General features: G+C 46.0%; 2 protein-coding genes across 2 annotated transcripts in view; one reads left to right on the forward strand and one right to left on the reverse strand.

Moving 5' to 3' along the window:
* The window catches only part of LOC140070293 (vomeronasal type-2 receptor 26-like), a 21,132-nt gene extending 3,730 nt beyond the window's left edge, over positions 1 to 17,402 (reverse strand). Inside the window, exons 1-5 of the mRNA XM_072116646.1 lie at positions 17,353 to 17,402; positions 16,550 to 16,841; positions 11,336 to 12,151; positions 924 to 1,061; positions 590 to 713 (exon numbers count right to left, since the gene is read on the reverse strand). Of these exons, the coding sequence (XP_071972747.1) occupies positions 590 to 713; positions 924 to 1,061; positions 11,336 to 12,151; positions 16,550 to 16,841; positions 17,353 to 17,402 (1,420 nt within the window). The remainder of the gene's footprint in view (positions 1 to 589; positions 714 to 923; positions 1,062 to 11,335; positions 12,152 to 16,549; positions 16,842 to 17,352) is intronic.
* Positions 17,403 to 40,189: 22,787 nt separating this feature from the next.
* Positions 40,190 to 103,117, forward strand: LOC140070294 (vomeronasal type-2 receptor 26-like). The gene is made up of 5 exons (XM_072116647.1): positions 40,190 to 40,262; positions 40,629 to 40,869; positions 43,327 to 43,618; positions 77,869 to 78,488; positions 102,214 to 103,117. The coding sequence occupies exons 1-5, from the start codon at positions 40,190 to 40,192 to the stop codon at positions 103,115 to 103,117; spliced, it is 2,130 nt and encodes a 709-aa protein (XP_071972748.1).
* Positions 103,118 to 144,179: the final 41,062 nt, after the last annotated feature.

Raw genomic sequence — 144,179 nt, forward strand, 5'->3', positions numbered from 1 at the left:
TATAGGATCACAGATACACCCATGCCCCTCTCCGTGGTGGCACCCACGCTCACTTACCTCTCCATGCTCATGCTCCCATCACGCGCCAGCACGTGCATCCCTGCTCCCTAGGGCGCACGCACGGCACTCACGGATTTAAAGAGCCAGTGCGCCACTGATTGGCGCTGGCCACTTCTGGTGTTTTTTTTATAAGCTGGCTTCTCCCAGCAACCACTGCCGGATCGTAGTGCTTATTGCTTATGAGAAAGCTTCCTTCTGCATTCCTTGTTCCTGCTCCTATCTCCCGTTGTAACCCTGGACCAGACTCTGACCTAGCATCTCTGCTGCCTGTCTTGACTATCCGCCTGTTCCTGACTCTGAGACTGCCTTGTGTTCCTGTACCCCGACCTTGGCTGTCACCATGGGCAAGTCGCACCTGTGGAACGACCTGGTGGAACCACGCCCCAGCAAGACAATCCTGCCTTGCGGCAGGATCTGGAGAAGATCGATTGCCACTTAGATTACGGTCACAGGTGTCAGGTTGTATGATCATTATATATATAATTTTTTACACATGCCCTGTAGACAATAGATGGTCCATCAGATCTACCTGACGTATTAGATATTTCCCCTTCCGCACATGGGGCACATTGGTAACAGCACAGGTGTATGTCAGAACCTGTCACTTTCCTCTCTCCAGGTAAACATCTTGGTGAACATCGAGAGATGGGGATCTGCAGAAAGTAGACAAGATTCATATACAAGTTCTCCATCATGATTACGACTGCCCTCTTTCCACATTCCCCCCTGGCATGAAATATTCCAGTAATAAGGATAGAAATCCTCCCACAACTCACTTCTTCAGCATTATTTTTCCACATTATATTTTTTGTATGAACCCAATTTGTCAAGCCGTCCATTGAGCTTATTTTGTAGCCTCCAACCGTGTTCAGGATCAACCCATTCGTTACAATAACATTTTTAACGATGTAGGTGATTTCTGTTTGTCCTTCGTCAGAGTTCCCTTGAAGTTGTGTCCCGGATTCATTCAGCTGCATCATTGATTGTAGATAACGGTGGACCTTCCATAAAGAAAATTAGTTAGTAAAATTATTTTTAATATAGTAGAAGTCATAAAATTAATAACTTTTTGCCATTTTGCTGACATGGCCCATTTTAAAAATCTGACACATGGTTATAACAATGAAAAGCTTTAACTTCCAGATGATATTGAGATTTTACACGTTAAAGATTGGGCGATTTTATTAAGACTGGAATTAAAAACCACTGCTTCTCCCGTATTTATTATATGGCTCCGGCCTCTTACTAAATCGGGAGCAAACTCCCCCAGTTTGGAACTAAGACCAGGTCTGATGAGGTTGAGTTTCCTGCTATAGCCTAGGCTAGTTTTCTTGCAGAGTCTTAAGTTCAAGCCCATGGCCAACCAATGCCTGTCACACTCCCTGCCCACACCCTGCCCTGAGATGCCCAAACTGGGGTACGGGTCCAGTAAAGAGGTGGGGATTTATGTGCCATTTCATTTAAAGCATATTTGCCCCCCCCCCCAAAAATTAAAAACGTGTTGCAAACTGCGACTAAGCACTACCACTCCCTTTAGATGAAGTTTCAGACTTCTAAAGTTTCCGAGAAAATGCAACTGTGACGCAAACACATAATAAATGCATGTGCAAGCTTAATAAACCTCAATAGCTTTTTCCGCGCAAATACAGACAAAAAACTGTTGCAGACACAATAATATATCTTGGCCAATAAACCGTGGCAGCCTCTTCGCAACCACAGCAATGAGCTTGTTTGAGCCAGGCTGTGATTGGCTAGTTTAAACATGTGACCATTCTGTATAAGAGGCAAGGTCACATGTCCGGGCACCTTTACAGACAGTAGTCAGGGCTAGGGAGAGGCTGCTGATTTTGATTGTGGAAAAAAAACTATGTACTAGTACTGTAAAGCGAGCAATAAACAAGAAAGATAAAGCATTTAAGCTACTAAAGCAAGAAGGTAGCGATGAGGCATTACAGGATTATAGAGAGGAAAATAAATCCTGTAAAAAAACATATAAAGGCAACAAAAGTGAAAGTAATATTACCAAGAAAATAAAAAAAAATGATCCCAAAATAAACCCTAACTGGAGATTTTACGTTGAATTGCTAGGGATATACAACCTGTTCTACATAAAGACACGGGACTAAAAGAAATATTCTCAGTCCCCTCTCTTCTTTTTTTCCGGCAACCACCACACCTTTAACAACTTGTTGTCTGTAGTGCCCTGAGGCCACCATCAAAAAATAGCATCTCACCTGACCATGTACTTGTGCTACAATCACAGCAGGTACATAAGATCATGGGGACATTTTCCTGCAGGTCTTCTAATGTGATATACCTTATTTTGTGTGAGACAGAAATTGAAATCAGGAGATGTACAGGGATAACTATGTAATTGGTTATAAGTCCTGTACAGGTTATTGCACCAAAGAGATGCCCCACATAATTCTATATACAGCTATACACAACCTATAGTACCCCTCAAAATGAGGAGAGAAGAGTGAGGCAATCTGACAACATCAAAAATAAGTATAAAAAATTATTAACAATCTTTAATTATGCAGACATATATACACATAAACACAATTAAAAGTTGTTGAGAAGTACATGACAGGTATGTGGGGTAAATATAGAGCAGAGAAAAAGACAGTCATACCCGGACATATGTGGGTTGTATAAAGGTGTATAAAATATTTGGAAGGGCTGGTATGTATAGGGTAGTAACCCAGGAGTAGTATGATTGCATGCAATGATAATGGCGCAGCTAATGTTTGTGCCAATATAGTAAAGCTAACAAACAGATTTGGAGTCTTTAAACCAGTCCTTACCAGTATTAAGGGTAATTGTACACAATGTCCGAGCGATGACTGCCGCCCCGACGCGCGTTTCGGCTCATATTGAGCATTCGTCTGGGGGTGGCGTCATCCCGGTTAAAGGTCACCTATAAAGGAGAGTTGAGCCAATGAGAACGTATTCACTGCGTCATGTTCTCACGATAAGAAGCAAGTGTCGGGATCACGTGATCCCGGCATGCTCGCGCATGCGCAGTTGCTGTCCGGATACCTAGTGTTGTGAACATGGCGCACTAGATCTTTTCGTTCATGCGCAGTGCGAGGACATACAGAACAGTCTGTGCATTTGAGGAACCAATATGAAGACAAGGTAGGTTCTAAGCCGAAGGTACAGCGATATCAATACATTGTAATAATGCCTAGTACATTAAAGTGACGAGTGCAAGTCTTTAAAAAGAATATTATTATAAACGGTGCACAATATGATACACATACATAAGTAAATAAAGTGACTGTCACGTCTGCGCCTGCTGTCTCCTCTATCCGTGCTAGTAGGATTAGGAGACACTGAGTTTATCATCATTCTGCAGTGTGAACTAGGTCCTATGCTGTCTGAGCTGATGTCTGCCACTCCCCTCGCTGGGTCTGTCTTGCAGGAGTTAACACTGTGATCTGTGATTGTTGCTCCTTCCACCTGTGGCAGGGCTGAGTTCCCTATAAGTGTCCAGTGTTGCTTTGACTCCTTGCTGGTCAAACTGCTATCTTGCTGTGTTTCTAGCTCTGTTGTATTTCTGATTTCTGGTTTCTGAATTCTTGCCTGTTTATTGACTAGTCTATTGGATTGTGATTTGGTTATTGATATTCCTGCTGTTGCCAACTCGAATTGTTTACCTCGCCTTATTGTGTTTGTTTGTCTGTATTGTTACATGTTCACACCTTACCCAGGGAGGGAACGTCGCCCAGTTATTGGCCTCCGTTTAGGGGGGACCCAATAAGTAGGTAGGGAGAGATTGGGGGGCTCAGTGTTAGGGCTCACTGTCCTTGTTTGTGTCCTGCCTTTACATTTTGACCAGCCATAAAAATAAATATTATATCACTGGGCCAGTATTATGGAGGCTATTGGCAACCAGATACAGGGCTTAGTTCAGATGGTACAGAACCTTGCTGAGCGGGTTCAGTTGCAGGAACAGCGCCCCCCTGCTACCTCAGGTTTGTCAGTGTGTGAACCTAAAGTCAAGCTTCCTGATCTCTTTAGTGGTGATAGGAAGCTTTATTTCTCCTTCAGGGAGAGTTGTTATTTGTATTTTCGTCTTAGGCCCCAGTCTTCAGGAAATGAAGTTTAAAAAGTGGGCATTATCATTTCACTTCTGCGAGGTAGTCCCCAAGAGTGGGCATTTTAGTTAGCCTCTGATGCACCTGAATTGACCTCTGTGGATCTTTTCTTTTCAGCCTTAGGATCTCTATATGAGGAACCAGACAAATCCAGCTATGCTGAGGAACAGTTGACTGCTTTACGTCAGGGTAAACGTGCAGTTGAGGACTATTCTGAATTCAGAAGGTGGGCCATCCCAACGGGTTGGGGTGATCGTGCCCTTAGGTACCAATTCAGATTGGGCCTGTCTGATGCCCTTAAAGATCTGCTAGTAGGACATCCCAAACCTAACACTCTAGAACAGGCTATGTCTCTGGCAGTCAGAGTAGACAGGCGCTTTAGAGAACGTAAGCGTGAGCGTGTGTCTGCTTTCTGTGTTCCTACTTCTCTGCCTTTTTCCTCTGTCAATCCTTCTAAAGAATCACGGGGGAATACTGAAGAACCCATGCAAGTGGGCACCATTTCACCCTGTGACCGCAAGGAACACCGTAAAAAGAATTCGCTCTGTTTCTACTGTGGGAACTCCGGTCACCTGATAAGGAAGTGCCCTGTAAGACCAGCGCCGGAAAACTCCAGCGCCTAGGCGGCCTTCGGGAAGGTCGCTTAGGCGCACAGGTATTTCCCGAATCAGTCTCAAAAATTTTGTTACCCATAACCCTCTCAATCAATGAGAGATCTGTTTCTGGTAAAGCTTTTGTGGATTCAGGGGCTGCTGCAAATTTTGTTAATTTAAATTTTGTTATGGCCCTCGGTGTTGATTTGATAAAGCTGGATGCTCCATTCCAGGTTACTGGTGCTGATTCCTCTCCGTTAAAGGAGGGTAAGATTGACTCTAAAACTCCCCAAATTTCCTTGCCGGTTGGCTCCATTCACACTGAGTTGTTGCAATTTTTTGTGTTTAAAAATTTATCTGCTGATATCATCTTGGGTCTTCCATGGTTAGCTCTACACAACCCAGTCTTTGACTGGACCTCTGGTGAATTGACTAAGTGGGGTCAAATGTTCCTCTCATTGTTGTTCTCTGCTTGTTACTGAAATTCAGTCTGAAGATGTCATTCTGCCAGAGTACATTTCAGACTTTTCTGATGTTTTTGATAAAGGTTCTGCTGAGTCCTTGCCCCCGCATAGGCCTTATGACTGTGGAATTGATATCCTGCCCGGGGTCAAGTACCCCAAAGGGAGGATATTCAATTTATCTTCCCCAGAGCGTGAGGCCATGCGGGAGTACATCCGTGAAAGTTTACAAAGGGGACATATCCGCCCGTCCAACTCTCCTATGGGGGCAGGATTCTTTTTTGTCGGAAAGAAGGACGGTGGTCTCAGACCTTGCATTGACTATCGTGAACTTAATAACATTACTGTAAAGAATCAATACCTGCTCCCATTGATCCCTGACTTATTCAATCAGATAGTGGGTGCCCATTGGTTTTCCAAGATTGATTTGCGTGGAGCCTATAATCTGATTCGTATCAGGGAAGGAGATGAATGGAAGACGGCGTTTAATACCCCAGAGGGACATTTTGAATACCTTGTTATGCCTTTTGGGTTGTGTAATGCCCCTGCTATCTTTCAACAATTTGTAAATGACACCTTTCGTGATCTTCTGGGTCAATATGTTGTGGTTTATTTAGATGATATTTTAATCTTCTCTCCAGACTGGGCCACTCATGTACAACATGTCAGAAATGTACTGTCTAGACTTCGCCAGAATCAGTTGTTCGCTAAACTGTCTAAATGTTTGTTTGGAGTCCAAAAATATCCTTTCTGGGTTATATTATCACTCCTGAGTCTTTTCGTATGGATCCCGCCAAAGTCGCGGCTATTGAAAATTGGGAACAGCCCACAAGCTTGAAATCCTTACAGCGATTTTTGGGTTTTGCTAATTACTATCGAAAATTTATAAAAAATTTCTCTGTTTTGGCCAAGCCGTTGACAGATCTCACTAGGAAAGGTGCTGATGTAACCCATTGGACTCCAGATGCTGAGTTAACATTCATGCAATTAAAACAAAGTTTTATGAATGCTCCTGTTTTGATCCAGCCTGATTTGAATCAACCTTTTATTGTAGAGGTTGACGCATCTGAGTTTGGGGTTGGAGCCGTTTTGTCTCAGGGCCCTGAATCCCTTACTAACCTTCATCCTGTAGCATTTTTCTCAAGGAAGTTCTCCCCTACTGAGCGCAACTACGATGTTGGTAATCGTGAACTCCTGGCCATAAAGTGGGCGTTTGAGGAGTGCAGGCACTTCCTTGAGGGGGCTAGACATCAAATTACAGTTATAACAGACCACAAGAATTTGCTGTATTTAGATAGTGCTAAAAGGCTTAATCCTAGACAGGCTCGTTGGGCTTTGTTTTTCACTCGTTTTGACTTCATTATAACATATCGTCCGGGGTCTAAGAACACTAAGGCTGATGCTCTATCTCGTAGCTTCTCCAGTAATGCCCCTGAGACGATTCCAGAAAAGATCCTGTCGCCCGGTGTTGTAATTTCTGTCATTGACCAGGATTTAGCCGCTGCCATTGCTAATGCCCAGGATTCTGCTGCCGTCATGGTCCCGTGATGTCCAGGGTTTTGTGGCTGCTTGTGAGGTCTGTGCTAGATCTAAAGTACCTCATCATTGTCAGGAAGGACTTCTTCATCCTCTCCCTCTTCCTAGAAGACCCTGGACTCACATATCTATGGATTTTATAACTGATTTGCCTGACTCCCAGGGGAAAACTGTTGTCTGGGTGGTATGTGATAGGTTCTCTAAAATGTGTCACTTGATTCCTTTGAAGAAGCTTTCCAGTGCCAAGATATTAGCCTCCCTGTTTATCAATCATATACTTCGTCTTCATGGGATTCCAGAGAATATTGTGTCTGATCGGGGTGTTCAGTTTGTATCCAAATTTTGGAGAGAGTTCTGTGGTCGTCTGGGTGTCTCTTTGTCCTTCTCCTCCGCCTTTCATCCGGAGACCAATGGCCAAACTGAGAGATTAAATCAGACTCTGGAGCAATTTCTAAGGTGTTATGTCTCTGACTCTCAGGAGAAATGGAGACAATTCCTTCCCCTCGCAGAGTTTGCCCTAAACAATAGGGTAAATTCCTCCACCAAGGTTTCGCCGTTTTATTGTAATTATGGGTTTAATCCTAGGTACTCGTCGTGTAGAGAGATTGAATCTGTTAATCCGTCTGCTGAAAGTACCTTCCAAAGGCTAAGCTTAGTCTGGGCTCGGGCTCTTTCGAACCTGGTTAAAGCCCAAGATTCCCAACAACGTCAGGCTAACAAAAAACGGTCACCTGGTCCGGAGTATGTCGTGGGGGAACGTGTGTGGTTGTCAACCAAAAACCTACGTCTTAGAGTGCCATCATGGAAATTTGCTCCCCGCTATGTGGGTCCATATACTATTACGGAAGTGATAAATCCAGTGGCATTCAGACTTCAGTTACCCCGTACCCTCCGTATCCATAATGTCTTTCATAAGTCTCTACTGAAGAAGTACATTCTCCCTGTCCTGCCTAGGTCTGAGCCACCGGCTCCCATTGTCATTCAGGGAGAACTGGAGTTTGAAGTTGAGAAAATTGACTCTCGCAGAGTTCAGAACTCTGTCCAGTATCTTGTACATTGGAAGGGGTTCGGCCCTGAGGATCATACGTGGGTCGCTGGCAGAGATCTTCATGCCCCGCGCCTCCTCAGGCAATATCACCAGCGAAACCCCTCCAAACCTGGTGGTCAGTGGCGTAACTAGAGTCCACTGGGCCCCGGGACAAAATTCCTAATGGGGCCCCCCCCCCAATTATACCTAAAAAAAACCCTCAAAACCCTTTCTGCTAACTGACATTTCAGTGATTACATATTCTGCCCCCCACAATTAATTATTTAATATTCTCCCCCCCCACAATGAATTATTTCCTATTCTGTCCCCCCCACAATGAATAATTACATATTCTGCCCCCCCACAATGAATATTACATATTCTGTCCCCCCCCACAATTAATTATTTAATATTCTCTCCCCCCACAATGAATTATTACATATTCTACCCCCCCCCCACAATACATTTTTACATATCCCCCCCCCCCAATTAATTTTTACATCAAATTAATTATTATATACAATAAGCCCCTTTTACAACTGATTGATCAAAAAAAAAACCCTGTACACTCACCTCTGGCAGCAGGTCCCGCGTCTTCGTTCTTCAGCCCGCGGCCAGACAGGAAAGGGTGCGCGGCAGCGTGATGATGTCATCACGCGGCCGCGCATCCAAGTTCCTGGAGCGATGTGCGCCGGGGTGGTTTTCCGGCCACATCGCTCCAGTAATAGTGCTCGACCGGCCGGAAACGGCCACATCGAGCACTATACAGTGACGGGCAGGAGCTTCCTGTCCGGACGGACGGAGGCCCCTGCCCGACTGCCAGTGGCGTACCGACCGCTGTCGCCATTGATACGGTCGCCCGGGCCCCCCGTCCGATGGGCCCGGTCTCAATGGCGACCGCTGCGACCGCGGTCGGTACGCCACTGCTGGTGGTCCTAATGAGGGTCCAGTGGCCCCTCGTAAAAGGGGGGGGGGTACTGTCACGTCTGCGCCTGCTGTCTCCTCTATCCGTGCTAGTAGGATTAGGAGACACTGAGTTTATCATCATTCTGCAGTGTGAACTAGGTCCTATGCTGTCTGAGCTGATGTCTGCCACTCCCCTCGCTGGGTCTGTCTTGCAAGAGTTAACACTGTGATCTGTGATTGTTGCTCCTTCCACCTGTGGCAGGGCTGAGTTCCCTATAAGTGTCCAGTGTTGCTTTGACTCCTTGCTGGTCAAACTGCTATCTTGCTGTGTTTCTAGCTCTGTTGTATTTCTGATTTCTGAATTCTTGCCTGTTTATTGACTAGTCTATTGGATTGTGATTTGGTTATTGATATTCCTGCTGTTGCCAACTCGGATTGTTTACCTCGCCTTATTGTGTTTGTTTGTCTGTATTGTTACATGTTCACACCTTACCCAGGGTGGGAACGTCGCCCAGTTATTGGCCTCCGTTTAGGGGGGACCCAATAAGTAGGTAGGGACAGATTGGGGGGCTCAGTGTCAGGGCTCACTGTCCTTGTTTGTGTCCTGCCTTTACAGTGACAGTGCTAAGGATGCAATATTGTCATGATATTGGTGCGAAACATTTATGTATGATACATAGATTCAATTCATAAAATACTAAATGGATAAAAAAATCTGGATGGTGAAAAGGTACTGAAAACAGGGGAAGAAGATAAAAAATATTAATGATCACTTCACAGAGCCCACAAAACCCATAATTATCGGATCATATAGAATGTCAGATATAACAGGGTAAACATTCATTATACATTAAAAAGTATTAATAGTCGTAAAAGAACTCTACTATAGAGGGTTCTGATTGTTATTTATAACTTAACGAGTAGGAGTGAGTACCCCTTTGTAAATGTACTTCTCAACAACTTTTAATTGTGTTTATGTGTATATATGTCTGCATAAATGAAGATTGTTAATAATTTTTTATACTTATTTTTTTATGTTGTCAGATTGCCTCACTCTTTTCTCCTCATTTTAAAGGGGTACTATAGGTTGTGCTTATTTTGTGTAAGCAGTGTCCAACCACAGGCCGTTCCCCCAGTAGGAAAAATCGCCCAGTAGTCGCACATTTCTCCAGAGTGGACCACACTATAAAGGGTTTGTCAATTACTGCTTTAATGAATCATTGTAAGACACAGAGGGAAAAAAAATGGGAGTATAAATTTATGCAGAGAGTTAACTCCTTACAAAGTGGCCATAATATTCATGCCAGGTTCATGAGCCCATGACCTAGAGGCCACAAGCATATAAAAGCCAGAGCTCTCTTGTAACAGGTTTTTAGTCTGTTTATTACTATACTGTCATAAAAAAGATGTAGATGGAGACCGTTGAGGATCCTCTGGGCGTAGAGGATGTCCCCTGTCTATGGTGATGGTAGAACCTCCTCTTCTCTAGGTGTAGAGGATGTCCCCTCTCTATGGTGATGGTAGAACCTCCTCTTCTCTAGGTGTAGAGGATGCCCCTTGTCTATGGTGATGGTAGAAACCCCTCTCCTCTGGGTGTAGAGGATGTCCTCTGTCTATGGTGATGGTAGAACCTTCACTTCTCTAGGTGTAGAGGATGCCCCTTGTCAATGGTGTTGGTAGAACCCCCTCTCCTCTAGATGTAGAGGGTGCCCCCTGTCTATGGTTATGGTAGAACCTTCACTCCTCTAGGTGTAGAGGATGCCCCCTGTTTTTAGTGATGATAGAACCACCACTCCTCTAGGTGTAGAGGATGCCCCCTGTCTGTATTGATGATAGAACCAACACTACTCTAGGTATAGACGATGCCCAGTGTCTATTGTGATGGTAGAACCTCCTCTCCTCTAGGTGGATAGGATGCCCCCTGTCCATTGTGATGGTAGAACCACCTCTCCTCTAGGTGTAGAGGATGTCCCTTTTGATTTTGATGACAGGAACATTTCTCCTCTAGGCGTAAAGGATAGCCGCTGTCTGTGGTGATGATAGAAACCAATACTTGTAGGTGTACTGGATTCTATAATGATGATAAAACCTCCTCTTTCTGTGGTGTAGAGAATGCACCACATGTATAGTAAAAGTAAATCCTCCTATACCATTTCTTATCTCTGTATGGAACAGTTAAACTCTTAAAATCCATATTCACTGGATTTAAAATTCAAATCTGTCAAATATTGCAGAAGTTAAACCATAGTAAGAGGTCTTTCACTTCATTAACATTGACATGATTTTCTATACATTTTTTGTTATTTCTTTTTACCTTTAATTTTTAATGTTATCTAATTTTTTTTATATTTTCCCTTCCTTTTCCCTTCAACTCCCCTGTTAAATCCTTTTTAAATCCTCTATTCCTTACTACCCCCATTTTACAGATATTTTTGGGTGTAATAATTTGGATCCCAACCGGCTTCAATGGGGTTTGTGTTTGGCTTTACAGTCTGTTTTAGGTCTGTATCTCAAACAAAATTTTTTCCCGATGTTCGGACCAGCTTGATAAACCCAAATTTCGACAAACCAGCTCATCAGATTACCAATCATCTATCCAGGAGAGATAAGAGCATTGAGGTTACTGGTAGATTATTTCTATAGATTCACCTTGTGTGGAGGATGATGCATCTGATGGTCTTTTTGGTGGCCATGAGAGATGGACATATCATGTAAGGCAGTAGCCAGGGACTGGACAGCCTGATACATACTTAAAGTGCTGTCGTATGACATGAAGTTAAAAGTTGGCACCCACGGTTCTGTTCCTTCACATTTCTTAAGACGTGTTTGATGTGCATGTTCATACTTTTTATTTTTTAACTTTGATGCAGTTGAGCAATTAAACAATTCAATAGAAACATCTCGAAGTAGAAGGTCCTCAGGATTCTTCAAGACAGAGGAATTCAGTAAGTAACTTTCCAGGTCTAACAATTTTCCTGGGTCCAGGGCAAAAGATAAACTGAGATTAACTACCAGTGTATTATCAAACTTGTTAAAGAAAGAAAGTGGAGAGAAGTTTGGATTTAATATGAAGGTTCTGTCCTCTATCACATCTGTGAGTCTACTGAGAAAACTTAGTATATGATTAGAATGAGTTCCACATAATATAATGATCTTGGCAGAAGACTTCCTTATCTCCTTCCTGTATAATTCTTGCTTTTTCTTTTCTATATATTTGAATGGATGTCCACATTGTAAGACAAAGGCCACACAGATGCCACGACTGCCGAGAAGATTGGTCAGTAATCGTGTCTCTCTATCCCCAGCCTCATCCTCCGAGGTTATAATTCCAACCCAGTTCCATCCAAGGTAGTTAAAAAAATGAGATATGACGGAATAAGTTGTGAAGTCATCAGGAACGGTCCGGAAAAGAGCCGGGAACAGATTCCTATCACTCAGCAATGTGTCTGTAGCTCCATAACTGATCTGTATTGTTAAAAAAGGACATTTATTATCTGTGATATGAAATAAGAACATCATCAATGTATGAGGGAAGTTCAATAAGTACCCGTGTTAGAAATGAAGACAACATTTTTTTTCAATTTTTATTTTTTTTTATTTTTCAACATATTCCCCTCATAGTAAGATACACTTCTCCCAACGTTACTGCCATTTTTTTAACCTCTTTAAAAAATAGGATTTGTCGAACTCTCCAAAATACGCCTCTGTCTCGGTGATGACTTCCTTGTTTTCCCGTGATCCATTTCTTCAGGGAACAAGAAAGTTGCATGGAGCCAGATCGGGTGAATACTGGGGGTACGTTATCGTAGTGAAACAGCACCTTCATTTTTTCCAAATGCGGCCGCCAACTTATCATGTAAAATATTAATTGCCATTCTGGTCGACACCCCTACGGCCTCTGCTACTTCACGCACTTTCTTTCGTTGATCAGCGGGTATCATGTCATCGAATTTTTGAATGATTTCCACAGAAACCACATCTGCCGGGCGTCCTGGTCGCTCCCCATCAACAACAGATGTTTGCCTATGTTTAAATTCGTTGAACCAATATCTAACTTTGGTCATAGATGGCAAAGTGTCGCCATAAACAGCATCCAACTTTGCTTTTATCTCCTCACATTTTTCCCCATCCAAAAACAAAAAGTGAATTACCAGACGATACTGCTCTGTATCCATCTTACCAAAAATCACTAAACACGTCTTACGCAAATGGCTTCCAAATCCAAACCAACCAATCAATCAGTCTGCAATTTGTTTTGCCGTTGTTTGATAGATGGCAGCACACGACGATTACACCGACTTCCCTCAGGAATGCCCTATTTTGTCAAACACTTATTGAACCGCTCTATATAAGGGGTTATTATTCTTCTGCATTCTGACTTTATTCATTGTTGGAAAATTACCACTGTAAATGTTATAGGATGGGATCTGCCGCACTTCATCAGGTTTGGCTCATAATACACATATTAGCTAATTCTGTGTCTGCCCGTGTGCCAGAGAATAAAACTGATAATAGCAGGTGTAAATTTGCACTATAGAAAGCTAATATGATAAAATTTGGTGATCCAAAGGAAGCTCCTCCCATTAAACCCCTCTCACCTAAACGGCAAATTACATTAGAATTCTGTTATTTTCTGTTTTTGCCTGAACTATAAGGCTTTATGTATAATCTCTTTCTTGCATGGCTCATTTATCTGTAATCTGATAATTGGCATTGATTGCTTGGGAATCGTGTCGGCTAGAGAGAAAATTCCAAGTACTCTGGAATCAGTGGCACCTTATGTAGGAACCTGGCAGCAGAAATTGACCTAACAAACCAGTTCCTGTATTTGCCCAGTACCAAGTAGCTAAACACCTTTCTGATAATGTTTCTCTCAGGACCTAGTATGGTGGCAACACCTAGAAAACTGACTTAAGTGAGATGTTGTAGTTGTATAAAGTCATGTAGGCGGAGTATTTAGCCCTGTAATAAAGCTTCCTATCCGCCCAGCCACTACAAGCATCTGCTGTGATTGATATCACACACCAGACTGCAGGAGAGGAGGTAACTAGTGTCCCTGGGTGTAGGGATGTAAAATACAGTGAGTGGAATCTTTTTGAGCATTTCACGACAGTAAGAGCTGGACTTCAGTGCTAAATTCTTTTTATGTTCCACAACTATAGATGAGTGAGTTGGTGGAAATTCAGGTTCATCACCTCCTAGTGTTGCAACTGAGCTCTCAATGTGCAATGGAAACTCCCCAGTAGTATCCACATTATGGTGCACTTCGACTTTTTGGCAACTCTTCCTCCTCATGTTCCTAGTCTGCCACCATGACTTCCTTTGTCATAGCCTAAAGAGATTTTTAAGGAGATGAAATTTGGGTATGGTAGAGACGACAATGGCATCATCGTCTCTAACCATAAGTCATATGCCACCAATATGGAGGAATATTGGAAGCTGTGCAGCACCAAGTAAATGTTCCTCATACAGGTCCAGTTGATGGTAAAGTCATTCCTTCTACTCAACTGTGTGTTCTGGAGCTGGTATTCCACAATTGCCTGCTGCTGTCTTCAACTAGCTGGTACATCGCAAATAAAGTAGTGGGGGGCATGTCAAAGTTTCTCTGCAGTGCAGATAGATGAGCAGCAGCAGTGTATGAACACCAAAAATGCACACAAATTGCACGCATTTGAAGCTGCAGCTCTCACAGATTGGTCTGGAACCTTTGCACCGCCACGTTGATAACAACTTGTGTCAAAATGGCCAAACCCAAAGCTTCTACAAGGTTCTGGCGGCTCTTGCACACCACCAGGACCTGAGCTTGTGGGTTGGGCCAAACTTTTGCTTTAAAGATGCTGAGCTAATTGGATGATGTGGACAGGCTTTTTAATGGTAGTTCTGCCAGTGTTGGAGGTGTCACATTTGTCCTTAGTGTGGAGACAGGTAGCCTTAGAACTGGAAGACGATGGAAAAGGTTAGGCCAGTGATAGGTGTTTCCAGGTTTTTTCAATGTATCAGCCTATGCAGCTCATGTTTACTCTGCAGGTGCCTGGTCATACATGAGGTGCTCAGATTGCTAAGGCCTTGGCCATTCTCTATTGACTGGTGGCACAGCATTAAAATGACACTTGTACTGTCGTCTGAATTCTGTGAGAAAAAATGCCACACTGCAGCCAACCTGTGGAGTGGCCTTTGTTTCTTGGATCCCAGACATGGGCAGTAGAAGACGATGAGGTGGCTACTTGCTGAATCCTGCACCCTGCCCCTTTTGCTTGTTCTTCTCACTGATGTTTCTTCCTGGCCACCACAAGTACCAAACTATACTGTGATAGCATCTTTAGGATCAAGGTATTACTGTTATACACTGACAACAACAAATATATGAACCACGTATTGATGCACACTATTCACTGACAGAAGCATGTTTACAAATCAAAATATGTTTGATGGCAATTTGCGAATTTTCTGAAGCTCAAACCTGTACAGAGATAAGACATTCAGGATCTTGCTTGATGATGCAGTAAATATTGCAGTATTACTTTACTAAATATCTCTGCACTACAGCACTACAGCAGTACATTAGAAGCCTACTGCAGTACTTTAAAATGCCCTAAAAAGGGCAATTATTGAAGATTTCCTCCTGTCCCTAATAATACAAGTCTCCTTTATAAACGTAGGTGAAACATACTTTTACTGGTGAAATAGGTTGTCTTCTGCTTTAATGAAAAGATTTGGAGTTTATTGTTCTCTTTATATGACATCAAGTAACCTTAGATGACCAATCCGTTACATCTAATCATGGAATTTGGTGATGGAATTAAAACAATGGATTTGATATTATGAGTTCTGAGTTTTATCAGACATTTTGACCAAAGTTAAATTCAATGTGATTGACAAAATAATGTATCCACAAAAAATATATACACCAACAGAGTAAACAACATAAAGAATTTGACGAGATTTTAACCCCCCCCCCTTGATAAAAAACAAACAACAAGATTACCGTAAGAAAATCTAATATCAATAATTTACTTACTAAAGGAGATGCCATGGTAGATTCCTCATTGTTGCATTATCCCTAAGCTTGCAGAGGCTACACGGGGCCTGGAACATCATCTGTGAGCTCCAGACCAAAAGACTATTCTTTGGTCCAAGTAGCCCTGCAGACTCACCTCCCTGTGTGTTCATGGGCCACGTGAATGGGGCGGCATGGACCGTGAAGATGCAGTGGCTGCTGGTGTGTTAGGGAGTCTTTGTGAAGCTACAAGGGGAACATGAGCTTCTACCCATTCACAAGCAGCATGGGCATGCAGGACGGTAGTTCTCCAGGACTACTTGGGGTATGGCTCGTAACTCACAAAGGCTCCTCCACACCTCTGCTGGTAATTTACATATAAATAAAATAAGGTTTTTTGAGGAAAAAGACTCTTTACTAGGGTATATAAAACACAGTTTAGGGAAGATACAGCCATAATGAATCTACCACGGGGTCCACTGCAGTAAGTTGATTCACAATTATAGATTTCTTTTAAGATAAAATACATCCCAAGCAAGAAGTGAACAAAGGCTAAACAATCAATTAGGTCTTCATGAGACTGGGATCAACTAAGATTAAAGAGTAACTGAACTTTTATAAAGTACTTGACTATAATGTCCTATCTGAGACATAGATGATGCAGGAGATTATAGGGAGTTTCTATCTCACCCCAAGTGCTTTATACACATCAGTACCTGTCATTAATTGCCCTTAATGTTCTGTATGATTCTGCTAAGAGCTAAGAGGAGCTGATAGGAGGCTGTAACTTTGGATCAGTACCGGAGAAGTCATATAATATATTGTTGTACATATTAATTTACATCAAACATGACCATATGACTGACCTGTGTGTACGGATATATCCCCAGGAGCTGAGCTATCGGTAAAGTGGTGGATGAGAAATGATCTCCGATAAAACCCACAACCTTCTTCTTCCGGGTGCAGGAATAATTAGGGACAAGGTATCCGGGTCCGGATAATATTTGTATTATGCTCCTTATCGCCTTCTTGGGGTCTGAACACGAGTCATAGATGTGATATCCCAGGGTCAGGTTTGGGAGAATTAAATGATTTTTATTTATTTCATCAACAGCGTAAAAGAAAGCCACGAGATTCTTGTAGTAAGGAGCGTGGATACTGAAAAATAAAGAGAAGAATGTGAAAAGCCTAAAAGTAGGTAAAGAAGTGTCAGGAGGACACAATCTGCATGTAGGGAGGACATAAACATCTGTTGTAGGTTGATGCTCTCCATGCAGTCGCACTCCTCACCTATAGGGTAATTTTGTAATAAAAATGTGCAGTGTAATTTATAATATTATTTTGTGGTGGCGGCTGTAGAGTAAAGGTAAAACAGTTATGTAATGTATAATGTACCAACCCAGCCGGGGGGAGACTAATGCCCGTGCAGTACAATGACGGATGGGTATTTACCATGAGCCTCTACAGCAGTGACGAGGGTTTGGATCTCAGAGATTGCACCCACTGTTTAATCGTCTGGTCTTATTTTTAAGTAATTTTTGGAATATCAGGACCAAACCAATAGAAATCAACTGGGTGGAATGTCCATATATGTCAATAAAGAAAAATGAGTTAATACAGAAATCCAGTGTAAAGCAATAACACAAGGAAAGGGAATCATACATCTTACCAGATCTCTGGATAAGCATGGTCCTTCTCAGCTGTGTTGTATGGAGTCATAAGAGAATCGGGTAGTCAGTTACCGAAGGTGGAGGGATAGAAAGTGTGTACTATAACAAGTCCCCTAAATTGCTCCTGCCCCGACAAGTTCCTAAGACTGTCCCTGACATGTTTCTACTCAAAAGAACATCTTCAGGGGGAGCAAGAAAAAACATTGCTTTTAGGGGAAGGTGAACAATAACAATATTGTTGGGTAAACAGAGGGCAGTGTCCATGGAGCTGATAAGGAGAGCTGGAGGGCCTATCGCCCAGTGGTCTCTGTGTCCACTCTGGTAGCTTGGTGTCAGTTGTTGAAGTGTTCCTCCTGAGATACTGTAGAGGCTTCTTGTTATTTAAAAAAAAAAAATTAAAAAAAGCCAGAACACATTTAGAATAAAATCCAGATAATTTTATTAGGTATCCATTAAAAATATTGCACTGGACACGTGCATACAAGGTGCAGGTATACGACCTACGTGTTTCAGCTTAAAACAAAGCCTTAATCATGGTCTAAGGGAAACATGTTAAAAACAAAGCTTATAGCACCATTGCACACCTGATTCATTAATTACTCACATCGTCACATCCGGTCTAAGACATCAGCAAATGTTTCATTTGTTAGAATTTATAAATAGTTATTATTCAGTAAACCAACTTAATTATGTACGATAAGTCATTTTTAGAGTTCATTCCATTTGGATACCTAGAATTGAACGCTAGTATCCAGAAAGCCTCTCTTCTCAGAAGGACTTTTCTCCAATTACCCCCTCTGGCTGGACGATTAACTTGTTCGATGCCAACAAAACGCAAACAAGAAAGATCTTTGTTGTGCATCTCGATAAAATGTCTGGCAGCTCCTGAAGCGTTTGAGTCGCCATTTTTAACCCCTTAAGGACGGAGGGTTTTCCGGCTCATTTCTCGCTCTCCAACTTCAAAAATCCATAACTTTTTCATTTTTACGTGTACAGACCTGTGTGAGGGCTTATTTTGTGCGTAACAAATTTTACTTTCCCGTAATGTTATTTATTTTAACATGCCGTGTACTGCGAAGCTGAAAAAAAATTCCAAATGTGGAAAAATTGAAAAAAAAACGCACGTGCGTCACGTTCTTGTGGGCTCAGTTTTTACGACTTTCACTCTTCGCTCCAAATAACACGCCTACTTTATTCTTTGGTTCGGTGCGATCGCGGTGATACCAAATTTATATAGGTTTTATTGTGTTTTAATACATTTTAAAAAATTAAACGAATGTGTACAAAAAAGAAAAAAAAATTTTTGCTATCTTCTGACGCTAATAACTTTTTCATACTTTGGCGCACGGAAATGTGTGAGGGGTCATTTTTTGCGAAATGAGGCGACGTTTTCATTGCTACCATTTTGAGGTCTGTGCGACATTTTGATCATTTTTTATTTCATTTTTTATGTTATGTAAAAAGGTGTAAAAGTCGCATTTCGGACATTTGGGCGCCATTTCCCGCCTCGGAGGTCACCGCCGGCCGTAACCGTTTTTATATTTTGATAGATCGGGCATTTTGGGACGCGGCGATACCTAATATGTCTGTGATTTTTACTGTTTGTTATGTTTTATATCCGTTCTAGGGAAAGGGGGGTGATTTGAACTTTTAATATTTTATTAATTTTTTTTATTTTTTAAACTTTTTTTTTTCTTTTTTTTTTCACTATTTTTTAGACCATCTAGGGTACAATAACCCTAGATGATCAGATCGCTCCTACCATATACTGCAATACTACAGTATTGCAATATATGGCGTTTTTGCAGGTCTTACATTACAATGAGCCACTGGCTCATTGTAACGAACCTGCATAAACCATGTAGCCTCGTGTCAAGAGAAGACCCGAGGCTACCATGGTAACCGATCGCCGCCCCCCGATGACGTTCGGGGGCGTGGCGATCGAAAAAAAGATGGCGGCGCCCGCGCGCCGCCGTCTTTTAAACGCCGCCCGCGACTTTGCGGGCGGCGTTTAGAGGGTTAATAGCCGCGATCGGTGCAAGCACCGACCGCGGTTATTAGCGGTGGGGGTTTTGTGCAAAATGCAAAAACCCCCACCTCTGTATGAAGAGGACTCAGCCCGTGAGCCCTCTTCATACTTCCCTTATACCTCTGCGCCGTAGAGCTACGGCGCAGAGCGTTAAGGGGTTAATACTGGTAAGATGTTGGGCAATTCTTGTTTTTAATTTCTGTATTGTACAGCCTACATTTGTGACCTGACAACATGTACATAGAATATTGTAAACCACATATTTTGTGTCACAATTGATGAACGTCTTTATCGAGTTAATTTTCTCGTCATTAGTTTTAAACTGTAATGTTTTGTTAAGGGCTAGGCAGCTCACATTACACCGGTTTCCACCACATTTAAAGAACCCTTTTGTTGATAACCATGTGGTAGTCTGGGTTTCAGTATTAATTGTGCTGGGTGACCTAGTGTTTTGCCCCGTTTAGCGACACTTCTGTGCCCATTTTTCATAATTTCACATAATACGGTATCCTGATTTAATACTGGAATATATTTTTTGATAATATTTTTAATAGCATTGAACTGTAGGCTGTATGGAGTACATTGTCAGTGCTATTTTTTGGTGACGGTGTATTTTTTCTTTTGAGTAAATTTTTCCTATCCACTATTTTAGCTCTTTCCCTAGCACATTCTAACATAGATTTGGAATATCCTCTTTTGTGTAATTTGGTTGTGACCATATCTGACTGTCTAAGGAACTCCTCATCATTTGTGGATGGTAAACTTAATTTTAGTGACCAGAGCCAGGCAGCTGCTGCTAAAGCAAATAAAATTATGGGATGTATCAAGAGAGGAATAGATTCTTATGATAAAGACATAGTGTTGCCCTTATACAAATCCCTGGTCAGACCACACATGGAATATTGTGTACAGTTTTGGGCACCAGTGTATAAAAAGGACATAGTATAGCTGGAACGGGTGCAGAGGAGAGCAACCAGGATTATTAGGGGAATGGGGGAACTAGAATACAATGACAGATTACAAAATTTGGGATTATTCAGTTTAGAAAAAAGACGACTGAGGGGAGACCTCATTACAATGTACAAATACCTGAACGGACAGTACAAGGATCTCTCCAAAGATCTTTTTATACCTAGGCCTGTGACCAGGACAAGGGGGAATCCTCTGCGCCTAGAGGAGAGGCGGTTCTACCATCAACATAGACAAGGGTTCTTTACTGTGAGAGCAGTGAGACTATGGAACTCTCTGCCCCAGGAGGTTGTTATGGCGGACTCTATGTACATGTTCAAGAGAGGCCTGGATGCCTTTCTGGAGAGAAAAATTATCACGGGTTATGGGGATAAAACATTTATTTAATTCTTAAAGGTTGGACTTGATGGACTTGCGTCTTTTTCCAGCCTTATATACTATGATACTATGATACTATTTGAGCATATTCGTTTAGCTCGCAAAAATTCACCATATGGAATCGCATGGATGGTGTGTGAGGGATGACAGCTGGATGCCGACAGAATAGAATTACCTGCTAATGATTTGGAGAACATTGTTGTACTGACATTTTTGTGTTCCACCGAAGCTATCAATTCTATCTCTAAAAAGTGTACATTGGAAGATGGTTTCTCTGATGTGAACCTAAGATTGACATTATTGTTGTTGATATAGAGTAAAAATTTTGAAAAAGTGTCTGCATTCCCACAACATACCAGCAGGATATCCTCCACATATGTACCATAAAAAGCAATATTGTGTAAAAATGGATTATAAGTGGAAAATATATTGGCTTCTTCCCACCAAGCCATAAAAAGAATAGCTAATGATGGGGAGAATTTTGAGCCCATTGGGGCACCACAAATTTGCTTATAGTATTCATTATTAAACATGAAAAAAATTATTCTTCAAAAGGTATTCAATAGCTGATAACAAAAAATTTTTTAGTTCTGTATCAAAATTACTGTATTTGTTTAGCTGATTATTTATCAAAAAATATATTCCAGTATTAAATCAGGCTACCGTATTATGTGAAATTATGAAAAATGGGCACAGAAGTGTCACTAAACGGGGCAAAACACTAGGTAACATTCTATCACCCAGCACAATTAGTACTGAAACCCATACTACCACATGGTTATCAACAAAAGGGTTCTTTAAATGTGGTGGAAACCGGTGCAATGTGAGCTGCCTAGCCCTTAACAAAACATTACAGTTTAAAACTAATGATGAGAAAATTAACTTGATAAAGACGTTCATCAATGTGATACAAAATATGTGGTTTACAATATTCTATGTACATGTTGTCAGGTCACATATGTAGGCTGTACAATACAGAAATTAAAAACAAGAATTGCCCAACATCTTACCAGTATTAAAAATGGCGACTCGAACGCTTCAGGAGCTGCCAGACATTTTATCGAGATGCACAACAAAGATCTTTCTTGTTTCCGTGTTGTTGGCATCGAACGAGTTAATCGTCCAGCCAGAGGGGGTAATTGGAGAAAAGTCCTTCTGAGAAGAGAGGCTTTCTGGATACTAGCGTTCAATTCTAGGTATCCGAATGGAATGAACTCTAAAAATGACTTATCGTACATAATTAAGTTGGTTTACTGAATAATAACTATTTATAAATTCTAACAAATGAAACATTTGCTGATGTCTTAGACCGGATGTGACGATGTGAGTAATTAATGAATCAGGTGTGCAATGGTGCTATAAGCTTTGTTTTTAACATGTTTCCCTTAGACCATGATTAAGGCTTTGTTTTAAGCTGAAACGAGTAGGTCGTATACCTGCACCTTGTATGCACGTGTCCAGTGCAATATTTTTAATGGATACCTAATAAAATTATCTGGATTTTATTCTAAATGTGCTCCGACTTTTTTGAAAAAAATTTTTGGACTTCCTCGTTATGCCAGATGCCGTAGAAGCACTACCTTGAACGGATCCATCCCGTAGACAAGCCAAAGGGTATGTGAATCTTTTTCTCACTTCTTGTTATTTTAACCCCTGCTTATAAACTAACATGTAATACTCCGGGAAATCCCACTCAACAGCCAAGATCATTGAAAGAAGGGACTGATTTGCATCATTTACCCTTTAGATACAATGGTTTATAGTTCTCATAGCATATAATTTTTTAGGTGTGAAGAGAAGGCTCCGTCTCATTCACCTGATTGAATGTCTCAGAAATCCATGATGTGTAGCTAATTTGTTGTTACGTCTATGTTTAGACCCCCCTCAGAAGTTGTATTACTCTGACAAAGTTTGAGTTCAATACATGAGAAGTGAAATTGTATTTTATTTAACTATAATTCACATGTTGTGCATTTCAGGATAAATCTTACAAAATCCAAAAGTGTTTTTTAATTGTATGTAAAATAGGAATATTGAAAAATATACTGTAACCCTCAAGAGAAACAAATACTTACCATACAGGTAGGTGATAGTGAAGATTTATTAGGATTTGTGTAAAACAAAGAAATAAACTTCAAAAAATTCAAAAGAAATCTTATTTCTTTGCATGACACTAAAAAATGAAGACATGCAAAGGTAAAAAAACAGAAGTTTTTTGTGTTCTTTTTTATTTTTCTTTTATTTAGCTATGTCACAGTACATTATATGGGACACTGAATAATATCTTAGAGTAAATAGTGCTTTTCCCAAGCTCTTGTATGACTATATGGAAGAAAAAAAAATGCAAATATAAAAAAATGAAGGCAACATTTTGTACTTAATTTTGTACTTAATACTAAGCTCTGTAGAGGAATGATTACAGAACAGGATAGTATTATGTTATGAAGGGGTTTAGAGTACCAAGTGATTTTGGTGCATCATCAAAACCAAAAGCAAATGTATGTATTGTAGGGGATTAGCTTTGGTAGAGGCAGGAAAATTGGGTCTAACAGAAACATAAGGGCACATTTACATACCCATCCGGAGGAGTTCCCAAAACTACATTGTCTGACAACAATGCACTGTGCCGCGATTCACTAACATTGTGCGCCCAATGTCCTGCATGTGTTGCTTCCCCGCTCAGGTCCCCAGAGTTCACCTTCTTCTTCCTGGTGCACGTAAGTGCATTGTCCGTGTATAATTCACTGAGTGGGGAGTCACTAAGATCCTGCGCCTGATATCCTGCAGGTGTCACTTCCCAGCTCAGGTCCCAGGAGTTCACCTTCTTCTTCCTGGTGCATGTAAGTGCATTGTCCATGTATAATGCGCTGTGCTGGGAGTCACTAAGATCCTGCGCCTGATATCCTGCATGTGTCGCTTCCCCGCTCAGGTCCCAGGAGTTCACCTTCTTCTTCCTGTGCATGTAAGTGCATTGTCCATGTATAATGCCGGACGGACTGTGAACTTAACTTTAACAACCAGAGTCGGGAAGCTGCTAACAAGGAACATAAAGTCACAGGAATCCACTGAAAAGACATTGGGGCAGAATTACTAACCCTGTCCTGTCGCAATCCCGCAGTGCATTGTCCGACAAGGATTCGGGTCTGGAGCGATTCACATACCTCGTGGGCCCGAGTTCCTGCATCCTTTGCTTCTGCGGCGAGGTCTGCGGGAGTTCACCTTCTTCTTCCCGGTGCTTGTAAGTGCTTGATCTTGCGACACATTTCTAATTTTTAAATTGCGTGTGTTTTCCGAACCTGTTGGGTTGTCCAACCGCATGCCCCCTGATTGCTGTCGTGTTCAAACCGGCGCCGATGTGGCAAAATCCTATCGCATGCGACAAAATTCCGGGGCAATTTGTTCAGATCACATGTAAGATATTTTCTACAAATGTGGGCCCCTGTAAGTCAACAGTGTCATTAGAATTTGCGCAGTGAACCAATATCCTAACATAACATAGCAGGGTCCGGGTCCACACTTGTTCTTTTACCATTTATGGTCCATTATCATAAAGACTGTGGGGGTTCAGTCCTGGAGATTGGTGGTGGAACCCATAGTAACCTGGATCTTGGAATTTTGATATAGGAAATGTCTTCCCTGTGAACATATGAGTTTCCTCTGAAAAATAACATTTCTACAAAGAAAGTGGAATCTGCATGGACCTGTTATTTGTCTGTTATAATGGAAAACTGTAGAATCTGAAGCCGTTCCTGGTTCACACTCTGCAGTTCTAGTAAAGCAATAATATAATATATACCATCCCCGACCTGAAGATTCAGCCCTGGCACCTGATATCATGTCCTGACACTTACTTATCACAAAGTAATAAGCTCCTGTAGCCATTAAAAAGTAATGCAAAATCAAAAACATAAAGGTTGACAGAGACAACTCCTCCGATCATAACATCTCCATCCTGAACATATTCATAATCTTCCCACAATTCTTCAATGTTTAGTCTACAGGCTGGAGCTGGAGTCTGCCCGGTGAAGATACAAGGCGACAGACACAGGAAGAACACACACAGCAGAGTTTTCAGTGAAGATGATTCTGCTGAAGCTGAAGATGATAATATGAAGAAAAGAGTAAAACATCCAAGAATAACAAGGAGTAACCCCAGAGCAGCTGCATTGAGTAATGTGGTGACTGACAGTAACTTCTGTAGCATCTTAGTGTCAATGCAGCCGGAGCTGAATCTCCCCATCTTTTATAGGGAGTGCGGAGAACTGTACCACACTGCGCTCTAAATTTATTCTCAGATCTCATCTGTGATGTCTGGAAATGTTCTTCACTCATCAGAAATAGGTTACAATTAAAACAAGAATAAGAAAAACTAAATTGTCAAATGATTTCAAATGATTTCAAGTCAAATTCTCCAAGAACATTTCCTGATCTCTCGCATTAAGGGGTTTTCTGTCTTCTAGAAATTCTATAGAATTTGATGCTTGGGGTAAAATTCCAAATGGCTTTCAAAACTGTCACAGGTGTCCCCGCTACCCACATCTTGGGTCACTAGCACACCCATGCCTCGTTCCGTGCCTCGTTTGACCTCCTGCTTTGTTCCTGACGTTGATCCTGTGCTGCTTGTCCCTGACCATGATTCTGCCTCACAACTTTGTACCACGCCTGGGCCACCACCGCGGGCAAAGTCGCGTCTGTGAAAAAACCTGGTGATACTGTCATGTCTGCGCCTGCTGTCTCCTCTATCCGTGCTGGTAGGATTAGGAGACACTGAGTTTATCATCATTCTGCAGTGTGAACTAGGTCCTATGCTGTCTGAGCTGATGTCTGCCACTCCCCTCGCTGGGTCTGTCTTGCAGGAGTTAACACTGTGATCTGTGATTGTTGCTCCTTCCACCTGTGGCAGGGCTGAGTTCCCTATAAGTGTCCAGTGTTGCTTTGACTCCTTGCTGGTCAAACTGCTATCTAGCTGTGTTTCTAGCTCTGTTGTATTTCTGATTTCTGACTTCTGGTTTCTGAATTCTTGCCTGTTTATTGACTTGTCTATTGGATTGTGATTTGGTTATTGATATTCCTGCTGTTGCCAACTCGAATTGTTTACCTCGCCTTATTGTGTTTGTCTGTATTGTTACATGTTCACACCTTACCCAGGGAGGGAACGTCGCCCAGTTATTGGCCTCCGTTTAGGGGGGACCCAATAAGTAGGTAGGGACAGATTGGGGGTCTCAGTGTCAGGGCTCACTGTCCTTGTTTGTGTCCTGCCATTACAGATATCTTGCCGCTGCAAGTCCATCTCACTTTTGGTGAAAACCAGGTGCCACTTAGACTCCGCTCCCAGGTGTTGGCTTACACCATCACTCGCGGTAGTACAGAGGATCCATTACCTCAGAACCTGACAACAACCATTATGTGAGGTGGGACTCGACCCATAGAAGCTTGAGAAAGTGATGGTTGCTGGTTCCTTCACTGGTTTCGCACCATTAAAAAGTCAAAATTTGTCTGACAACTCAATTGTAATCAATTGTGTGGCTGATTTTCACAAAATGATTAGGAGTCTAAGTAGATTTTAATGAAAGAAGAATCCAATGAACATTGATTAATTCCACAATGATCATGTCATATTCTGTCCATCTCATATCTATCCATCTTTGAGAATGGGTGGTAGTAGAGATGAGCGAACGCTAAAATGCTCGGGTACTCGTTATTCGAGACGAACTTTTCCCGATGCTCGAGTGCTCGTCTCGAATAACGAACCCCATTGGGTCAATGGGAGACTCGAGCATTTTTCAAGGGGACCAAGGCTCTGCACAGGGAAGCTTGGCCAAACACCTGGGAACCTCAGAAAAGGATGGAAACACCAGGGAAATGGACAGGAAACAGCAGGGGCAGCATGCATGGATGCCTCTGAGGCTGCTTAAACGCACCATTATGCCAAAATTATGGGCAACAGCATGGCCATGAAAGAGTGACAGAATGAAGCTAGATAGCATCTAAAACATCCAATAATTGACCCTGAAACTATAGGGGACGGCATGCAGAGGCAGCAGCAGCAGCGGCAGGCTAGAGAGTGGCATGGCGACATACCCTAAATGGACTCAGGCTTCAAACCAATGGGTGGCAGAGAGGAACCAAAGGAGGTGAGCAAGAAGCGCTCAAATAATATCGGTACATGATAAAAGTTTGCCAGTATATTTTGTGGATTGCACAGCAGGGTGGCGACAAAGTTAACATGGAAGCCATGAAAACAACCCAAAATTCTGCCTGACACAGCTCTTTTGATAACGGGACCATGTATGGAGGCAGTGAACTAGTAGTAGATTAAAGGTGCTGCAGTTAAAACTATGTTAGTTGGATCTTGGCATGGAGCTGGCGCTCCGCTGCCAGGCGAGCTTTCGCCAATCCAAGCCCCTGTCTCTAGGCTACTCCCCAAACAGCACTTCTAAGAACCTTTTGTATAAGATCAAGTGTAGTAGCGTTCTTATAAGTTTAGGATATGCCGGGTGAGGGGAATGTAAACAGATGCGCAAGAAGCGCTGAAATAATATCGGTAAATGATAAAAGTTTGCAAGTATATTTTGTGGATTACACAGCAGGGTGGCGACAAAGTTAACAAGTTTGATGTGGAATGCCCTCTAATAGCTCTTGGGCGGTGTGCCTTTTATCGCCTAGGCTCAGCAGTTTGAGCACCGCCTGCTGTCGCTTAGCGACGGCACTGCTGCTGTGCCTAGAGCTACCGACTGATGGCGCCATGCCCACGGATGGTACTTCGGAGGAGGAGGAGGTGGAGGAGGGTTGGGAGGAGGTATAGTAGGCCTTTGAGACCTGGACCGAGGTAGGCCCCGCAATTCTCTGCGTCGGCAGTATATGACCAGCCCCAGGGTCAGACTCGGTCCCAGCCTGCACCAAGTTAAGTGTAGTAGCGTTCTTATAAGTTTGGGATATGGCGGGTGAGGGGAATGTAAACAGATGCGCAAGAAGCGCTGAAATAATATTGGTAAATGATAAAAGTTTGCCAGTATATTTTGTGGATAACACAGCAGGGTGGCGACAAAATTAACAACTTTGATGTGGAATCCATGAAAACAACCCAAATTTCTGCCTGACACACCTCGTTTGATAAAGGGACGATGTATGGAGGCAGCTATATGGACGACTTTTGGAGGTAGCAATGGAGACAACGTGTGGAGGCTGCTATGGAGACAATTTAATTTGGATAGTGCCTGTATGTGGCAGTCCAAAAAAATTTTCAAACCAGAGGAGCAGGTAGGTGGCCCTCCAGAAAAATTGAATAGATTGAGTGCCTGTATGTGGCACTCCCAAAAATTGTTTAAAACAGAGGACCGGGTAGGTGGCCCTCCAGAAAATTTAAATGCATAAAGTACTATAGCTAGAGCCAGTGGGCCCTGTCAAAAAATAGCCAGTTTCCTCTGCTTTACTATACAAAGAGGAGGAGAAGGAGGAAAATGAGGAGGAGGAGGAGGAGTGGATCAATTATTCAGGTTGAGCTTCCTTCACCTGGTGGAGATTGGAAATTATGAGAAATCCAGGCTTTATTCATCTTAATAAGCGTCAGCCTGTCAGCGCTGTCAGTCGACAGGCGTGTACGCTTATCGGTGATGATGCCACCAGCTGCACTGAAAACCCGCTCGGACAAGACGCTAGTGGCAGGGCAGGCAAGAACCTCCAAGGCGTACAGCGCCAGTTCGTGCCACATGTCCAGCTTTGAAACCCAGTAGTTGTAGGGAGCTGTGTGATCATTTAGGACGATGGTATGGTCAGCTACGTACTCCCTCACCATCTTTCTGTAAAGATCAGCCCTACTCTGCCGAGACTGGGGACAGGTGACAGTGTCTTGCTGGGGTGACATAAAGCTGGCAAAAGCCTTGTAAAGCGTACCCTTGCCAGTGCTGGACAAGCTGCCTGCTCGCCTACTCTCCCTCGCTACTTGTCCCGCAGAACTACGCACTCTGCCGCTAGCGCTGTCAGAAGGGAAATACTGTTTCAGCTTGTGCACCAGGGCCTGCTGGTATTCATGCATTCTCACACTCCTTTCCTCTGCAGGGATGAGAGTGTAAAGATTTTGCTTGTACCGTGGGTCCAGGAGAGTGAACACCCAGTAATCGGTGCTGGAATAAATTCTTTGAACGCGAGGGTCACGGGATAGGCAGCCTAGCATGAAATCTGCCATATGCGCCAGAGTACTAACGCGTAAGAATTCACTCCCCTCACTGGCCTGACTGTCCATTTCCTCCTCCTCCAACTCCTCCAACTCCTCTTCTTCTGCCCATACACGCTGAACAGTGAAGGACTCAACAATGGTCCCCTCTTGTGTCTCGCCAACATTCTCCTCCTCTTCCTCCTCATCCTCCTCCACCTCCACCTCCTCCTTTGGCTATCAACAAGGGAATCTTCTTCCCCCGTCTCTTGTGACGAGCGCAAAGCTTCCGACTTCATGCTGATCAGAGAGTTTTTCAACAGGCCAAGCAGCGGGATGGTGAGGCTGATGATGGCGGCATCGCCACTGACCATCTGTGTTGACTCCTCAAAGTTACTCAGCACCTGACAGATATCAGACATCCACGTCCACTCCTCATTGTAGACTTGAGGAAGCTGACTGACCTGACTACCAGTTCTGGTGGAAGTTGACATCTGGCAGTCTACAATCGCTCGGCGCTGCTGGTAAACTCTGGATAACATGGTCAGTGTTGAATTCCACCTCGTGGGCACGTCGCACAACAGTCGGTGAGCGGGCAGTTGGAGGCGGCGCTGCGCTGCCCTGAGAGTGGCAGCATCTGTGCTGGACTTCCTGAAATGCGCACAGATGCGGCGCACCTTCGTGAGCAAATCAGACAGATTGGGGTATGTCTTGAGGAAATGCTGAACTATCAGATTTAACACATGGGCCAGGCATGGCACATGTGTCAGTCTGCCGAGTTGCAGAGCCGCCACCAGGTTACGGCCGTTGTCACACACAACCATGCCTGGCTTCAGGTTCAGCGGTGCCAGCCACAGATCAGTCTGCGCCGTGATGCCCTGTAATAGCTCTTGGGCGGTGTGCCTTTTATCGCCTAGGCTCAGCAGTTTGAGCACCGCCTGCTGTCCCTTAGCGATGGCACTGCTGCTGTGCCTAGAGCTACCGACTGATGGCGCCATGCCCACGGATGGTAGTTCGGAGGAGGAGGTGGTGGAGGGGTGGGAGGAGGAGGAGGCATAGTAGGTCTGAAACACCTGGACCGAGGTAGGCCCCGCAATCCTCGGCGTCGGCAGTATATGACCAGCCGCAGGGTCAGACTCGCTCCCAGCCTCCACCAAGTTAACCCAATGTGCCGTCAGCGATATATAGTGGCCCTGCCCGGCAGCACTCGTCCACGTGTCCGTGGTCAGGTGGACCTTGTCAGAAACGGCGTTGGTCAGGGCACGGATGATGTTGTCTGACACGTGCTGGTGCAGGGCTGGGACGGCACATCGGGAAAAGTAGTGGCGGCTGGGGACCGAATACCGAGGGGCGGCCGCCGCCATGAGGTTGCGAAAGGCCTCGGTCTCTACTAGCCTATAGGGCAGCATCTCCAGGCTAAGCAATCTGGAGATGTGCACATTAAGGGCTTGGGCGTGCGGGTGGGTTGCACTATATTTGCGTTTCCGCTCCAGCGTCTGGGGTATGGAGAGCTGAACGCTGGTGGATGCTGTGGAGGATCGTGGAGGCGACGATGGGGTTTTTGTGGCAGGGTCCTGGGCAGGGGGCTGACTATCAGCTGACACAGGGGAAGGAGCAGTGGTGTGCACGGCCGGAGGTGAACGGGCTTGTTGCCACTGAGTGGGGTGTTTAGCATTCATATGCCTGCGCATACTGGTGGTAGTTAAGCTAGTAGTGGTGGAACCCCTGCTGAGCCTGGTTTGGCAAATGTTGCACACCACAGTCCGTCGGTCATCCGGTGTTTCCTTAAAGAACCTCCAGACTTCTGAAAATCTAGCCCTCGCCGCAAGAGCCCTCGCCACGGGAGCTTCACTAGTTGACACATTTGGCGCTGATGCACCAGCTCTGGCCCTGCCTCTCCGTCTGGCCCCACCACTGCCTCTTCCAACCTGTTCTGGTCGAGAACTCTTCTCCGTCTCAGAAGCACTGTGTTCACCCGGCCTCTCAACCCAGCTTGGGTCTGTCACCTCATCATCCTCCGATCCCTCAGTCTGCTCCCCCCTCGGACTTCCTGCCCTGACAACAACTTCCCCACTGTCTGACAACCGTGTCTCCTCATCGTCGGACACCTCTTTACACACTTCCACTACGTCAAGAAGGTCATCATCACCCACAGACTGTGACTGGTGGAAAACCTGGGCATCGGAAAATTGCTCAGCAGCAACCGGACAAGTGGTTTGTGACTGTGGGAAGGGTCCAGAAAACAGTTCCTCAGAGTATGCCGGTTCAAATGCCAAATTTTCCTGGGAGGGGGCAGACTGGGGGGGAGGAGGCTGAGGTGCAGGAGCTGGAGGAGTGGCGATTTCGGTGACATGGGTGGACTGCGTGGAAGACTGACTGGTGGACAAATTGCTCGAAGCATTGTCAGCAATCCACGACATCACCTGTTCGCACTGTTCTGGCCTCAACAGTGCTCTACCACGAGTCCCAGTAACTTCAGACATGAACCTAGGGAGTGTAGCTCTGCGGCGTTCCCCTGCTCCCTCATAAGCAGGTGGTGTCTCACCCCGGCCAGGACCACGGCCTCTGACCCCTGCAGTAGTTGGATGCCCACGTCCCCGCCCTCGTCCTCTACCCCTAGCCCTCGGGTTAAACATTTTTAAAATGAGAGTTATAGCTTTAATTTTTTTTTTACTTTTTTTGTGTTTTTTTTTTTTTTTTGTGTTTTTGAGTTTTTAAAACCAAACGATGCTATCCTATTGCTATGGCTATTTTCTAGCCAAGTATGAAAGCACACTACTATGCCAGATGAGATGACACTGAGTTATTAAACAAAATAAACGTAAAATAAAAAAGGACAAATGGCAGACTGTGCCTAATTGAAATCCAACCCCTACTAAATTTTCCCACTTCGGTCTTTGCAATGGATATGTGCGTCACTAAGCGCAAAACACAGCGGTCGCAAGTCTCACTACAAATTGCTCACAATTGGCTAGTAGATGCACTGCAGCAAGTACAGCCACCAGCAGATCAACCAGAAATCAAATATATAACGCTACTGTAGGCGTAAGTAAGCCGTTTGGATTCTCCTATGGCTATTTTCTAGCCAAGTATGAAAGCACACTACTATGCCAGATGAGATGACGCTGAGTTATTAAACAAAATAAACGTAAAATAAAAAAGGACAAATGGCAGACTGTGCCTAATTGAAATCCAACCCCTACTAAATTTTCCCACTTTGGTGTTTGAGGTGTGCCACTAAGAGCTAAACACAACGGTAGCAAGTCCCCCTGCTAATTCCTCACAAAATGGTACTAGATGCAAATAAAAAAAAAAAAAAAGTAGAACGTTATTGTAGCCCTAAGAAGGGCTGTTGGGTTCTTGGAGAATCACTCCTGCCTAACAGTAAGCTAATAGAACACCCTAACGCTTTCCCTGACCAGCAGCAGCTCTCTCCCTAGCGGCATCCAGACACAGAATGATCCGAGCAGCGCGGGCAGCGGCTAGTCTATCCCAGGGTCACCTGATCTGGCCAGCCAACCACTGCTATCGACGTGTAAGGGTACCACGTCATGCTGGGTGGAGTGCAGAGTCTCCTGGCTTGTGATTGGCTCTGTTTCTGGCCGCCAAAAAGCAAAACAGCGGGAGCTGCCATTTTCTCGAGCGGGCGAAGTATTCGTCCGAGCAACGAGCAGTTTCGAGTACCCTAATGCTCGACCGAGCATCAAGCTCGGACGAGCATGTTCGCTCATCTCTAGGTGGTAGTTATTTATTAGAGATGAGCGAGCACTAAAATGCTCGGGTGCTCGTTATTCGAGACGAACTTTTCCCGATGCTCGAGTGCTCGTCTCGAATAACGAACCCCATTGAAGTCAATGGGAGACTCGAGCATTTTTCAAAGGGACCATGGTTCGGGAATAAAATGTGTTATTTAATTGAAAAAGAATGTCTTCTGATAAGTGATCAGATGTATGCAAACATCTGCAATCTATTCTCCACTGTTCCGCGCGTATATTATCTCCCGACAAGTTAACAGATGTGAAGAACAGTGAAGAATAGAATAAAAACAGTGAACACAGGATCATTTAAGTGAAAAACACAGTGAAGAATAGATTACAGATGTTCGGCACATCTGCTTACTTGTCGGGAGAGGAGATACACTGTCCCGGGATCCGCTCCTCTTCTTCCACTGAAGTCTCCCCGATGTCTCCCTGCTGCCCGATGTCTCCCTGGTGCCCGATGTCTGCCTGCTGCCCGATGTCTCCCTGGTGCCCGATGTCTCCCTGCTGCCCGATGTCTCCCTGGTGCCCGATGTCTCCCTGCTGCGCCCGATGTGTCTCTGCTGCGCCCGATGTGTCTCTGCTGCGCCCGATGTGTCTCTGCTGCGCCAGATGTCTCCCTGCTGTGCGATGTCTCCCTGCTGCCGTTCCGCGTGTATCTTCCGACAAGTAAGCAGATGTGCCGAACATCTGTAATCTATTCTTCACTGTGTTCTTCACTTAAATGATCCTGTGTTCACTGTGTTCACTGTTTTTATTCTATTCTTCATTGTTCTTCACTGTGTTTGTTTAATTAAATGCTCGATCTCGAGCAGGGGAAATACTCGTCCGAGCAACGAGCCGTTTCGAGTACCTTAATACTCGAACGAGCATCAAGCTCGGACGAGTATACTCGCTCATCTCTATTATTTATTTTAAGGCTACATTCATAGGATTATTTCCCAGTCCTGAATTTTCTTTTGACTTAAAGATGATTATATTATTGGAATATCTGTGCCAGCATCGTCTTCTGTCCGTGGAATGCAGCTTAGAAGGCATTGATTCTTATCTGTGTTCTTGTGTGTGTGAACTGTTCCTAAAGTTGCTGCTGAGTTACACTTATTGCACCACATCCAGTTCCTTGCAGTTTGGCTCTGTCCAGGAACTAGCTTTGATGGATAGACCTCTGCTCTACTCAATTCTACTCAACTCACCACCTATTTAGTCTTCATGCACAGTTAGCCTGGCAGTGGCTATATATGTATTCTCTGCTGTAGATTCTACATTTAGTAGCTAGCTGCAGTTCTAGATTCAGCTCTACATTCTTCTGTTATCTCTGATTATCTTTCATATACTGACCATCCCTTTCGCATCTTCGATGCCCTCTCTATTGTGACTTGGAATGTGTTGGATTCTTTTGTGTTATTTGTTTGTGAGTCTTGTTTTGTTTTTGCCCTGTGCCTTAGGGAGGGACCGTCTTTGTGGTTGTCTTGTAGGCAGGTGACAGTTTTGGAGGGCTCAATTTAGGGCTTGTCAGGCTTAGAGGTTGTGGATCCTCTGAACCACTGCGGACGATAACACAAGCCACTACCTGGGAAAGGAGTGTAAGTGGCACCCGGTTTTCACCACACACACCGCAAAGCGGGTTGGACTTGCTGCGTCGTGGTACCACCAGGTCGTTCCACAGGTGTGACTTTTCCACAGGCAAGGCAATCTCGTAGTCGGGGACAGGCAGGAGGTTAGGATGGGTAGCTCAGGATCGGAGCCAGAGTCATAGCAACAGGTCAGGGCAGGCGGCAAAGGAGCGAAGTCAGAAACCGGAACAGGGTCACAATGGAAATTCTCAGAAACAGCGCACGGCATCAAAACAGCTTTCTCAAAAGCTCAAGGCACTAAGATCCAGCAGGGTGTGATTGGAGAGGCAGCTTTAAATAGCCCTATGGGAAAATGGCCAGCGCCAATTAATGGTGCGCTTGCCCCTTAAATCTTCTGAGGCTGAGGCCAGGACTCGGGAGCTGGGACAGGTATGTGGCACTGGTGCTGAGAGCGAGGGGCATGGGTGAGCTCGCGACCCACGATATGGGTCGCAGGACCAACCGTGACAGTACCCCCCCCCTTCAGCCTCCCCCTCTTCTTGGGCTGGAGGAATCTCTGCAGGAGATCATAGGCCAGGATATTGTCCACCGGCTCCCATGACCTCTCTTCCGGCCTGAACCCCTTCCAGTCGACCAAGAAGAACCGCTTCTCCTTACCGTCTTCATGTCAAGGATATCCTTTACCTCATAGGTGTCAGTGGAGTCAGCCACAGGGGTGGAAGCAGGTACTTGCCGGGAGAAGGGGTTTAGGATGACAGGCTTGAGAAGGTAGACATGGAAGGAGTTCTGGATGCGCATGGTGAAAAGAAGGTGCAACTTGTAGGATAATGGATTGATACGAGTCAGGACTAGAGATGAGTGAGCATACTCGACCGAGCTTGATGCTCGTTCGAGCATTAGCGTACTCAAAACTGCTCGTTGCTCAGACGAGTATTTTGCCCGCTCGAGAAAATGGCATCTCCCGCTGTTTTGCTTTTTGCCGGCCAGAAACAGAGCCAATCACAAGCCAGGAGATTCTGCACTCCACCCAGCATGACGTGGTACCCTTACACGTCGATAGCAGTGGTTGGCTGGCCTGATCAGGTGACCCTGGAATAGACTAGCCCCTTCCCGCGCTGCTCGGATCATTCTATGTCTGGATGCCATTAGGGAGAGAGTTGCTGCTGCTGCAGGGATAGCGTTAGGGTGTCATATTAGCTTACTGTTAGGCAGGAGTGAGTCTACAGGAACCAAACAGCCCTTGTCAGGGCTAGAATAGCGTTATATATATTTTTTTTTTGTTTGCTTGTGGCTGGGCTTGCTGGCACTAGTAGTGCAGCTAGTACCATATTGTGAGTAATTTGCAGGGAGACTTGCGACCGTTGTGTTTAGCTCTTAGTGACACACATATCCATCTCAAAAACCTAAGTGGGACAATTTATTAGGGGTTTGATTGAATTAGGCACAGTCTGACGATTTATTTATTTTTTTTTAAAACTTAAAGTGACTTAAAATCCAGTTTTGTGCTGTCAGTGTAGGATAGAAACTAGGCATACAAGAACCCAACCGGGTACAATAGCATTATATATATATTTTGTTGATTTGCTTGTGGCTGGCCCTGCTGGCACTAGTAGTGCAGCTAGTACCATATTGTGACGAATTTGAAGGGAGTCTTGCAAACGTTCTGTATAGCTCTTAGTGACACACATATCTGTCTCAATTTATTAGGATTTTGATTGAATTAGGCACAGTCTGCTTTTTCTTTTCTTTTTTTTTTTTCAAAACTAAGTCATCAGGCACAGCACAAAATCCTGTTGTGTGCTGTCAGTCTAGGTTAGAAACTAGCCATAGCAATAGGATAGCATCGTTTTCTTAAAAAAATAAAAACACAAAAAAACCACAACAAAAAACCACAAAAGAAATTTACAGTTTACACTTTAATTTAGAAAATGTTGAACCTGAGGGCTAGGGGTAGAGGTCAAGGGCGTGAGTGTCCAACTACTGCAGGGGTCAGAGGCCGTGGTCCTGGGCTGGGTGAGACCCCACCTGCTGATGAGGAAGCAGGGGAACCCCGCAGAGCTACACTCTTTAGCTTCATGTCTCAAGTTACTGGGACCCGTGGTAGAGCACTGTTGAGGCCAGAACAGTGCGAACAGGTGATGTTGTGGATTGCGGACAATGCTTCTAGCCGTTTGTCCACCAGTCAGTCTTCCATGCAGTCCACCCATGACACTGAAATCAGCACTCCTCCACCTCAGTCTCCTTCCCCCCAGTTTGCCCCCTCCAAGGAAAATTTGGCATTTGAACCGGCATACTCTGAGGAACCGTTTTCTGGACCCTTCCCAGAGTCACAAACCACTTGTCCGGTTGCTGCTGAGCTCTTTTCCGATGCCCAGGTTTTCCACCGGTCGCAGTCTGTGGGTGATGATGACATTGTTGACGTAGTGGAAGAATTGTGTAAAGAGGTGTCGGACGATGAGGAGACACGGTTGTCAGACAGTGGTGAAGTTGTTGTCAGGGCAGGAAGTCCGAGGGGGGAGCAGACTTAGGGATCGGAGGATGATGAGGTGACAGACCCAAGCTGGGTTGATAGGCCGGGTGAACACAGTGCTTCTGAGACGGAGGCGAGTCCTCGACGAGAACAGGTTGGAAGAGGCAGTGGTGGGGCCAGATGGAGAGGCAGGGCCAGAGCTGGTGCATCAGCGCCAAATGTTTCACGTAGTGAAGCTCCCGTGGCGAGGGCTAGATTTTCGGAAGTCTGGAGGTTCTTTAAAGAAACACCGGATGACCGACGAACTGTGGTGTGCAACCTGTGCCACACCAGGATCAGCAGGGGTTCCACCACTACCAGCTTAACCACCACCAGTATGCGCAGGCATATGAATACAAAACACCCCACTCAATGGAACCAAGGCCGTTCACCTCCGGCCGGAAACACCACTGCTCCTTCCCATGTGTCATCTGCTGCCTCTGCTAGTCAGCCATCTACCCAGGACCCCTGCCCAAACACCTCCCATGCGAAAACCACACCTTCACCTCCACGATCCTCCACAGCATCCACCAATGTCTCCATGCGCAGCGTTCAGCTCTCCATACCCCAGACACTGGAGCGCAAGAGGAAGTACAGTGCAACCCACCCACACGCCAAGCCCTCATCGTCCACATCTCCAAACTACTTAGCCTGGAGATGCTGCCCAATAGGCTGGTAGAGACCGAGGCCTTTCGCAACCTCATGGCGGTGGCCGCCCCCCGGTATTCGGTCCCCAGCCGCCACTACTTTTCCTGATGTGCCGTCCCAGCCCTGCACCAGCACATGTCAGACAAAATCATCCATGCCCTGACCAACGCTGTTTCTGACAAGGTCCACCTGACCACGTACACGTGGATGAGTGCTGCCGGGCAGGGCCACTATATATCGCTGATGGCACATTGGGTTAACTTGGTGGAGGCTGGGACCGAGTCTGACCCTGAGGCTGGTCATATACTGCCGACGCCGTGGATTTCAGGGCCTACTTCGGTCCAGGTCTCTCAGGCTTAATTTGCCTCCTCCTCCTCCCACCCCTCCTCCACCTCCTCCTCCGAATTACCATCCGTGGGCATGGTGCCATCAGTCGGTAGCTCTAGGCACAGCAGCAGTGCCGTTGCTAAGCGACAGCAGGCGGTGCTCAAACTGCTGAGTCTAGGCGATAAAAGGCACACCACCCAAGAGCTATTACGGGGCATCACGGCGCAGACTGATCTGTGGCTGGCACCGCTGAACCAGAAGCCAGGCATGGTTGTGTGTGACAACGGCCGTAACCTGGTGGCGGCTCTGCAACTCGGCAGACTGACACATGTGCCATGCCTGGCCCATGTGTTAAATCTCATAGTTCAGCGGTTCCTCAAGACATACCCCAATCTGTCTGATTTGCTCACGAAGGTGCGCCGCATCTGTGCACATTTCAGGAAGTCCAGCAGAGATGCTGCCCCTCTCAGGGCAGCGCAGCACCGCCTCCAACTGCCCTTTTTCTGGAAGGACACTTAGCCGGTCCTCTGTTTTAACCAATTTTTGGGAGTGCCACATACAGGCACTTAATCTTTTTAATTTTTCTGAAGTGCAACCTACCTGCTCCTCTGATTTGAAAACTTTTTTGAACTGCCACATACAGGCACTCAATCTATTTAATTTTTCTGGAGGACCACCTACCTGCTCCTCTGGTTTGAAAACTTTTTTGGACTGCCACATACAGGCACTATCCAAATTTAATTGTCTCCACAGCAGCCTCCACACATCGTCTTTATAGCTGCCTCCACACGTTATCTCCATTGCTACCTCCACACATCATCTCCAAAGCTGCCTCCCAAAGTCGTCCATATAGCTGCCTCCATACATCGTCACCTTAGCAAACAAGCTGTGTCAGGCAGAATTTTGGGTTGTTTTCATGGCTTCCACATCATTCATGTTAACTTTGTCGCCACCCTGCTGTGTTATCCACAAAATATACTGGCAAACTTTTATAATTTACCGATATTATTTCAGCACTTCTTGCGCATCTGTTTACATTCCCCTCACCCGCCATAACCCAAACTTATAAGAACACTACTACACTTGATCTTATACAAAAGGTTCTTAGAGGTGCTGTTTGCAGCCCCCGCCTGCTTTGAAAATTATAATTTTTTCAAAGTAAACCCTTCTGGCCCCCAGGCCCATTTTGGGTGGGGAGTAGCCGAGAGACAGGGGCTTGGACAGGCGAAAGCTCGCCTGGCAGCGGACCGCCAGCTCCATCCCAAGATTAGGCAGCCTCAGAGGCATCCATGCATGCTGCCCCTGCTGTTTCCTGTCCATTTTGCCTCCACGATCCTCCACAGCATCCACCAATGTCTCCATGTGCAACTTTCAACTCTCTATACCCCAGTCGCTGGAGCACGAGAGGATATACAGCACATCATCCCCTTATGAAACGAGCTGTGTGAGGCAGAATTTTCAGGTATTTCACCAGATACATAGTGGAACTCGGCGCATCTGTCGCCGTCATGCTAGAGACCTGAAGTTGCAATCACAGAAGCAATATGGATGCCCCATACTGTCACTCTTAATCATGGAAGTCGTCTCCTTGGCTGCCTCCACATGTCGTCCCTTTATCAAAGGAGCTGTGTCTGGCTCTTTTTTCGTGTGTTTCACCAGATACGTTATGGAACTTGGTCACTATGTCGCCACCATGCTGTGTTATCGACTAAATATACCGTCAACCTTTTGTTCACATAGGAAATCATTTCAGTGCTTCTTGCTCACCTCCTTTGGTTCCTCTCTGCCACCCATTGGTTTGAAGCCTGAGTCCATTTAGGGTATGTCGCCATGATATTCTCTAGCCTGCCACTGCTGCCGCTGCCTCTGCATGCCGTCCCCTAAAGTGTCAGGGTCAATTATTGGATGTTTTAGATGCTATCTAGCCTCATTCGGTCACTCTGTCATGGCCATGCTGTTGCCCATAATTTTGGCATAATGGTGCGATTAAGCAGCCTCAGAGGCATCCATGCATGCTGCCCCTGCTGTTTCCTGTCCATTTCCGTGGTGTTTCCATCATTTTTTGAGGTTTCCAGGTGTTTGGCCAAGCTTCCCTGTGCAGAGCCTTGGTCCCCTTGAAAAATGCTTGAGTCTCCCATTGACTTCAATGGGGCTCGTTATTCGAGACGAGCACTCGAGCATCGGGAATAGTTTGTCTTGAATAATGAGCACCCGATCATTTTAGTGCTCGCTCATCTCTAATAAAGAATAAAAGTCGGGGAATATATGATCTCCTGTCCAAATTGAACATCTAAGTAAAACCAACTCAAATTGGTCCTGGCCCTAGATGGAGATGTTAGATGAGGTTCTGCGAGGCAGCGCTACTCTGAGCACCCAACTATCACAGACAATTTTACAAATGATTGATTAGACACAACTTAGGGCTCGATGAGTGATAAGAACCAGATAAGGAGCCAGTACACATCACTCATTCTCCAGCTTCCATGGGAGTTATGTCCCATCTCACACAAGGGCCATTTGGAGTTTTACCCCAAGCATCAAATTCTGTAGAATTTATAGAAGACAGTAAACCCCTTCATGCTTGACATCAGGAAATGTTCTTGGAGAATATGACTCCGTCTCTGCAAGTGTTAATGAAATCATTCGACAATTTAGCTTTGCTTATTCTTGTTTTAATTGTAACCTCTATTTCTGATGAGTGAAGAACATTTCCAGACATCACAGATGAGATCTGGGAACACATTTAGAGCGCAGTGTGGTACAGTTCTCTGCACTTCCTATAAAAGATGGGGAGATTCAGCTCTGGCTGCATTGACACTAAGATGCTACATAAGTTACTGTCAATCATCACATTATTCAATGCAGCTGCTCCGGGGTTATTCCTTGTTATTTTAGGATGTTTTACTCTTTTCTTCATATTATCATCTTCAGCTTCAACAGAATCTTCTTTACAGAAAACTCTGCTGTGTGTGTTCTTCCTGTTTCTGTCACCTTGTATCTTCACCGGGCAGACTCCAGCTCCAGCCTGTAGACTAGACATTGAGAAATTGTGGGAAGATTATGAATATGTTAAGGATGGAGATGTTATGATCGGAGGAGTTGTCTCTGTTAACATTCAGGTTATCCCTTTTGGATATTTTACTTCTAAGAGGTGCTTCTCTATGTGTGAAACGTAAGTGTGAGGACATGATATCAAGGGCCAGGGCTGGATGTGCATATAATGGGGCTAATTTTCGTCACGTTTCCCAATGATTTCTGATTAGCGCCGCATTTAACAGGGGTTTTGGGCAAATCGGCATTGGCTTTCACGTGACACAAATCAGGGGGCGGGCTACGGACGATCCAATGGATTCGGACAACGTGCTGGATTTAACATTGTAAATTGTGTCGCAAGACACGCACTCACATACTCCAGGAAGAACACGCTAAACTCTGGCGGACCTCGGGGCGGAAGCGGCGGATGCAGGAACTTGGGGGCACGATGTTGGTGAATCACGCCGGACTTCATCTTCCTCAGACTGTCCGGATAGGGGATCGCGACAGGACCGGGTAAGTAAATGTGCCCATATATCATTACTTTACTAGAACTGCAGATTGTGGAAAATTCTACAGAAAACTGTAGCACCATCCTTGACCTGATATGAAGAACACATAGTTTTCATGATAGCAGAGAAATAACAGGTCCATGCAGATCCCTCTTTCTTTGTAAAAAAGTTACTATTAAGAGGAAACTCATGTGATCACAGGGAAGACATTTCACATATCAAAATCCCAGAATCCGTGTTACTATGGGTTCCACCACCAAGCTCCAGGGCTGAACCTTCACAGTCTTTATCATAATTTAGTGGAGATAAATGGTAAAAGCACAAGTGAGGAGCTGGACCCTGTTTTCATCCGCCAACTAATTCAGGTGCCCAAATTCGTAGAACAAAATCCTAGAAAATTCTGATTAAAAGGGGCCCTTTCAGAGAGGGTAGGTTTCCCAAATTTCTTGCCCATCTCGGGCTTTTGGACCACATTTCTATGCAATCAGCTACAGACTGTGGGTCTCTCTGTCTCCTGGAGCTGTGACCACAAAGTCTGGGTCTGTAAACACCACTAGGAGATTTGCCGTAATAGGGCCTGATATAGTTAGGTTAGAGCTCAGACAAGCAGGTTTTCTTCTCGGTTGTGCCCAGTCTTGTGTTTGAAACTTTTTAAATCTGTGTCTCGATCTGCTAGAACCTATTGTCCTGCCTCTATCAAAGCTCATCCTATACAATACATACATTTGGTTTTGAATTCGATGATCTTGATTCAGAACTTCAAATTTCTCCATGTGAAAATAAATTTCCCATTTCTTCACTTAAGTTTCAAGCTCCTCTAAACCCCTTCACAATATGATACTATCCTCTTCTGTAACCAATCCTTTACAGAGCTTAGTATTTAGTTAGAATATTAAAATTCTCCCTTCATTTTTATATTTTCAATTTTAAGAGCTGTATTCATCGGATTTATCCTTTCCAAAGAACGGTGACTTTTTTCTTTCAGTTTATTTCTTAGTTTTACACAAATCTTATGAATCAATTCTGTATATTGTGAGACAGCGACTGGTAAAGTGGTTGGAGATTGCTATATTTCTAGAAGGTTTCTTGCATCTGTCTTTTAAGCAACAGGAAGTTCACATCTCACCTAGGGGAAGCTGAGTGAGATGGAAAAAGTCCAGGAAAGCTGGGTGCCTTAAGCAAGACATAGCTTGTCAAGGGATTTTGGTAAGACCTGTTTTAAAGGCTCGATTTGTGGGATGATTGGAGTCTGGTAGTGGGGATGGTCATTCCCTTCCTTTCCAGCACAGGTTATACTTGTAGCACACAGGATACACTGATGTTGAAGCTCAGCTCTTCTTGAGCTACCAATGTCTGCACTGTGTAACTACAGGGGGACCACGTGGAGAGACAGGTCCTATCTACCTGTCTGGAGTCTCCTGTGCGGAGGTCTGCAAACCTGTCCAAGGACTGTGATTGTGTGAGGTCAAACCCACAAATTTGCTTTCTTTAGTGTCAGGTGGCTGGTAGTAACTCATCTCAGTAGTCAGGGAAGACTATGTGCAGTTAGAGCTTAGCCGAGCAGGTATTGTTGTTATCTATTCATCACCATATTTAAAGGGTTAATTGTTGTCTTGGGGACTTGTCAGGACAGGAGCAATTAAGGAGATTTAGGGACTGGTTATAGAACATACTTTCTTACCCTTCCCCTCGGGAGACTGACTACCGGAATTTCTTATGGCTCTGCCAAACACAACTGAGATGCACGACTCTTATCCATAGATCCGGCCATTTGTATGTTTTTCTTTCCTTATATTACTGCATTACACTGGATGTCTGATAGACTGTGGTTGCATATATTATAGGATTGACTAGATCCAGATCTGGTCTGGTGCGCCAGTGTTTCACCTGAACAACTAGGACCTATACAGCTGTGAGGAAGTCATTTCTGGTGGAATTATTTGGGTTTTTCTGTATTTGTGCAACTACATGGAAAGCATCATCAGCCTCCAACAGATGTCTATGTCCTCTACGTGCAGATTGTGCCCTCCCTACCCTTTTTTTCATAATTTTAGTTTTTTTACATTCTTGTCTTTATTTTGCAGTGTCCACCCTCCTTACTATAAGAATCTTGTGGCTTTCTTTTACGCTGTTGATGAAATCAATAAAAATCCTTCTATTCTCCCAAACCTGACTCTGGGATATCACATCTATGACTCGTGTTCAGATTACAAGGTTGCGATAAAGAGCATAATACAAATATTATCTGGACCCGGAAATGCTGTCCCTGATTATTCCTGCACTCGGAAGAAGAAGGTTGTTGGTTTTATTGGAGATCATTTCACATCCACCACTTTACCGATAGCTCAGCTCCTGGGGATATATCCGTACACACAGGTCAGTCATATGGTCAGACTATATGAAAATGTACCATGATACATGATATGACTTCTCATGTACTGATCCTGAGTCACATCCTCCTGTCAGAAGAATCATATAGGACATCAAAGAAATTTACTGCCTGTGATGATCCCCACTCTCATCTCCAATCACGGGGTTCATCTGCACTAGGCAACCTCACCATTTAGCCTATAGAGCCCCTCCCACCATCACAAAACGGCATCTCTACACTATTTTTCTAAGCACCCAGCATCCATCTGTCAGGGAAACTAAACACAGAAGAGTCCCTGACACTACACTGCACACACAGCCCAGGGGCGCACAACCACACTATGTACCCCGTATTGAAATCCACTAGTATAAGAGCAGGGCCAGACACCATAACATGCAAGAGACATCTAAAAGGAGGTGACTGTTTAACATAGCATCAGTCAGAGAGGCAGGAACTTCTAAAAACCCAGCATTTGCCCTTTCTAGGGCACTTAGGTGTATAGAGGAGACCCCTGTTATCAGGACACTAGGAAATCTGAAATAACTGCTTTACTTAGGGCACTTTGAAGAATTTCAGTAGGCAAGGATACTCTTACTGCTTATAGGGGGTTATACAGTATTACTTGGAAAGACTAGGCAGGATTATTGACATTTACTGAATCATCCAGCAAGATCTTGAAGGTCCCTTCACTGCATAGAAATCATAAATCATCATCAAACATACTTCAGCTGTTAGTGAACAGCGTGCAGTAATATGTGGATCATAAAATTGGCGTTGTCAGTGACTAGCATCCAGTGATACCTTGATCATAAAGATCACGTGCATTTTGGTACTAAAACTTATGCGGCAAACTCCAAGCTCCTTTGATGGAAGTAGGTGCCAGGGAGTGCAGTGTGTACTTGTAGACCACCAGTAGGCAACATAAAGTTGAGGCATTGGTCAATTACATGGCAGAGAGTGCATCAACTGTCATGGGATTATATTTGCCGTACTCATTCTTATTTTTTTTTTCTTTAAATTTCACAAAATAAGGTACAATCAGTATTACAATTGTATAAGTTTAGCACTGAAATTACGTACAGCTTCATCAATACGTTTTTGGACATCTACCATCAGTTTCACTAATGTCCAGCATTACGCGCGTGTTTCTTTATGGAGTACTGTTTTTAGTGCATAAGCAAAAGTTACGTTTGCTTAGAAACAGACTTTAAAAAAAATATATAAAAGAGACGGATTCACCCAGGCTGATGTCACCTGAGCGCCCCTCGGCATTGATGGATTTTAATGTATTCTGCCACTTACTGTGATCCGACCTCCAGTTCCCTTTGGAGGATCTAGGAGAGAGAGTGCACGCCCTGCTCTCTCTATGCCCTGGCTCTCTGACGTCATGGGCCGGCTCTTAAATCCTCGGTGGTACTATTAGGGTGCTGTCACATAGTGCGTTCTTGGTCCGTTTTTAAAAATCATGCATTTTTGTATGTTTACCAATGCGTTTGGCTGGTTTGAATCTGTTTATCTTCATTTTAAGCGATGGTTAGAGGCAGCAACATGGTAGGCCACATAGTGGCAGAATGACAGAGTGTAGAGGTGGTGGAAGCAGCAGGAGGAGGTCAGAGAGTGACAGGTGGCAGCAACAAGGTAGGCAGGCCACAGTGTGGCCCAATGACATAGTGTGGAGGTGGCAGCAGCAGCATGCGGTCCGAGAGTGGCACAATGACAAATTCTGGAGGTGGCAGCAACATGGGAAGCCACAGTGTGGCACAATGACAGAGTGTGGAGGTGGCGGCAGCAGCATGAGGTCCGAGAGTGGCACAATGAAAGAATTTTGGAGGTGGCAGCAACATGGTAAGACACAGAGTGGCAGAATGACAAAGCGTGGAGGTGGCGGCGCAGAACTTGCATTGCACTCTGACCCGTTGTAAGTCCAATGCAAGTACAATGTGTTCTTTACTCATCAATTGCCATAGAAAAGATAGAGCTCAGTCCTGAGTCCAACTCATTGAAATTGCATTGAAAACGTGCAGGAAAAACGGAGATCCTGATCAAACTCAAACTGAAAACTGAATAAGCTCTGATGCAAAATGTCAGTTTTTCACTGAACAAACCATGATTGCTCCCTGATCAGACTCTGACGTGATCTGCAACGCAAGTGTAGAATGGGCCTTAGATTCATTAAAGTGGCTTTGGTCTATTTTCTGTCTGGGATTTTTTTTCAAAAAGTCCCTTAAAAAGTCTCAAAATGCATAAAAAGTCTCAGCACATAGACCAGCTGGGGACTGGAGTAAGTTTGAGACTTTTTATGAAATTTTTTGCAATAGTCTCAGGTCATGCATCTGGCTTTGCACAGTGTTGCACTAGCAGTAGTTCTATGTTTATGCCGGATTAATGAAGAGGTGTATGTAGTCCTGTGAAAAGTCTAAAAAACCCTCAATTTGACTACTTTAACACCAACAAACCAATAATAAGTAACCCAAATACAATCTTTCACAATCAATTTTTATTTTATCACATCGGACCCTCCACATTTTAAAAAACCCTTGACAGCCTATATCCCAGAGTGGTGTGAACAGTCACTATGCTGGGGGATAAGATGTTCCCTAAAGTTTTTTACTCTTTTAGGTACTAATGTACATTAATTCTTTAAGATATTCTTAAAATTTATAATTAAATCCTGATTCAGTAACGAGAGATAACTTTTGATAATGTTAACAATGGTTTGTTATTGTGGACTATATGTCGTGCTAAAACGGGCAAAGATCTTCTCTTATGATTTAGATTCATTTCTTTTTATCTAACCGTTTCTAAGTCTTTTTCAATTCAGACGAGCCCTATCGTCTTTTCCTCAATCTGGCTGTAATCTCTCCACATTGGTCCTCATACATATGGGTTTGGCCCTAAGAAATTCACTATAAGGGATTGGTTTAAGTGTATGTACAGGATGACAACTCTTGGCTGACAAAATAGTAGTGTCTGAAAACCACCCATCAAATTCTATATTAAGAAGTGCCTTCACCCATGAAATTCTCCTACATCTGTTCATGCTCTCAATACACATGCACACAAGAGACATTTCAGGACCTTTGAAGGTCCCCCAAAGGGCCTGAAACCACAGATTGAAACCAGGCAGAAGGGATGCATCATCCATTCCCCAAGAAACTAGATTTTGGTATTGTATGTCAAAAGTAAATTTCAGACTTGTAGAGGCCCATAATAATCATACAGTTCATGGCCCATGAAAGTCTTAATCTGGTCCTGCTAGAACCTTATAGCAACTATGTTGACACACATCTCATGTATTACATGTGTGCTAAACTTGGGCAGGCCAACAGACCTGCTGGGGCTGCTGCTTAAAGTGTGTGCCATGTGCTTTGTTTTTTGGAATTCACACCCTGCTGATACTCTCGTGCCCACCACTAGAGATGGGCAAATTTGTTAAAATTCGGTTCGTCCCGATTCATCAAATTTTTCGGAAAAGTTCGATTTGACCCGAATAATGTTAAAAAACAGGTGTTTCCTGGCTGCAGAGAGCCTGTAGGGTGTTGTAGAACGTTGTGCCATGCTTAAATATGCATAGGGAGCGTGGTTTGGTCTTCAAACAGTGCTGTGTTAGTATGACACGCATGAAACGCTTCACTCTTCACTTCCATGTGCACTTACAGAGGACAACTTCACCAAATAAGCAAAGCAGGAATGCAGCCAGACAAGGTACAGTCTATGCCAGCTCGAAAGGAGCTGAGGGCAAAGATCCCGCTATAACATCACAGGGTGCACTCTTTTTAATTAGATGATTCCAGAGATTATGACTAGAGATGAGCGAGCACTAAAATGCTCGGGTACTCGTTATTCGAGACAAACTTTTCCCGATGCTCGAGTGCTCATCTCGAATAACGAGCCCCATTGAAGTCAATGGGAGACTCAAGCATTTTTCAAGGGGACCAAGGCTCTGCACAGGGAAGCTTGGCCAAACATCTGGAAACCTCAGAAAAGGATGGAAACACCACGGAAATGGACAGGAAACAGCAGGGGCAGCATGCATGGATGCCTCTGAGGCTGCTTAATCGTACCATTATGCCAAAATTATGGGCAACAGCATGGCCGTGACAGAGTGACCGAATGAGGCTAGATAGCATCTAAAACATGCAATAATTGACCCTGACACTATAGGGGACGGCATGCAGAGGCAGCGGCAGCAGCGGCAGGCTAGAGAGTGTCATGGCGACATACCCTAAATGGACTCAGGCTTCAAACCAATGGGTGGCAGAGAGGAACCAAAGGAGGTGAGCAAGAAGCGCTGAAATGATTTCCTATGTGAACAAAAGGTTGACGGTATATTTAGTCGATAACACAGCATGGTGGCGACATAGTGATCAAGTTCCATAACGTATCTGGTGAAACACCCGAAAAATGAGCCTGACACAGCTCTTTTGATAAGGGGACGACATGTGGAGGCAGCCATGGAGACAACTTCCATGATTAAGAGCGACAGTATGGGGCATTCATATTGCGCTGCTATGATTGCAACTTCAGGTCTCCAGCATGGCGGTGACAGATGGGCCGAGTATTACTATGTATCTGGTGAAACACCTGAAAATTCTGCCTGACACAGCTCGTTTGATAAGGGGATGATGTGCTGCATATCCTCTAATGCTCCAGCGTCTGGGGCATAGAGAGTTGAAATGAGACATTGGTGGACGCTGTGGAGGATCGTGGAGGCAAAATGGACAGGAAACAGCAGGAGCAGCATGCATGGATGCATCTGAGGCTGCCTAATCTTGGGATGGAGCTGGCGGTCCGCTGCCAGGCGAGCTTTCGCCTGTCCAAGCCCCTGTCTCTCGGCTCCTCCCCACCCAAAATGGGCCTGGGGGCCAGAAGCGTTTACTTTGAAAAAATTATAATTTTCAAAGCAGGCCGGGTTGTTTGAATATTTCACCTAGGAATAATGGAATAGCATAGTGGTTCTATTTTTAATTGTTTTTACGGAAATGGTTCCATGATTAAGAGCGACAGTATAGGGCATCCATATTGCGCTGCTATGATCGCAACTTCAGGTCTCCAGCATGGCGGCGACAGATGGGCAGAGTTCCACTATGTATCTGGTGAAACACCTGAAAATTCTGCCTGACACAGCTCGTTTGATAAGGGGACGATGTATGGAGGCAGTGAATTAGTAGTAGATTAAAGGTGCTGCAGTTAAAACTATGTTAGTTGGATCTTGAGATGGAGCTGGCGCTCCGCTGCCAGGCGAGCTTTCGCCAATCCAAGCCCCTGTCTCTAGGCTACTCCCCAAACAGCACTTCTAAGAACCTTTTGTATAAGATCAAGTGTAGTAGCGTTCTTATAAGTTTGGGTTATGGCGGGTGAGGGGAATGTAAACAGATGCGCAAGAAGCGCTGAAATAATATCGGTAAATGATAAAAGTTTGCCAGTATATTTTGTGGATTACACAGCAGGTTGGCAACAAAGTAAACAAGTTTGATGTAGAAGCCATGAAAACAACCCAAAATTCTGCCTGACACAGCTCGTTTGATAAGGGGACCATGTACGGAGGCAGCTATATGGACGACTTTTGGAGGCAGCTATGGCGATGACGTGTGGAGGTAGCAATGGAGATGTGAGGGAATAGAATCAATTTTTGAATCTGTTCTTCTATCATGTATCTATACAAAGATTCTTGGCTCTATTGATAGAAAAGACTCCTATGTACCATTTCCCATCATCCCCCCGTGTACACAGATCATCTTTCAGAGGCTATTGGAATGTGGGTATGGTCAGTAGGCTCCTTTGTCTCAAGAACCTATAAAAACTGTCTGCAACCTAAATAAATTGGAATTCTCTCAAACATGTGAAGGTCTGAGTGATTCACCGAGCAGCTCGTACTATACAATGATTTGGAACCACATATCACATCGAGATAAAGGGATATTTCCCTGACAAAACATGGGCTCGAACAGCGACATGGGTTTGCATGACGCCTACCGGAGAATTTAGGGATCATCCTTTCAGGACAGACAGACCATGCAGCTGCACAAAAAGGTAAGAAGCTTTTTCTTACAAAATTGCTCTGTCGCTCCTTGTTTGGATTGTTCCACGTCCGGTGAGTTGCATGTCTATATTGCCCAGTCCAAAGAATCTTGTTAGTTTATTTGAAAACTCCATGTGATGTGTGGTAGTGTATATGGGTATTGTGTGAGTTGAACATGTGTGTTTGATAGCGCTATTGTGATACTGTACTGTACTGGTTTTAAGAGAGTAACATTCTAGGAATTGCCCCTACCTAAAGAGTTTCCTAGACGAGCAGCTTTTTGGATCGTAATTCGCTTGAGACAAAGTAGACTGAGTTTGGACAGTCGGACTTTATAAATTTATTTTGTGTGGTAGGATCCAGAGCTGCTTCAAGGAAGGGGACTGCAGTCATTTCTTGACGGGCAAACGGTTTAAAAAAAAAAAAAAAGGAAAAAAAAAATTTAGAATTAGAAGTGGTTAAAACTGCCCTATGGAAGAGTGAGTGACTGCGAGTGTGTGCCGGCACTAGAGATATATAGAAAATTATGGAAAAAAATTGCTAGGTAGGATGAGAGGCAATTCAGAGGGAAAACCAGACGTACAGATCTTGAATGATAAAAAAAAAAGAGGCTGTAAAAGGATGTCAGAGAATGTTGGAAAAGGATAAGTATATCAAAAAGATGGTTGTTTGTATGTTGGTAAATGGAAAGGTTCTTAAAAGAACAAAGGCTGGTTGCATAATGATGATATGATGGAAATTGCAAGTGGATAGAAGAAAGTTACAGAGGAAGTGACCAGAGGAGGTTATAAAGAAACAGCCATAAGAAATTGTGTGTTGTATGAGTGTTATGACGATGACGGACAAAAACGTTGGACAGACAAAAGACAACATTCAGAAAAGGTTCGGCCTCCACCCTAAAATGGTGGATGAATTGATGTATGGAAACAAAGAAACAGACTGGTGGAGACATGTGAATGCAATGTGGCACCTAGACCCACCCCCCACACTGGAATATATCCGGTCAAGACTGGATTAGAAAAAGTGCGGGCTCCAACAGGACAAAGACAGTCTTCAGATGTTTCTCCTGTAGGGGGCAGTAGACCAGTGGTATAAGTAATGATGCATTGCCTAAAGATCTTTGGATTTGCATCTCACAGTCCGCTCAGCTATATTGTTGTAACTTTAGAAGACAACTAAGATATAGTACCCAGGGAATAAATGTAGGAGACTGTGCCTGTTTATCTAAGAGTCATCTCTCAGAACTTCAAAGTCCAAAAACCCGGGTAGTAACATATTTGTTACGGATTTTGGTCTTCTGTGGGGAGAGCTCCTGGACAGTTGTGCAGTCCCAATTGGGTTCCCTGAGCTGACCCTTGCCAGATACTGTAGATGTTCTATCAGTTTATTCCATTATACAGTCCTGCGGATTATGGCAAAGATATAAATATGTGTTTTGTCTATATCATGTATAGTGCTAGTGGTATTTCATCAGTTACCAGATGTGAGGAAAGCACAGCACACAATTGTGGACATTGTTCATTGCAGGCTTGGACCTGAGAAATCCTGTGATTTATGTTTCAAAACATCAGACATGTAGTGTAAAACTTTATAATACACCTAAAGTTTGAAGGGTGTGGTCAAAAGTTTTTGCAATTTGTGTAGGATGATACAGTGAACTTAGATGTTACAATGGTGTGTTAGATTCCTTCTTTGTTCTCCTGCTATGCTGGGACACCTAGTACTACAGACACCACAGGGAGAAGGAGGGGGCCGCCTCCCCCCTTGTCTCAGTGAACACAGGAGGGCGGGGGGAGGGGGAGCACATGTTGGAATGTTAAGAGAATAAAGGAACAATGAGAATGTGTGTTCATTACTGAGGATTGATAACCCTATGATCCCATACTATTAGTCTTATTCAGCAGCTATGACTGAGATTATTATTAGGAGCTTTTTAGGCAGAAGTTATAACACTCCTAGAAGCCTCCTACGTCACTGTCTCTAGTGATGCTTCTGCTCAGTAACACTGTCTCCCAAGCATGTGCCACCATTATGTGCCACCATTATGTGCCACCATTATGTGCCACCATTATGTGCCCCCAGTATGACTGTATAGGTTATAATAAGGTCTAAGGAATTTGTATGCTGTATGTCTCCTATTATACAGCATTGATACATCGGCATTGGTCCCAAAACTGTGTTTTTCTGGAGTATATTATTCATTTTCTATTGTTCTCATTTAAGTTTAAGCCAAGCACCTCAGAGGAGAGGAAACAGGCCGGAAGCTCTGCTGATCGTGTGTAACATGACAACCTGGATCCTTCTTGGTTTTGTATCCTACTGCTGCCTACGTATAAAAAAACTTCTGTAGTAGTTTTGGACTATCCTGTTACTATTTCACCTCTTCATAAATAGAAACCTCGGTTATAATGTGCCCTCTTTATGATGTATTACATTGAATCCAGCTCCACTATTTTCACTAGATTCAAAGGGGGGAGACATGAGCTAGACGGGTTATATTTAAAATTTTATTGTCTTAATGATTAATGAACCAGTTACCTTTTTCTAATGTCAAAACTGAATATATCATTAATCTGCATTTTGAGTTTTTTGTAGATGGCTTTAGAAACCAGGAATGAGGTTAATTCTACATCAGATGTGCAGTGGTCACACAACATGAGGTAACAGCAGCAGAACCACTCCTGACCTACCTGTCTGTACAGGAGGCGGAGGTGAGGGCACTGATGGAGGGGTGTAAAGTGGCAGAGGGGAAGAATATGAGTCTTGTGGGATTCCTTATGAATCCTAATATCATATAGTAAGTATATCAACAACTATGAGACTTTGAAATAGCTGATAGAGGCCTTAGTGTTACAATAAAGGTCCACAGTAGAAGGTAAAACTTATAAAGCTCTAACACATGAAGTGACCATACTGGTTACTAGAAAGCCTAGGGGAAAGGAGCCTGGATCAGTACAGTCCGTGACCCTCGCTGGCCCAGTAGGTTTATCTATACTCCTGTATATATAGAAACCGGCTTCACAGGTGAGGAAGCAAGACTGGAGTAACACTGGGACCCATGGATGGAGGGTGGACTATGGCAAAAAGGTGACAAGCAATGTCTGCCAAGGGCCCTTTACCCTATGATGGTTTAGTGCACCCACAGGGTGAGACACCAGTCTAAGACTCTATATGCTCCGTGGTGGATAAGTATTGAGTATCACTTAGATTCACTTTTGCTACTGTCCATTTACACAAGTATGTTTATATATGCTTAGTACAATGTAGGGAGAGTAGTGAAGACCCTCATATATACACTCCGAAGCCGCTTTACCCCTTCCAGAGGCTGCAGATTGGCTAAGTACAGCTACCAAAGGTAAGTAGCTACGAACATGTACTTATGTGTGTGGACCTCTTTTCTGGGTAATCTGAGCCCTAATTTGTAACTAAAGCAACTGTAAAGACCACAGCCAGGGATCGAGGAATATGTTAGTCCGCTTATTCTAGAGACTAAAGTAATAATCCCTATTGGGGCAGTAATATAGTTGATGACAGCTCTAGGGATTAAAAGTCTTTTCACCTACTGAGGTTGTTTTTAGAATTGCCCCATGGATGAACATATACTTCTCTAAGGTTGTCCAGAGGTGTCATAGAGAATTGGTGGGATGTCCAAAGGTGCATAACCAAGTATCTGTTTCAGTTCCAGAACCTAAAGTAGCTAGAGCACAGGAGCAGCACCCAGGTGATGAGATGGTCCTGATGTGACACCTGAGAGTCTTTTGAAAGTCATCCCAAGTACCTCTGACACATCAACGAGACAGCGACAGCTGAAGAGAGCTGGACCCAGAGACTGTTAAACATGAATCTGTGTATCTCGATACTGCTATGGACATTATCACTCCTACCACTCCTACTACAGTGTGTGCGCCGCATACCATGTCTAATAGTACTCAGGGGTTAGTAGGCTGACATGTATAAGGATTAGAGATGAGCGAGTATACTCGTCCGAGCTTGATGCTCGTTCGAGTATTAAGGTACTCGAAACGGCTCGTTGCTCGGACGAGTATTTCCCCCGCTCGAGATCGAGCATTTAATTAAAAAAACACAGTGAAGAACAATGAAGAATAGAATAAAAACAGTGAACACAGTGAACACAGGATCATTTAAGTGAAAAAGACAGTGAAGAACACAGTGAAGAATAGATTACAGATGTTCGGCACATCTGCTTACTTGTCGGAAGATACGCGCGGAATGGCAGCAGGGAGACATCAAGCAGCAGGGAGACATCAGGCAGCAGGGAGACATCAGGCAGCAGGGAGACATCAGGCAGCAGGGAGACATCAAGCAGCAGGGAGACATCGGGCAGCACGGGGGAGACAGACATCGGGCAGCACGGGGGACACAGACATCGGGCAGCACGGGGGGAGACAGACATCGGGCAGCACGGGGGACACAGACATCGGGCAGCACGGGGGAGACAGACATCGGGCAGCACGGGGGAGACAGACATCGGGCAGCACGGGGGAGACAGACATCGGGCAGCACGGGGGAGACAGACATCGGGCAGCACGGGGGACACAGACATCGGGCAGCACGGGGGAGACAGACATCGGGCAGCACGGGGGAGACAGACATCGGGCAGCACGGGGGACACAGACATCGGGCAGCACGGGGGACACAGACATCGGGCAGCACGGGGGACACAGACATCGGGCAGCACGGGGGAGACAGACATCGGGCAGCACGGGGGAGACAGACATCGGGCAGCACGGGGGAGACAGACATCGGGCAGCACGGGGAGACTTCAGTGGAAGAAGAGGAGCGGATCCCGGGACAGCGTATCACCCCGACAAGTAAGCAGATGTGCAGAACATCTGTAATCTATTCTTCACTGTGTTTTTCACTGCGTTTTTCACTTAAATCATCCTGTGTTCACTGTTTTTATTCTATTTTTCACTGTTCTTCACATCTGTTAACTTGTCGGGAGATAATATACGCACGGAACAGTGAAGAATAGATTGCAGATGTTTGCATACATCTAATCACTTATCAGAAGACATTCTTTTTCAATTAAATAACACATTTAGGAATTGTGAGGGAGTAGAATCCATTTTTGAATCTGTTCTTCTATCATGTATCTATACAAAGATCTTTGGCTCTATTGATAGAAAAGACTCCTATGTACCATTTCCCACCATCCCCCCGTGTACACAGATCATCTTTCAGAGGCTATTGGAATGTGGGTATGGTCAGTAGGCTCCTTTGTCTCAAGAACCTATAAAAACTGTCTGCAACCTAAATAAATTGGAATTCTCTCAAACATGTGAAGGTCTGAGTGATTCACCGAGCAGCTCGTACTATACAATGATTTGGAACCACATATCACATCGAGATAAAGGGATATTTCCCTGACAGAGACAACGTGTGGAGCCAGCTAAAACGACAACATGTGGAGGCTGCTATGGAGACAATTTAATTTGGATAGTGCCTGTATGTGGCAGTCCAAAAAAGTTTTCAAACCAGAGGAGCAGGTAGGTGGTTCTCCAGAAAAATTAAATAGATTGAGTGCCTGTATGTGGCAGTCCAAAAAAGTTTTCAAACAAGAGGAGCAGGTAGGTGGTCCTCCAGAAAAATTACATAGATTGAGTGCCTGTATGTGGCACTCCCAAAAATTGTTTAAAACAGAGGACCGGGTAGGTGGCCCTCCAGAAAAATTAAATACATAGAGTACTATAGCCAGAGACAGTTGGCCCTGGCAAAAAATAGCCAGTTTCCTCTGCTTTAGTGTACAAAGAGGAGGAGAAGGAGGACAATGAGGAGGAGTGCATACATTATTCAGGTTCAGCTTCTTTCACCTGGTGGAGAATGAAAATCCTGAGAAATCCAGGCTTTATTCATCTTGATAAGCGTCAGCCTGTCAGCGCTGTCAGTCGACTGGCGTGTACGCTTATCGGTGATGATGCCACCAGCTGCACTGAAAACCCGCTCGGACAACACGCTAGCGGCAGGGCAGGCAAGAACCTCCAAGGCGTACAGCGCCAGTTCGTGCCACATGTCCAGCTTTGAAACCCAGTAGTTGTAGGGAGCTGTGTGATCATTTAGGACGATGGTATGGTCAGCTACATACTCCCTCACCATCTTTCTGTAAAGATCAGCCCTACTCTGCCGAGACTGGGGACAGGTGACAGTGTCTTGCTGGGGTGACATAAAACTGGCAAAGGCCTTGTAAAGTGTACCCCTGCCAGTGCTGGACAAGCTGCCTGCTCGCCTTCTCTTCCTCGCTACTTGTCCCGCAGAAGTACGCCCTCTGCCGCAAGCGCTGTCAGAAGGGAAATACTGTTTCAGCTTGTGCACCAGGACCTGCTGGTATTCATGCATTCTCACACTCCTTTCCTCTCCAGGGATGAGAGTGGAAAGATTTTGCTTGTACCGCGGGTCCAGGAGAGTGAATACCCAGTAATCGGTGCTGGAATAAATTCTTTGAACGCGAGGGCCACGGGATAGGCAGCCTAGCATGAAATCTGCCATATGCGCCAGAGTCCCAACGCACAAGAATTCACTCCCCTCACTGGCCTGACTCTCCATTTCCTCCTCCTCCAACTCCTCTTCTTCTGCCCATACACGCTGAACAGTGAAGGACTGAACAATGGTCCCCTCTTCTGTCTCGCCAACATTCTCCTCCTCTTCCTCCTCTTCCTCCTCTTCCTCCTCATCCTCCTCCACCTCCTCCGATATGCGCTGAGAAACAGACCTGAGGGTGCTTTGGCTATCAACAAGGGAATCTTCTTCCGTCTCTTGTGACGAGCGCAAAGCTTCCGACTTCATGCTGACCAGAGAGTTTTTAAACAGGCCAAGCAGCGGGATGGTGAGGCTGATGATGGCGGCATCACCAATGACCATCTGTGTTGACTCCTCAAAGTTACTCAGCACCTGACAGATATCAGACATCCACGTCCACTCCTCATTGTAGACTTGAGGAAGCTGACTGACCTGACTACCAGTTCTGGTGGAAGTTTACATCTGGCAGTCTACAATCGCTCTGCGCTGCTGGTAAACTCTGGATAACATGGTTAATGTTGAATTCCACCTCGTGGGCACGTCGCACAACAGTCGGTGAGCAGGCAGTTGGAGGTGGCGCTGCACTGCCCTGAGAGTTGCAGCATCTGTGCTGGACTTCCTGAAATGCGCACAGATGCGGCGCACCTTCGTGAGCAAATCAGGCAGATTGGGGTATGTCTTGAGGAAACGCTGAACTATGAGATTTAACACATGGGCCAGGCATGGCACATGTGTCAGTCTGCCGAGTTGCAGAGCCGCCTCCAGGTTACGGCCGTTGTCACACACAACCATGCCTGGCTTCAGGTTCAGTGGTGCCAGCCACAGATCAGTCTGCGCCGTGATGCCCTGTAATAACTCTTGGGCGGTGTGCCTTTTATCGACTAGGCTCAGCAGTTTGAGCACCGCCTGCTGTCGCTTAGCGATGGCACTGCTGCTGTGCCTAGAGCTACCGACTGATGGCGCCATGCCCACGGATGGTAATTCAGAGTAGGAGGTGGAGGAGGGGTGGGAGGAGGAGGAGGCATAGTAGGCCTTTGAGACCTGGTCCGAGGTAGGCCCCGCAATCCTCGGCGTCGGCAGTATATGACCAGCCCCAGGGTCAGACTCGGTCCCAGCCTCCACCAAGTTAACCCAATGTGCCGTCAGCGATATATAGTTGCCCTGCCCGGCAGCACTCGTCCACGTGTCCGTGGTCAGGTGGACCTTGTCAGAAACGGCGTTGGTCAGGGCACGTATGATGTTGTCTGACACGTGCTGGTGCAGGGCTGGGACGGCACATTGGGAAAAGTAGTGGCGGCTGGGGACCAAATACCGAAGCCTCCATGAGGTTGCGAAAGGCCTCGGTCTCTACCAGCCTATAGGGCAGCATCTCCAGTCTAAGTAGTTTGGAGATGTGGACTTTGAGGGCTTGGGCGTGTGGGTGGGTTGCACTGTACTTCCTCTTGCGCTCCAGCGTCTGGGGTATGGAGAGCTGAACGCTGCGCATGGAGACATTGGTGGATGCTGTAGAGAATCATGGAGGCGAAGGTGTGGTTTTCGCACGTGAGATGTTTGGGCCGGGGTCCTGGGCAGTGAGCTGACTAGCAGAGGAAGCAGGTGACACAGGGGAAGGGGCAGTGGTGTGCCCAGCCGGAGGTGAACGGCCTTGGTTCCATTGAGTGGGGTGTTTAGCATTCATATGGTGGTGGTTAAGCTGGTAGTGGTGGAACCCCTGCTGATCCTGGTGTGGCACAGGTTGCACACCACAGTCCGTCGGTCATCTGGTGTTTCTTTAAAGAACCTACAGACTTCTGAAAATCTAGCCCTCGCAACGGGAGCTTCACTGCGTTAAACATTTGGCGCTGATGCACCAGCTCTGGCTTTGCCTCTCCATCTGGCCCCACCACTGCCTCTTCCAACCTGTTCTCGTCGAGGACTCGCCTCCGTCTCAGAAGCACTGTGTTCACCTGGCCTATCAACCCAGCTTGGGTCTGTCACCTCATCGTTCTCTGATCCCTCAGTCTGCTCACCCATCGGACTTCCTGCACTGACAACAACTTCACCACTGTCTGACAACTGTGCCTCCTCGTCCGACACCTCTTTACACACTTCTTCCACTACGTCAACAATGTCATCATCACCCACAGACTGCGACCGGTGGAAAACCTGGGCATCGGAAAATTGTTTAGCAGCAACCAGACAAGTGGTTTGTGACTCTGGGAAGGGTCCAGAAAACAGTTCCTCAGAGTATGCCGTTCAAATGGCAAATTTTCCTGGGAGGGGGCAGACTGGGGAGAAGGAGGCTGAGGTGGAGGAGCTGGAGGAGTGCTGATTTCGGTGACATGGGTGGACTGTGTGGAAGACTGACTGGTGGACAAATGGCTAGAAGCATTGTCCGCAATCCACGACATCACCTTTTCCCACTGTTCTGGCCTCAACAGTGCTTCATGAGTCCCAGTAACTTGAGACATGAACCTAGGGAGTGTAGCTCTGCAGCGTCCCCCTGCTCCCTCATCAGCAGGTGGGGTCTCACCCAGCCCAGGACCACGGCCTCTGACCCCTGCAGTAGTTGGACGCCCACGCGCATGCCCTCGTCCTCTAACCCTAGCCCTCGAGTTCAACATTTTCAAAATTAAAGTGTTTTTTTGTGTTTTTGTTTTTTTAACAAAACGATGCTATCCTATTGCTATGACTAGTTTCTAGCCTACACTGAAAGCACACAAAAGATTTTTGTGCTGTGCCTGATGACTTTTAGTTTTTAAAAAAAAAAGAAAAGAAAAGTAAAAGCAGACTGTGCCTAATTCAATCAAAACCCTAATAAATTGTCCCACTTAGGTGTTTGAGTCAGATATGTGTGTCACTAAAAGAGAAAACAACAAAGTATTTCAGCGCAAGTCTCCAGGTAGTCTAAAATCTCCTTTATTTGTGCATCAGCAGGTTCGGGATACAGTGAAGAAACGATCAACGCGTTTCGGCTGTTATGCCTTAGTCATGATCCTGACTAAGGCGTAACAGCCGAAACGTGTTGATCGTTTCTTCACTGTATCCCGAACTTGCTGATGCACAAATAAAGGAGATTTTATACCACCTGGAGACTTGCGCTGGAATACTTTGTTGTTTTCTCTTTAAGTTTACCCTTGCCTGGGCAGTTCCGTGCACGCAACTCTGTGGTCGTCAGTATTGGAGTGAGTGGAGCTGACACGAACTTTCATTGTATGTCACTAAGAGCTTAATATAACGTTCCCAAGTCTCCCTGCAAATTCGTCACAATATGGTACTAGCTGCACTATTAGTGCCAGCAAGGCCAGCCACAAGCAAACAAAAAAAAAAATAAAGTATAACGCTGTTCTAGCCCTAACAAGGGCTGCTGGGTTCTTGTAGACTCACTCCTGCCTAACAGTAAGGTAATATAATAGCCTAACGTTATCCCTGCAGCAGCAGCAGCAGCAGCAGATCTCTCCCTAACGGCATCCAGAAAGAGAATGATGCGAGCAGTGCGGGCAGGGGCTAATCTATTCCAGGGTCACCTGATCAGGCCAGCCAACCACTGCTTTCGACGGGTAAGGGTACCACGTTAGCTGGGTGGAGTGCAGAGTCTCCTGGCTTGTGATTGGCTCTGTTTCTGGCCGCCAAAAATCTAAACGGCGGGAGATGCCATTTTCTCGAGCTGGCGAAGTATTCGTCCGAGCAACGAGCAGTTACAGGTACACTAATGCTTGAACGAGCATGAAGCTCGGACGAGTGTGTTCGCTCATCTCTAATTCTAATGATTCTAACTTCGGTTAGAATTTCAGGAAAAATTCGATTCATCACAAAGCCGAAGTTTATGCTGATTCGCGGGAATGAAGTTGGGTTTTTTTACCCTCATGTTTCTGCTAAATGGGCGCAAGAACAACGTGTTACATGGGGCAGATAACTCTGGGAAGGAGAAAGGAACACCCCCGATGACATCTGCAGACCTTTAAGCCAATCAGTGACCGACAGGCTTATGTGATGTCACACAGCCCTATAAAACCCAGCCATTTTCTATCTCAGCACTTCACACTTCATGTTGTAGTGTCCAGCTGCTGCTATTGTGCTGTGCGATTCTTTCTGCAATCCCTCGCTATTCTCTAAGGGGGATCTGTATACCCCAAATAACAGTTCTATTTAGTGACAAAATCGAATAGAAAGAAATCTGTTTGACTTTCATGCATCTGCAGTAGCGATTGGTGGACCAATCCCTGGTTGTTCTTTAAGGGGGATCTGTATACCCCAAATAGCAGTTCTATTAAGTGATAAAATCGAATAGGAAGAAATTTGTTTGACATTCATGCATCTGCAGTAGTGAGCTGTCAGTTGTGGGGTATTTGTATAACGGACATTGTACCTTTTGGGGGCTCTAGTTTACAGCCAGATTCACGTGTCAAATCCACGTGAATTATACAGTGATTTTCGCTGAAATTACACTGTCAGTTGTGGGGTATCTGTATAACGGACATTGCAATACCTTTTGGGGGCTTTAGTTTACAGCCAGATTTACGTGTCAAATCCACGTAGTTTATACAGTGATTTTCGCTGAAATTACACTGTCAGTTGTGAGGTATTTGTATAACGGACATTGTAATACCTTTTGGGGGCTTTAGTTTATAGCCAGATTCACGTGTAAAATCCACGTAGATTAAACAGTGATTTTCGCTGAAATTACACTGTCAATTGTGGGGTATCTGTATAACGCACATTGCCATACCTTATTGTGGCTCTAGTTTACAGCCAGATTTACGTGTCAAATCCACGTAGTTTATACATTGATTTTCGCTGAAATTACACTGTCAGTTGTGGGGTATCTGTATAACGCACATTGCCATACCATATTGTGGCTTTAGTTTACAGACAGATATACGTGTCAAATCCACGTAGTTTATACAGTGATTTTCGCTGAAATTACACTGTCAGTTGTGGGGTATCTGTATAACACAGATTGCTATACCTTTTTGGGGCTATAGTTTACAGCTATATTTAAATGTCAAATGCACGTAGTTTATAAATAGAGATGAGCGAACACTAAAATGCTCGGGTACTCGTTATTCGAGACGAACTTTTCCCGATGCTCGAGTGCTCGTCTCGAATAACGAACCCCATTGAAGTCAATGGGAGACTCGAGCATTTTTCAAGGGGACCAAGGCTCTGCACAGGGAAGCTTGGCCAAACACCTGGGAACCTCAGAAAAGGATGGAAACACCACGGAAATGGACAGGAAACAGCAGGGGCAGCATGCATGGATGCCTCTGAGGCTGCTTAAACGCACCATTATGCCAAAATTATGGGCAACAGCATGGCCATGACAGAGTGACAGAATGAAGCTAGATAGTATCTAAAACATGCAATAATTGACCCTGACACTATAGGGGACGGCATGCAGAGGCAGCGGCAGCAGGCTAGAGAGTGTCATGGCGACATACCCTAAATGGACTCAGGCTTCAAACCAATGGGTGGCAGAGAGGAACCAAAGGAGGTGAGCAAGAAGTGCTCAAATAATATCGGTACATGATAAAAGTTTGCCAGTATATTTTGTGGATTACACAGCAGGGTGGCGACAAAGTTAACATGGAAGCCATGAAAACAACCCAAAATTCTGCCTGACACAGCTCGTTTGATAAGGGGACCATGTATGGAGGCAGTGAACTAGTAGTAGATTAAAGGTGCTGCAGTTAAAACTATGTTAGTTGGATCTTGGCATGGAGCTGGCGCTCCGCTGCCAGACGAGCTTTTGCCAATCCAAGCCCCTGTCTCTAGGCTACTCCCCAAACAGCACTTTTGTATAAGATCAAGTGTAGTAGCGTTCTTATAAGTTTAGGATATGCCGGGTGAGGGGAATGTAAACAGATACGCAAGAAGCGCATGATGCGCATGGAGCTGGCGCTCCGCTGCCAGGCGAGCTTTCGCCAATCCAAGCCCCTGTCTCTAGGCTACTCCCCAAACAGCACTTTTGTATAAGATCAAGTGTAGTAGCGTTCTTATAAGTTTAGGATATGCCGGGTGAGGGGAATGTAAACAGATGCGCAAGAAGCGCATGATGCGCATGGAGCTGGCGCTCCGCTGCCAGGCGAGCTTTCGCAAATCCAAGCCCCTGTCTCTAGGCTACTCCCCAAACAGCACTTTTGTATAAGATCAAGTGTAGTAGCGTTCTTATAAGTTTAGGATATGGCGGGTGAGGGGAATGTAAACAGATGCGCAAGAAGCGCTGAAATAATATCCCTAAATGGTAAAAGTTTGCCAGTATATTTTGTGGATAACACAGCAGGGTGGCGACAAAGTTAACAACTTTGATGTGGAATCCATGAAAACAACCCAAATTTCTGCCTGACACACCTCGTTTGATAAAGGGACGATGTATGGAGGCAGCTATATGGACGACTTTTGGAGGTAGCAATGGAGACAACGTGTGGAGGCTGCTATGGAGACAATTTAATTTGGATAGTGCCTGTATGTGGCAGTCCCAAACATTTTTCAAACCAGAGGAGCAGGTAGGTGGCCCTCCAGTAAAATGGAATAGATTGAGTGCCTGTATGTGGCAGTCCCAAAAATTCTTCAAACCAGAGGAGCAGGTAGGTGGCCCTCCAGTAAAATGGAATAGATTGAGTGCCTGTATGTGGCAGTCCCAAAAACTGTTCAAACCAGAGGAGCAGGTAGGTGGCCCTCCAGTAAAATGGAATAGATTGAGTGCCTGTATGTGGCAGTCCCAAAAATTGTTCAAACCAGAGGAGCAGGTAGGTGGCCCTCCAGTAAAATGGAATAGATTGAGTGCCTGTATGTGGCAGTCCCAAAAATTCTTCAAACCAGAGGAGCAGGTAGGTGGCCCTCCAGTAAAATGGAATAGATTGAGTGCCTGTATGTGGCAGTCCCAAAAATTCTTCAAACCAGAGGAGCAGGTAGGTGGCCCTCCAGTAAAATGGAATAGATTGAGTGCCTGTATGTGGCAGTCCCAAAAATTCTTCAAACCAGAGGAGCAGGTAGGTGGCCCTCCAGTAAAATGGAATAGATTGAGTGCCTGTATGTGGCAGTCCCAAAAATTCTTCAAACCAGAGGAGCAGGTAGGTGGCCCTCCAGTAAAATGGAATAGATTGAGTGCCTGTATGTGGCAGTCCCAAAAATTGTTCAAACCAGAGGACCGGGTAGGTGGCCCTCCAGAAAAATGGAATAGATTGAGTGCCTGTATGTGGCACTCACAAAAATTGTTTCAAACAGAGGACCGGGTAGGTGGCCCTCCAGAAAAATTAAATGCATGAAGTATAGCAAGAGCCAGTGGGCCCTGTCAAAAAATAGCCATTTTCCTCTGCTTTACTGTACAAAGAGGAGGAGAAGGAGGAAAATGAGGAGGAGGAGGAGGAGTGGATCAATTATTCAGGTTGAGCTTCCTTCACCTGGTGGAGATTGGAAATTCTGAGAAATCCAGCCTTTATTCATTTTAATAAGCGTCAGCCTGTCAGCGCTGTTTGTCGACAGGCGTGTACGCTTATCGGTGATGATGCCACCAGCTGCACTGAAAACCCGCTCGGACAAGACGCTAGCGGCAGGGCAGGCAAGAACCTCCAAGGCGTACAGCGCCAGTTCGTGCCACATGTCCAGCTTTGAAACCCAGTAGTTGTAGGGAGCTGTGTGATCATTTAGGACGATGGTATGGTCAGCTACGTACTCCCTCACCATCTTTCTGTAAAGATCAGCCCTACTCTGCCGACACTGGGGACAGGTGACAGTGTCTTGCTGGGGTGACATAAAGCTGGCAAAAGCCTTGTAAAGCGTACCCTTGCCAGTGCTGGACAAGCTGCCTGCTCGCCTACTCTCCCTCGCTACTTGTCCCGCAGAACTACGCACTCTGCCGCTAGCGCTGTCAGAAGGGAAATACTGTTTCAGCTTGTGCACCAGGGCCTGCTGGTATTCATGCATTCTCACACTCCTTTCCTCTGCAGGGATGAGAGTGGCAAGATTTTGCTTGTACCGTGGGTCCAGGAGAGTGAACACCCAGTAATCGGTGCTGGAATAAATTCTTTGAACGCGAGGGTCACGGGATAGGCAGCCTAGCATGAAATCTGCCATATGCGCCAGAGTACCAACGCGTAAGAATTCACTCCCCTCACTGGCCTGACTGTCCATTTCCTCCTCCTCCAACTCCTCCAACTCCTCTTCTTCTGCCCATACACGCTGAACAGTGAAGGACTCAACAATGGTCCCCTCTTGTGTCTCGCCAACATTCTCCTCCTCTTCCTCCTCATCCTCCTCCACCTCCACCTCCTCCGATATGCGCTGAGAAACAGACCTCAGGGTGCTTTGGCTATCAACAAGGGAATATTCTTCCCCCGTCTCTTGTGACGAGCGCAAAGCTTCCGACTTCATGCTGACCAGAGAGTTTTTCAACAGGCCAAGCAGCGGGATGGTGAGGCTGATGATGGCGGCATCGCCACTGACCATCTGTGTTGACTCCTCAAAGTTACTCAGCACCTGACAGATATCAGACATCCACGTCCACTCCTCATTGTAGACTTGAGGAAGCTGACTGACCTGACTACCAGTTCTGGTGGAAGTTGACATCTGGCAGTCTACAATCGCTCTGCGCTGCTGGTAAACTCTGGATAACATGGTCAGTGTTGAATTCCACCTCGTGGGCACGTCGCACAACAGTCGGTGAGCGGGCAGTTGGAGGCGGCGCTGCGCTGCCCTGAGAGTGGCAGCATCTGGGCTGGACTTCCTGAAATGCGCACAGATGCGGCGCACCTTCGTGAGCAAATCAGACAGATTGGGGTATGTCTTGAGGAAACGCTGCACTATCAGATTTAACACATGGGCCAGGCATGGCACATGTGTCAGTCTGCCGAGTTGCAGAGCCGCCACCAGGTTACGGCCGTTGTCACACACAACCATTCCCGGCTTGAGGTTCAGCGGTGCCAGCCACAGATCAGTCTGCGCCGTGATGCCCTGTAATAGCTCTTGGGCGGTGTGCCTTTTGTCGCCTAGGCTCAGCAGTTTGAGCACCGCCTGCTGTCGCTTAGCGACGGCACTGCTGCTGTGCCTAGAGCTACCAACTGATGGCGCCGTGCCCACGGATGGTAGTTCGGAGGAGGAGGTGGAGGAGGGGTGGGAGGAGGAGGAGGCATAGTAGGCCTGAAACACCTGGACCGAGGTAGGCCCCGCAATCCTCGGCGTCGGCAGTATATGAGCAGCCCCAGGGTCAGACTCGGTCCCAGCCTCCACCAAGTTAACCCAATGTGCCGTCAGCGATATATAGTGGCCCTGCCCGGCAGCACTCGTCCACGTGTCCGTGGTCAGGTGGACCTTGTCAGAAACGGCGTTGGTCAGGGCACGGATGATGTTGTCTGACACGTGCTGGTGCAGGGCTGGGACGGCACATCGGGAAAAGTAGTGGCGGCTGGGGACCGAATACCGAGGGGCGGCCGCCGCCATGAGGTTGCGAAAGGCCTCGGTCTCTACTAGCCTATAGGGCAGCATCTCCAGGCTAAGCAATCTGGAGATGTGCACATTAAGGGCTTGGGCGTGCGGGTGGGTTGCACTATATTTGCGTTTCCGCTCCAGCGTCTGGGGTATGGAGAGCTGAACGCTGGTGGATGCTGTGGAGGATCGTGGAGGCGACGATGGGGTTTTTGTGGCAGGGTCCTGGGCAGGGGGCTGACTAGCAGCTGACACAGGGGAAGGAGCAGTGGTGTGCACGGCCGGAGGTGAACGGGCTTGTTGCCACTGAGTGGGGTGCTTAGCATTCATATGCCTGCGCATACTGGTGGTAGTTAAGCTAGTAGTGGTGGAACCCCTGCTGAGCCTGGTTTGGCAAATGTTGCACACCACAGTCCGTCGGTCATCCGGTGTTTCCTTAAAGAACCTCCACACTTCTGAAGATCTAGCCCTCGCCGCAAGAGCCCTCACCACGGGAGCTTCACTAGTTGACAGTGGCGCTGATGCACCAGCTCTGGCCCTGCCTCTCCGTCTGGCCCCACCACTGCCTCTTCCAACCTGTTCAGGTCGAGGACTCTCCTCCGTCTCAGAAGCACTGTGTTCACCCGGCCTCTCAACCCAGCTTGGGTCTGTCACCTCATCATCCTCCGATCCCTCAGTCTGCTCCCCCCTCGGACTTCCTGCCCTGACAACAACTTCCCCACTGTCTGACAACCGTGTCTCCTCATCGTCGGACACCTCTTTACACACTTCCACTACGTCAAGAAGGTCATCATCACCCACAGACTGTGACTGGTGGAAAACCTGGGCATCGGAAAATTGCTCAGCAGCAACCGGACAAGTGGTTTGTGACTGTGGGAAGGGTCCAGAAAACAGTTCCTCAGAGTATGCCGGTTCAAATGGCAAATTTTCCTGGGAGGGGGCAGACTGGGGGGGAGGAGGCTGAGGTGCAGGAGCTGGAGGAGTGGGGATTTCGGTGACATGGGTGGACTGCGTGGAAGACTGACTGGTGGTGGACAAATTGCTCGAAGCATTGTCAGCAATCCACGACATCACCTGTTCGCACTGTTCTGGCCTCAACAGTGCTCTACCACGAGTCCCAGTAACTTCAGACATGAACCTAGGGAGTGTAGCTCTGCGGCGTTCCCCTGCTCCCTCATCAGCAGGTGGTGTCTCACCCCGCCCAGGACCACGGCCTCTGACCCCTGCAGTAGTTGGACGCCCACGTCCCCGCCCTCGTCCTCTACCCCTAGCCCTGGGGTTAAACATTTTTAAAATGAGAGTTATAACTTTTTTTTTTTTTTTTACTTTTTTTTGTTTTTTTTTGTGTTTTTTTGTGTTTTTTGTTTTTTTTTGTGTTTTTTGTTTTTTTTTGAGTTTTTAGAACCAAACAATCCTATCCTATTGCTATGGCTATTTTCTAGCCAAGTATCAAAGGAAGCACACTACTATGCCAGATGAGATGACACTGAGTTATTGCCTAATAGAAATCCAACCCCTACTGAATTTTGCCACTTCAGCCTTTGCTATGGATATGTGCGCCACTAAGCGCAGAACACAGCGGTCGCAAGTCTCACTACAAATTGCTCAGAATTGGCAAGTACATGCACTGCAGAAACTACAGCCACCAGCAGATCAACCAGAAATCAAATATATAGAACGCTACTGTAGGCTTCAAGAAGCTATTTGTATTCTCCTATGGCTATTTTCTAGCCAAGTATCAAAGGAAGCACACTACTATGCCAGATGAGATGACACTGAGTTAGTGCCTAATAGAAATCCAACCCCTACTGAATTTTCCCACTTCAGCCTTTGCTATGGATATGTGCGCCACTAAGCGCAGAACACAGCGGTCGCAAGTCTCACTACAAATTGCTCAGAATTGGCAAGTACATGCACTGCAGAAACTAAAGCCACCAGCAGATCAACCAGAAATCAAATATATAGAACGCTACTGTAGGCTTCAAGAAGCTGTTTGTATTCTCCTATGGCTATTTTCTAGCCAAGTATCAAAGGAAGCACACTACTATGCCAGATGAGATGACACTGAGTTATTGCCTAATAGAAATCCAACCCCTACTGAATTTTCCCACTTCGGTCTTTGCTATGGATATGTGTGCCACTAAGAGCTAAACACAACGGTAGCAAGTCCCCCTGCTAATTCCTCACAAAATGGTAAAAGATGCAAATTAAAATAAAAAAAGTAGAACGTTATTGTAGCCCTAAGAAGGGCTGTTGGGTTCTTTGAGAATCACTCCTGCCTAACAGTAAGCTAATAGAACACCCTAACGCTTTCCCTGACCAGCAGCAGCTCTCTCCCTAGCGGCATCCAGAGACAGAATGATCCGAGCAGCGCGGCCAGCGGCTAGTCTATCCCAGGGTCACCTGATCAGGCCAGCCAACCACTGCTATCGACGTGTAAGGGTACCACGTCATGCTGGGTGGAGTGCAGAGTCTCCTGGCTTGTGATTGGCTCTGTTTCTGGCCGCCAAAAAGCAAAACGGCGGGAGCTGCCATTTTCTCGAGCGGGCGAAGTATTCGTCCGAGCAACGAGCAGTTTCGAGTACCCTAATGCTCGACCGAGCATCAAGCTCGGACGAGCATGTTCGCTCATCTCTATTTATAAACCTTTTAAGTCTGACAGAAAGGTGGCAGGTGGAGCAGGCAGAGGTGGCAGCACAGTGAGGGGACATCACAGCAGGGGTGACTCTGTGAGGCCAGAACTGCCATTGTCATCTAGCGGTAGTGTGTTGAACTCAACCCAAAGGTTGTTGAATGGTTGACTAGGTCATTAAATTCCTCAAATATAACATCTGACAACCCCAGCCAAAAGTCTGTGGGTTCCTCTGATACAATAATTAGTTGGCATGGCCCAGGAGCAGGTCTGCGGCCCTCACCTGTCCTCAACCAGGCTCTGTCCTGTTACTTTCCCACAGCCAGAGAGCTACTAGGTGGTCTGGGCTCCGCGCCAGTATTCAGCGAGGACGAAGTGTTTGAGGAGTCGGCAGCTGCTTTGCAGTGAAGAGGTGGGGCAGACTTTCGCTGCTTCCTGCAGTAGGCAGGCTGTGCATACTGACACCAGTGAGGAGAGTAGCAGTGACCAGGAAACGCAAATTGACGATGATGTAGCCGATCGCACTTGGGAGCCGGGTGTAGCAGGGGATTCTTCATCGTCGGGCGAAGAGAGTGTCAGCTTGCGGAGCAGGCAGTAAGTCACTACTGTGGCTGTGAGTCAGTAGGGTGGCAGCAGTGCGAGGATGGGAGCAAAACATCTGCAGGGTACAAATCCCGATTTGCAGGCCCAAATAAGCAGTGGCAAGGGGGCTCAGCGAGGCAGCAGCGGTAGAAGTCGCTCAGTGCAGAGTGTTGTCGGTAAAATTACAACCTCAGCGGTGTGGCAGTTTTTTGTAAAGATACCAGAGGAGCCGAGTGTGGTAATATGTCGTATCTGCGGGCAGAAAGTGAAGCGTGGCCAGGGAGCTAACCTTGGCACCACGTCCCTGCGCCAACACATGCAGCGTCACCATCCAATGGCCTGGGAGAAATGGGTGTCAGATGCGGTCCATCCTGCAGGCGCAGCAACAGCAGCAGCACCTAGTGGCAAACATGCTGTTTCAGCAAGTCAAGGCTCCAGCACCTCTGCCGAAGGGAGCTGTTTCTCTTTGACATCATCTCCCGGTCCAGATGCTCCTGCTCCTCGCTACGCATGACGCCAGCAGTCGTTGAGCAAGGCGATTACAAAAAGACAACTCTATGCGTCCAGCCATCCTAAGGTGCAGAAACTGACTGTGCTCTTGTTGAAGATGTTGGTACTGCAGTCTCTCCCTTTCCAAGTCGTGGAATCTGCACCCTTCAGAGATCTAATTGCTTTTGCCGAACCTAGGTGGAGAGTTCCAAGCCGCAATTTTTTTTCCAAAAAAGCTGTGCCAGCCCTTCACCAATGTGTACAACAGAAGGTGGGCCAGTCCTTGAGCTTATCAGTTTTACGGCCCACTGGTTGAATGTGCTTCCCACCCAGCCACACCAACAACTTCAACAAGAGACGGCGCTTTCTCCTCCACGTTTTCAAACTGCGCCAATGTCCGCCTCCACCTTCTCCACCACCACCTCAGCCTCCACAAGTGTTGCTCCATCATTCCACATGTGCAGGACACAGCGGTGTCATGCAGTTCTACACCAGGTTTGCCTGGGCGAACAAAGTCACACAGGGGATGAACTGCTCCGCGTCATGCAAGAAGAAATCAATGTGTGGCTTTCTCCGCAACAACCAAAAATTAAAAAACATGGTGACAGACAATGTGAGGAACATGGCGTCCGCGCTGCACCGAGGAGGGATGGTCCATGCGCCCTGCAAGGCGCACATGTTCAATCTGGTAGTCAACAAGTTCCTGAAGTCTTACACCCATCTGCAAGACATTCTAAAAATGGCCAGGACACTGTGCACACACTTCAGCCATTCTTACAAAGCCAAGCACACCCTTCTCGAGTTGCAGCGCCAGAACGGCCTACCCCAACATAGTCTGATATGCAGTGTTTCCACCCATTGGAATTCCAGCCTCCATATGTTAGAGCGCCTGTATGAACAAAGAAAAGCCATTAATGATTTTTTGATGATGCAAGCGGACCGTAGTACTCCCCTGTGTAACTTTGATGTCAGCCACTGGCAGCTCATACATGACACCTGCCGTTTCCTCAGGCCCTTTGAAGAGGCCACGTTATTTGTTAGTCTCCAGGACTGCGGGATGAATAACGTCATTCCACTGCTTCATGTCCTGGAACTCATGCTGCAAAATCTGTCTGGTCAGGGCACTGGAGAAGTGGAGACTACATCTCATGGCCACATGAGTCCGGTGGGGGCTGAACTGGAGGAGGAGGACATTGGAGCACAAGCAGAGTCTGGTGCAATTTGTGGTTTTTCTACTCAGGTGACAGGAGAGGAGGAGCAGGAGCATCCAGACGAGGTAGAAGACGAGGCAGATGACCCAGTATACTGTGGATATGGAGGCCGTGAATCCCTCAGAGTCACTTGCGCAGATTACCCGCAGCATGCTGCTTTGCCTAACTAGTGACAGCCGAATAGTCAACATCCAGCATAGGGATGACTTTTGGCTCTCCACCCTCTTGGACCCTCGCTACCGGTCCAAAATGGGTGACTTTTTTCCTGCTGCTGAGAGGAAGGAACAACTGGCATACTATAGAGAAATACTGAGCACACAGTTGGCCGCTGCCTATATGCACCATTGTCCATCCTCTGTCAGGTCTGACCGGGGGATTCCTGGCAGTCATTGCTCACGTACTACTACTTCGGCTGCTGTGAGGAGCTGGGGGGGTAGGAGCAGTAGCAGTTCCATCAACAGTCGCTTAAGTCTGGATTCCTTAATGAGGAATTTCCTTCACCCGCCTAGTGAGGTCGGGTAGCCGCCACTGGCAGCAGCAGCAGGACATAAAGCAGACCTTGCACCAGCAGGTGGTGGCCTACTTTGACAGCACTTTACCACCTTAGGTAGAGGATCCCATGGACTACTGGGCAGCCAAACTTGATGTGTGGCCGCAACTTGCGGAGTTTGCAGTAGAGAAGTTGTCCTGCCCGGCCAGTAGTGTGGCATCAGAGCGGGTGTTCAGTGCAGCGGGGGCCATCTTTACCCCCAGGAGAACCCGCTTGTCCACCCGTAATGTGGAGAGACTGACCTTTGTCAAGATGAATTAGGCTTGGATCGGGCAGGATTTCAACTCACCAATGCCTAATGCATCAGATTAGATGAGCCATGACGCCTCCTCCAAACGTTGAGAAATGAGTCTGGGTTCTAACTAACTGCCTCAGCTACTATTCTTATGCTGCCACCCGCCTGATGCCACACATCTGCTGCTAGTTGCACCATCTGCCTCCTACCATCTTTACCAGGGACTGGAATTGTCCGACACCTCCACACTATATCATGGTGCCCCTCTGCAGGCTCCTGCTGCTTCTGATTCCACCTTTCCATTATATCATTGTGCCACTCTGCGGGCTCCTGCTGCTGCTGCATCTGATGCCGCCTTCACACTATATCATTGTGCCACTCTTTGATGTTATAGTGGGATCTTGGCCCTCGGTCCTTTCGAGCTGGCACAGACGTTACCTTGTCAGGCTGCGTTCCCGATTCGCTTATTTGGGGAAGTTGGCCAATGTAAGTGCACATGGAAGTGAAGAGTGAAGCGATTCTAAGAGCCGCGGCTGTCATGTGCGTGTCGTACTAAAACACAGCATTGTTTGAAGACCAAACCACGCTCCCTATGCATATTTAAGCATGACACAACATCATATAACACCCTACAGGCTCTCTGCAGCCAGGAAATGCCTGTTTTTTAACGTGATCCATTTTGATTTGATTCGGGTCGAATATAATTTTTTCGAAAAATTCGGCGAATCGGGACTAAACAAATTTTACCAAATTCGCCCATCTCTAGAGATGACCAGTAAATGGGATACTTGCATGTGTGTTCTGTATCCCCTCCTGCTTTTTTTATCAATCCTGAAGCTTTTCATCCTTCTGACAGATGACATGAAGGGGAAAACCAAACGTTGACAACGTCATAGAGTGGTGGAGGGTGAAAACAGCATTATGGAAATCACAGGGTGTTCCAGGGAGACAGCAGTAAGTTGGCAGCAGCATGAGTAGGCTGCAGAGTGGCACTATGAAAAATTATGGAGGTGGCAGAAACATGTTAGGTCACAAAATGGCACAATGATAAGAGTGTGAAGGTGGCGGCAGCAGACGTAGGAGCCCACAGGTGGCAGAAACATGGTGGCAGCAACATGGAAAGCCACAGATTGGCACAATTATATAATGTGGAGGTGGCATCAGCAACAGCAAAAGGAGGCCACAACGTGCACAATGATAAAAGTGGGAAGGTGGCGACAGCAGAAGCAGCAGCAGCAATAAGAGGCCACAAAGTGGCAGAATGATAAGAGTGTGGGGGTGGCGGCAGAAGTAGCAGCAGCAGGAACAGGTGTCAGCAACATTGTGGCAGCAACAAGGAAAGCCACAGAGTGGCACAATGATATAGTGTGGAGGTGGCATCAGTAGCAGCAGCAGGAGTTCGCAGAGTGGCACAATGATATAGTGTGGAGATGGCGGACAATTCCAGTCCCTAGTAAAGATGCTAGGAGGCAGATGGAGCAACTGGCAGCAGATGTGTGGCATCAGGCGGGTGGCAACATCAGAATAGTGGCTGAGGCAGGCATTTCTCAACGTTTGGGGGAGGCATCATGGCTGATCTAATCTGATGCATTAGGCATTGGTGAGTTGAAATCCTGGCCGATCCAAGCCTGATTCATCTTGACAAAGGTCAATCTCTCCACATTACGGGTGGACAATCGGGTTTTCCTTGGGGTAAAGATGGCCCCCGCCACAGTGAACACCCGCTCTGATGCCACACTACTGGCTAGGCAGGACAGCTTCTCTACTGCAAAATCCGCAAGTTGCGGCTATGCATCAAGTTTGGCTGCCCAGTAGTCCATGGGATCCTCTAACTGAGGTGTTAAAGTGCTGTCAAAGTAGGCCACCACCTGCTGGTGCACCGGCTACCCTCCTCATTGGGTGGGTGAAGGAAGTTGCTTAATAAGGAATCCAGACTTAAGCTGCTGCTGATGGAGCTGCTACTGCTCCTACCACCCCAGCTCCCCACAGCAGCCATGGCAGTAGTATGTGAACAATGACTGCTAAGAATCCCCCGGTCAAACCTGACAGAGGATGGACAATGGCGCACATAGGCAGCGGCCAATTGTGTGCACAGTATTTCTCTAAGGTATGCCAGTTGTTTCTCCCTCTCAGCAGCTGGAGAAAAGTCACCCATTTTCAGTGGGTGACTTAGGGTAGCTGGACGCATAGAGTTGTCTCTTTGTAATCGCCTCACTCAACGACTGCTGGCGCCATGCGTAGCGAGGAGCAGGAGCATCTAGACCGGGAGATGATGTCAAAGACAAACAGCTTCCTTCGGCAGAGGTGCTGGAGCCTTGCTGAAACAGCATGTGTGCCACTAGGTCATGCTTCTTTTGCTGCGCCTGCAGGATAGACCAGATCTGACACCCGTTTCTCCTAGGCCATTGAATGGTGATGCGGCATTTGTTGGCGCAGGGCCGTGGTGCCAAGGTTAGCTCCCTGGCCACGCTTCACTTTTTGCCCGCAGATACGAAATATAGCCACGGTAGGCTCCTCTGGTGTCTTTACAAAAAACTGCCACACCGCCGAGGTGGTAATTTTACGGCCAACACTGCTTACTTGGACCTGTGAATTGAGATTTTTACCCCACGGACATTTGTTTCCAGTCCTCACACTGCTGCCATCCTGCTGACTCACGGCCACAGTAGCAACTTGTTGCCTGCTCTACTGCCTGACGCACAAGCTCCCAAGTGCGATCAGCTTCATCATCGTCAATTTGCGTTTCCCGTTCACTGTTACTCTCCTTACCGGTGTCACAGCCTGCCTACTGACTGGGGTTGTCAGCTGTTATATTTGAGGAATTGGATGACCTAGTCAACCATTCAACAACCTTTGGGTTATTGATCAACACACTGCCACTAGATGACAACGGCAGTCCTGGCCTCACATAGTAACCCCTGCTGCGATGTCCCCTTACTGTGCTGCCGCCTCTGCCTGCTCCCCCTGCCACCTTTCTGTCGGACATAGTGGTTTATAAACTACGTGGATTTGACACGTTAATCTGGCTGTAAACTATAGCCCAAAAAGGTATGGCAATGTGCGTTATACAGATACCCCACAACTGACACCCAGTGAGAGGTCCACAAATCACTACTGCAGATGCATGAATGTGAAACAGATTTCTTCCTATTCAATTTTGTCACTAAATAGAACTACTATTTGGGGTATACAGATCCCCCTTAAAGAACATCCAGGGATTGCAGCAAGAATCGTTACTATACAGAACAGTAGCAGCAGCTAGATGCTACAGACAGCACATCCAGTGTAAAATGCAGAGATTGAAAATGACTGGGTTTTATAGGGCTGTATAACATCACATAAGCCTGCCGGTCGCTGATTGGCTTACAGGTCTGCAGATGTCATCGGGGGTGTTCTTTTCTCCTTCCCAGAGTTCTCTGCCCCATGTAACACATTTTGCTCACGCCAATTTAGCTGAAAAAAGAGGGGGAAAAAAACTTTGTTCCCTTAAATCAGCATAAACTTCAGCTTCATGACAAATCAAATTTTTCCTGAAATTCTAACCTAAGTTAGAATCGTTAGAATCGATTCACCCATCTCTACCAGCCACTGCCTCATATGTGATGTACCAACCAGGTGGAATTCAACTTAACCTATGCTGTAAATAGTATCAGCAGCCACAGGCAATTGTGGAATTCTAGCTCCAGAACACCCAGGTGAGTCAACGTAGTGACCCGCAGCACTTCACCACTGACCATTTGCTCAATCATGCACTGCTTCCAATATTCTATCGATATGGTCTGCACTGACGACACCATTGTCAGCTCTACAGGTACAAGAGTAGAAAGAGCTGCCAAGCCAGTCCTCACAAGCTTACAGGGGGGTTTCTTAGACTGGTTTTGGAGAAGGAGGACTGCAGCATGGCTGGGGAGATGCAGAGGAAGTGGAGGAGATACCTTCCACATTGGTCAGTTTGTCTTTGCCTCAGGGCAGCCTGGTCCATATGGGCCAATAAATGTTCCAGTGCCTGACACCCAAGTTGTGTGGTTACTCAAAATTGCTGAATAATGAGCAGACACCCTGCTGGATCTGTGTAATGTTAGGAAGCAGAATGTGACTCAGAGGGTGGAGGATTATCTGTCCAAATGTCTCCTGGTACTGAAAGATGTTCAAAATTGGAAACCTGGTCACAGTTTGAACTCTATGGGGCTTATTTACTAAAGGTCCGCAGATTGCATTTCCATCAGGTTTTCCAACATATTCGGGGATCGCGTTGCTGGCACTGGTATTTAGCAGCCGATTGTGTCGCAAGCGATCAGATCATGCAAGACAAATCGGGGACTGGGCCGTCGGAAGATCCGACGGATTGAGGCAAACTACGGGATTTAACTTAAAAATTGTGTCTCAAGACAATGCACTTACATACACCGGGAAGAAGAAGGTGAACTCTGTCGAACCTGATCGGGGAAGTACAATCGGGCGAACGATCTTATTGAATTGTGGCACAGGGCATTGTCTTCTGAACTCCTCCAGGCCGGGTAGGTAAATGTGCCCCAATGCCCTGTAGTTGCTTTTCGGCCCTGCGGCGTGTGTACTGTCAGAGATTGTTTTCAGGACAACCGATGGTGACATCACCAACAAGAGGTTCCACATTTCTACATTCAAAGTCGACATCCTAACATTAGAAAGATGAACTAAGCCTAGATCTTGTGCAACTTGGTTTTGCCAGTGGTTGAATAAGTTTTGATTCTTAGAAAATGAATTTGAAATTTTTCAATTCTCCATTCCCAGAATTTAAAATTATTTTTTTTTTCAACTCGGCATTTATTCAACTTTTAATACTGTGTCTGAATACCCAGAGCTCCTTCATCCACAGTGAGAGGCTTGTGGCACTCCCATTGCTTCTTTTACCGCAGAGAGTATAACTTGGTCTGAACATCCAGAGTGCATTATAATGTTACATCATTTTTTAAAATTGTATATATTTTTTTACAATTTATTTGTTTATTTTTTTTTAAATGTTATTATTTCAACTTCTTTCTCTAGTCCATTATGGGCAGCACAACGTCCCAGCTATTCCTACCACTTTTCAGCCCTCTAGCCCATACTTATCCCATCTTACAGACATCTTTGTTGTAAACGTTCATGTTCAGGTGAAAGTTTGTCCTAAAGCAAATTTGGATAAGAAATTTGTACTTAAACTAAATTTCAACCAACTTGCTCATCGAGTGGAGAATATTAACACCTACACAATAATGTATATTTCCAGGTCCAGTGTGGTGGCTTCAACAAGAAAATCAACTTTGAAGTGAGATATAAATTAGTTGTATAAAGTCATGGAGGTTTAAAATTTAGTGCTGAAGTCCAGTTCTCCCTGCCTCAGAATACTCACAAAGAACCAACTTGCTGTAATTAATATCCCTGCATCCAGGGACTTTGGGAATCTCCTCTCCTATAGAAACTTTACTTTATTGGTAAACTCTCCACATACATGACTATATACAACACATTTACATCTTACTTTAAAGTCAGTTTTCTAGGTGTTGCCACCACAGTAGGTCATGGAAGAAAAATGAAATGGAAGGTGTTTAGCTACTTGCCAAAATACTGGTCCTGGCTTGTTAGGTCAATTTCTGCTGACAGGTTCCTACTTAGAACAAGCATACGGGAAGCTGAAAGCACAAGACAACTAATTGTACTAGTCCTTTGCTCTACCTTCAGATATATGGTCCTGAGCCGGAGCACAGCCTTGCACCGGATGTCTGACAGTAGACAGCTAAAAGCCACCGATTAAACGGGAATAGTGGGGATTAGAGAAAAGAGTCAAACTGTGCCAGAAACAGGGGATTTATGTTGAGTAAAGGAAGCAAAGACTTCAACCAGTCAATGTCCATTTAATCAGGTCACATTACAAATATTTCCCTTAGTCCACACTAGCACGCTACTTTTTCTTGGTAAAGACATCTGTGGACGGACATATTCAAGTAATAAATACTGTAAGGGATTAGCTCGGTAACTGCAGATAAACATGTCCCAAAGGCAGTCAGAGACAAGGACACAAAGGGGATCTCTTACTTTCGACGGGTTTCACGATGATTACCGTTTTACGCCAATTGCCCCGGGATTTTGGGGCAAGCGATCGGATTTTGGCGCATCGGCGTCGCCTTGCACGCAAAAGAAAACGGAGGTGCGGGCTGTCGGATAACCCGACCGATTCGGACCGCACGCAAGATTTAACATTTAGAATTGTGTCGCAAGACACGCACTTACAAACATCGGGAAGAAGCAGGTGAACTCCGGCGGACCTCGGCGGGGAAGCGACGAATGCAGGAACTCAGGCACACGAGCTCAGTGAATCGCAGCAGACCCGAATCCATGTTGGAAAATGCACCGTGGGATCGCAACAGGACCGGGTAGGTAAATCTGCCCCAAAGAGTTTGGGGTCAATATACAGGATTGTCATCAATTATCAAGCAGAACCTGCTGAAGTGCGGAAGATTCCATCATATGACATTTACATTTAAAGAATGCAGAATGATCACCCCTCCCCCCATATACACTGATGATGAACTAATTCTATATCACAGATAATAAATGTCCTTTTCTAACAATATAGATCAGTTATGGAGCTACAGACACATTGCTGAGTGATAGGAATCTATTTCCGTCTTTGTTCCGGACCGTTCCCGATGACAACACAACTTATTATGTCATAGCTTATACTATTGAGAACCTCGGATGGAACTGGGTTGGAATTATTGCCTCGGACGATGAGGCTGGGGATAGAGAGACACGATTACTGACCAATCTTCTCGCCAGTCGTGGCATCTGTGTGGCCTTTGTCTTACAATGTGGAGATCCATTCAAATATGTAAAAAAGGAAAAGCAAGAAATATATAGTGAGGAGATAAGGAAGTCTTCTGCCAAGATCATTATATTATGTGGAACTCATTCTGATCATATGCTAAGTTTTCTCTCTATGCTCAAAGATGTGATAGAGGACAGAACCTTTATATTAAGTCCAAACTTTTCTCCACTTTCGTTCTTTAACACCTATTATAATATACAGGTAGTTAATCTCAGTTTATCTTTTGCCCTGAACCCAGGAAAAGTTTTAGACTTGGAAAGTTACTTAATGAATTCCTCTGTCTTGAAGAATCCTGAGGACCTTCTACTTCGAGATATTTCTATTGAATTCTTTCATTGCTCAACAGCATCAAAGTCTAAAGATGAAAAGTATAAAAAAGTACATAAAACACGTTTTAAGAAATGTGACGGAACAGAACCGTGGTTACCAATTTTTAACGGCATGTTTATGGCAACACTTTAAGTATGTATCAGGCTGTCCAGTCCCTGGCTACTGCCTTACATGATATGTCAATCTCTCATGGCCACCAAACAGAGTGGCCTCATTGTACAGGCTATAATTTTTTCTTTTTTTAATGTGCACCTATAGGGGCTTATTTCTTATTTCACATGAGATGCACTTTTCTGGTACGTAATTTTGGGGAATCTATAGCTAATTGGTAAGATTTTATTAACTCTTTGTTGATGGATGAAAAGAAAATCATCAATTTTTGGGAAAATGTTTTTGTGGTTTTTTTTTTTCCGGCCGTTAACCATACAATAAAAATAGCATATTATTTTTATTCTTTGGGTCGCCACGATTACGACAATACCTCATTTATATAGATTTTACATTTTTTTCCCCATTTTTACTGAATAAGAAGTAATTTGGCAAAAAGTTGTTAATTTTAGCATCACCGTCTTTCATATGCATCATTTTTTTATTTTTCGCCTCACAAATCTATTTAAGGGCTTATTTTTTGTGAGAAGGATTGTTCTTTTTAGTGGTCTTATTTGCTTATTTGCTTTTAAAATCTCCTTTTAGAGCATTTTTTATAGGGTATTAATTAAAAATTCTCTTTTTTGGAGAGTTTTTTTGGGGTTTTATTTTACGGAATTCACTTTGCGGAGCTTATAACAATTCTGTTTTATTATGCAGATCGATACGGACGCAGGGATACCAAATATGTGGGGGTTTTGTGTATTTTATTAAATTGTACTGAATAAAAACTAATTTGGTGAAATTCTTGTTCATTTTAGCGTCAACATGTTTTCATATGCATAACTTTTTTATTTTTCAGCTGACAAATCTGGTTAGGAGCTTATATTTTGCAAGAAAAGTGGTTCTTTTTTGGTGGGCTTATCTTAGAGTGCGGAAGATTTTTTTAATCACTTTTTAAAGCATTATTTTTAAAAGATATTAATTAAAAGTTATCTTTTTTCGGAACATTACGTTTATTTTTCTTCGACGTTTACCTTTGAGGGTCCAGTAAGGATTCTGTTTTATTATACAGATTGTTACGAACGCGGCAATACCAAATATGTGAGTTTTTTTTTGTTTTTGTGTTTTTTATACTATATTGAGTGTTTTTATGGGAAAGCAAAATTTTAGGGGCTTATATTTTTATGTATTTATTTTTTATTTATTATAATGTGTATTGTTTAGTGTTTTTACAGTTTTTTTACCTTTCAATACTTGAACTTGACCAGCGATGCTCTGATCTCTGGTTCAAGTTCAATACACTGCTCTACAATACTTTTTCATTGTAGAGCAGTGTAAACTGTCTGATCATGCAGGCGGAAGGGGTCTGACTGCCAGGATGAGCAGGCAGCTCCGGGGCACATGGCAGTCCTCGGAGCTGCCAAAAAGTGGATCGGATCCCCCAGTGAGCGGCACGGGGGATACGATCCATAGCGGAAACACACTTACACGCCGCGGTCATGCTTGATAGCGGCTTGTAAGGGGTTAACGTACTGGTGCGCCTAGGGGTTAAGTTAAATGAGCTCTTGGTGTCCTGGCTCTGACCCAGTTATTCTCATAGCAATAGAAGAAACAAACCACAAACCCTTCCACTCACTCTGGTTCAAATACAACTACTGTAGTGTTTGACAGATTTGAATTTTGAATTCAGCAAATGTGGAATTTGAGAGTTTAAATGCTCCGTACAGAGATCTTACAAAGATCTTTTTATACTTAGTTCTGTGACCAGGACAAGTTAACATCCTCTAAACGAGAAGGAGAGGAGGTTCTACCATCACTATAGACGGGGCATCCTCTTTACCTGGAAGAGAGGGGGTTCTGCCATCACCATAGACAGAAGTAATCCTCTACACCTAGAGGAGAGGAGGTTCTACCATCAATATAGACAGGGGACATCCTCTACACCTAGAGGAGAGGAGGTTCTACCATCAATATAGACAGGGGACATCCTCTACACCTAGAGGAGAGGCGATTCTGCCATCACCATAGACAGGGGGCATACTCTTCACCTAGAGCAGAGGAGGTTCTACCATCACCATAGAGAGAGGACATCCTCTACACCTAGAAAAGAGAGGATTCTAGCATCACCATAGACGAGGGGTATCCTCTACACCTAGAGGAGAGGAGGTTCTACCATCACCATAGACAGGGGAAATCCTCTACACCTAGATGAGAGGAGGTTCTAGCATCACTATAGACAAAGAACATCCTCTATACCTAGAAGAGAGATGGTTCTACCATCACCATAGACAATGGGCATCCTCTACACCTAGAGGAGAGGAAGTTCTACCATCACCGTAAACAGGGGCATCCTCTACACCTAGAGGAGAGGAGGTTCTACCATCACCATAGACAGGGGGCATCCTCTACACCTAGAGGAGAGGAGGTTCTACCATCACCATAGACAGGGGGCATCCTATACACCTAGAGGAGAGGAGGTTCTACCATCACCATAGACAGGGAGCTTCCTCTACACCTAGAGGAGAGAAGGTTCTACCATCACCATAGACAGGATGCATCCTCTACACCTAGAGGAGAGGAGGTTCTACCATCTTCTAAACCTAGAGGAGAGGTTTAGAGGTTCTACCATCACCATAGACGGGGGCATCCTAGGGCACCACAATGGCTTAGTGATTAGCACTAGATCCTTGCAGTACTGGTTTAGGTCACATCCTGGTAAACATCTGGAAAGAGTTTGCATGTTCTCTCTTTGTTTGTGGGGGTTTCCTTCAGGTCCTCTGGTTTCCTACCACACTCTAAAAACATAGTGGTAGGTTGCTCAGCTTGTGAGCTCCATGGGGGCATGGACTAATTTGGCATGCTCTTTGCAGTGCTGCATAATCTTGTTGTGTGCATTATATAAGGAAAAGGAATCCTCTACACCTTGAGGAGACACGGTTCTACCATCCCTCTAGATAGGGGACATGCTCTACACCTAGAGGAGAGATGGTTCTCCCATCACCGTAGACAGCAGGCATCCTCTACACCTGGAGGAGAGGTGGTTCTACCATCACCACAGACAGGGAGCAACCTCTACACCTAGAGGAAAGGAGGTTCTACCATCACCATAGACAGGGGGCATCTTCTAAACATAGAGGAGAGATGGTTCTGCCATCACCATAGATAGGAAGCATCTTCTACACCTAGAAGAGAGAGGGTTCTGCCATCACCATAGACGGGGGCATCCTCTACACCTAGAGGAGAGCTGGTTCTACCATCACCAAAGACAAGGGGTATCCTCTACACCTAAAGGGGAGGAGCTTCTACCATCACCACAGACGAGGGGCATCCTCTTCACCTAGAGGAGAGGTGGTTATACCATCACCATAGACAGGAGACATCCTCTACACCTAGAGGAGAGGTGGTTCTACCATCATCATAGACAGTGGACATCCTTTACACCTAGAGGAGAGGTGGTTCTACCATCACCATAGACAGGGGCATCCTCTACACCTAGAGGAGAGGTGGTTCTACCATCATCATAGACAGTGGACATCCTTTACACCTAGAGGAGAGGTGGTTCTACCATCAGCATAGACAGGGGGCATCCGCTACACCTAGAGGAGAGGAGGTTCTACCATCACCATAGACAGGGGGCATCCTCTACACCTAGTGAAGAGGTGGTTCTACCATCACCATAGACAGGGGGCATCTTCTGCACCTAGAGGAGAGGAGGTTCTACCATCACCATAGACAGGATGCATCATTTACACCAAGAGGAGAGATGGTTCTCCCATTACCGTAGACAGCTAACATCCTCTACACCTTGAGGAGAGGTTGTTCTACCATCACCATAGACAGGGGTATTCTCTACACCTAGAGGAGAGGAGGTTCTACCATCACCATAGACAGGGGGCATCTTCTAAACATAGAGGAGAGATGGTTCTACCATCACCATAGATAGGAAGCATCTTCTACACCTAGAAGAGAGAGGGTTCTGCCATCACCATAGACAGTGGACATCCTCTACACCTAGAGGAGAGGTGGTTCTACCATCACCAAAGACAAGGGGTATCCTCTACACCTAAAGGGGAGGAGCTTCTACCATCACCACAGTCGAGGGGCATCCTCTTCACCTAGATGAGAGGTGGTTCTACCATCACCATAGACAGGAGACATCCTCTACACCTAGAGGAGAGGTGGTTCTACCATCATCATAGACAGTGGACATCCTTTACACCTAGAGGAGAGGTGGTTCTACCATCACCTTAGACAGGGGCATCCTCTACACCTAGAGGAGAGGTGGTTCTACCATCATCATAGACAGTGGACATCCTTTACACCTAGAGGAGAGGTGGTTCTACCATCAGCATAGACAGGGGGCATCCGCTACACCTAGAGGAGAGGAGGTTCTACCATCACCATAGACAGGGGGTATCCTCTACACCTAGTGGAGAGGTGGTTATACCATCACCATAGACAGGGGGCATCTTCTACACCTAGAGGAGAGGAGGTTCTACCATCACCATAGACAGGATGCATCATTTACACCTAGAGGAGAGATGGTTCTCCCATTACCGTAGACAGCTAACATCCTCTACACCTTGAGGAGAGGTTGTTCTACCATCACCATAGACAGGGGCATTCTCTACACCTAGAGGAGATGAGGTTCTACCATCACCATAGACAGGGGGCATCTTCTAAACATAGAGGAGAGATGGTTCTACCATCACCATAGATAGGAGGCATCCTTTACAGCTAGTGGAGAGGTGGCTCTACCATCACCATACACAGGAAGCATCTTCTACACCTAGAAGAGAGAGGGTTCTGCCATCACCATAGAAGGGGGCATCCTCTACACCTAGAGGAGAGGTGGTTCAACCATCACCAAAGACAAGGGGTATCCTCTACACCTAAAGGAGAGGAGGTTCTACCATCACCATAGACAGGGGCATTCTCTACAACTAGAGAAGAGGAGATTCTACCATCACCATAGACAGGAGGCATCCTCTACACCTAGAGGAGAGGAGGTTCTACCATCACCATAGACAGGGGGCATCCGCTACACCTAGAGGAGAGGAGGTTCTACCATCACCATAGACAGGGGGCATCCTCTACACCTAGAGGAGAGGTGGTTCTACCATCACCATAGACAGGGGGCATCCTCTACACCTAGAGGAGAGGAGGTTCTACCATCACCATAGACAGGAGGCATCATCTACACCTAGAGGAGAGATGGTTCTCCCATCACCATAGACAGCTGGCATCCTCTTCACCTGGAGGAGAGGTGGTTCTACCATCACCAAAGACAGGGAGCAACCTCTACACCTAGAGGAGAGGAGGTTCTACCATCACCATAGACAGGGGGCATTCTCTACACCTAGAGGAGAGGAGATTCTACCATCACCATAGACAGGGGGCATCTTCTAAACACAGAGGAGAGATAGTTCTACCATCACCATGGATAGGAGGCATCCTTTACACCTAGAGGAGAGGTGGCTTTACCATCACCATACACAGGGGGCATCTTCTACACCTAGAAGAGAGAGGGTTCTGCCATCAGCATAGATGGGGGCATCCTCTACACCTAGAGTAGAGGTGGTTCTAATATCACCAAAGACAAGGGGTATCCTCTACGCCTAAAGGAGAGGAGGTTCTACCAACACCATAGACAAGGGGCATCCTCTTCACCCAGAGGAGAGGTGGTTCTACCATCACCATAGACAGGAGACATCCTCTACACATAGAGGAGAGGTGGTTCTACCATCACCATAGACAATGGACATCCTTTACACCTAGAGGAGAGGTGGTTCTACCATCACCATAGACAGTGGACATCCTTTACACCTAGAGGAGAGGAGGTTCTATCATCACCACAGACAGGGGCATTCTCTACACCTAGAGGAGAGGCGGTTCTACCATCATAATAGACAGGGAGCATCTTCTAAACACAGAGGATAGATGGTTCTACCATCACCATGGATAGGAAGCATCCTTTACACCTAGAGGAGAGGTGGCTTTACCATCACCATACACAGGGGGCATCTTCTACACCTAGAAGAGAGAGGGTTCTGCCATCACCATAGACGGGGGCATCCTCTACACCTAGAGGAGAGGTGGTTCTACCATCACCAAAGACAGGGGGCATCCTCTACACCTAGAGGAGAGGTGGTTCTACCATCACCATAGACAGGGGGCATCCTCTGCAACTAGAGAAGATGAGATTCTACCATCACCATACACAGGGGGCATCCTCTACACCTAGAGGAGAGGTGGTTCTACCATCATTATAGACAGGGGGCATCCTCGACAACTAGAGAAGAGGAGATTCTACCATCACCATAGACAAGGGGCATCCTCTACACCTAGAGGAGAGGTGGTTCTGCCATCAGCATAGACAGGGCATCCTCTACAACTAGAGGAGAGGTGGTTCTACCATCACCAAAGACAAGGGGTATCCTCTACACCTAGAGGAGAGGAGGTTCTACCATCACCATAGACGATGGGCATCCTCTTCACCTAGAGGAGAGGAGGTTCTACCATCACCATAGACAGGAGACATCCTCTACACCTAGAGGAGAGGTGGTTCTACCATCACCATAGACAGGGGGCATCCTCTACACCTAGAGGAGAGGTGGTTCTACCATCACCATAGACAGAGGGCATCCTCTACAACTAGAGAAGAGGAGATTCTACCATCACCATAGACAGGAGGCATCCTCTACACCTAGAGGAGAGGTGATTTTACCAACAGCATAGACAGGGAGAATCTTCTACACCTAGAGGAGAGAAGGTGGTACCATCACCATAGACATGGGGCATCCCCTACACCTAGAGGAGAGGAGGTTCTATTATCACCATAGACAGGGGGCATCCTCTACACCTAGAGGAGAGGTGGTTCTACCATCACCATAGACAGGGGGCATCCACTACAACTAGAGAAGAGGAGATTCTACCATCACCATAGACAGGAGGCATCCTCTACACCTAGAGGAGAGGTGGTTCTACCATCACCATAGACAGGGGGCATCCTCTACAACTAGAGAAGAGGAGATTCTACCATCACCATAGACAGGAGGCATCCTCTACACCTAGAGGAGAGGTGATTCTACCATCACCATAGACAGGGAGAATTTTCTACGCCTAGAGGAGAGATGGTTCTGCCATCATCATAGAAGGGGGCATCCTCTACACCTAAAGGAGAGGTGGTTCTATCATCATCAAAGACAAGGGCTATCCTCTACACCTAGAGGAGAGGCGGTTTTATCATCACTATAGACAGGGGGCGTCCTCTTCACCTTGAGGAGAGGCTGTTCTAACATCACTGTAGACATTGATTCTTTCATGTGCAAGCTGTGAGACGCTTGGGCTCTCTTCCGCAGGAGGTGGTATTGACTTATATTATGTTCAAGTGGGGCCTGGATGCCTTTCCAGAGATCAATAATATCACATCTTATCAGAATAAAACTTATCATAAGTTAATTTTTCTGACCGCCATATTAGGGGGTCGGGAAGGAATTTCTCCCTGCTTTGGGCCAATTGGCATTAGCCTTGAGGGTTATTGCCTTCCTATGGATCAACAATGTATAGTATATAATTAATAGGTTGGACTTGATGGACTGTCTTGTCTTTCAAATCTTATTTACTTTAATACTATGAATGCTTAATACATTGAATACAAAATTTGATGTAAATGGACTATATAACCACTCACTCTTGTGCTGGCGCAGCCAAGACATATGGGATCCATACCTGGTTCATCTTAGTAAAAAGAGAATGTTCTCATTGTCTGTGGGTAGGTAGGTTATCTTGTGAATTATGACTCCACTGATGGTGCTGAAATCACAGTCTGACAGTACACCTGCCATAGGGTGGAACAGCACCACAACACAAGGCATATAGGGAAAGCTCAGGCCATGTGTCCTACTTTCCATCCAGAAATAAGATTGTGAATACACATTGGGGTGTCCCTCCTGGTACGATGTGCTATATCTGTTGGTGGTGAAGGTTGAGGAGAAATTCACGTGGTGGTCATCATTCTGGCAATGCTCACTCTCTCCTGAGGTGGTGCTGGTCCTTATACTATGTTAGCAACTTCCTCCTCCTCTTTCTACCAGTGAGCTATGTTGGATGTGGACTCTGTCAGTAGTGTTTATTCTCCACTGCTCTACAGGTGGAATTAAAAATGATATGGTATCCTTGTTGCATGCATCCAGCAGGGTGGCCACCCAATATTCCACATTGGTGACTATTAGGTGTCATTGTACAAGCAAAGCAGCTCATAAGTTAAAGGCTTCCGAGAGGCAAGGACAATATTTTCTTTGTGGGAGTTGCCTCCTTCTAGAGTATATGAAAATAGTAGAGCTGAGGATGGTGTATGACCATAATACAATGACAATATATATTATATATTGTATAACAAGAGTAACTTTACTCCTGATGTTGAGGCACCACATATCGTGGCCTTCATCACGGCAGTGAAAAAAGAAATTTCATTGTTGCACACCACAAACTTGTTACATCCTTACATCACTAGGGCAGAGATTGATGCTCTTAATGAACTGGCCCATGACGGCGACATCACTATTAAACCCGCAGATAAGGGTGGTGCTGTCGTTGTCATGCATACCAGTTCATATTTGAAAGAGATATATAGACAATTGTCAGTTACACAGGTATAACAGCGCATTAACTCTGATCCAAAATTTAAATTAGCCAGACTGATCAAGGGCATCCTGGACAAAGCTATACGTACTGGTATTATTGATAATGATTTATACAGATTTGTTATAGTGGAGCATCCAGTTACGGTCCGGTCCTGTACATTCTACCTAAAATTCATAAGTCTTCGACGTCCCTATTGTTTCCGGGAGTGGGTCCATCCTTTCTAATATAGCCACATTTTTACACAAAGTTCTACGTGATCTTGCAGTTTCGGGATTATCATATATACAGGATACCTCTGATTTTATTAATAAGTTTGCTACAGTAGATAATGATATTGACAAAGTGTGCTGCTGGCATCATTCAATGTCGTTTCTCTATATACTTCAATTGACCATGGAAGGGGACTAAACACAGTAAGACGACAATTGACAACAAAGGGACTGACATTAGAGACACTACAGTTTATCATCGATCTGTTGGAGGTTGTCCTAAGAAAAATCTATTTTTTGTTTGGGGACGATTTTTATATGCAACTCATGGGAGTGGCTATGGGGGCCAATATGGCCCAACATATGCAAACATTGTCATGAGGACATTGGAGGAGGATGTCATCTATACCTACACAAACTACAGACATTGGGGGTCATTTACTAAGGGCCCGATTCGCGTTTTCCCGACGTGTTACCCAAATATTTCCGATTTGCGCCGATTTCCCCTGAATTGCCCCGGGATTTTGGCGCACGTGATCGGATTGTGGCGCATCGGCGCCGGTATGCACACGACGGAATTCGGGGGGCATGGTTGAACGAAAACCCAACGGATTCGGAAAAACCGTGGCATTTAAAAAAAATATCTGTCGCGGAGCTTGCACTTACCTTCACTCAGCCCGAGCCGGTGAACTCCAGCGTGTTCCGATGCTTTTCAGCGCAGCAGCGCCACCTGGTGGACGGCGGAGGAACTACCTTAATAAATCCCGGCTGGACCCGAATCCAATCCCAACCGAATGGATCGCGAATGGACTGGGTAAGTAAATCTGCCCCATTGTATGCAGTGGTGGAGGTATATAGATGATATCTTCCTCCACAGGATAGGGAAGGAGCAGGAACTACTGGACTTTCATAATTACCTCAATACCATTGATGAGTCCACCAAATTTACAGTGGTGCATTCACACAAGGAACTACAATTTTTGGCCGTCTTAGTCAAACACAAAGATGGAATATTAGAGACAGATCTTTGCACTAAGCCCACAGAATAGAACACACTGTTGAGGTACGAGAGCCATCACCCACGGGGTATGATTAAATCCCTACCATATGGCCAATTACTTAGAGCTAAGCGAATCACCAGTGACCCTGATAAATCTGTGAAGAATATACACAATATGGCCAAAAAATTCATCCAACAGGGTTATCCACGTGCGGTTGTCATTTGTGTCTACTTATAACGAACAGAGTAATGCCATAGCAAAAATTATACACAAACATTGGCCAAAACTATCCATGAGCAATGTTCCAGTCCCTGAATTGAAAAATCCTCTGCTTTTCTCTTACCGCAAATCCCAATGTATCCGGGATTGGGTGGATACATTTGGACAGCCGAGAAAGGGATCATTTCCGTGCCACAACTGTATCAACTGCAAACAGATCAATAAAGGGTCACATGCAATGGTGTGGAACATCAAATTAAACACTATCTTACATGCAATAGCACATACATTGTTTACTTATTTAGTTGCCCTTGTGGTCTCCTTTCTGTAAGGGAGACCACATTGGAATTCAAAACCAGGTTCAAGCAACATAGGTACGCTATCCGTGCGAAAAGAAAAGACCTTCCGGTTTCCAAACACTTCTTTGAGGAAGGTCATTTGGAGAAACATCTTAGATTCCAATTAATACCACATACCATTACCTTGTAGGGGAGGTGACAGGGAACGGCTCCTCAAAAAATGACAGTTACAATGGATCTTTACTCTGGATAATACTAAGCTGTGTAAAGTAATAAATACTGAGGTCGATAGTTTAGCATCACAGAGGGATTTGTGGAAGCTTGAGGGATGGGCAGAGAAATGGTTGATGAGGTTTAATGTAGATAAATGTAAAGTTATGCACTTGGGCCATGGAAACAAAAAGTATAATTATGTTCTAAACGGTCAATTACTTAGTAAAACTGAAGCTGAAAAGGACTTGGGGGTATTGGTGGATGGTAAACTTAATTTTAGTGACCAGAGCCAGGCGGCTGCTGCTAAAGCAAATAAAGTAATGGGATGTATCAAGAGAGGAATAGATTCTCATGATAAAGACATAGTTTTGCCCTTATACAAATCCCTGGTCAGACCACACATGGAATATTGTGTACAGTTTTGGGCACCAGTGTATAAAAAGGATATAGTAGAGCTGGAACGGGTGCAGAGGAGAGCAACCAGGATTATTAGGGGAATGGGGGAACTAAATACACTGACAGATTAAAAAATTTGGGATTATTCAGTTTAGAAAAAAGACGACTGAGGGGAGACCTCATTACAATGTACAAATACCTGAACGGACAGTACAAGCATCTCTCCAAAGATCTTTTTATACCTCGGTCTGTGACCAGGACAAGGGGGCATCCTCTACGCCTAGAGGAGAGGCGATTCTACCATAGCCATAGACAAAGGTTCTTTACTGTAAGAGCAGTGAGACTATGGAACGCTCTGCCGCAGGAGGTTGTTATGACGGACTCTATGTACATGTTCAAGAGAGGCCTTGATGACTTTCTGGAGAGAAAAATTATCACGGGTTATGGGGATAAAACATTTATTTAATTCTTAAAGGTTGGACTTGATGGACTTGCGTCTTCTTCCAGCCTTATATACTATGATACTATGATACTATGATAACCTTAAAAATAAGGGCTTAAATGTCGATTTTAAATTGAGTGGTAAATGAAGTTGTGGGGATTGCGGCATCTATGCCCAGACTGGATGTCGGTTCCTCATCATCAAAGTGTGGACCGGAGTGATACAGTGCTTTCTCTATGACAACCACTTATGTTTTTTTTTTTTTATCTCTTTGCGGATTAAACAAATCTTTGAAGCCAATTTATGGACAACCACCATCTCTATCGCTCAAACAATTCTTTTTGTGACACCACATATTTTATGTTTGTCACTTCTTCCCACAAAGACCTTAGAAGCCGTTAATTTTGCTGTTTGTGACTTACCTTGGATGTGTTATGGTCCAGACAATGTTTGATGGGGAGATGATGTGCATTTTAATGCATTGTGGACTATGGCGGTGTGTGGAGTGCCCTAACAGGACCTCGGTTATTTGTGTGATAATCGGGATACTATGGACACTCCTCTGGTGTTGGTTCATGCCTTGTACCATGCCCTTAGTGGCTATGGGCATTATTGGCCCTGACGCCTCCCTTCATAATATAAAATAAATATTTAAAAAAATTCTTTGGTATCATAATATTATCATTTTTCCTGGATTGCATCAGCGATATTGTGTGGCGATTACTTGCCAGTCGCTGTGTTTTACATACCGTCACAAACAGCATCAGCGATCGGTCTCTGTGATTATGCTTGGAGATGACGTCGTGGGTTGCTTTGACAACCAGTGGTGCCGTGGCTGCAGGGGCCCACGAATATGACGCGTGCATTTTATATTTATATGTATATAATGACTGACCAGAGTATGACCATAATATAATATGAACCATATTTTGTCCTATTGTTAGCAGTGCAGCATGGAACAAATTTCCTTTATGGAGGTCCAGTCATTGGTCATAAAGTTCTGTTGGTCATTACTTTCACTCACCCGATTGTCTAGAGTTGGAATTATACTATTGCCTGGTGCTGCTTACCCACCCTTTCCTGCATATACAAACTTGAAATCTACTGAGTTGATCACATGTGAGGTAGTGCCCAAAAACGTCCACAATGTTGCATGTGTGGTCTGACCAGCAACTTATATAAAGGCAATATGAGAATCTAATCCTCTCTTGATACATCCTATAATTTTATTTGCAGACATCTGGCACTGGTCACAAAAATTAAGTTACTATCCAACAACACCCCCAAGTCTTTTTCTTCATCAGTATTACTTTGAAATTTACCATTGACCATTTATGTCCCAGGTCCCCAGTTTCCCCAATTCCCTCTGTAATGGCATACAATCCTCCTCTGTATTTATTACTTTACTGAGCTAAGTATTGTCTACAAATATTGAAGCTATAATTTGAAAACCCTCTACAATATTGACCCCTGTGGCCTCCACTGGTAACTTTAACCCAATCTAAGATTGTACTATTTATGCTAATCCCCTAAACCTTTCGCTTACCCAAATACAAAAATCTTTCACTAGTCACACACAGCCGTCTCATTTTTTTGCACCAACCTTTTATGTCAAACTGTATCAAATGCCTTGGAAAAATCCAGATACACAACATTCACAGCCTCCCCAAAGTCCAGTCTAGAACTTACCTCCTCATAGAAGCCAATAAGATTAGTTTGACATGACCGATTCCTCATAAATGCTGAAGCCGGGTTATAAGGTTATGTGCAGAGACATAATCCAGGACAGTATTTCTAATAACCCCTCAAATATTTTCCCAACAACAGAAGTTAAACTAACAGGTCTGTAGTCTCCAGGATCACTATTTGACCAATTTTTAAATATTGGTACCACATGTACAATGCGCCAGTCATACGGGACAGAACGTGTCCTTAGGGAAGTGTCAAATATTAGAAATAAAGTTCTGTCTATCACTGTACATATTTCTATCAATACCCGGAGATGAGGGCATTATTCTGTTTTAAGGCATCACCGAACTTCTTCCTGGAATAAGCAGCTTACATTTAATGTAAAATATTTACATTATTCCTTACCATATCTTCCACCAAGGGATTCTCCCTGGTAAAGACAGTGGAGAAGCGACATTCAATAGTTTGGCCCTTTGTCACATGGATTGGCTCCTCATGCCACAATTGAAAGTTATACCATCGTACCTTAAGGATAGAAATGATTTTTTATGGGCAGGGATGGCAAGAGGGATATAAATTGGAACCGATTGATGTAGAGAGCTTGTATACTCGTTTACCACATAGAGAAGGAATACAAGCACTTAAAGCACAAAAACATATGTAACAGCGATGAAACTAGCTCTAAAACATAGTAGTTTGTAGTTACAGCATAATTTAAATATGAACATTGATTATATCATATTATCAGTACAAAAATCCATGATTAACATAATTATAAAACACACAATTAAAAGACAATACTTTCTTGTAAGCCAATAAGACTGCGGCTGGCCTGTAGGACGCTGTCCTACATTGACTATATTAAACATTGGGCAAATAATTCTGAAAAGCTGAAAATTCAAAATTTTGAAAAATCAATTTTGTTTTAAGAATTTTCAACAAATTTGTTTTTGTAGCTGCAAGACGTATCACTCAAATTTTTCAACTAACATGAAGCACAATGAGGGAGATTTATTATGCTGTAAAGGAAAAGTCACATAAATCTCCTCCTCTCCTCCTCTTTCCTGGTTTTTCCAACCTGCACAATACTTCAGGCATTTCAGGACAGAGTCCCGGAGGGAATGTGAGGGAGGGTCAGGTAAGGGCGTGAACGGCCGGCCCGCTGGTTTTACTATAGTATCTGACAGAAAATTGGCATAGACTATAGCCAAAAACTCAGCCGGTTCAGACCTGGTCCAAACTGGTGGAGTTTGCCCCCAACATTAAGAAGCAAACCTTCCAATCATAATGAATTCCCCCAGGAGTAAACAATGTCAGAATCACCTGGATATGGTAAAGTCTTCCAACGTTATAATCATAAGTCAGATTAGAAAAAAAGGGCGGAAGACGCAAAATGGCATAAAGTTATTAAGAGGATAATTTTATGACTTCCTCCATATTTCACATAATTTTACTAATACATTTTATTGATTTCATTTTCTTTATGGAAGGTCCACCGTTATCTACACGCAATGATGCATCTGAATGGATCCGGGACACAACAAAAAGGTTTCCTTGACAAAGGACAAACAGAAGTCACCTACATCATTAATAATGTTATTTTAAAGAATCCGTGGAACTGGAATCCAGTGGGAGGATCCAAATTAAGCTCAATGGGCGGCTTCAAATTTTGGATTAAAACAGAAAATATAATTTGGAAAAATAATGCAAAAGTGAGTTGTGGGATGATTTCTATCCTTACTTTCTCAGGATGTTTATTACTGGAATATTTTATGGCAGGGGGGAATGTGGAAAGAGAAAATACAGGGATCTTGGTCTCTTATATTAGGGCAGCCCTAATCATGATGGAGAACTTGTATATGAATGTTGTCTACTTTCTGCAGATCCCCATCTCTCGATGTTCACCAAGATGTTTACCTGGAGAGAGGAAAGTGACAGGTTCTGACATACGCCTGTGCTGTTACCAATGTGCCCCATGTGCAGAAGGGGAAATATCTAATACGTCAGGTAGATCTGATGGACCATCTATTGCATACACATGACAGGTCACATGTAACAATAGTACTTCCGAGGGCATCGCTCTATAGCACACTCATTGTGATGGGAAATTTAGAAGAGAACCTGAGAGACACTACTCAGACACTTACTCATAGCACTGAGTAAAGACTCAACCTCTGCTGTACAATTACTAAGGATATTGGGGAAAAGTCAAAATCAGTATTTCACATATTATTTGCAATGGTTTTTTAGCTTTAGGTAGTCAAAAAAAGTAAACGTTTTTATTTTACCATTAATGTGGCTATTTAGGGACTTGTTTTATGTCTGACAGTCAGAAACTCGTCCTGCTTCTACAATCCATACAGGAGTAGGAGAAGCTGTAGCAACGCCATATGACATCACTATACGAGGACGGTTCAATAAGTCCCCGTGTTTAACGACAGAGGGCATTCCTGAGAGGAGTCGGTGCTATCATCGTGTGCTGCCATCTATCAAATGATGGCAAAACAAATTGCAGACTGATTGATTGGTTGGTTTGGATTTGGCAGCCATTTGAGTAAGACGTGTTTGGTGATTTTTCGCTAAAATGGAAAAAGAGCAGTATCATTTTGTAATTTGCTTTTTGTTTTTGGATGGGAGAAATTGCGAGGAGATAAAAGCAAAGTTGGACACTGTTTATGAGGGACACTTTGCCATCTATTATTTTCCACAGCTAGATATTGGTTCAACGAATTTAAATGTGGGTGAACATACCTTTTTGATGAGGAGCGACCAGGAAGCCCAGCAGACGTGGTTACCAAGGAGATCCTTCAAAAAGTCCACGTCAACAAACAAAAGTGTGCGAAGTAGCAGAGGCCGTAGGTGCGTCGACCGCAACGGCAATTAATCTTTTACATGGTAAGTTGGCGATGAAAAAATTGTTGGCCAGATGAGTGCCGTGATTGCTCACAGTAGACAACAAGTGTATACGGCTGATAACTTTGAAACTTCGTGTTTGGAGAAATTTAAGAGAGATCCGAAAGAGTTTTCGCGTCAAGTTGTCACCGTTGATGGAAGCTTGATTCATCATTACACACCAGAAACTAAGCAACAATGAAAACAATGGATTTCTCCTGGTGAATCTGCTCTAAAGAAGGCGAAGACAGTCCCATCAGCCGGAAAGGTCATGTCTAGAGATGAGCGAGCACTAAAATGCTCGGGTACTCGTTATTCGAGACAAACTTTTCCCGATGCTCGAGTGCTCGTCTCGAATAACGAACCCCATTGAAGTCAATGGGAGACTCGAGCATTTTTCAAGGGGACCAAGGCTCTGCACAGGGAAGCTTGGCCAAACACCTGGGAACCTCAGAAAAGGATGGAAACACCACGGAAATGGACAGGAAACAGCAGGGGCAGCATGCATGGATGCCTCTGAGGCTGCTTAAACGCACCATTATGCCAAAATTATGGGCAACAGCATGGCCATGAAAGAGTGACAGAATGAAGCTAGATAGCATCTAAAACATCCAATAATTGACCCTGACACTATAGGGGACGGCATGCAGAGGCAGCGGCAGCAGGCTAGAGAGTGTCATGGCGACATACCCTAAATGGACTCAGGCTTCAAACCAATGGGTGGCAGAGAGGAACCAAAGGAGGTGAGCAAGAAGCGCTCAAATAATATCGGTACATGATAAAAGTTTGCCAGTATATTTTGTGGATTACACAGCAGGGTGGTGACAAAGTTAACATGGAAGCCATGAAAACAACCCAAAATTCTGCCTGACACAGCTCGTTTGATAAGGGGACCATGTATGGAGGCAGTGAACTAGTAGTAGATTAAAGGTGCTGCAGTTAAAACTATGTTAGTTGGATCTTGGCATGGAGCTGGCGCTCCGCTGCCAGGCGAGCTTTCGCCAATCCAAGCCCCTGTCTCTAGGCTACTCCCCAAACAGCACTTCTAAGAACCTTTTGTATAAGATCAAGTGTAGTAGCGTTCTTATAAGTTTAGGATATGCCGGGTGAGGGGAATGTAAACAGATGCGCAAGAAGCGCTGAAATAATATCGGTAAATGATAAAAGTTTGCAAGTATATTTTGTGGATTACACAGCAGGGTGGCGACAAAGTTAACAAGTTTGATGTGGAATGCCCTGTAATAGCTCTTGGGCGGTGTGCCTTTTATCGCCTAGGCTCAGCAGTTTGAGCACCGCCTGCTGTCGCTTAGCGACGGCACTGCTGCTGTGCCTAGAGCTACCGACTGATGGCGCCATGCCCACGGATGGTAATTCGGAGGAGGAGGAGGTGGAGGAGGGTTGGGAGGAGGTATAGTAGGCCTTTGAGACCTGGACCGAGGTAGGCGCCGCAATTCTCTGCGTCGGCAGAATATGACCAGCCCCAGGGTCAGACTCGGTCCCAGCCTGCACCAAGTTAAGTGTAGTAGCGTTCTTATAAGTTTGGGATATGGCGGGTGAGGGGAATGTAAACAGATGCGCAAGAAGCGCATGATGCGCATGGAGCTGGCGCTCCGCTGCCAGGCGAGCTTTCGCCAATCCAAGCCCCTGTCTCTAGGCTACTCCCCAAACAGCACTTTTGTATAAGATCAAGTGTAGTAGCGTTCTTATAAGTTTAGGATATGCCGGGTGAGGGGAATGTAAACAGATGCGCAAGAAGCGCTGAAATAATATTGGTAAATGACAAAAGTTTGCCAGTATATTTTGTGGATAACACAGCAGGGTGGCGACAAAGTTAACAAGTTTGATGTGGAATCCATGAAAACAACCCAAATTTCTGCCTGACACACCTCGTTTGATAAAGGGACGATGTATGGAGGCAGCTATATGGACGACTTTTGGAGGTAGCAATGGAGACAACGTGTGGAGGCTGCTATGGAGACAATTTAATTTGGATAGTGCCTGTATGTGGCAGTCCCAAAAATTTTTCAAACCAGAGGAGCAGGTAGGTGGCCCTCCAGTAAAATGGAATAGATTGAGTGCCTGTATGTGGCAGTCCAAAAAAATTTTCAAACCAGAGGAGCAGGTAGGTGGCCCTCCAGAAAAATTGAATAGATTGAGTGCCTGTATGTGGCACTCCCAAAAATTGTTTAAAACAGAGGACCGGGTAGGTGGCCCTCCAGAAAAATTGAATAGATTGAGTGCCTGTATGTGGCACTCCCAAAAATTGTTTAAAACAGAGGACTGGGTAGGTGGCCCTCCAGAAAAATTAAATGCATAAAGTACTATAGCTAGAGCCAGTGGGCCCTGTCAAAAAATAGCCAGTTTCCTCTGCTTTACTGTACAAAGAGGAGGAGAAGGAGGAAAATGAGGAGGAGGAGGAGTGGATCAATTATTCAGGTTGAGCTTCCTTCACCTGGTGGAGATTGGAAATTATGAGAAATCCAGGCTTTATTCATCTTAATAAGCGTCAGCCTGTCAGCGCTGTCAGTCGACAGGCGTGTACGCTTATCGGTGATGATGCCACCAGCTGCACTGAAAACCCGCTCGGACAAGACGCTAGCGGCAGGGCAGGCAAGAACCTCCAAGGCGTACAGCGCCAGTTCGTGCCACATGTCCAGCTTTGAAACCCAGTAGTTGTAGGGAGCTGTGTGATCATTTAGGACGATGGTATGGTCAGCTACGTACTCCCTCACCATCTTTCTGTAAAGATCAGCCCTACTCTGCCGACACTGGGGACAGGTGACAGTGTCTTGCTGGGGTGACATAAAGCTGGCAAAAGCCTTGTAAAGCGTACCCTTGCCAGTGCTGGACAAGCTGCCTGCTCGCCTACTCTCCCTCGCTACTTGTCCCGCAGAACTACGCACTCTGCCGCTAGCTTGTGCACCAGGGCCTGCTGGTATTCATGCATTCTCACACTCCTTTCCTCTGCAGGGATGAGAGTGGAAAGATTTTGCTTGTACCGTGGGTCCAGGAGAGTGAACACCCAGTAATCGGTGCTGGAATAAATTCTTTGAACGCGAGGGTCACGGGATAGGCAGCCTAGCATGATATCTGCCATATGCGCCAGAGTACCAACGCGTAAAAATTCACTCCCCTCACTGGCCTGACTGTCCATTTCCTCCTCCTCCAACTCCTCCAACTCCTCTTCTTCTGCCCATAGACGCTGAACAGTGAAGGACTCAACAATGGTCCCCTCTTGTGTCTCGCCAACATTCTCCTCCTCCTCATCCTCCTCCACCTCCACCTCCTCCGATATGCGCTGAGAAACAGACCTGAGGGTGCTTTGGCTATCAACAAGGGAATATTCTTCCCCCGTCTCTTGTGACGAGCGCAAAGCTTCAACAGGCCAAGCAGCAGGATGGTGAGGCTGATGATGGCGGCATCGCCACTGACCATCTGTGTTGACTCCTCAAAGTTGCTCAGCACCTGACAGATATCAGACATCCACGTCCACTCCTCATTGTAGACTTGAGGAAGCTGACTGACCTGACTACCAGTTCTGGTGGAAGTTGACATCTGGCAGTCTACAATCGCTCGGCTCTGCTGGTAAACTCTGGATAACATGGACTTCCTGAAATGCGCACAGATGCGGCGCACCTTCGTGAGCAAATCAGACAGATTGGGGTATGTCTTGAGGAAACGCTGAACTATCAGATTTAACACATGGGCCAGGCATGGCACATGTGTCAGTCTGCCGAGTTGCAGAGCCGCCACCAGGTTACGGCCGTTGTCACACACAACCATGCCTGGCTTCAGGTTCAGCGGTGCCAGCCACAGATCAGTCTGCGCCGTGATGCCCTGTAATAGCTCTTGGGCGGTGTGCCTTTTATCGCCTAGGCTCAGCAGTTTGAGCACCGCCTGCTGTCGCTTAGCGACGGCACTGCTGCTGTGCCTAGAGCTACCGACTGATGGCGCCGTGCCCACGGATGGTAGTTCGGAGGAGGAGGTGGAGGAGGGGTGGGAGGAGGAGGAGGCATAGTAGGCCTGAAACACCTGGACCGAGGTAGGCCCCGCAATCCTCGGCGTCGGCAGTATATGACCAGCCGCAGGGTCAGACTCGCTCCCAGCCTCCACCAAGTTAACCCAATGTGCCGTCAGCGATATATAGTGGCCCTGCCCGGCAGCACTCGTCCACGTGTCCGTGGTCAGGTGGACCTTGTCAGAAACGGCGTTGGTCAGGGCATGGATGATGTTGTCTGACACGTGCTGGTGCAGGGCTGGGACGGCACATCGGGAAAAGTAGTGGCGGCTGGGGACCGAATACCGAGGGGCGGCCGCCGCCATGAGGTTGAGAAAGGCCTTGGTCTCTACTAACCTATAGGGCAGCATCTCCAGGCTAAGCAATCTGGAGATGTGCACATTAAGGGCTTGGGCGTGCGGGTGGGTTGCACTATATTTGCGTTTCCGCTCCAGCGTCTGGGGTATGGAGAGCTGAACGCTGGTGGATGCTGTGGAGGATCGTGGAGGCGACGATGGGGTTTTTGTGGCAGGGTCCTGGGCAGGGGGCTGACTATCAGCTGACACAGGGGAAGGAGCAGTGGTGTGCACGGCCGGAGGTGAACGGGCTTGTTGCCACTGAGTGGGGTGTTTAGCATTCATATGCCTGCGCATACTGGTGGTAGTTAAGCTAGTAGTGGTGGAACCCCTGCTGAGCCTGGTTTGGCAAATGTTGCACACCACAGTCCGTCGGTCATCCGGTGTTTCCTTAAAGAACCTCCAGACTTCTGAAAATCTAGCCCTCGCCGCAAGAGCCCTCGCCACGGGAGCTTCACTAGTTGACACATTTGGCGCTGATGCACCAGCTCTGGCCCTGCCTCTCCATCTGGCCCCACCACTGCCTCTTCCAACCTGTTCTGGTCGAGAACTCTCCTCCGTCTCAGAAGCACTGTGTTCACCCGGCCTCTCAACCCAGCTTGGGTCTGTCACCTCATCATCCTCCGATCCCTCAGTCTGCTCCCCCCTCGGACTTCCTGCCCTGACAACAACTTCCCCACTGTCTGACAACCGTGTCTCCTCATCGTCGGACACCTCTTTACACACTTCCACTACGTCAAGAAGGTCATCATCACCCACAGACTGTGACTGGTGGAAAACCTGGGCATCGGAAAATTGCTCAGCAGCAACCGGACAAGTGGTTTGTGACTGTGGGAAGGGTCCAGAAAACAGTTCCTCAGAGTATGCCGGTTCAAATGCCAAATTTTCCTGGGAGGGGGCAGACTGGGGGGGAGGAGGCTGAGGTGCAGGAGCTGGAGGAGTGGCGATTTCGGTGACATGGGTGGACTGCGTGGAAGACTGACTGGTGGACAAATTGCTCGAAGCATTGTCAGCAATCCACGACATCACCTGTTCGCACTGTTCTGGCCTCAACAGTGCTCTACCACGAGTCCCAGCAACTTCAGACATGAACCTAGGGAGTGTAGCTCTGCGGCGTTCCCCTGCTCCCTCATAAGCAGGTGGTGTCTCACCCCGCCCAGGACCACGGCCTCTGACCCCTGCAGTAGTTGGACGCCCACGTCCCCGCCCTCGTCCTCTACCCCTAGCCCTCGGGTTAAACATTTTTAAAATGAGAGTTATAACTTTAATTTTTTTTTTACTTTTTTTTGTGTTTTTTGTTTTTTTTTGTGTTTTTGAGTTTTTAAAAACAAACAATGCTATCCTATAGCTATGGCTATTTTCTAGCCAAGTATGAAAGCACACTACTATGCCAGATGAGATGACACTGAGTTATTAAACAAAATAAACGTAAAATAAAAAAGGAAAAATGGCAGACTGTGCCGAATTGAAATCCAACCCCTACTAAATTTTCCCACTTCGGTCTTTGCAATGGATATGTGCGTCACTAAGCGCAAAACACAGCGGTCGCAAGTCTCACTACAAATTGCTCACAATTGGCTAGTAGATGCACTGCAGCAAGTACAGCCACCAGCAGATCAACCAGAAATCAAATATATAACGCTACTGTAGGCGCAAGTAAGCCGTTTGGATTCTCCTATGGCTATTTTCTAGCCAAGTATGAAAGCACACTACTATGCCAGATGAGATGACACAGAGTTATTAAACAAAATAAACGTAAAATAAAAAAGGACAAATGGCAGACTGTGCCGAATTGAAATCCAACCCCTACTAAATTTTCCCACTTCGGTCTTTGCAATGGATATGTGCGTCACTAAGCGCAAAACACAGCGGTCGCAAGTCTCACTACAAATTGCTCACAATTGGCTAGTAGATGCACTGCAGCAAGTACAGCCACCAGCAGATCAACCAGAAATCAAATATATAACGCTACTGTAGGCGCAAGTAAGCCGTTTGGATTCTCCTATGGCTATTTTCTAGCCAAGTATGAAAGCACACTAATATGCCAGATGAGATGACACTGAGTTATTAAACAAAATAAACGTAAAATAAAAAAGGACAAATGGCAGACTGTGCCTAATTGAAATCCAACCCCTACTAAATTTTCCCACTTCGGTCTTTGCAATGGATATGTGCGTCACTAAGCGCAAAACACAGCGGTCGCAAGTCTCACTACAAATTGCTCACAATTGGCTAGTAGATGCACTACAGCAAGTACAGCCACCAGCAGATCAACCAGAAATCAAATATATAACGCTACTGTAGGCGCAAGTAAGCCGTTTGGATTCTCCTATGGCTATTTTCTAGCCAAGTATGAAAGCACACTAATATGCCAGATGAGATGACACTGAGTTATTAAACAAAATAAACGTAAAATAAAAAAGGACAAATGGCAGACTGTGCCTAATTGAAATCCAACCCCTACTAAATTTTCCCACTTCGGTCTTTGCAATGGATATGTGCGTCACTAAGCGCAAAACACAGCGGTCGCAAGTCTCACTACAAATTGCTCACAATTGGCTAGTAGATGCACTGCAGCAAGTACAGCCACCAGCAGATCAACCAGAAATCAAATATATAACGCTACTGTAGGCGCAAGTAAGCCGTTTGGATTCTCCTATGGCTATTTTCTAGCCAAGTATGAAAGCACACTACTATGCCAGATGAGATGACGCAGAGTTATGAAACAAAATAAACGTAAAATAAAAAAGGACAAATGGCAGACTGTGCCTAATTGAAATCCAACCCCTACTAAATTTTCCCACTTTGGTGTTTGAGGTGGATATGTGTGCCACTAAGAGCTAAACACAACGGTAGCAAGTCCCCCTGCTAATTCCTCACAAAATGGTACTAGATGCAAATAAAAAAAAAAAAAAAGTAGAACGTTATTGTAGCCCTAAGAAGGGCTGTTGGGTTCTTGGAGAATCACTCCTGCCTAACAGTAAGCTAATAGAACACCCTAACGCTTTCCCTGACCAGCAGCAGCTCTCTCCCTAGCGGCATCCAGACACAGAATGATCCGAGCAGCGCGGGCAGCGGCTAGTCTATCCCAGGGTCACCTGATCTGGCCAGCCAACCACTGCTATCGACGTGTAAGGGTACCACGTCATGCTGGGTGGAGTGCAGAGTCTCCTGGCTTGTGATTGGCTCTGTTTCTGGCCGCCAAAAAGCTAAACGGCGGGAGCTGCCATTTTCTCGAGCGGGCGAAGTATTCGTCCGAGCAACGAGCAGTTTCGAGTACGCTAATGCTCGACCGAGCATCAAGCTCGGACGAGCATGTTCGCTCATCTCTATTCGTGGCCCAATGAGAACAGAACATCCTGTGTATTGAAAGACTTAGAATATTTATCTTATGCAGAGGATATCATTTCCATTGCTCTTTTTTGTTCATCACTTTTCTTCTGTATTATGACTGTTTTGTTACTTTTCGTTTTTGGTTTAAATCATAACACCCCCATAGTGATAGCCAAAAACAAGAACCTGAGCTTTGTTCTCCTGGTCTCCATCATGCTGAGCTTCCTCTGTGTCTTCTTGTTCCTCGGTCGTCCTGTGGAAATAACCTGCATGTTACGTCAGATCTCTACTGGAATATTCCTCTCAGTGTCCATCTCCTCATTGTTGGCCAAGACCATCATGGTTTACATCGCCTTCAAAGCCACCAGGCCTGGAAGTGTGTGGAGAACATGGACTGGAGTGAGACTCCCTAATTGTGTGCTCCTGATCTGCTCCTCGGTCCAGGTTGTCCTCTGTATGAGTTGGGTGACCCTCTCTCCTCCCTTCCAGGAGCTGGACACACACTCTTATAAGGAGAAGGTCGTAGTTCAGTGTAATGAAGGGTCAGATCTTTGGTTCTACTCTGTCCTGGGTTATATGGGGGTTCTGACTGCGGTTAGTTTTATTACAGCTTTCTTAGCCAGGACATTACCGGACAGTTTTAATGAGGCCAAGTACATCACCTTCAGCATGCTGGTGTTCTGCAGTGTCTGGATCGCCATGATCCCGGCTTATCTCAGCACCAGAGGGAAATACATGGTGGCCGTGGAGATATTTGCCATCCTGACCTCTAACGCTGGGCTGCTGGGATGTATATTTCTCCCAAAATGTTATATAATTCTGTTCAAGCCTGAGCTAAATACAAGAAAATATATACTAGAACATAAACAAGCTATCTTACATTAGTAATCCGGGAAGGGGGGGGGGGGGGTGAGAGAAAATTAGGGTTTCCCATTACCCTGGTTCCTCTCCTCTTTTACATAAAACACTTTTTCTTTTTCATTAGGCTGAACCTTACTTCATTCTGCTCTTTCAACCTCACTTAGCTCATTTTGCTCTATCTCTTTTCTTATGATAATCTACCCATCTGTTCCATATTGCCAAGAATCTCCCTTCGCCCAGGATATAAGTTTTTTTAACCGGTAAATTTCCATCACTTTATTCTTCCATAACTCTCTTATTTCAAGAGTGTAGGGATCAGTAATCTAGCTGCCATCAAAAGTTGAGTCGGTAGCTCATGTCTCTTTGGCTGGAACAGCAGTTCAAATCCAGTTTGTTCTGGTGACATGAGTTTGGGAAGTGGACCACTTAGTCTGGCGGCCATAGCTTTAGCCCACCACTTTACATCCTTGTGGAACAGCTAGATAGGCTTGTAACCTTCGACCAGAATCGAATCATGACGAATCACATTAAAAAACAGGCATTTCCTGGCTGCAGAGAGCCTGTAGGGTGTTGTATGATGTTGTGCCATGCTTAAATATGCATAGGGAGCGTGATTTGGGCTTCAAACAATGCTGTGTTTTAGAATGAAACGCACATGACAGCTGCCGCTCTTAGAATCGCTTCACTCTTCACTACGAAGTTGAAATGTTCCATTTTAATTTGAAGATTAGAGACGCCACATGCATATTGTAGAGTTGGCGTCAGTAGCAGCAGGAGCCCACAGAGTGGCACAATGATATAGAGTGGAGATGGCGTCAGTAGCAGCAGGAACCCACAGAGTGGCACAATGATATAGAGTGGAGATTGCGTCAGTAGCAGCAGGAACCCACAGAGTGGCACAATGATATAGTGTGGAGGTGGAGTCAGTAGCAGCAGCAGGAGCCCACAGAGTGGCACAATGATATAGTTTGGAGGTGGCGTCAGTAGCAGCAGCAGCAGCAGGAACCCGCAGAGTGGCACAATGATATAGTGTGGAGGTGGCGTCAGTAGCAGCAGGAGCCCACAAGGTGGCACAATTATATATTTTGGAGGTTGTGGACAATTCCAGTCCCTGTTAAAGATGGTAGGAGGCAGATTGAGCAACTGGAAGCAGATGTGTGGCATCAGGCGGGTGGCAGCATCAGGATAGTGGCTGAGGCAGGTAGTTAGAACCCAGATTCAATTTCTCAACTTTTGGGGGAGGTATGGCAATTTGCATTATAAAGACACCCCATAACTGACATCTCACTACTGCAGATGCATGAATGTGGAACAGATTTCTTCCTATTCGATTTTGTCACTAAATAGAAACTGCTATTTGGGGTACACAGATCCCCCATAAAGAACATCCAGGGATTGCAGCAGGAATCGCTACTGCACAGTACAGTAGCAGCACAGTCAGCACATAAAGTGTGAAGTGCCGAGATGTAAAATGGCTGGATTTTATAGGGCTGTGTGACATCACATAAGCCTTCTGGTCGCTGATTGGCTTACAGGTCTGCAGATGTCATCGGGGGTGTTCCTAGTGTTTTCTGCCCATGTTACACGTTGTGCTTGCGCCCATTTAGCTGAAAAAAGATGGGGAAAAAAAATGTTGTTCCCACGAATCAGCAGAAAACTTCGGCTTCGTGACGAATCAAATTTTTAGTGAAATTCGTATTGAATTCCACTTTGTTAGAATCGATTCTCTCATCTCTACCTGTAACTACTGCACATTGCGGGATCCTTCCCTTCTTGAGTTTTACAGAGATGTGCTCTTCTAATGTCTGCTGCGGCAGATTCTCTCCCTTCATCAACTTATTGCAAATGGACACAAAGTGGGGGAGGAGCAGGGTCTGCAATTTTTTTATAGTATATGGTGGGAATCCTGTCAGGATCTGGTGCTTTGCCCACTGGAATAGATCTTAGCACCTTCCTTAGTTCCTCTGTGGTAAATGGCCCTTGCAGGAGGTTTTGGTCCTCAACTGATAGGGTCGGAATATTTAGCTGCCCTGAAAATTTTTCAATGTCCCCTGTATCTGGTGTGTCTAGGGATGAGGAAAGGTTGTATAGACCCTCATACAAAGTCCTAAAGGCACTTGCTATCTGTCTGGTGTCTTGCGTCTTAGCACCAGAGGCCAGCCTAATCTCTGATACATATGTCCTCTCCTTCTGCTTTGTGAGTCAGTATGACATTAACCTGCCCCCTCTGTCTCCGTGAGCATAGAATCTGCTTTTAGCTGCTAACATAAGTTTAGCCGTTTTGTCGTTGAGTACATTTTAAACTTCTTGTCGCAATTCTGTTCGTTCTGATGATACGTCTTGTGCTTTGGTCTTTTTATGTGCACTTTCTAGAGTCGAGCTTTTAGTCAGCATTTCATTTGATAATCTGATTCTTTTCTTTATAACATAAGATCCTATTGAGATCAACTCCCCCCTCAGTGCGGTTTTATGAGCCTCCCAAAGTAGGGCTGAGGCCATGTTCTCTGTCTTATGCCTTTTAACGTAAGTCTCTATCATGGTTTTGAGTTGTTCAAAATGCTGTGGGTCCTCAAATATAGTGTGATTGAAGGACCACCTCCAGTCTCCCCTAGTGATCCCTGGTATATCTATAGTGTACAGCAGAGGGGCGTGATCAGACAGTAGGATATTTCCCACCAGCGATATGTGATGTTGTTGTGATGTGAATGTATAGTCCAGTCGACTGTCCATTTGGTGCGTGTTGGAACAGTATGTCTACTCTCTCTGCTCAGGATGGAGTAGTCTCTAAGTATCTGTAAGTAAGTATAATGCATCCTTCAACGTATTTTTTTTGTAACTCTTTTTATTGCTTTGTTATAACATAGCATGTAACAAATACAACAATACATGTATTACAATAGATACAAATGACGGCTTAAAGTATCAAAGTTTCCAAAGTGAAATTATATTTCAAGCAATAGATGTAAAAAAGAAAGATAACCTATAGAATAACAGAGAACATAGAACAATGCCCATATAAGTTCCTCCGATTGGTTTAATGAGTTTAGATATGCTACTATTAGAGATGAGCGAACATGCTCGTCCGAGCTTGATGCTCGGTCGAGCATTAGGGTACTCGAAACTGCTCGTTGCTCGGACGAATACTTTGCCCGCTCGAGAAAATGGCAGCTCCCGCCGTTTTGCTTTTTGGCGGCCAGAAACAGAGCCAATCACAAGCCAGGAGACTCTGCACTCCACCCAGCATGACGTGGTACCCTTACACGTCGATAGCAGTGGTTGGCTGGCCAGATCAGGTGACCCTGGGATAGACTAGCCGCTGCCCGCGCTGCTCGGATCATTCTGTCTCTGGATGCCGCTAGGGAGAGAGCTGCTGCTGGTCAGGGAAAGCGTTAGGGTGTTCTATTAGCTTACTGTTAGGCAGGAGTGATTCTCAAAGAACCCAACAGCCCTTCTTAGGGCTACAATAACGTTCTACTTTTTTTATTTTAATTTGCATCTTTTACCATTTTGTGAGGAATTAGCAGGGGGACTTGCTACCGTTGTGTTTAGCTCTTAGTGGCTCACATATCCATAGCAAAGACCGAAGTGGGAAAATTCAGTAGGGGTTGGATTTCTATTAGGCAATAACTCAGTGTCATCTCATCTGGCATAGTAGTGTGCTTCCTTTGATACTTGGCTAGAAAATAGCCATAGGAGAATACAAATAGCTTCTTGAAGCCTACAGTAGCGTTCTATATATTTGATTTCTGGTTGATCTGCTGGTGGCTTTAGTTTCTGCAGTGCATGTACTTGCCAATTCTGAGCAATTTGTAGTGAGACTTGCGACCGCTGTGTTCTGCGCTTAGTGGCGCACATATCCATAGCAAAGGCTGAAGTGGGAAAATTCAGTAGGGGTTGGATTTCTATTAGGCACTAACTCAGTGTCATCTCATCTGGCATAGTAGTGTGCTTCCTTTGATACTTGGCTAGAAAATAGCCATAGGAGAATACAAACAGCTTCTTGAAGCCTACAGTAGCGTTCTATATATTTGATTTCTGGTTGATCTGCTGGTGGCTTTAGTTTCTGCAGTGCATGTACTTGCCAATTCTGAGCAATTTGTAGTGAGACTTGCGACCGCTGTGTTCTGCGCTTAGTGGCGCACATATCCATAGCAAAGGCTGAAGTGGGAAAATTCAGTAGGGGTTGGATTTCTATTAGGCACTAACTCAGTGTCATCTCATCTGGCATAGTAGTGTGCTTCCTTTGATACTTGGCTAGAAAATAGCCATAGGAGAATACAAATAGCTTCTTGAAGCCTACAGTAGCGTTCTATATATTTGATTTCTGGTTGATCTGCTGGTGGCTGTAGTTTCTGCAGTGCATGTACTTGCCAATTCTGAGCAATTTGTAGTGAGACTTGCGACCGCTGTGTTCTGCGCTTAGTGGCGCACATATCCATAGCAAAGGCTGAAGTGGGAAAATTCAGTAGGGGTTGGATTTCTATTAGGCACTAACTCAGTGTCATCTCATCTGGCATAGTAGTGTGCTTCCTTTGATACTTGGCTAGAAAATAGCCATAGGAGAATACAAATAGCTTCTTGAAGCCTACAGTAGCGTTCTATATATTTGATTTCTGGTTGATCTGCTGGTGGCTTTAGTTTCTGCAGTGCATGTACTTGCCAATTCTGAGCAATTTGTAGTGAGACTTGCGACCGCTGTGTTCTGCGCTTAGTGGCGCACATATCCATAGCAAAGGCTGAAGTGGGAAAATTCAGTAGGGGTTGGATTTCTATTAGGCAATAACTCAGTGTCATCTCATCTGGCATAGTAGTGTGCTTCCTTTGATACTTGGCTAGAAAATAGCCATAGGAGAATACAAATAGCTTCTTGAAGCCTACAGTAGCGTTCTATATATTTGATTTCTGGTTGATCTGCTGGTGGCTTTAGTTTCTGCAGTGCATGTACTTGCCAATTCTGAGCAATTTGTAGTGAGACTTGCGACCGCTGTGTTCTGCGCTTAGTGGCGCACATATCCATAGCAAAGGCTGAAGTGGGAAAATTCAGTAGGGGTTGGATTTCTATTAGGCAATAACTCAGTGTCATCTCATCTGGCATAGTAGTGTGCTTCCTTTGATACTTGGCTAGAAAATAGCCATAGGAGAATACAAATAGCTTCTTGAAGCCTACAGTAGCGTTCTATATATTTGATTTCTGGTTGATCTGCTGGTGGCTGTAGTTTCTGCAGTGCATGTACTTGCCAATTCTGAGCAATTTGTAGTGAGACTTGCGACCGCTGTGTGTTCTGCGCTTAGTGGCGCACATATCCATAGCAAAGGCTGAAGTGGCAAAATTCAGTAGGGGTTGGATTTCTATTAGGCAATAACTCAGTGTCATCTCATCTGGCATAGTAGTGTGCTTCCTTTGATACTTGGCTAGAAAATAGCCATAGCAATAGGATAGGATTGTTTGGTTCTAAAAACTCAAAAAAAAACAAAAAACACAAAAAAAAACAAAAAACACAAAAAAACACAAAAAAAAAAAAAAAAAAAGTAAAAAAAAAAAAGTAAAAAGTTATAACTCTCATTTTAAAAATGTTTAACCCCAGGGCTAGGGGTAGAGGACGAGGGCGGGGACGTGGGCGTCCAACTACTGCAGGGGTCAGAGGCCGTGGTCCTGGGCGGGGTGAGACACCACCTGCTGATGAGGGAGCAGGGGAACGCCGCAGAGCTACACTCCCTAGGTTCATGTCTGAAGTTACTGGGACTCGTGGTAGAGCACTGTTGAGGCCAGAACAGTGCGAACAGGTGATGTCGTGGATTGCTGACAATGCTTCGAGCAATTTGTCCACCACCAGTCAGTCTTCCACGCAGTCCACCCATGTCACCGAAATCCCCACTCCTCCAGCTCCTGCACCTCAGCCTCCTCCCCCCCAGTCTGCCCCCTCCCAGGAAAATTTGCCATTTGAACCGGCATACTCTGAGGAACTGTTTTCTGGACCCTTCCCACAGTCACAAACCACTTGTCCGGTTGCTGCTGAGCAATTTTCCGATGCCCAGGTTTTCCACCAGTCACAGTCTGTGGGTGATGATGACCTTCTTGACGTAGTGGAAGTGTGTAAAGAGGTGTCCGACGATGAGGAGACACGGTTGTCAGACAGTGGGGAAGTTGTTGTCAGGGCAGGAAGTCCGAGGGGGGAGCAGACTGAGGGATCGGAGGATGATGAGGTGACAGACCCAAGCTGGGTTGAGAGGCCGGGTGAACACAGTGCTTCTGACCTGAACAGGTTGGAAGAGGCAGTGGTGGGGCCAGACGGAGAGGCAGGGCCAGAGCTGGTGCATCAGCGCCACTGTCAACTAGTGAAGCTCCCGTGGTGAGGGCTCTTGCGGCGAGGGCTAGATCTTCAGAAGTGTGGAGGTTCTTTAAGGAAACACCGGATGACCGACGGACTGTGGTGTGCAACATTTGCCAAACCAGGCTCAGCAGGGGTTCCACCACTACTAGCTTAACTACCACCAGTATGCGCAGGCATATGAATGCTAAGCACCCCACTCAGTGGCAACAAGCCCGTTCACCTCCGGCCGTGCACACCACTGCTCCTTCCCCTGTGTCAGCTGCTAGTCAGCCCCCTGCCCAGGACCCTGCCACAAAAACCCCATCGTCGCCTCCACGATCCTCCACAGCATCCACCAGCGTTCAGCTCTCCATACCCCAGACGCTGGAGCGGAAACGCAAATATAGTGCAACCCACCCGCACGCCCAAGCCCTTAATGTGCACATCTCCAGATTGCTTAGCCTGGAGATGCTGCCCTATAGGCTAGTAGAGACCGAGGCCTTTCGCAACCTCATGGCGGCGGCCGCCCCTCGGTATTCGGTCCCCAGCCGCCACTACTTTTCCCGATGTGCCGTCCCAGCCCTGCACCAGCACGTGTCAGACAACATCATCCGTGCCCTGACCAACGCCGTTTCTGACAAGGTCCACCTGACCACGGACACGTGGACGAGTGCTGCCGGGCAGGGCCACTATATATCGCTGACGGCACATTGGGTTAACTTGGTGGAGGCTGGGACCGAGTCTGACCCTGGGGCTGCTCATATACTGCCGACGCCGAGGATTGCGGGGCCTACCTCGGTCCAGGTGTTTCAGGCCTACTATGCCTCCTCCTCCTCCCACCCCTCCTCCACCTCCTCCTCCGAACTACCATCCGTGGGCACGGCGCCATCAGTCGGTAGCTCTAGGCACAGCAGCAGTGCAGTCGCTAAGCGACAGCAGGCGGTGCTCAAACTGCTGAGCCTAGGCGACAAAAGGCACACCGCCCAAGAGCTATTACAGGGCATCACGGCGCAGACTGATCTGTGGCTGGCACCGCTGAACCTCAAGCCGGGAATGGTTGTGTGTGACAACGGCCGTAACCTGGTGGCGGCTCTGCAACTCGGCAGACTGACACATGTGCCATGCCTGGCCCATGTGTTAAATCTGATAGTGCAGCGTTTCCTCAAGACATACCCCAATCTGTCTGATTTGCTCACGAAGGTGCGCCGCATCTGTGCGCATTTCAGGAAGTCCAGCCCAGATGCTGCCACTCTCAGGGCAGCGCAGCGCCGCCTCCAACTGCCCGCTCACCGACTGTTGTGCGACGTGCCCACGAGGTGGAATTCAACACTGACCATGTTATCCAGAGTTTACCAGCAGCGCAGAGCGATTGTAGACTGCCAGATGTCAACTTCCACCAGAACTGGTAGTCAGGTCAGTCAGCTTCCTCAAGTCTACAATGAGGAGTGGACGTGGATGTCTGATATCTGTCAGGTGCTGAGTAACTTTGAGGAGTCAACACAGATGGTCAGTGGCGATGCCGCCATCATCAGCCTCACCATCCCGCTGCTTGGCCTGTTGAAAAACTCTCTGGTCAGCATGAAGTCGGAAGCTTTGCGCTCGTCACAAGAGACGGGGGAAGAATATTCCCTTGTTGATAGCCAAAGCACCCTGAGGTCTGTTTCTCAGCGCATATCGGAGGAGGTGGAGGTGGAGGAGGATGAGGAGGAAGAGGAGGAGAATGTTGGCGAGACACAAGAGGGGACCATTGTTGAGTCCTTCACTGTTCAGCGTGTATGGGCAGAAGAAGAGGAGTTGGAGGAGTTGGAGGAGGAGGAAATGGACAGTCAGGCCAGTGAGGGGAGTGAATTCTTACGCGTTGGTACTCTGGCGCATATGGCAGATTTCATGCTAGGCTGCCTATCCCGTGACCCTCGCGTTCAAAGAATTTATTCCAGCACCGATTACTGGGTGTTCACTCTCCTGGACCCACGGTACAAGCAAAATCTTGCCACTCTCATCCCTGCAGAGGAAAGGAGTGTGAGAATGCATGAATACCAGCAGGCCCTGGTGCACAAGCTGAAACAGTATTTCCCTTCTGACAGCGCTAGCGGCAGAGTGCGTAGTTCTGCGGGACAAGTAGCGAGGGAGAGTAGGCGAGCAGGCAGCTTGTCCAGCACTGGCAAGGGTACGCTTTACAAGGCTTTTGCCAGCTTTATGTCACCCCAGCAAGACACTGTCACCTGTCCCCAGTCTCGGCAGAGTAGGGCTGATCTTTACAGAAAGATGGTGAGGGAGTACGTAGCTGACCATACCATCGTCCTAAATGATCACACAGCTCCCTACAACTACTGGGTTTCAAAGCTGGACATGTGGCACGAACTGGCGCTGTACGCCTTGGAGGTTCTTGCCTGCCCTGCCGCTAGCGTCTTGTCCGAGCGGGTTTTCAGTGCAGCTGGTGGCATCATCACCGATAAGCGTACACGCCTGTCGACTGACAGCGCTGACAGGCTGACGCTTATTAAAATGAATAAAGGCTGGATTTCTCAGAATTTCCAATCTCCACCAGGTGAAGGAAGCTCAACCTGAATAATTGATCCACTCCTCCTCCTCCTCCTCATTTTCCTCCTTCTCCTCCTCTTTGTACAGTAAAGCAGAGGAAAATGGCTATTTTTTGACAGGGCCCACTGGCTCTTGCTATAGTACTTCATGCATTTAATTTTTCTGGAGGGCCACCTACCCGGTCCTCTGTTTGAAACAATTTTTGTGAGTGCCACATACAGGCACTCAATCTATTCCATTTTTCTGGAGGGCCACCTACCCGGTCCTCTGGTTTGAACAATTTTTGGGACTGCCACATACAGGCACTCAATCTATTCCATTTTACTGGAGGGCCACCTACCTGCTCCTCTGGTTTGAAGAATTTTTGGGACTGCCACATACAGGCACTCAATCTATTCCATTTTACTGGAGGGCCACCTACCTGCTCCTCTGGTTTGAAGAATTTTTGGGACTGCCACATACAGGCACTCAATCTATTCCATTTTACTGGAGGGCCACCTACCTGCTCCTCTGGTTTGAACAATTTTTGGGACTGCCACATACAGGCACTCAGTCTATTCCATTTTACTGGAGGGCCACCTACCTGCTCCTCTGGTTTGAAGAATTTTTGGGACTGCCACATACAGGCACTCAATCTATTCCATTTTACTGGAGGGCCACCTACCTGCTCCTCTGGTTTGAAGAATTTTTGGGACTGCCACATACAGGCACTCAATCTATTCCATTTTACTGGAGGGCCACCTACCTGCTCCTCTGGTTTGAAGAATTTTTGGGACTGCCACATACAGGCACTCAATCTATTCCATTTTACTGGAGGGCCACCTACCTGCTCCTCTGGTTTGAAGAATTTTTGGGACTGCCACATACAGGCACTCAATCTATTCCATTTTACTGGAGGGCCACCTACCTGCTCCTCTGGTTTGAACAATTTTTGGGACTGCCACATACAGGCACTCAATCTATTCCATTTTACTGGAGGGCCACCTACCTGCTCCTCTGGTTTGAAGAATTTTTGGGACTGCCACATACAGGCACTCAATCTATTCCATTTTACTGGAGGGCCACCTACCTGCTCCTCTGGTTTGAAGAATTTTTGGGACTGCCACATACAGGCACTCAATCTATTCCATTTTACTGGAGGGCCACCTACCTGCTCCTCTGGTTTGAAGAATTTTTGGGACTGCCACATACAGGCACTCAATCTATTCCATTTTACTGGAGGGCCACCTACCTGCTCCTCTGGTTTGAAGAATTTTTGGGACTGCCACATACAGGCACTCAATCTATTCCATTTTACTGGAGGGCCACCTACCTGCTCCTCTGGTTTGAACAATTTTTGGGACTGCCACATACAGGCACTCAATCTATTCCATTTTACTGGAGGGCCACCTACCTGCTCCTCTGGTTTGAAGAATTTTTGGGACTGCCACATACAGGCACTCAATCTATTCCATTTTACTGGAGGGCCACCTACCTGCTCCTCTGGTTTGAAAAATGTTTGGGACTGCCACATACAGGCACTATCCAAATTAAATTGTCTCCATAGCAGCCTCCACACGTTGTCTCCATTGCTACCTCCAAAAGTCGTCCATATAGCTGCCTCCATACATCGTCCCTTTATCAAACGAGGTGTGTCAGGCAGAAATTTGGGTTGTTTTCATGGATTCCACATCAAAGTTGTTAACTTTGTCGCCACCCTGCTGTGTTATCCACAAAATATACTGGCAAACTTTTACCATTTAGGGATATTATTTCAGCGCTTCTTGCGCATCTGTTTACATTCCCCTCACCCGGCATATCCTAAACTTATAAGAACGCTACTACACTTGATCTTATACAAAAGGTTCTTAGAAGTGCTGTTTGGGGAGTAGCCTAGAGACAGGGGCTTGGATTGGCGAAAGCTCGCCTGGCAGCGGAACGCCAGCTCCATGCGCATCATGCGCTTCTTGCGCATCTGTTTACATTCCCCTAACCCGCCATATCCCAAACTTATAAGAACGCTACTACACTTAACTTGGTGCAGGCTGGGACCGAGTCTGACCCTGGGGCTGGTCATATACTGCCGACGCAGAGAATTGCGGGGCCTACCTCGGTCCAGGTCTCAAAGGCCTACTATACCTCCTCCCACCCCTCCTCCACCTCCTCCTCCTCCGAATTACCATCCGTGGGCATGGCGCCATCAGTCGGTAGCTCTAGGCACAGCAGCAGTGCCGTCGCTAAGCGACAGCAGGCGGTGCTGAAACTGCTGAGCCTAGGCGATAAAAGGCACACCGCCCAAGAGCTATTACAGGGCATTCCACATCAAAGTTGTTAACTTTGTCGCCACCCTGCTGTGTAATCCACAAAATATACTTGCAAACTTTGACCATTTAGGGATATTATTTCAGCGCTTCTTGCGCATCTGTTTACATTCCCCTCACCCGCCATATCCTAAACTTATAAGAACGCTACTACACTTGATCTTATACAAAAGTGCTGTTTGGGGAGTAGCCTAGAGACAGGGGCTTGGATTTGCGAAAGCTCGCCTGGCAGCGGAGCGCCAGCTCCATGCGCATCATGCGCTTCTTGCGCATCTGTTTACATTCCCCTCACCCGGCATATCCTAAACTTATAAGAACGCTACTACACTTGATCTTATACAAAAGTGCTGTTTGGGGAGTAGCCTATAGACAGGGGCTTGGATTGGCGAAAGCTCGCCTGGCAGCGGAGCGCCAGCTCCATGCCAAGATCCAACTAACATAGTTTTAACTGCAGCACCTTTAATCTACTACTAGTTCACTGCCTCCATACATGGTCCCCTTATCAAACGAGCTGTGTCAGGCAGAATTTTGGGTTGTTTTCATGGCTTCCATGTTAACTTTGTCGCCACCCTGCTGTGTAATCCACAAAATATACTGGCAAACTTTTATCATGTACCGATATTATTTGAGCACTTCTTGCTCACCTCCTTTGGTTCCTCTCTGCCACCCATTGGTTTGAAGCCTGAGTCCATTTAGAGTATGTCGCCATGCCACTCTCTAGCCTGCCGCTGCTGCCGCTGCCTCTGCATGCCGTCCCCTATAGTGTCAGGGTCAATTATTGGATGTTTTAGATGCTATCTAGCTTCATTCTGTCACTCTGTCATGGCCATGCTGTTGCCCATAATTTTGGCATAATGGTGCGTTTAAGCAGCCTCAGAGGCATCCATGCATGCTGCCCCTGCTGTTTCCTGTCCATTTCCGTGGTGTTTCCATCCTTTTCTGAGGTTCCCAGGTGTTTGGCCAAGCTTCCCTGTGCAGAGCCTTGGTCCCCTTGAAAAATGCTCGAGTCTCCCATTGACTTCAATGGGGTTCGTTATTCGAGACGAGCACTCGAGCATCGGGAAAAGTTCGTCTCGAATAACGAGTACCCGAGCATTTTAGTGTTCGCTCATCTCTAGCTACTATTAGATTTATAATCATAATTGGTGGACAGATAGGAATTCCGTCCATGCTGCCCACTGTTTTTCACACGAAGTTTGCGGACCATTAGTCTTTGCCATGAGAACTTCCATTTTATAATTATTATTAACTATACAAAGGATTTCTTGTATAGAAGGGAGAGAAACTGATTTCACATTTTTAGCTATTAAGATTCTGGTTGTATTTAAACAATGAGAGATAATTGTTGCATGGTTGAATGGAATATTTCCCATACCTAGAGACAGCAAGGCAATACCCGGATCCCAGGGAATTGGATATGGAATGATGGCTCTTCATTTTAAATGGATTGAGTTCCATAATCCTTGGACTTTTTTACAATGCCAGAAGACATGCAATAAGGAGCCTGTTTCTTTTCTACATCTCCAACATAAATTTGAGGGATTTTGATACATTTTTGCCAATCTATACGGTGTTAAGCTCCTCCTATACATGAGTTTCCTCGCTGTTTCTTGGTGAGTGACACACTTGGATGTGCTAGCAGAAAGTGACAAAGCATCATCCCATGAGGAGGAGTCATACACTTTGTTCAATTCTTGTTCCCATTTTGTCTGAAATGGTAATTTACCTTCATTGTCTAGAAGAAGTATTTCTTTGTACCCTTTTTTGTAGCTTCTTTATTCTGGAAGAAGGCATTATATAAGGGCCCCTGACATGCAGGAGAAGACTGGAAGGTCTGTAAGATTTCTCTTATTCTTAGATATTTATAAAAATCGCTTTTGGGGAGGAGATATTTTTCTCTAATGTTTCGAAAGGTGTTGAGAATTTTGTCAGAAGTGATATCCTTGATGCTGGTGATCCCTCTATTTTAGGCAATATTCTCTGGATTGTGTCCATAGATATTTCTGCTATGTCAAGCGAAATTAACTTCTTTGTAGGAAAGTCTCTATTCCATAAAAATAACCCTGCAGTGATAGTGGGTGAGATATACTTTGGAATTTTCCTTGTAATAGCTGTCTGCCATAATAATGATTGCATATTTGTTTGGTTTAAATTTTAACCCATTGTGGGTCATTTACTTACCCGGTCCTGTCGCGATCCAGCGGCACGTTCTCCGACAAGGATTCGGGTCTTCCGGCAATTCGCTAAGGTGGTGCGCCCGATGTCCACCAGGTGTCGCTGCTGCTCCGAGGTCCACCGAGGTCCGCTGGAGTTCACTTGGTTCTTCTTGGTTAGTGTTCTTCTTGGTAAGTGTTTGATTTTGCAACACAAATCATTTTTTAAATTCTGCGGTTTTTCCGAATCCGTTGGGTTTTCCATCGGCCTTTCCCCCCCATTTCTTTCTCGTGAAAGCCGGCGCCCATGCGCCACAATCCGATTGCGTGCGCCAAAATCCCGGCGGACTTCGGCGCAAAACGGAAAAAGTTTGGAAACCCGACGAAAGTGCGGAGCCCTTAGTAAATGACCCCCATTGTTTAGAAACATCGTAAATCCACCAAGCTTTCACTTGGTCTAATATTGTGGCATAATAATATGCTTTAATAAAGGGACAATTTAACCCACCTTTATCAAGGGGTAAATGTAATATTTCAGCTGCAACCCTAGCTTTTTTGGATTTCCAAATAAATTTTTGCAAAAAAATACAATATTTTTGGTCGAAGTATCATTTTAGTAGCGGCTATTCTTCCTAGCCAGGAAATTGGATAGTAAGAAAAGGTTTGGACATCCTTTTGTAATTGATCTATTAGGAAGGAGTAATTAGTTGTAGTAATGTTTTTATTGGGTAAGTAAGTGATGTACCTAAGTATGGTCATTTTTCTTTAACCCACATGTACGGTAATTTAGCTTCAATTGATTCTTTAGAAGTTTGGGGTACTTCTACTCTTTAATAATTTTAGAAAACTGAGGTGAACAATTTTCTGGGGATGTCAGACAAATTATTACATCGTCTGCAAAAAGACCAATTTTGTGATTTATAGACCCTATTTGAATGCCTGTTATGTGTGGAGAATTCCTAATTTGTTGTGCAAATTATAATCATAACAGCAAAAATGAGCGGTGATAGGGGGCATCCCTGACATGTTCGGTTTTTTATTTTGAAGTACTTAGATGCAGAGCCGGACGTGTCAGTTCTTGCCGTTGGATTGTTATATAGAGCTGTTGTGAATTGCTGAGGTAGGCCGAATTCTTTCAGAGTTTACCTCATAAATGACCAAACGCCTTCTCGGCATCCAAAGATAGAAGCAGAGAAGGCCTTCGAGTTGCCTCTGCTTTAGCGATTATATTGATGAAGCGTCTAGATTAGAGATGAGCGAACATACTCGTCCGAGCTTGATGCTCGTTCGAGCATTAGCGTACTCGAAACTGCTCGTTGCTCGGACGAGTATTTCGCCCGCTCGAGAAAATGGCATCTCCCGCCGTTTTGCTTTTTGGCGGCCAGAAACAGAGCCAATCACAAGCCAGGAGACTCTGCACTCCACCCAGCATGACGTGGTACCCTTACACGTCGATAGCAGTGGTTGGCTGGCCAGATCAGGTGACCCTGGGATAGACTAGCCGCTGCCCGCGCTGCTCGGATCATTCTCTGTCTGGATGCCGTTAGGGAGAGAGTTGCTGCTGCTGCAGGGATAGCGTTAGGGTGTTCTATTAGCTTACTGTTAGGCAGGAGTGAGTCTACAAGAACCCAACAGCCCTTCTTAGGGCTACAATAGCGTTATATATTTTATTTTTTTTGTTTGCTTGTGGCTGGGCTTGCTGCCACTAGTAGTGCAGATAGTACCATATTGTGAGGAATTTGCAGGGATACTTGCTACCGTTGTGTTTAGCGCTTAGTGACGCACATATCCACCTCAAACACCAAAGTGGGACAATTTATTAGGGGTTTGATTTCAATTAGGCAGAGTCTGCCAGTTTCTTTTTATTTAAAGTTTATTTTTTGATAACTCAGCGTCATCTCATCTGGCATAGCAGTGTACTTGCATACTTGGCTATATAATAGCCATAGGAGAATCCAAACGGATTACTTCGGCCTACAATAGCGTTATATATTTTATTTCTGGTTGATCTGCTGGTGGCTGTACTTGCTGTAGTGCATCTGCTACCATATTGTGAGGAATTTGCAGTGAGACTTGCGACCGTTGTGTTTAGCGCTTAGTGACGCACATATCCATCGCAAAGACCGAAGTGGGACAATTTATTAGGGGTTTGATTGAAATTAGGCACAGTCTGCCATTTACTTTTTATTTAACGTTTATTTTTTGATAACTCAGCATCATCTCATCTGGCATAGCAGTGTGCTTTCATAGTTGGCTAGAAAATAGCCATAGCAATAGGATAGCATCGTTTGGTTTTAAAAACTAAAAAACACAAAAAAAAAAAAAAAAACATAAAAAAAAAGTAAAAAAAAAATTAAAGTTATAACTAGAGATGAGCGAACATGCTCGTCCGAGCTTGATGCTCGGTCGAGCATTAGGGTACTCGAAACTGCTCGTTGCTCGGACGAATACTTCGCCCGCTCGAGAAAATGGCAGCTCCCGCCGTTTTGCTTTTTGGCGGCCAGAAACAGAGCCAATCACAAGCCAGGAGACTCTGCACTCCACCCAGCATGACGTGGTACCCTTACACGTCGATAGCAGTGGTTGGCTGGCCAGATCAGGTGACCCTGGGATAGACTAGCCGCTGCCCGCGCTGCTCGGATCATTCTGTGTCTGGATGCCGCTAGGGAGAGAGCTGCTGCTGGTCAGGGAAAGCGTTAGGGTGTTCTATTAGCTTACTGTTAGGCAGGAGTGATTCTCAAAGAACCCAACAGCCCTTCTTAGGGCTACAATAACGTTCTACTTTTTTTATTTTAATTTGCATCTAGTACCATTTTGTGAGGAATTAGCAGGGGGACTTGCTACCGTTGTGTTTAGCTCTTAGTGGCACACATATCCATAGCAAAGACCGAAGTGGGAAAATTCAGTAGGGGTTGGATTTCAATTAGGCACTAACTCAGTGTCATCTCATCTGGCATAGTAGTGTGCTTTGATACTTGGCTAGAAAATAGCCATAGGAGAATACAAAGAGCTTACTTACGCGTACAGTAGCGTTCTATATATTTGATTTCTGGTTGATCTGCTGGTGGCTGTACTTTCTGCAGTGCATGTACTAGCCAATTCTGAGCAATTTGTAGTGAGACTTGCGACCGCTGTGTTCTGCGCTTAGTGACGCACATATCCATAGCAAAGACCGAAGTGGGAAAATTTAGTAGGGGTTGGATTTCAATTAGGCACTAACTCAGTGTCATCTCATCTGGCATAGTAGTGTGCTTTGATACTTGGCTAGAAAATAGCCATAGGAGAATACAAAGAGCTTACTTACGCGTACAGTAGCGTTCTATATATTTGATTTCTGGTTGATCTGCTGGTGGCTGTACTTTCTGCAGTGCATGTACTAGCCAATTCTGAGCAATTTGTAGTGAGACCCAGCGACCGCTGTGTTCTGCGCTTAGTGACGCACATATCCATAGCAAAGACCGAAGTGGGAAAATTTAGTAGGGGTTGGATTTCAATTAGGCACTAACTCAGTGTCATCTCATCTGGCATAGTAGTGTGCTTTGATACTTGGCTAGAAAATAGCCATAGGAGAATACAAAGAGCTTACTTACGCGTACAGTAGCGTTCTATATATTTGATTTCTGGTTGATCTGCTGGTGGCTGTACTTTCTGCAGTGCATGTACTAGCCAATTCTGAGCAATTTGTAGTGAGACTTGCGACCGCTGTGTTCTGCGCTTAGTGACGCACATATCCATAGCAAAGACCGAAGTGGGAAAATTTAGTAGGGGTTGGATTTCAATTAGGCACTAACTCAGTGTCATCTCATCTGGCATAGTAGTGTGCTTTGATACTTGGCTAGAAAATAGCCATAGGAGAATACAAAGAGCTTACTTACGCGTACAGTAGCGTTCTATATATTTGATTTCTGGTTGATCTGCTGGTGGCTGTACTTTCTGCAGTGCATGTACTAGCCAATTCTGAGCAATTTGTAGTGAGACTTGCGACCGCTGTGTTCTGCGCTTAGTGACGCACATATCCATAGCAAAGACCGAAGTGGGAAAATTTAGTAGGGGTTGGATTTCAATTAGGCACTAACTCAGTGTCATCTCATCTGGCATAGTAGTGTGCTTTGATACTTGGCTAGAAAATAGCCATAGGAGAATACAAAGAGCTTACTTACGCCTACAGTAGCGTTCTATATATTTGATTTCTGGTTGATCTGCTGGTGGCTGTACTTTCTGCAGTGCATGTACTAGCCAATTCTGAGCAATTTGTAGTGAGACTTGCGACCGCTGTGTTCTGCGCTTATTGACGCACATATCCATAGCAAAGACCGAAGTGGGAAAATTTAGTAGGGGTTGGATTTCAATTAGGCACTAACTCAGTGTCATCTCATCTGGCATAGTAGTGTGCTTTGATACTTGGCTAGAAAATAGCCATAGCAATAGGATAGCATTGTTTGGTTTTAAAAACTAAAAAAAAAACAAAAAACACAAAAAAAAACAAAAAACACAAAAAAAAACAAAAAAAAGTTAAAAAAAAAATAAAGTTATAACTCTCATTTTAAAAATGTTTAACCCGAGGGCTAGGGGTAGAGGACGAGGGCGGGGACGTGGGCGTCCAACTACTGCAGGGGTCAGAGGCCGTGGTCCTGGCCGGGGTGAGACACCACCTGCTGATGAGGGAGCAGGGGAACGCCGCAGAGCTACACTCCCTAGGTTCATGTCTGAAGTTACTGGGACTCGTGGTAGAGCACTGTTGAGGCCAGAACAGTGCGAACAGGTGATGTCGTGGATTGCTGACAATGCTTCAAGCAATTTGTCCACCACCAGTCAGTCTTCCACGCAGTCCACCCATGTCACCGAAATCGCCACTCCTCCAGCTCCTGCACCTCAGCCTCCTCCCCCCCAGTCTGCCCCCTCCCAGGAAAATTTGCCATTTGAACCGGCATACTCTGAGGAACTGTTTTCTGGACCCTTCCCACAGTCACAAACCACTTGTCCGGTTGCTGCTGAGCAATTTTCCGATGCCCAGGTTTTCCACCAGTCACAGTCTGTGGGTGATGATGACCTTCTTGACGTAGTGGAAGTGTGTAAAGAGGTGTCCAACGATGAGGAGACACGGTTGTCAGACAGTGGGGAAGTTGTTGTCAGGGCAGGAAGTCCGAGGGGGGAGCAGACTGAGGGATCGGAGGATGATGAGGTGACAGACCCAAGCTGGGTTGAGAGGCCGGGTGAACACAGTGCTTCTGAGACGGAGGAGAGTCCTCGACCAGAACAGGTTGGAAGAGGCAGTGGTGGGGCCAGACGGAGAGGCAGGGCCAGAGCTGGTGCATCAGCGCCAAATGTGTCAACTAGTGAAGCTCCCGTGGCGAGGGCTCTTGCGGCGAGGGCTAGATCTTCAGAAGTCTGGAGGTTCTTTAAGGAAACACCGGATGACCGACGGACTGTGGTGTGCAACATTTGCCAAACCAGGCTCAGCAGGGGTTCCACCACTACTAGCTTAACTACCACCAGTATGCGCAGGCATATGAATGCTAAGCACCCCACTCAGTGGCAACAAGCCCGTTCACCTCCGGCCGTGCACACCACTGCTCCTTCCCCTGTGTCAGCTGCTAGTCAGCCCCCTGCCCAGGACCCTGCCACAAAAACCCCATCGTCGCCTCCACGATCCTCCACAGCATCCACCAGTGTTCAGCTCTCCATACCCCAGACGCTGGAGCGGAAACGCAAATATAGTGCAACCCACCCGCACGCCCAAGCCCTTAATGTGCACATCTCCAGATTGCTTAGCCTGGAGATGCTGCCCTATAGGCTAGTAGAGACCGAGGCCTTTCGCAACCTCATGGCGGCGGCCGCCCCTCGGTATTCGGTCCCCAGCCGCCACTACTTTTCCCGATGTGCCGTCCCAGCCCTGCACCAGCACGTGTCAGACAACATCATCCGTGCCCTGACCAACGCCGTTTCTGACAAGGTCCACCTGACCACGGACACGTGGACGATTGCTGCCGGGCAGGGCCACTATATATCGCTGACGGCACATTGGGTTAACTTGGTGGAGGCTGGGACCGAGTCTGACCCTGGGGCTGCTCATATACTGCCGACGCCGAGGATTGCGGGGCCTACCTCGGTCCAGGTGTTTCAGGCCTACTATGCCTCCTCCTCCTCCCACCCCTCCTCCACCTCCTCCTCCGAACTACCATCCGTGGGCACGGCGCCATCAGTCGGTAGCTCTAGGCACAGCAGCAGTGCCGTCGCTAAGCGACAGCAGGCGGTGCTCAAACTGCTGAGCCTAGGCGACAAAAGGCACACCGCCCAAGAGCTATTACAGGGCATCACGGCGCAGACTGATCTGTGGCTGGCACCGCTGAACCTCAAGCCGGGAATGGTTGTGTGTGACAACGGCCGTAACCTGGTGGCGGCTCTGCAACTCGGCAGACTGACACATGTGCCATGCCTGGCCCATGTGTTAAATCTGATAGTTCAGCGTTTCCTCAAGACATACCCCAATCTGTCTGATTTGCTCACGAAGGTGCGCCGCATCTGTGCGCATTTCAGGAAGTCCAGCCCAGATGCTGCCACTCTCAGGGCAGCGCAGCGCCGCCTCCAACTGCCCGCTCACCGACTGTTGTGCGACGTGCCCACGAGGTGGAATTCAACACTGACCATGTTATCCAGAGTTTACCAGCATCGCAGAGCGATTGTAGACTGCCAGATGTCAACTTCCACCAGAACTGGTAGTCAGGTCAGTCAGCTTCCTCAAGTCTACAATGAGGAGTGGACGTGGATGTCTGATATCTGTCAGGTGCTGAGTAACTTTGAGGAGTCAACACAGATGGTCAGTGGCGATGCCGCCATCATCAGCCTCACCATCCCGCTGCTTGGCCTGTTGAAAAACTCTCTGGTCAGCATGAAGTCGGAAGCTTTGCGCTCGTCACAAGAGACAGGGGAAGAATATTTCCTTGTTGATAGCCAAAGCACCCTCAGGTCTGTTTCTCAGCGCATATCGGAGGAGGTGGAGGTGGAGGAGGATGAGGAGGAAGAGGAGGAGAATGTTGGCGAGACACAAGAGGGGACCATTGTTGAGTCCTTCACTGTTCAGCGTGTATGGGCAGAAGAAGAGGAGTTGGAGGAGTTGGAGGAGGAGGAAATGGACAGTCAGGCCAGTGAGGGGAGTGAATTCTTACGCGTTGGTACTCTGGCGCATATGGCAGATTTCATGCTAGGCTGCCTATCCCGTGACCCTCGCGTTCAAAGAATTTATTCCAGCACCGATTACTGGGTGTTCACTCTCCTGGACCCACGGTACAAGCAAAATCTTCCCACTCTCATCCCTGCAGAGGAAAGGAGTGTGAGAATGCATGAATACCAGCAGGCCCTGGTGCACAAGCTGAAACAGTATTTCCCTTCTGACAGCGCTAGCGGCAGAGTGCGTAGTTCTGCGGGACAAGTAGCGAGGGAGAGTAGGCGAGCAGGCAGCTTGTCCAGCACTGGCAAGGGTACGCTTTACAAGGCTTTTGCCAGCTTTATGTCACCCCAGCAAGACACTGTCACCTGTCCCCAGTCTCGGCAGAGTAGGGCTGATCTTTACAGAAAGATGGTGAGGGAGTACGTAGCTGACCATACCATCGTCCTAAATGATCACACAGCTCCCTACAACTACTGGGTTTCAAAGCTGGACATGTGGCACGAACTGGCGCTGTACGCCTTGGAGGTTCTTGCCTGCCCTGCCGCTAGCGTCTTGTCCGAGCGGGTTTTCAGTGCAGCTGGTGGCATCATCACCGATAAGCGTACACGCCTGTCGACTGACAGCGCTGACAGGCTGACGCTTATTAAAATGAATAAAGGCTGGATTTCTCAGAATTTCCAATCTCTACCAGGTGAAGGAAGCTCAACCTGAATAATTGATCCACTCCTCCTCCTCCTCCTCATTTTCCTCCTTCTCCTCCTCTTTGTACAGTAAAGCAGAGGAAAATGGCTATTTTTTGACAGGGCCCACTGGCTCTTGCTATAGTACTTCATGCATTTAATTTTTCTGGAGGGCCACCTACCCGGTCCTCTGTTTGAAACAATTTTTGTGAGTGCCACATACAGGCACTCAATCTATTCCATTTTTCTGGAGGGCCACCTACCCGGTCCTCTGTTTTAAAAAATGTTTGGGACTGCCACATACAGGCACTCAATCTATTCCATTTTACTGGAGGGCCACCTACCTGCTCCTCTGGTTTGAAAAATGTTTGGGACTGCCACATACAGGCACTCAATCTATTCCATTTTACTGCAGGGCCACCTACCTGCTCCTCTGGTTTGAAACATTTTTGGGACTGCCACATACAGGCACTCAATCTATTCCATTTTACTGGAGGGCCACCTACCTGCTCCTCTGGTTTGAAACATTTTTGGGACTGCCACATACAGGCACTCAATCTATTCCATTTTACTGCAGGGCCACCTACCTGCTCCTCTGGTTTGAAAAATGTTTGGGACTGCCACATACAGGCACTCAATCTATTCCATTTTACTGGAGGGCCACCTACCTGCTCCTCTGGTTTGAAAAATGTTTTGGACTGCCACATACAGGCACTATCCAAATTAAATTGTCTCCATAGCAGCCTCCACACGTTGTCTCCATTGCTACCTCCAAAAGTCGTCCATATAGCTGCCTCCATACATCGTCCCTTTATCAAACGAGGTGTGTCAGGCAGAAATTTGGGTTGTTTTCATGGATTCCACATCAAAGTTGTTAACTTTGTCGCCACCCTGCTGTGTTATCCACAAAATATACTGGCAAACTTTTATCATTTACCGATATTATTTCAGCGCTTCTTGCGCAGCTGTTTACATTCCCCTCACCCGCCATATCCTAAACTTATAAGAACGCTACTACACTTGATCTTATACAAAAGGTTCTTAGAAGTGCTGTTTGGGGAGTAGCCTATAGACAGGGGCTTGGATTGGCGAAAGCTCGCCTGGCAGCGGAGCGCCAGCTCCATGCCAAGATCCAACTAACATAGTTTTAACTGCAGCACCTTTAATCTACTACTAGTTCACTGCCTCCATACATGGTCCCCTTATCAAACGAGCTGTGTCAGGCAGAATTTTGGGTTGTTTTCATGGCTTCCATGTTAACTTTGTCGCCACCCTGCTGTGTAATCCACAAAATATACTGGCAAACTTTTATCATGTACCGATATTATTTGAGCGCTTCTTGCTCACCTCCTTCGGTTCCTCTCTGCCACCCATTGGTTTGAAGCCTGAGTCCATTTAGGGTATGTCGCCATGCCACTCTCTAGCCTGCTGCCGCTGCCTCTGCATGCCGTCCCCTATAGTGTCAGGGTCAATTATTGGATGTTTTAGATGCTATCTAGCTTCATTCTGTCACTCTGTCATGGCCATGCTGTTACCCATAATTTTGGCATAATGGTGCGATTAAGCAGCCTCAGAGGCATCCATGCATGCTGCCCCTGCTGTTTCCTGTCCATTTCCGTGGTGTTTCCATCCTTTTCTGAGGTTCCCATGTGTTTGGCCAAGCTTCCCTGTGCAGAGCCTTGGTCCCCTTGAAAAATGCTCGAGTCTCCCATTGACTTCAATGGGGTTCGTTATTCGAGACGAGCACTCGAGCATCGGGAAAAGTTCGTCTCGAATAACGAGTACCCGAGCATTTTAGTGTTCGCTCATCTCTAGTTATAACCTTCATTTTCAAAATGTTTAACCCGAGGGCTAGGGGTAGAGGACGAGGGCGGGGACGTGGGCGTCCAGCTACTGCAGGGTTCAGAGGCCGTGGTCCTGGGCGGGGTGAGACACCACCTGCTGATGAGGGAGCAGGGGAACGCCGCAGAGCTACACTCCCTAGGTTCATGTCTGAAGTTACTGGGACTCGTGGTAGAGCACTGTTGAGGCCAGAACAGTGCGAACAGGTGATGTCGTGGATTGCCGACAATGCTTCGAGCAATTTGTCCACCAGTCAGTCTTCCACGCAGTCCACCCATGTCACCGAAATCGGCACTCCTCCAGCTCCTGCACCTCAGCCTCCTCCCCCCCAGTCTGCCCCCTCCCAGGAAAATTTGGCATTTGAACCGGCATACTCTGAGGAACTGTTTTCTGGACCCTTCCCAGAGTCACAAACCACTTGTCCGGTTGCTGCTGAGCTCTTTTCCGATGCCCAGGTTTTACACTGGTCGCAGTCTGTGGGTGATGATGACATTGTTGACGTAGTGGAAGAAGTGTGTAAAGAGGTGTCGGACGATGAGGAGACACGGTTGTCAGACAGTGGTGAAGTTGTTGTCAGAGCAGGAAGTCCGAGGTGGGAGCAGACTGAGGGATCGGAGGATGATGAGGTGACAGACCCAAGCTGGGTTGAGAGGCCGGGTGAACACAGTGCTTCTGAGACGGAGGAGAGTCCTCGACGAGAACAGGTTGGAAGAGGCAGTGGTGGGGCCAGACGGAGAGGCAGGGCCAGAGCTGGTGCATCAGCGCCAAATGTGTCACGTAGTGAAGCTCCCATGGCGAGGGCTCCCGCGGCGAGGGCTAGATTTTCAGAAGTCTGGAGGTTCTTTAAGGAAACACCGGATGACCGACGGACTGTGGTGTGCAACCTTTGCCAAACCAGGATCAGCAGGGGTTCCACCACTACTAGCTTAACTACCACCAGTATGCGCAGGCATATGAATGCTAAACACCCCACTCAGTGGCACCAAGCCCGTTCACCTCCGGCCGTGCACACCACTGCTCCTTCCCCTGTGTCAGCTGATAGTCAGCCCCCTGCCCAGGACCCTGGCCCAAAAACCCCATCGTCGCCTCCACGATCCTCCACAGCATCCACCAGCGTTCAGCTCTCCATACCCCAGACGCTGGAGCGGAAAAGGAAATATAGTGCAACCCAACCGCACGCCCAAGCCCTCAATGTCCACATCTCCAGATTGCTTAGCCTGGAGATGCTGCCCTATAGGCTGGTAGAGACCAAGGCCTTTCGCAACCTCATGGCGGCGGCCGCTCCTCGGTATTCGGTCCCCAGCCGCCACTACTTTTCCCGACGATGTGCCGTCCCAGCCCTGCACCAGCACGTGTCAGACAACATCATCCGTGCCCTGAACAACGCCGTTTCTGACAAGGTCCACCTGACCACGGACACGTGGACGAGTGCTGCCGGGCAGGGCCACTATATATCGCTGACGGCACATTGGGTTAACTTGGTGGAGGCTGGGACCGAGTCTGACCCTGCGGCTGGTCATATACTGCCGACGCCGAGGATTGCGGGGCCTACCTCGGTCCAGGTCTTTCAGGCCTACTATGCCTCCTCCTCCTCCCACCCCTCCTCCACCTTCTCCTCCTCCGAACTACCATCCGTGGGCATGGCGCCATCAGTCACTAGCTCTAGGGACAGCAGCAGTGCCGTCGCTAAGCGACAGCAGGCGGTGCTCAAACTGCTGAGCCTAGACGATAAAAGGCACACCGCCCAAGAACTATTACAGGACATCACGGCGCGGACTGATCCGTGGCTGGTACCGCTGAACCTGAAGCCAGGCATGGTTGTGTGTGACAACAGCCGTAACCTGGTGGCGGCTCTGCAACTCGGCAGACTGACACATGTGCCATGCCTGGCCCATGTGTTAAATCTCATAGTTCAGCGGTTCCTCAAGACATACCCCAATCTGTCTGATTTGCTCACGAAGGTGCGCCGCATCTGTGCACATTTCAGGAAGTCCAGCAGAGATGCTGCCCCTCTCAGGGCAGCGCAGCACCGCCTCCAACTGCCCGCTCACCGACTGTTGTGCGATGTGCCCACGAGGTGGAATTCAACATTAACCATGTTATCCAGAGTTTACCAGCAGTGCCGAGCGATTGTAGACTGCCAAATGTCAACTTCCACCAGAACTGCTAGTCAGGTCAGTCAGCTTCCTCAAGTCTACAATGAGGAGTGGACATGGATGTCTGATATCTGTCAGGTGCTGAGTAACTTTGAGGAGTCAACACAGATGGTCAGTGGCAATGCCGACATCATCAGCCTCACCATCCCACTACTTGGCCTGTTGAAAAACTCTCTGGTCAGCATGAAGTCAGAAGCTTTGCACTTGTTGATAGCCAAAGCACCCTTAGGTCTGTTTCTCAGCGCATATCGGAGAAGGTGGAGGAGGATGAGGAGGAAGAGGAGGAGAATGTTGGTGAGACAGAGGAGGGGAGCAACCTGGATAAAGTCTGGATTTCTCATGATTTCCATTCTCCACCAGGTGAAGGAAGCTCAACCTGAATAATTTATGCACTCCTCCTCCTCATTTTCCTCCTTCTCCTCCTCTTTGTACACTAAAGCAGAGGAAACTGGCTATTTTTTGCCAGGGCCAACTGGCTCTAGCTACAGTACTCTATGTATTTAATTTTTCTGGAAGAACACTTAGCCGGTCCTCTGTTTTAAACAATTTTTGGGAGTGCCACATACAGGCACTCAATCTATTTAATTTTTCTGAAGTGCCACCTACCTGCTCCTCTGGTTTGAAAACTTTTTTGAACTGCCACATACAGGCACTCAATCTATTTAATTTTTCTGGAGGACCACCTACCTGCTCCTCTGGTTTGAAAACTTTTTTGGACTGCCACATACAGGCACTATCCAAATTTAATTGTCTCCACAGCAGCCTCCACACATCGTCTTTATAGCTGCCTCCACACGTTGTCTCCATTGCTACCTCCGCACATCATCTCCAAAGCTGCCTCCCAAAGTCGTCCATATAGCTGCCTCCATACATCGTCACCTTAGCAAACAAGCTGTGTCAGGCAGAATTTTGGGTTGTTTTCATGGCTTCCACATCATACTTGTTAACTTTGTCGCCACCCTGCTGTGTTATCCACAAAATATACTGGCAAACTTTTATCATTTACCGATATTATTTCAGCACTTCTTGCACATCTGTTTACATTCCCCTCACCCGCCATAACCCAAACTTATAAAAACACTACTACACTTGATCTTATACAAAAGGTTCTTAGAGGTGCTGTTTGCAGCCCCCGCCTGCTTTGAAAATTATAATTTTTTCAAAGTAAACCCTTCTGGCCCCCAGGCCCATTTTGGGTGGGGAGTAGCCGAGAGACAGGGGCTTGGACAGGCAAAAGCTCGCCTGGCAGCGGACCGCCAGCTCCATCCCAAGATTCGGCAGCCTCAGAGGCATCCATGCATGCTACCCTTGCTGTTTCCTGTCCATTTTGCCTCCACGATCCTCCACAGCGTCCACCAATGTCTCCATGCGCAACTTTCAACTCTCTATACCCCAGTCGCTGGAGCACGAGAGGATATACAGCACATCATCCCCTTATGAAACGAGCTGTGTCAGGCAGAATTTTCAGGTGTTTCACCAGATACATAATGGAACTCGGCGCATCTGTCGCCGCCATGCTAGAGACCTGAAGTTTCAATCATAGAAGCAATATGGATGCCCCATACTGTCACTCTTAATCATGGAAGTCGTCTCCTTGGCTGCCTCCACATGTCGTCCCCTTATCAAACGAGCTGTGTCTGGTTCTTTTTTCGTGTGTTTCACCAGATACGTTATGGAACTTGGTAACTATGTCGCCACCATGCTGTGTTATCGACTAAATATTCCGTCAACCTTTTGTTCACATAGGAAATCCTTTCAGCGCTTCTTGCTCACCTCCTTTGGTTCCTCTCTGCCACCCATTGGTTTGAAGCCTGATTCCATTTAGGGTATGTCGCCATGCCACTCTCTAGCCTGCCACTGCTGCCGCTGCCTCTGCATGCCGTCTCCTATATTGTCAGGGTCAATTATTGGATGTTTTAGATGCTATCTAGCCTCATTCGGTCACTCTGTCATGGCCATGCTGTTGCCCATAATTTTGGCATAATGGTGCGATTAAGCAGCCTCAGAGGCATCCATGCATGCTGCCCCTGCTGTTTCCTGTCCATTTCCGTGGTGTTTCCATCATTTTTTGAGGTTTCCAGGTGTTTGGCCAAGCTTCCCTGTGCAGAGCCTTGGTCCCCTTGAAAAATGCTCGAGTCTCCCATTGACTTCAACGGGGCTCGTTATTCGAGACGAGCACTCGAGCATCGGGAAAAGTTTGTCTCGAATAACGAGCACCCGATCATTTTAGTGCTCGCTCATCTCTAATAAAGAATAAAAGTCGGGGAACATATGATCTCCTGTCCAAATTGAACATCTAAGTAAAACCAACTCAAATTGGTCCTGGCCCTAGATGGAGATGTTAGATGAGGTTCTGCGAGGCAGCGCTACTCTGAGCACCCAACTATCACAGACAATTTTACAAATGATTGATTAGACACAACTTAGGGCTCGATGAGTGATAAGAACCAGATAAGGAGCCAGTACACATCACTCATTCTCCAGCTTCCATGGGAGTTATGTCCCATCTTACACAAGGGCCATTTGGAGTTTTACCCCAAGCATCAAATTCTGTAGAATTTATAGAAGACAGTAAATCCCTTCATGCTTGACATCAGGAAATGTTCTTGGAGAATATGACTCCGTCTCTGCAAGTGTTAATGAAATCATTTGACAATTTAGCTTTGCTTATTCTTGTTTTAATTGTAACCTCTATTTCTGATGAGTGAAGAACATTTCCAGACATCACAGATGAGATCTGGGAACACATTTAGAGCGCAGTGTGGTACAGTTCTCTGCACTTCCTATAAAAGGTGGGGAGATTCAGCTCCGGCTGCATTGACACTAAGATGCTACATAAGTTACTGTCAGTCACCACATTACTCAATGCAGCTGCTCCGGGGTTACTCCTTGTTATTTTAGGATGTTTTACTCTTTTCTTCATATTATCATCTTCAGCTTCAACAGAATCTTCTTTACAGAAAACTCTGCTGTGTGTGTTCTTCCTGTTTCTGTCACCTTGTATCTTCACCGGGCAGACTCCAGCTCCAGCCTGTAGACTAGACATTGAGAAATTGTGGGAAGATTATGAATATGTTAAGGATGGAGATGTTATGATCGGAGGAGTTGTCTCTGTTAACATTCAGGTTATTCCTTTTGGATATTTTACTTCTAAGAGGTGCTTCTCTGTCTGTCAAACGTAAGTTTGATATCATATATCATGATATCAGGGGCCGGCGCAGGATGTGCATATAATGGGGCTAATTTTCGTCACGTTTCCCAATGATTTCTGATTAGCGCCGCATTTAACAGGGGTTTTGGGCACATCGGCATTGGCTTTCACGTGACACAAATCAGGGGGCGGGCTACGGACGATCCAATGGATTCGGACAACGTGCTGGATTTAACATTGTAAATTGTGTGGCAAGACACGCACTCACATACTCCAGGAATAAGAAGCTAAACTCTGTCGGACCTCGGGGCGGAAGCGGCGGATGCAGGAACTTGGGGGCACGATGTTGGTGAATCGCGCCGGACTTCATCTTCGTCCGACTGTCCGGATAGGGGATCGCGACAAGACCGGGTAAATAAATGTGCCCATATATCATTACTTTACTAGAACTGCAGATTGTGGAAAATTCTACAGAAAACTGTAGCACCATCCTTGACCTGATATGAAGAACACATAGTTTTCATGATAGCAGAGAAATAACAGGTCCATGCAGATCCCACTTTCTTTGTAAAAAAGTTACTATTAAGAGAAAACTCATGTGATCACAGGGAAGACATTTCACATATCAAAATCCCAGAATCCGTGTTACTATGGGTTCCACCACCAAGCTCCAGGGCTGAACCTTCACAGTCTTTATGATAATGTAGTGGAGATAAATGGTAAAAGCACAAGTGACGAGCTGGACCCCTGTTTTCATCCGCCAACTAATTCAGGTGCCCAAATTCGTAGAAAAAAAATCCTAGAAAATTCGGAATAAAAGGGGCCCTGGAGAGAGGGTAGTTTTACCAATTTTTTGCCCATCTCGGGCTTTTGGACCACATGTCTATGCAATCAGCTACAGACTGTGGGTCTCTCTGTCTCCTGGAGCTGTGACCACAAAGTCTGAGTCTGTAGACAACACCAGGAGATTTGCCGTAATAGGGCCTGATATAGTCAGGTTAGAGCTCAGACAAGCAGGTTTTCTTCTCGGTTGTGCCCAGTCTTATGTTTGAAACTTTTTAAATCTGTGTCTCGCTCTGCTAGAACTTATTTTCCTGCCTCTACCAAAGCTCATCCTATACAATACATGCATTTGGTTTTGAATTCGATGATCCATTTTACAGAACCTCAAATTTCTCCACATGAAAATAAATTTCCCATTTCTTCACTTAAGTTTCAAGCTCCTCTAAAGCCCTTCACAATATGATACTATCCTCTTCTGTAATCATTGCTTTACAGAGCTTAGTATTAAGTAAGAATATTAAAATTCTCCCTTTATTTTTATATTTTTAATTTTAAGAGCTGTATTCATCGGATTTATCCTTTCCAATGAACGGTGACTTTTTTCTTGCAGTTTATTTCTTAGTTTTACACAAATCTTATGAATCAATTCTGTATATTGTGAGACAGCGACTGGTAAAGTGGTTGGAGATCGCTATATTTCTACGAGGTTTCTTGCATCTGTCTTTTAAGGGACCGGAAGTTCACATCTCACCTATGGGAAGCTGAGTGAGATGTAAATAGTCCAGGAAAGCTGGGTGCCTTTAGCAAGACATAGCTTGTCAAGGGATTTTGGTAAGTCCTGTTTTTAGGCCTTGATTTTTGGGATGATTTGAGTCTGGTAGTGGGGATGGTTATTTCTATCCTGTCCAGCACAGGTTATACTTGTAGCACACAGGATACACTGATGTTGAAGCTCAGCTCTTCTTGAGCTACCAATGTCTGCACTGTGTGACTATAGGGGGACCATGTAGAGAGACAGGTCCTATCTACCTGTCTGTAGTCTCCTGTGCTGAGGTCTGCAAACCTGTCCAAGGACTGTGATTGTGTGAGGTCAAACCCACAACTTTGCTTTCTTTAGTGTCAGGTGGCTGGTAGTAACTCATCTCAGTAGTCAGGGAAGACTATGTGCAGTTAGTGCTTAGCCGAGCAGGTATTGTTATTATTTTTTTTTTAGCCTGAAGTATAAGACTGTATATTTTGTTTTTGGAATTTTTCCAGTAGCAAAGGGAACAAGGCAAAGCCCTTTTCAAACTGAAAACTTTGCGTCTCTGTCTGCATCACAGACAGTTTTTGTTCTGGCTACCAAACTACTCTCCGTAGCATGTTAAACATTTTATTAATTTGGAGGTTACAGTATATTTTCCAATATTTCTGCAATTTACATACAACTATTTCTGCACAACATACAAATTGTAGTGATGTACAATTTCACTGCTGAGCTATAAAACTGAAACTTTGTCCTAATAATATAACTACATGGGGGGGGGGGGGGACTACACAATGTGGATTTGTGAGACGTTCAATTAAGTAAAATTAAATCATCTATAAGATTATAATCCATGGTCATCTATTCAGCACCATATTTAAAGGGTTAATTGTTGCAAATTAGTACTTTCCTTGATCTTGGCCATTAAATGGGTTGCACTGGATTACTACATTTTACTTTATAAGTTTGGGGTGGTCTAAAAAAAAAAAGCATCTTCATTCCCTCTCTCTGTTCAGGAGGAAGACTTCAAGAAATTACAGCAGGCTGCCAAAGTGGACACAATAGATCTCCCATGACACAGAGACCACTGGGCGATAGGCCCTCTATATCTCCTTATCCACTCTATGGACATTGCCCTCTGTATACCCAATAATATTGTTATTTTCCCTCTCCCCCCAAAAGCACTGTACTCTCCCCTGAAGATGCTTTTTCGAGCAGAAACATGTCCGGGACTGTCTTGGAGACTTGTCAGGACAGGAGCAATTAAGGAGAGTTAGGGACTGGTTATAGAACATACTTTCTTCCCCTTCCCCTCGGGAGACTGACTACCGGAATTTCTTATGGCTCTGCCAAACACAACTGAGATGCACGACTCTTATCCAGAGATCCGTTATGTATGTTTTTCTTTCCTTATATTATTGCATTACACTGGATGTCTGATAGACTGTGGTTGCACATATTATAGGTTTGGCTAGATCCAGATCTGGTCTGGTGCGCCAGTGTTTCACATGAACAGCTAGGACCTATACATCTGTGAGGAAGTCATTTCTGGTGGATTTATTTGGGTTTTTCTGTGTTTGTACAACTACACGGAAAGCCTCATCAGCCTCCAAGAGATGTCTATGTCCTCTACGTGCAGATTGTGCCCTCCCTACCCTTTCTTTCATAATTTTAGTTCTTTTAGATTCTTCTCTTTATTTTGCAGTGCCCATGCTCCTTACTATAAGAATCTTGTGGCTTTCTTTTACGCTGTTGATGAAATCAATAAAAATCCTTCTATTCTCCCAAACCTGACTCTGGGATATCACATCTATGACTCGTGTTCAGATTACAAGATTGCAATAAAGAGCATAATACAAATATTATCTGGACCCGGAAATACTGTTCCTAATTATTCCTGCACCCGGAAGAAGGTTGTAGGTTTTATCGGAGATCATTTCACATCCACCACTTTACCGATAGCTCAGCTCCTGGGGATATATCCGTACACACAGGTCAGTCATATGGTCAGACTATATGAAAATGTACCATGATATGTGATATGACTTCTCCTGTACTGATCCTGAGTCACATCCTCCTGTCAGAAGAATCATATAGGACATCAAAGACATTTACTGCCTGTGATGATCCCCCACTCTCATCTCCAATCACGGGGTGCATCTGCACTAGGCAACCTCACCATTTAGCCTATAGAGCCCCTACCACCTTCACATAACGGCATCTCTACACTATTTTTCCAAGCACCCAGCATCCATCTGTCAGGGAAACAAAACACAGAAGAGTCCCTGACACTACACTGCACTAACAGCCCAGGGGCGCACAACCACACTATGTACCCCGTATTGAAATTCACTAGTATAAGAGCAGGACCAGACACCATAACATGCAAGAGACGTCTAAAAGGAGGTTACTGTTTAACATAGCATCAGTCAGAGAGGCAGGAACTTCTAAAAACCCAGCATTTGCCCTTTCTAGGGCACTTAGGTGTATAGAGGAGACCCCTGTTATTAGGACACTAGGAAATCTGAAATAACTGCTTTATTTAGGGCACTTTGAAGAACTTCAGTAGGCAAGGATACTCTTACTGCTTATAGGGGGTTATACAGTATTACTTGGAAAGACTAGGCAGGAATATTGCCATTTACGGAATCATCCAGCTAGATCTTGAAGGTCCCTTCACTGCATAGGATTTAGCTCCAGAAAAATCATAAATCATCATAAAACATACTTCAGCTGTTAGTGAAGAGCGTGCAGTAATATGTGGATCATAAAATTGGCGTTGTCAGTGACTAGCTTTCAGTGATACCTTGATCATAAAGATGACGTGACAGAACATTTTGGTACTGCAAATCTTTTGAAATGAGGAAAGCAGAAATTAATGGACAGGAATGTAACCATGGTTTTTTTGTTGGGGGTGATGAAACTGATGCGGCAAACTCCAAGCTCCTCTGATGGAAGTAGGTGCCAGGGAGTGCAGCGTGTACTTGTAGACCCCCAATAGGCAACATAAAGTTGACGCATTGGTCAATTACATGGCAGAGAGTCCATCAACTTTCATGGGATTATCTTTGCCGTACTCATTCTTTTTTTTTTCTTTAAATTTCACAAAATAATCAGTATCAGTATCACAATCAGTATTGAAATTGTATAAGTTTAGCACTGAAATTGCTTACAGCTTCATCAATACATTTTGGACATCTACCATCAGTTTCACTGACATCCAGCATTACGCGCCTGTTTCTTTATGTAGTACTGTTTTTAGTGCATAAGCAAAGGGTACGTTTGCTCAGAAACAGACTTATATAAAAGAGACGGATTCACCCAGGCTGATGTCACCTGGGCGCCCCTCAGCATTGATGGATTTTTATGTATTCTGCCACTTGCTGTGATCTGACCTCCAATTCCCTTTGGAGGAGCTAGGAGAGAGAGTGCACGCCCTGCTCTCTCTACGCCCCGGCTCTCTGACGTCATGGGCCAGCTCTTAGCTCCTTGGCGGTACTATTAGGGTGCTGTCACACAGTGCGTTCTTGATCCGTTTTTAAAAATCATGCATTTTTGTATGTTTGCCATGCTTTTGGCTGGTTTGAATCTGTTTATCTTCATTTCTTGAAGAGTAGGCAGCTGTGAAATGGATTAAAACCAGCCAAATGCATGGTAAACATTGTTTAAAAATGGTCCAAAAACGCACAGTGTGACAGAACCCTTAAAGCCTGGGGCGGCATTATTTAAAATTAAGCGATGGTTAGAGGCAGCAACATGGTAGGCCACAAAGTGGCAGAATGACAGAGTGTAGAGGTGGTGGCAGCAGCAGGAGGAGGTCAGAGAGTGACACAATGAAAGAGTGTGAAGGTGGCAGCAACAAGGTAGGCCACAGTGTGGCACAATGACAGAGTGTGGAGGTGGCGGCAGCAGCATGAGGTCCGAGAGTGGCACAATGACAAATTCTGGAGGTGGCAGCAACATGGTAAGCCACAGAATGGCAGAATGACAAAGCGTGGATGTGCCGGCACAGAACTTGCATTGCACTCTGACCCCTTGTAAGTCCAATGCAAGTGCAATGTGTTTTTTACGCATCAATTGCCATAGAAAAGACAGAGCTCAGTCCTGAGTCAAACTCATTGAAATTGCATTGAAAACGTGCAGGAAAAACTGAGACACTGAACAAACTGTAACTGAAAACTGATTGAGCTCTGATGCAAAATGTCAGTTTTTCACTGACCAAACCCTGATCGCTCCCTGATCAGACTCTGACGTGATCTGCGGCGCAAGTGTAGAATGGGCCTTAAATGCATTAAAGTGGCTTTGGTCTATTTTCTGTCTGGGATTTTTTTTTCAAAAAGTCCCCAAAAAAGTCTCAAAATGCATAAAAAGTCTTAGCACATAGACCAGCTGGGGACTGGAGTATGTTTGAGACTTTTTATGACATTTTTTGCAATAGTCTCGGGTCATGCATCTGGCGTTGCACAGTGTTGCACTCGCAGTAGTTCTATGTTTATGCCGGATTAATGAAGAGGTGTATGTAGTCCTGTGAAAAGTCTAAAAAACCCTCAATTTGACTACTTTAACACCAACAAACCAATAATAAGTAACCCAAATACAATCTTTCACAATCAATTTTTATTTTATCACATCGGACCCTCCACATTTTAAAAAACCCTTGACAGCCTATATCCCAGAGTGGTGTGAACAGTCACTATGCTGGGGGATAAGATGTTCCCTAAAGTTTTTTACTCTTTTAGGTACTAATGTACATTAATTCTTTAAGATATTCTTAAAATTTATAATTAAATCCTGATTCAGTAACGGGAGATAACTTTTGATAATGTTAACAATGGTTTGTTATTGTGGACTATATGTCGTGCTAAAACGGGCAAAGATCTTCTCTTATGATTTAGATTCATTTCTTTTTATCTAACCGTTTCTAAGTCTTTTTCAATTCAGACGAGCCCTATCGTCTTTTCCTCAATCTGGCTGTAATCTCTCCACATTGGTCCTCATACATATGGGTTTGGCCCTAAGAAATTCACTATAAGGGATTGGTTTAAGTGTATGTACAGGATGACAACTCTTGGCTGACAAAATAGTAGTGTCTGAAAACCACCCATCAAATTCTATATTAAGAAGTGCCTTCACCCATGAAATTCTCCTACATCTGTTCATGCTCTCAATACACATGCACACAAGAGACATTTCAGGACCTTTGAAGGTCCCCCAAAGGGCCTGAAACCACAGATTGTAACCAGGCAGAAGGATGCATCATCCATTCCACAAGAAACTGGATTTTGGTATTGTATGTCAAAAGTAAATTTCAGACTTGTAGAGGCCCATAATAATCATACAGTCCATGGCCCATGGAAGTCGTAATCCGGCCCTGCTGGAACCTTATAGCAGCTATGTTGACACACATCTCATGTATTATATGTGTGCTCAACTTGGGCAGGCCAACAGACCTGCAGGGGCTGCTGCTTAAAGTGTGTGCCATGTGCTTTGTTTTTCGGAATTCACACCCTGCTGATGCTCTCGTGCCCACCACTAGAGATGGGCAATTTGTTACAATTTGGCTCGTCCCGATTCATCAAATTATTCGGAAAAATTAGATTCAACCCGAATCACGTTAAAAAACAGGCGTTTCCTGGCTGCAGGGAGCCTGTAGGATGTTGTAGAACGTTGTGCCATGCTTAAATATGCATTGGGAGCGGGGTTTGGTTTTCAAACAATGCTGTGTTAGTATGACACGCACATGACAGCCGCTGCTCTTAGAATCGCTTCACTCTTCACTTCCATGTGCAATTACAGAGGCCAACTTCCCCAAATAAGCGGGAACGCAGCCTGACAAGGTACCGTCTGTGCCAGCTCAAAAGGACTGAGCTGAGGGCCAAGATCCCACTATAACATCAAAGAGTGCACTCTTTTTAATGAGATGATTCCATAGATTATGACAGAACCTGTTCTGTTAAACTCGGATACATGTAGAAACCCCCCTAAAGAGTGCAGAGGGTGTCTGCAGTAATTTTGCATTGATGTCACTGATCATTTTGCCATTCTTTTCATCCATCAGTGTCCTCTTTCAATCCGTCAATAATCCATCAGTATTGCTAAAGCCAAAAACAAACAGGAGTTGATCCAGAATAGAGATGAGCAGTAAATGGGATACTTGCATGTCCTCTGTGTTCTGTATCCACTCCTGCTTTTGGTTATCAATCCTGAAGCTTTTCATCCTTCTGGCAGATGAAATGAAGGGGGAAAACAAACACTGGCAACGTCATAGAGTGGTGTTCCATAACAGCATTATGGAAATCACAGGGTGTTCCAGTTGGCAGCAGCATGAGTAGGCTGCAGAGTGGCACTATGACAAATTATGAAAGTGGCGGAAACATGGTAGGTCACAAAATGGCACAATGATAAGAGTGTGAAGGTGGTGGCAGCAGAAGCAGCAGCAGGAGCCCACAGGTGGCAGCAACATGGTGGCAGCAACATGGAAAGCCACAGAGTGGCACACTGAGATAGTGTGAAGGTGGCATCAACAGGAGCCCACAGGTGGCAGCAACATAATGGCAGCAATATGGTAAGTCACAAAGTGGTCCAATGACAGAGTGTGGAGGTGGCGGTGGCAGCAGAAGCAGCAGCAGGAGCCCACAGGTGGCAGCAACATGGAAAGCCACAGATTGGCACAATTATATAATGTGGAGGTGGCATCAGCAGCAGCAGCAGCAACAGGAGGCCACAAAGTGGCACAATAATAAAAGTGGGAAGGTGGCGACAGCAGAAGCAGCAGCAGCAACTAGAGGCCACAAAGTTGCACAATGATAAGAGTGTGGGGGTGGCGGCAGAAGAAGCAGCAGCAGGAGCCCACAGGTGTCAGCAACATGGTGGCAGCAACAGGGAAAGCCACAGAGTGGCACAATGATATAGTGGGGAGCCCAAAAAAACCCACAGCAAAGGAGGCCACATTGTAGCACAACAATGAAGTTGGAGATTAATTTGAATTCCAAATATTCAATGTAAATTTTAATTTGTAGATTTGAGAGGCCACATCCATTTTACATTATAGTTTTCCTGTAACTATCCGGCCTTTGACAAAAAAGAACTGCAAAGGTGGCACCAGCAGCAGCAGCATGAGGTCAGAGGAGTGGAGGCGGCGGCAACATGGTAGGCCACAGAGTGGTCAAATGATATAGTGTGGAGGTGGCATCAGCAGCAGCAGGAGCCCACAGAGTGGCACAATGATATAGTGTAAAGGTGGCATCAGCATCAGCAGGAGCCTGCCGAGTGGTACAATGATATAGTGTGAAGGTGGCATCAGCATCAGCAGGAGCCTGCCGAGTGGTACAATGATATAGTGTGAAGGTGGCATCAGCATCAGCAGGAGCCTGCCAAATGGTACAATGATATAGTGTGAAGGTGGCATCAGTAGTAGCAGGATCCTGCAGAGTGGTACAATGATATAGTGTGAAGGTGGCATCAGCATCAGCAGGAGCCTGCAGAGTGGTACAATAATATAGTGTGAAGGTGGCATCAGTAGTAGCAGGAGCCTGCAGAGTGGTACAATGATATAGTGTGGAGGTAGCATCAGTAGCAGCAGCAGCATCAGGAGCCTGCAGAGTGACACAATGATATAGTGTGAAGGTGGCATGAGCAGTAGCAGGACCTTGCAGGGTGGCACAATGATGTAGTGTGAAGGGGGCATCAGTTGCAGCAGCAGCAGGAGCCTGCAGAGTGGCACAATGATATAGTGTGGAGGTGGCATCAGTAGCAGCAGCGGCAGCAGGAGCCCGAAGAGTGGCATAATTATAGAGTGTGAAGGTGGTTTCAGTAGCAGCAGCAGGAGCCCGCAGAGTGGCACAATGATATAGTGTGGAGGTGGTGGACAATTCCAGTCCCTGGTAAAGATGCTAGGAGGCAGACGGAGCAACTGGCAGCAGATGTGTGGCATCAGGCGGGTGGCAGCATCAGAATAGTGGCTGAGGCAGCTAGTTAGAACCCAGACTAATTTCTCAACATTTGGAGGAGGCGTCATGGCTGATCTAATGTGATGCATTAGGCAATGGTGAGTTGAAATCCTGGCCAATCCAAGCCTCACTCAAGTTTGGCTTCCCAGTAGTCCATGGGATCCTCTACTGTCCAAGTAGACCACCACCTGCTGGTGCAGGATCTGCTCCATGTCCTGCTGCTGCTGGTGGCGGCTTCCCTCCTCACTAGGCGGGTGAAGGAAGTTGCTTAATGAGGAATCCAGCTCCCCACAGCAGCCGTGGCAGTAGTACGTGAGCGATGACTGCCAAGAATACCCCGGTCAAACCTGACAGAGGATGGACAATCGTGCACATAGGCAGCGGCCAACTCTGTGCACAGTTTTTCTCTATAGTATGCCAGTTGTTTCTCCCTCTCAGCAGCTGGAAAAAAGTCACCCATTTTCAGTTGGTGACTTAGGATGGCTGGACGTATAGAGTTGTCCCTTTGTAATCGCCTCGCTCAACGACTGCTGGCGCCATGCGTAGCGAGGAGCAGGAGCATCTGGACCGGGAGATGATGTCAAAGACAAACAGCTCCCTTCGGCAGAGGTGCTGGAGCCTTGACTTGCTGAAACAGCATGTGTGCCACTAGGTGCTGCTGCTTTTGCTGTGCCTGCAGGATGGACCACATCTGACACCCGTTTCTCCCAGGCCATTGGATGGTGACTAGAGATGAGCGAACATGCTCGTCCGAGCTTGATGCTCGGTCGAGCATTAGGGTACTCGAAACTGCTCGTTGCTCGGACGAATACTTCGCCCGCTCGAGAAAATGGCAGCTCCCGCCGTTTTGCTTTTTGGCGGCCAGAAACAGAGCCAATCACAAGCCAGGAGACTCTGCACTCCACCCAGCATGACGTGGTACCCTTACACGTCGATAGCAGTGGTTGGCTGGCCAGATCAGGTGACCCTGGGATAGACTAGCCGCTGCCCGCGCTGCTCGGATCATTCTGTGTCTGGATGCCGCTAGGGAGAGAGCTGCTGCTGGTCAGGGAAAGCGTTAGGCTGTTCTATTAGCTTACTGTTAGGCAGGAGTGATTCTCAAAGAACCCAACAGCCCTTCTTAGGGCTACAATAACGTTCTACTTTTTTTATTTTAATTTGCATCTAGTACCATTTTGTGAGGAATTAGCAGGGGGACTTGCTACCGTTGTGTTTAGCTCTTAGTGGCACACATATCCATAGCAAAGACCGAAGTGGGAAAATTTAGTAGGGGTTGGATTTCAATTAGGCACTAACTCAGTGTCATCTCATCTGGCATAGTAGTGTGCTTTCATACTTGGCTAGAAAATAGCCATAGGAGAATACAAACAGCTTACTTACGCCTACAGTAGCGTTCTATATATTTGATTTCTGGTTGATCTGCTGGTGGCTGTACTTTCTGCAGTGCATGTACTAGCCAATTCTGAGCAATTTGTAGTGAGACTTGCGACCGCTGTGTTCTGCGCTTAGTGACGCACATATCCATAGCAAAGACCGAAGTGGGAAAATTTAGTAGGGGTTGGATTTCAATAAGGCACTAACTCAGTGTCATCTCATCTGGCATAGTAGTGTGCTTTGATACTTGGCTAGAAAATAGCCATAGGAGAATACAAAGAGCTTACTTACGCCTACAGTAGCGTTCTATATATTTGATTTCTGGTTGATCTGCTGGTGGCTGTACTTTCTGCAGTGCATGTACTAGCCAATTCTGAGCAATTTGTAGTGAGACTTGCGACCGCTGTGTTCTGCGCTTAGTGACGCACATATCCATAGCAAAGACCGAAGTGGGAAAATTTAGTAGGGGTTGGATTTCAATTAGGCACTAACTCAGTGTCATCTCATCTGGCATAGCAGTGTGCTTTGATACTTGGCTAGAAAATAGCCATAGCAATAGGATAGCATTGTTTGGTTTTAAAAACTCAAAAAAAAACAAAAAACACAAAAAAAAACAAAAAACACAAAAAAAAACAAAAAAAAGTTAAAAAAAAAATAAAGTTATAACTCTCATTTTAAAAATGTTTAACCCGAGGGCTAGGGGTAGAGGACGAGGGCGGGGACGTGGGCGTCCAACTACTGCAGGGGTCAGAGGCCGTGGTCCTGGGCGGGGTGAGACACCACCTGCTGATGAGGGAGCAGGGGAACGCCGCAGAGCTACACTCCCTAGGTTCATGTCTGAAGTTACTGGGACTCGTGGTAGAGCACTGTTGAGGCCAGAACAGTGCGAACAGGTGATGTCGTGGATTGCTGACAATGCTTCGAGCAATTTGTCCACCACCAGTCAGTCTTCCACGCAGTCCACCCATGTCACCGAAATCGCCACTCCTCCAGCTCCTGCACCTCAGCCTCCTCCCCCCCAGTCTGCCCCCTCCCAGGAAAATTTGGCATTTGAACCGGCATACTCTGAGGAACTGTTTTCTGGACCCTTCCCACAGTCACAAACCACTTGTCCGGTTGCTGCTGAGCAATTTTCCGATGCCCAGGTTTTCCACCAGTCACAGTCTGTGGGTGATGATGACCTTCTTGACGTAGTGGAAGTGTGTAAAGAGGTGTCCGACGATGAGGAGACACGGTTGTCAGACAGTGGGGAAGTTGTTGTCAGGGCAGGAAGTCCGAGGGGGGAGCAGACTGAGGGATCGGAGGATGATGAGGTGACAGACCCAATCTGGGTTGAGAGGCCGGGTGAACACAGTGCTTCTGAGACGGAGGAGAGTCCTCGACCAGAACAGGTTGGAAGAGGCAGTGGTGGGGCCAGACGGAGAGGCAGGGCCAGAGCTGGTGCATCAGCGCCAAATGTGTCAACTAGTGAAGCTCCCGTGGCGAGGGCTCTTGCGGCGAGGGCTAGATCTTCAGAAGTCTGGAGGTTCTTTAAGGAAACACCGGATGACCGACGGACTGTGGTGTGCAACATTTGCCAAACCAGGCTCAGCAGGGGTTCCACCACTACTAGCTTAACTACCACCAGTATGCGCAGGCATATGAATGCTAAACACCCCACTCAGTGGCAACAAGCCCGTTCACCTCCGGCCGTGCACACCACTGCTCCTTCCCCTGTGTCAGCTGCTAGTCAGCCCCCTGCCCAGGACCCTGCCACAAAAACCCCATCGTCGCCTCCACGATCCTCCACAGCATCCACCAGTGTTCAGCTCTCCATACCCCAGACGCTGGAGCGGAAACGCAAATATAGTGCAACCCACCCGCACGCCCAAGCCCTTAATGTGCACATCTCCAGATTGCTTAGCCTGGAGATGCTGCCCTATAGGCTAGTAGA

This window comes from Engystomops pustulosus, chromosome 7, assembly GCF_040894005.1.
Source record: "Engystomops pustulosus chromosome 7, aEngPut4.maternal, whole genome shotgun sequence".
NCBI classification, from domain to species: Eukaryota; Metazoa; Chordata; class Amphibia; order Anura; family Leptodactylidae; genus Engystomops; species Engystomops pustulosus.

Bases quoted from the DNA above. Each gene is read 5' to 3' on its own strand.
- LOC140070294 (XM_072116647.1), top strand. From the start codon at position 40,190: ATGTCCCATCTCACACAAGGGCCATTTGGAGTTTTACCCCAAGCATCA. The intron at 40,263-40,628 runs GTAAACCCCTTC...TATCATCTTCAG, and splicing joins TGTAGAATTTATAGAAGACA to CTTCAACAGAATCTTCTTTA. The intron at 40,870-43,326 runs GTAAGTGTGAGG...TTTATTTTGCAG, and splicing joins TGCTTCTCTATGTGTGAAAC to TGTCCACCCTCCTTACTATA.